Source organism: Budorcas taxicolor, chromosome 5, assembly GCF_023091745.1.
Source record: "Budorcas taxicolor isolate Tak-1 chromosome 5, Takin1.1, whole genome shotgun sequence".
Taxonomy (NCBI): Eukaryota; Metazoa; Chordata; class Mammalia; order Artiodactyla; family Bovidae; genus Budorcas; species Budorcas taxicolor.
This window is the reverse complement of record NC_068914.1, coordinates 30174030-30318208: the sequence shown is the minus strand read 5'-3', so window position 1 is coordinate 30318208 and position 144179 is coordinate 30174030. Positions and strand designations below refer to the sequence as shown.

Below are 144179 nucleotides of genomic sequence, written 5' to 3'. Positions count from 1 at the left end.
TATGTGCTGACACATGAAAGGTGTTCAATAAATATAGAGTGAATGAACTGTGGTTATCTGACATAAAGTTAACTGGAAATTCTCAAAGTTCAAGTGCACTGAATCTTCAATGAGGACAAAATTATTTCTAAATTCCCCTGTCTTATGTGAATATAACATTTAATTTGTGTTGGTATTTTTCCTGAATACTTATTAACATCATGTGAAACACTGGGTTCATGGAACACACACTAGGAAATATTATATTAGAGAGGAATCTCTTTATCATTTCTCAACTTCCTACCTACCTTCACGTCACTGATATGTGGTTAGACTGTCTGAAAAACTCAAAAAGCAAACCCACCAGCCTGGTAGGTGATCTTATCCCAGTTTGTGTGAAAGCCTAGAACTAAGAATCAGACCTGGTGAATGCGGAATTTGGCTTCACCCCATTGAGCAGCATATGTCTTGATTCCATTTGTTTATTCTGTTTTGCTGTTTTACATCATGATAAAGGGGCCCCTTCCTGTATGTGAACAATTTACATACTAATGATGAATAAAGAGTGAAGTATATTCAGCATTCATTTTAATTGCATACTGCTATGAAAATGCATATGTTGAAATCCTAACCCCCAATGTGATGGTATATGGAAGTGGAATCTTTGAGAAGTGATTAGGTTGTAAGGATGGAGTCTTCGTGAGTGGGATTAGTGTCCATACAAGAGAGGCTCCAGAGAGATCCTTCTCCCCTCCCGCCATGTGAAGTTACAGATAAAAGGTGCCATCCATGAACCACAAAGAGGGTTCTCACCAGACACTGAATCTGACAGTGCCTTGATCTTGGAACTCCCAGCCACCAGAATTGTGAGAAATAAATTTCTGTTGTTCATAAACAACCTAGTCTATTGCGCTTTGTTATAGCAGCCCATAAGGACTAAGACACATATGCTTGTAACTTTTGAAACGGATTAGCATTTTGCAGATTTATGGTGCAACAAAGATAGCATTCAATCTTCCACATGAGACAACTAAAAAAGGTACAAAAGAAACAACGGTTCTCAAGACATTTAACACTAAACAACAGAAGACAGTGATCCCAACAATCCCAGTAATAATAATCTGGGGAGAGTTTTCAGTTCACAGAGCAGGGAAGAGAGACTCAAGCAGAGACTAGCATAATTTATGGGATGGGAAAACTGAAGTGAGTCTGAGAAGACCACAGCGCTACAGTTTGTTAAGCCCTGTTAAAAGCAGGAGAAAGATACACAAAGAGAGAATTCTGAATACTTGAAGAGGGTTGCCCTTAAGTATTCATTGAGTACTGACCAGTGCGTGAAATGTGGAAAATTATCTGAAGCCAGAGGAAAAAACTATCCAAATGAATGAGAGGGAATAATCTCTTGCATTCAAATAGGACCGGGAATAGTGACTGTTCACAGCCGCCAGAGTAGAAAAGCTTCATAATCCACAGGAGCATTGGGCAATGCACTCAAAAAGGTTACTTCAGTCATGAAAAAATTAACCCTAGAATAAATGCTGCTCTGGTTCCAGTCAAATGTCTCAAAGAGCAATACCTAAAAGGACTGAACTGTTTTCAACTAACTTAACTAAATTCTAGCAACTGTAAAATTCACAATATGTGAATCCAATTTAAAAAAATGTCAGGCTTGCAAAGAAGAAAGAAAATATGATACAGAATCAGGAGAAAACTCCATCAAAAAAAAAAAAAAGGACCCAGAAGCGACCAATGATAAAATAAGCAGATAGGGACATTAAAACTGTGATTAGAACTACATGCATATATTTAAGAAGCTAAAGGAAACACTGAACAGATAAAGACATACAAAATCTAAACTGAACTTCTAGTGGTGAAAACTACAATATCTGAGATGAAAAATACACTGGATAGAACTAAAAACCAGACATTGTGGGGGAAAAAAGAAAAATTAAAGACAGCAATATAAACTATCCAAAATGAAGCACATAACCAAAAAAAATCACTAAAAGATAAACAGAGGATCTGTGAGCTGTGGGAGACTTCAAAGCCACATAATACATGTGTCACTGAAGTCCCAAAGGAGGAAAGAGAACAGAAAAATACTATTTAAAGAAATATTGGGCTGAAATTTCCCCAAATTTGACAAAAACTATAAACCCACAGATTCAAGAAACTCAATGAACTCCAGGCAAATAAAACATGAAGGAAACTGTGACAACGCATATCAGGAGCAAATTACTTAGAACTATAATACTTGTGTCCTAGAAACACATGATTCAAAGCAACCCGTGGGACAAAGAAGAAATAAAAAAGGAATTATGGGCTACTATGAGCAGAATTAAAATGAAATCAACATCTCAAAATTTGTGAGATGCAAATAAATCAGTTAGGAAACTCACAGTATTAAATGCCTGTATTAGAAAAGATGCTTTCAAATAAAAAATTTCAGTTTCCACCTTTAAAAAACAGCAACAAAAGAGCAAATAAAACTCAGAAGAAATAAAGATGAAAACAGAAATGAATGAAATATAAAACAATCACAATAGAGAAATTTAATTAAACCAAAACACTGGTATCTGAGAAGACTAATAAAATTGATAAATGTCTACCCAAAGTGATCAGGAAAAAAGTAGAAAAGACACAAATTACCAATATCAGAAAGGAGAAAGGTGATATCACTTCAGATTCCATAGATATTAAAGGAATGATAAGGAAACAATATGAATAGCTTTATGTCTATAAAACTAACAACTTAGATAAAACTGATGAGTTCCTGTAAAGGCAAGTTACCAAAGGTGACCCAAGAAGAATTAGTTGTATGCCAATTCTATTTTAATAAAACTAGAAAAAAAATGTGGAAAAAATTAGACTACCTAAAGTGTCCTATATCCATTAAATATATTGAATTTGTAGTTATAAAACATTCTAATAAGAAAACTATAGGCCCAGAGGACTTCACTGGTAAATTCCCCCAAAGGAAGAGATAATACCAGTTTTACACAAACTCTTCTAGAAAAATCACAGAGGAGGGAACACTTCTCAACTCATTCTATAAGGACACTCTGATACCAAAACCAAAGACATTACAAGAAAGAAAACTACCGACCGGTATCTCTCATGAACACAGATTGCAAAAATTCTTTTTAAAAGTTGTTGTTATTCAGTCAGACTCAGTGGGGTCTGACTCTTTGCGACCCCATGGACTGCAGCACGCTAGGCTTCCCTGCCCACCACCAACTCCCAGAGCTTGATCAAACTCATGTCCATTGCATCGGTGATGCCCTCCAACCATCTCCTCTTCTGTCATCCCCTTCTCCTCCTGCTCTCAATCTTTCCCAGCATCAGGGTCTTTTCTAATGAGTCAGCTCTTGGGATCAGGTGTGCAAAGTATTGGAGCTTCAGCTTCAGCCCTTCCAATAAATATTCAGGATTGATTTCCTTTAGGCTTGACTGGTTTGATCCCCTTGCAGTCCAAGGGACTCTCAAGAGTCTTCTCCAACACCACAGTTCAAAAGCACCAATTCTTTGACGTTCACCCTTCTTTATAGCCCAATTCTCACATCCATACATGACTATTGGAAAAACCATAGCTTTGACTAGATGGACCTTTGTCGGCAAAGTAATGTCTCTGCTTTGTAATATGCTGTCTAGGTTGGTCATAGCTTTTCTTCCAAGAAGCAAGCGTCTTTTAATTTTATGGCTGTAGTCACCATCTTCAGTGACTTTGGAGCTCAAGAAAATAAAGTCTGTCACTGTTTCCATTGTTTCCCCATCTATTTTTCATGAAGTGATGGGACCAGATGCTATGATCTTAGTTTTCTGAATGTTGAGTTTTAAGCCAGCTCTTTCATCTTCATCAAGGGGCTCTTTAGTTCCTCTTCGCTTTCTGCCATAAGGATGGTATCATCTACATATCTGAGGTTATTTTAAAGGTTAGCAAACTAAACTCAGCAACATATTAAAAGAATTATACATCATAATTAAGGGGTGTCAATGAGTTTTGAAAAATTGATGAAAATCACAGTGCAAAGTCTAAAAAGATGAAAAACCGTATGATGACTTCAACATAAGCCCAAAAACCTTTGACAAAACCCAATATCCATTCTTCATTAAAACATTCAACAAACTAGAGATAAAAAGAGCTTCTTCAGCCTGAAAAGGAGAGCATTTTTTAAATCCCTACAACTAACATCACATTTAACAGTGAAAGAGTGAATGCTTTCCCAAAAAAATTCAAAACAAGGTAAAAGTGTTCATTCTCCTTGCTTCTATTCAACACTGTACTGGAGATCCCTACTAACACAATGAGGCAAGAAAAAGCATACAAGGCAGCCAGACTGAAATGAAGAAATGTCATTTCCTTGATTCACTGACATATGTTGTCTATGTAGAAAAAGTTGGTGGAACCTACAAAAAATATAGTGGCACTAGTGAGGAAATTTAGAAAGATTCCAAGATTCAAGGCAATGTAGAAATATCAACTATATTTCTATACACTAGCAATAAACTAAAATAAAAAATTTTACATAGAAATTTATAATAGTATGAAAAATGTGCAATGCTCAAGAATAAATCTGAGAAAGGATGTTCAGGATGTTATCCTAAAAACTACAAAATATCACCACAATAAATTAAAAGCACCTTAAATAAACTGAGAAATATAATGATCTATAGGAACAGAAAATAGATCAGTGGTAGGTGGGGGAAGCAGGTAGGAGTAGAAGAAAGGAATTACCAAGGGGCAAAAGGAAACTTTGGGAGATAATGCTTATGTTTATTATCTTGAAGCTGTGCTAGTTTCACAGGTGTAACATTTGTTAACACTGATCAAATTTTACATATTTAACTATGTCATTCATTATATGTCAATTATGCTACAGTTAAGCTATTTTTTTAAAAGATCAACTCAGAATATATCAGTAACTCAGACTGACTATGTGTAGAAATTAGGAAAGTCTCATATGGTATTTAGAATTAAGTTAGGATGCTCCTGACACTGCACCTGGAAATAAACACTCATACAGGTTATTTTTCTTATGCGTTCATTTCTCTTATTTCATTTCTATGTTCAGTCTGATTTCTCGATCTCAGGAAATCAAATAATGGAACAGAGATAGTTAAATAAAGACAAAGAAGAGAGAGGGATTATTTAGTCTGAAGCAGAATCTCAGCATTATTCTGTTAAGAATGTTGTGTACAGAGCATTATTTAGTCAGAGGGGAATAATCGTCTGTCATCTGTTCTCTATCCTTTCAAAGGAAAACAGACCAGATTTCACAAAGGTGAAGTATAACGAAAAAGTTGCATTACAATGATGGGGTTTTTGTGCAGAGGTGGATGTCCATGAGCGCGATTAATTTACAAGCACAAAACAAACAGTTTCGATGGAGAGCAAAGGAACAGACAATGGGACTCATCTGTTTGTTCCCAGTTCCTGGATCTCACTTCTTACATGTTTTATAGTCATGGATGCAAGCGTATGGTCTAACACATCTTTTCATGTTAGCCAAGAAGCTCAACCTGAGCATGCTGTCTTTTAAACAATAATTTGTATTTGGCAGACAACTCAACTTCTAGATAATGCTCACTTGAAAAATTATTCAGGGTAAACCTTAATCCATTTGTTGGCTGATATCACATTTCATGACCAAAAACAATTTCCTGGGCTAGGGTGAAATGGACAGGTTCAGTGCTGTGGCAGTGCTTTCCCACTGGTTACTGGGGATGGGATGGGAAGATACGGGACTCTAGAGATTTCAGCCTCCCTTTCTAGCAATTCCTGTTACATCCGACAGAGTAAGACATATCCTCAATATTTGCCTGTCTAGAACATTCCTCAAAACTCTCTACTAAAGAGGTCTTCGATTTTTTTCCTGAAACAATATATCACTGTGTGACAGTTATGTTTTATTCACGTGGCTCATTATCTGAGCCCTCATCTCCTGTGTGATCACAGTAACCAACACTGTCCTCATGCTCTCAGTGATAATCTCATCTCCCATTAAGTCTGGATCATGACAGTCCCTAGTTCATTACTCTCTCATCTTTGAAGCTACAGCTTATGATATTTTAAAACCCCACCCCAAATTTCCTCCAATCTACTGATTTTCTGAAGATCCACCCGATGGTGTAAAGGAAAGACACTGAATTGGGAATCCAAAGCTGTGGCTGCCACAGGCTCAGCAAAGCCCTTAGTCATTCATCCCTGCATACACACCTATGCATATGCAGACAGACTTGGGGGAAAAAACAGACCCATGAGCCTCAACTGCACTGCTTCCTCTTTTCGTTCCTAAATTCTGCCTGCTCCTGTTAGCAGATTCAAAAGCATATTTAGGCTTTTGCCAAAAACAGCAACTATAAGAATAAGCAAGATCAGCAATCAACTAGCTGTACTTATCGAGTAGAGTCTGACAGAGGAACAGTATCAGGATGGGACTAAACTGACCCCCAGCTTCCGCTCTGGAAGAGTAGCCAGTTGTTTAGAGAAAAGCTGATTATCCAGAAAATTTTAGACAATAGAGCCTTAGGAATCACCATAGGGCTTGACAAGACTAAGAACAATTCTACTTCTGTTTGAGAAACATTTGACAGGAACCGATGTCCTCACCCCATCCCCAGATGAATCTGATGGCAGGAAATTCAGAAGATTGAGAACATGAGGTGTCTAGGTAACAACTTGTCCAGGTACATCAGCAAACATCAGTGCTTCTCAGTGACCTACCATGTTCCCTTAGAATGGAAGGAGGGAACCTTTTTAGTCACAGGGCTATGGATTTCTGAAAAGACAACAGAACAGTGGCTCTGGTCCTAACTGGAAAGAGAGAGGATAGGAGGCATTGTAACAGCTTATTCCTTTCTGCCCAAGCATGGACTCCGTTCAGGTTTTTCCTCAATTTTATTACCTTCAAAGGTGGGAAACTAAAGTGGAACCTACTCCTCTCTTCCTTTTCTTACCGAATCCTAAAGCAGGAGGACACCAAATGTCAGGTGTTTTATGAATGGGACCTATGCTTGAGTGGGTTAATAACACTGACCTACATTTCAAAAGAAAACCCAGCCGCAAGCTTTCATGGGCATTTTTATTGTAGGAGTTTGGCACTTTTGCAAAGAGCAGTTGATGGGACTCTGGGGTGGGTGGAAGACTTCAACAAAAGTGAAGCATGGAAGCTGCTGAGGACTGCTGTTAGGGCTCCTGCTAAAGAAGGCAGAAGTAGAAGGGGAAAGAGGGGCACCCAAACCCCTCTCCTTCTTCCCCTATTTTTTACCAAATGCCACTGGAACAGCTACCACCAAATCATCCACCATACTCCCCTAAACTGACCCTGGAGTGAAGCAGTAAGCAGAGCACAGACAGAGTATGGGAGCTGCAGTCAATATGAAAGAGAAATGAAACGGTGGTCCCACCCTTAATAAGAGATGCAGTTTAAGTTAGGTAGGAGTAGTCAGAGACGGCATCCCTGGATTCTGGGCCTACAAAGGGATAGTAATTCTTGGTTCCTTAAATCTTTGCCGTAAAGATCAATGAGGTTGGATATTCTGTTTGCTGATATTCAGCCTACTTAGGTTTACATTATACTAACAAGATATAAGTCAAAAGCATTCAAGAAACATTCAGGACTAAGGAGGCTTAGACTCTTGCAGAAATAAATGTTTAGAGTTTAAGAAACAAAGACCTGGTTAGCCAGCTGCCTGCCTCCTGTCTTCAAAGAAGCCTAAACTTTCTGAACTGGTGATCTTCAAACAGTAGGGTGCACGAAAGTCATCTGAACAGTTTGCGCCCCTCTGTTTCAGGCATGTTCATAGATGCTAACTGAAGTATTTTTAAGAGATCTGCTTTAAAATACTTATCAAAAATCCCCACGTGTGTCACCTCCATCTTGACATCTATATTCTTCTCTCATTCACATTAAGATTCTCCTGGTTCTTGGCACAAAGAGTGATTTTTTAAAAACAGTATTTTGGACATTCTGAGTATTATATAAGTCTTAAGACTCTAGACCTTACTTAAATGTTTTCCTTTAGCTGACCTACACTGAAACTAGGCTGATGGTGGCAGAAGCCACTAACTCTCTTCCTCTTTACTACTGGGAGGAGGTAAAAGTCCAGACTCCCTCATTCAGTACCACCAGCTGTAGGTGGAAATTCAAGTTCCATGGATGGCCTCCACTGAACAATGAAGCGGGTGGAGGGTATAGAGAATGCTGCCTCATCACTACAGGACGGGGTAGGAATACAGGCTACCTACGTGGCTTCCACAAACACCACTTCAGCACTGGGGGACGAGGGGCAAGAGTGCACACCCTTTAGCCCAGCCCAAGGCGGAAGTCTAGATATTTTCCACAAGGTAAGGGCGTGACATGGTTTCTTCCCTGCTGTATCCCTAGAGGAGGGCATTCATTGTCAACAGTTCTTGTCAGGCTGCACACTTCCCAGTCTTTTGACAAAAGAGAGCAGACTTTTCCTGGGATTTTGTTTATACTCAGGGAAGTTCCTAGCTCTGGGGCTTTTCTAGAAAGAAGTCTGGGATACATAAGAGGGAAAAAGAAAACCCAGAGAACTCATCGGCATGTCATTCCTTGAATCCTGGGGTCCCTAAACAGTCCACCCTCTTCTCTCTACCTTTCAGAGAAGGAACTAGAAACCAGATTTTCTGATTTCGGGCTTAATTTTAACCTACTGCTGCTGCTAAGTCACTTCAGTCATGTCTGACTGTGTGACCCCATAGACGGCAGCCCACCAGGCTCCCCCGTCCCTGGGATTCTCCAGGCAAAAACACTGGAATGGGTTGCCATTTCCTTCTCCAATGCATGAAAGTGAAAAGTGAAAGTGAAGTCGCTCAGTCGTGTCTGACCCTCAGCGACCCCATGGACTGCAGCCCACCAGGCTCCTCCGTCCATGGGATTTTCCAGGCAAGAGTACTAAAACTCTGCAATTTTTCTGTATTTACTAGTAGCTCCAACAGTCCAAATTTTCTTTTGGATCAGTGGTTCTCAATCTGATTCCACACTGAAGTTATGTGGAGAGATTTTTTAAAATGCTGACTCCCAAGCTCATTTCTCCTCTGAGAGATTTCCATCTCTGTCCTACGTTAAGGCATCAGCATTTCACTTCATCTCTCCAGGTGATCGTAATGTGCAGCTAAGGATGAGAACCACTTTTTTTATGTCTTATTTCTACCTCAAATGAGTAACTGTAATAGCTCTCTTGTAAGGAAAAATCCAGAGGATTTTGCTAAGAGCAACAGGGAGAAACAGCTGGAGGTAAAATACTGTCTTCTCAGCCCCCATGTTGCTGAGCCTTTGTTACTATTGTGTGATGATAAGCTGTCACTGCTGGTGGAGTCTCTAAAGCATTCACAAGGTTCAGAAGGTATTAATATTACAATAAGATATCGAGACAAAGGAGTTATAATGAATTGGTCACTCTGTTTGTTACAATGTGAGTTTGCAGCTGGCAATCAAAGGGGAGGCAGCAGCCAGGCTCAAGTGCCCTGGGCATCTTCCAATTTTGTTACTATGTGGTTATTTCCACTGAAATGCCCAAATTAACATTTTTAAGTTAACAAAAACAAGAACACAGTGACTATCAGGAGCACAATACTGACCCCAAGTGGAATGAAACCTAAATGACACTTAATGTCCCAGCAGAGAAGAGAGCCACAAGCTCTGATAGAAAAGAAACGCCATGTTCAAGACAAACCTGCTCTGCTGTAAAGATGCTTGGGAGAAACAAGTACATTGAGTTCTTTATCTGTAATAGGTTTTGATATAAAAGATAGTGGTGATTCATGAGAGAACACGTGCCTTCTGATAAACGTCTTATAAAATCATCACACATATAAATTTCCAACTATCAGAGTATATGGTTAAGGTCACTAATCTGAACTTTAGGTTGTAATTTGAATTTTTTCTGAAAAATTCTGAGAAATCTCAATAATGTGCTCAAAATGGAAATAAATGTTTTAATCAAAATATCTCAAAGGGGACTTCCCTGAGGTCCAGTGGTTAAGAGTCTAAGCTTCCACTGCAGGGGCATGGGTTCCCTGGTCGGGAAACTAGAATCTCACTTGCTGCACGATGCAGCCAAAACTGGATAAGATAGATAGCTCAAAGAAAAGTACTGCAACTGGCTACTCAAAAATCTGAAACTCATTTCTGGGCTCAGTGTTTATGAGCAGAGGCAGAAGGGCAGAAAATATAAGTATTCTAAAGGGGAAGGTAGACTCAGTTGTTCAGGCAAATATTGAAGATTTCAAGTCTTGTCTTCTCTATCCTTTATTGGTCATGCAAATGTGTTCACTGACCCTTCTGTGTTAAGAGGGAGGTGGAAATGGTAGGATATTGGAAAGTGATTACATAAGCTTCTAAAATCACTCCGAAAGCTGTCTCTCCACGTCAGATTCAGCCCAGCCTATGGCTTAGTGCCCATTTCTTGGGAAATACTCTATCATCAATAAACTCTCTCCAAGTTCTTTTGACCAAAAGCCCCAATTTCTTACTCAGGGCTCCCTGAGTGTACAATACGGAGGGAATTGTGGGGAGATCTCAGCCATAACGGACTCTACAAATGGAGAGGATACCTACCAGCATATGTGCGGGGACAGGAAGGAATATTGGGTAGAACAGGCGTGATCCCAGCCCTTAATGAGAAAAGGTTGCGGCTCTGAGTCTCTTTCTCATCCAGCAGCTAGATATGCTCATCAGTCTGGATTATAAAAGCAACACATTATGGGAAAAAACAGGGCAAGGCTTCCTACAAAACATGAAGCTCAAATAGAAACTGGACTTGGAAAATATTATCTCTTCTCACATTCTGCCAAGGCCTTGCTCCAGACCGAGTGTGAGTCTCTGGGGACCTGCACCGGCCAAGTTTTCTTGATGATAAGAATCACCTGCATCCTTGTTAATGCAGAAATTCCAGGCCCCCCCACAACCTAACCCAGACCCATGGAACCAGAATCTCCAGGAACTGGGAATCTGCATGCTTCACGTTGCCCTGGCCAGTCTACAGTGGGAGATAGACATTTACTAGATAATCATACAAATATCAACCAAAAGAAAACAAGAAGATATGTGGGCACCTTACTTTGAGAAGTCCAGGAAGGTTCCCCAGAAAAGTGTCTTTTGAACAGTTCCTTGAAGATAAGCAAAAGTTCATTAGAAATGGTGGAGGAGGGAGGACACAGATATTCCTGGCATACAAGGCAAAAAAAAAGAAATGCAAAAGTTCAAGGGAGCATATAGTAAATGCAGAAACGTGTACGTCAAATGTTGGAAACCCAGGTAATATATTTTAAATATCATGGGGGCAGGAAGCCATACACAATGTAATAAAAATTTAGAGGCAGAACAGGAATTGGGAAGTATGAGGGTGTAGGTTTGAAGGACTCAAAAGAATTTCCATCAGAGACTTTAGCCTTCTCAGCAGAAGGAATGAACAAGTAGAGATAGACAAATGAACCCCAGGACTGTTCATGAGATTGATGCTCAGAGCATGTGAAAAAGAATACTGGGCTTTGAGTATCACGTTAAAGGATCTTTTTTTCTCTCCTGCTGACACACCACCTTGCTACTCCGTTTCTGGCCTAGCCTTTGGACTCGTCTTGCCTATGATCCATAGTCCTACTTAAAATCTTCTCATTCCCCATCAGTCTGTGGTTCTTCCAATACATTTTTTAATCATCCGAAAACATTCAGTTATAACAGAACTCTCGCCAGCCACCCTCAGTTTCCCAGGAAGTCAGAAATTATAGACTCTATAGGTACTTGAGCACCGGAATATGAAAGCACTGGTAAAAATGGCATTTGCTGGTTACTTTCCATGGTTCCTTGTAATTAACTCAGCTTAAATTAACTATGATTTTATTTTCAAATTAGTGTTCTCAAAGGAAAATGTATTAGATTGAGGCTTTTCATTTGGAAAACCATAATATTCTCATTACCATTTCAATGTCCATTTGGTTATTAAAAGTGATCATTCACGCTCACGGGCAGCAGCCCTGAATCAAGGCCAATTTGAGAGAGGAGAGCATTCTCCAGGCCGCTAGGTTTCAGCTGCTAACCTCATCTAACCTCATCACAATGAGGCTTTATCTTCTCAGAGGCTGGGCCAGTCATGCAGATGCTATCCACGGTGTGGTGCTGCTTGCAATAGCTCTTAGGATTTAAATGGGTCTCTTGCTGTGGTTTAATTTCAATGGAATGAATGACTATTGGCTTGAAACTCTTATCTGTCTGGCTCTTGTATTTCAAGAACAGATTTGTTCAGGAAAAGGGGGTTTGGTCTGGGCACATGTAGGGAGTCTTAGGACCTAGAATGCATTCAATGACTGAAGTGGGTCTTGGGACCGATGGCTCCCTCTGTCCCTCCCCTGGCCATCTGCTCTGTCTCATGCAGTTGGTCTCTCTCTGAGTTTCCCTCCACCCTCCTCAGCTCCCTCACATCCCAGCCTTGCCTGGAGCCCACCCTGGACACAACCGTCTTCACAATCCTCCTGCTGTTCCAGCTCCCACTTACAGGTCCCACTGTCCTGTCTTCTAGGTACAAATTCTGGAGAGAGAGTATATCATTGACTCAGCTCATCCTATTGAACCAAAGAAGCCAATGCCAGGTTCGGGTAACAGTCAAAGGACTGAATTTAGCCATGAGCTCCACACCTGCACTGCACAACCCAAGAGGCCTAGAGCAAGGTCCTCTAAACCCATTGGTCTGTCAGGGCTTAACTCTTTAATTGCTAGATTGCGGGAAGCTGAGTGGAGAGAGGGTAAAGAGAGGTCAGTTGAAGGGCACTAGGCAGACTCAGGAAAGTCATGATTTCCAATGGATACAGAAATATCTCAATGTTTTAATAACCAGTAGGACTAGACTGGTACATACTGCTATAAATTCTGAATCCCTGGGAGTGGGGAGAAACAGAGAGGTGGGAAACACAATATGGCCACCTTAGCAGGTGGTCTGGTTTAACAGGCATTTAAAGTTAAGGCCATCCAATACTTGCATACTGATATGTATTTGAAAGTGTTACGAACCTTGAGGACAGTAAGCACTTGAGTGTTTACCTCTTACTCAGCTCTCCAGAGAACAATCCATGCTTTCCAACACAGAGGAGAGCTAGTCCATGGTTCAGTGCTGTCGGCTGACTGGTGAGCAAGGGCTCCCCTGGGTACCAGTCTCGGCTTTGCACATATCTGACTATTGGGCTTTGGACACAAGGCCTTAGTTTCCTCAACTTTAAAACGATGAGTTTTATGGAGTAAACTCTGCAGTCTTTTCCCATTTCAGGATCCTCTTGGGATTAAGATTTGCGAGGAGAGGTACAGCAGGACCAACCTCAGGAGGGGGAGAGAAAGGTAGGAAACTAACTTTACTGGAAGAAATTCAGCACCGTGATGAAGAACACAGGCTTTGGGATCAAATCCTGACTCAGCCAACTGTAGTCTGTGTCACCTTGGACAGACAACTCAGTCTCCTGGCCTCCACTTTTCTCAGAAAATTGGAAATAATAATTAGACTTCACAGAATTATAATAAAGAATAAATTAGAAGAGCCATGTAAAGTGCTTAAATTTGTGCCTACCACATAGCCATCAATAAATTTTAGCCAATATTATTATTAGAAGCCAGACTAGAAATTTTACATTAATTATATCATTTAATTATTTCAACATCATACAAGATAGGTGCTATTAATGTCATATTATTGATGAGAAAAACTGAGGCTAAGAGAGAGGGGCTTTAATTTACCTAAGCCAAGGGTTGCTAAACTTTTTCTTAAAGAGCCAGTGAGCAAACATTTTAGACTTAGCAGGCCTTATAATCTCTGTCATAACTACTCAACTCGGCCATTATAGCTGAAAATAGCCATAGACAACAGTTAATAAATGGGCAAGGCTGTGTTTCAATAAAATTTTATTGACCAAAATAGGTTGACTGGCCATTGGCAATTAGCAGTCATTTGCCAGTCTCCAGCCTAAGATGCGGAGAAGGCAATGGCAACCTACTCCAGTACTCTTGCCTGAAAAATCCCATGGATGGAGGAGCCTGGTGGGCTGCAGTCCATGGGGTCGTGAAGAGTCAAATACGACTGAGTGACTTCACTTTCACTTTTCACTTTCATGCATTGGAGAAGGAAATGGCAACCCACTCCAGTGTTCTTGCCTGGAGAATCCCAGGGATGGGGGAGCCTGGTGGGCTGCCGTCTATGGGGTCACACAGTCGGACATGACTGCAGTGACTTAGCAGCAGCAGCAGCCTAAGATGGCAAAAAATTGGCAGTCAGGCTCTGAACCTAAGAAAACCCATTCTCTATACACTACAACCAGAGATTTTTCTAATTCTTCTTTTAGTCATGGAAACATTTTCTGCAAATAAAATTTTATGTAGTTAAAGAGATAAACTACAGCTAAAAGTCCATTCATAGTCTCCTCTTAACCAACCCAGCTAATGCCCTTGAAGAAGTCAGAGGTTCTTGTAAATCAACTGTACTCCAATAAAGATTTTTTTCAAAAGAATATGTCAGTGGTTCTCAAACCTTAGGGGTTGAAAACACAGGTCTCTTGAGGACTCTACTGCCACAACTTCAGATGGCTTGGGGTTGGTGCCAGGTCATACCCACTGTTTATAAATACTACCCAGGTGATTCTGACATAGGGGTTCCTCAGTCCACTCTCTGAGAAACGTGGAGCTAGGACATTAGGAAAAATGTAAAAGAATTCAATTATTAAGGTTCAATTATTAAAACACAGAACCTGGGTTTCACTGACTTTATAACTTTGCCTTACATTTGGGTCAGGGATTAATTTATGTTTGTATAATCAGTGCCTTTGCCTAAAAGCTCATCAATTGCCTTGAAAAGCAATGCGTCTCTCCTATTTATGTCAGGTGTCCTTGACACCTGATCTTATTAGGTGAAGTACATTTAGATTCTTTCCTTAATCCTGCTGTGACTCTTAACAGAAAGCCAGAACAGCACATTGAGAATTCCATTAAGGCACTGGGATAAAAGACGATGGGAAATTATTCCCTAAGCTGACCCCTGAAAGGAGCCTCCTAGTGCTCTGACACACCTGTGGAGGGTGAAGGCGGTGTGAAATGAGTAAAGGCCAGACAGCAAATGAGCGTCTGCCCTAAGCAGTCTGCAGCAGCCCGCTGCAAGAAGGGCCTAAACAGGTGCCAGTTAAGCACATGTCTGAGAAGCCTGGGCTGGTATCTAGTTCCATTTCTAAAAGAACACTGTTCGCTAAGCAAAGCACACACATTAAATTTTTAAAATCACTGTGAGTGCTGGAATGTCCTCATAAAACTCGAAAATTTGTGCTTGCTGGGCCCACAGAGAACAGTCCTCACTTTGCTGGGTCATAAACTTGCCAATGTGGAGGTCCAAAAAAGAGGGCCATCCTTTCCTTTGGCGGGCCTTCCTCTCCCTTGGCCTCTCAGGCACCATCTTCAGGAAACCTCCAATAGCGCTGACTGCCCAACCTGGCTTATATCCTACCAACTGGAGCTGCTATAGATAGACCCATTAAATAATTCTCCCCCCAGAGAACTCAAAGTAGAAACCACCTGGGGACCCTGCCTGGGAGGGTCTCCACCAATTTCCTTCTACTTTGCAGCACCTTCCTCCCAGCTCTGCTCAGACTTAAAGGCACACAGCTCCTCAAACAAATTCACTGGAGGCCTACCTAAGAAGACTATTTGCTAAGGGCTTTTATCCACATGACACTTAAAGCTCACCACAACACCGGCAGGTTGTGTTCTGTAGGTTGTTGCCATCCAGAATTTGGCCCGAGGATAGGCAGTGTGGGCCTGACCTGGAAGCATGTTAAGAGTTGCAATCTTAGGCCCCACCCAGGCCTTCTAAGCCAGATTCTTCAGTTTTAACCAGCTCTCTGGGCAATTTCTGTGCATTTCCCAGTTGGAAACACATTGATGTAGCTCACAAACTGATAGCTCCCCTTAGTATTGATTTTCTACCTGGAAAAATGAAGGAGTTATCAATAATCACTTTCACTTCGTGAGCACATCGCCAGATACAGGTTGCCTCCCACACTCGACAGCTCTGAAAGGCTGGTGTTCCCAACTTACAAATCAAGAAGTCAAGGCCAAAACAATAAAACAGCTTCCCATCGGTTTAGTTAAGAAGCAGGACAGACCTTCCCTGTTTCATTAAGATAATCCCTTTTCTTCTCACTATGCTGCTTCTCAGCTCAGGGATGCTTCAGCTCTTCAATTCAGTTCAATCACTTATGGACTACTGCACGCCAGGCTTCCCTGTCCATCACCAACTCCCAGAGCTTGCTCAAACTCATGTCCATCAAGTCAGTGATGCTATCTCATCCTCTGTCCGCCCCTTTCCTCCTGCCTTCAATCTTTCCCAGCATCAGGGTCTTCTCCAAGGAGTCAGTTCTTCACATCATGTGGCCAAAGTACTGGAGCTTCAGCTTCAACATCAGTCCTTCCAATGAATATTCAGAACTGATTTCCTTTAGGATTGACTGGTTTGATCTCCTTGCAGTACAAGGGACTCTCAAGATCTTCTCCAACACCATAGTTCAATAGCATCAATTCTTTGGCACTCAGCTTTCTTTATGGTCCAACTCTCACATCCATACATGACTACTGGAAAAACCATAGCTTTGACTAGACGGACCTTTGTCAGCAAAGTAACGTCTCTGCTTTTTAATATGCTGTCTAGGTTGGTCATAGCTTTTCTTCCAAGGAACAGCGTCTTTTAATTTCATGGCTGCAATCACCATCTGCAGTGATTTTGGAGCCCCCCCCCAAAATAAAGCCTGTCACTGTTTCCATTGTTTCTCCATATATTTGCCATGGAGTGATGGGACAGGATGCCATCATCTTCGTTTTTTGAATGCTGAGTTTTAACCCAGACTTTTCACTCTCCTCTTTCACTTTCATCAAGAGGCTCTTTAGTTCCTCTTCACTTTCTTCCATAGGGTGGTGTTATCTGCATATCTGATGTTATTGATATTTTTCCCAGCAATCTTGATTCCAGCTTGCGCTTTATGCAGCCCGGCATTTTGCACGATGTACTCTGCATATAAGTTAAATAAGCAGGGTGACAATATACAGCCTTGACGTACAACTTTCCCAATCTGGAACCAGTCTGTTGTTCCATGTCCACTTATTGACTCTGGCAAGATGACAGAGTAGAAGGATGTACGCTCATCTCCTCCTGCAAGAACTCCAAAATTACAACTCACTCCTGAACAACCATCGACAGCAGAATGTTGGATCCCACCAAAAAAAGATACCCTACATCCAAGGGCAAAGGAGAAGCCCCAGCAAGATGGTAGGAGGGGCGAAATCGCATTTACAATCAAACCCCATACCAGCCAGACATGCTCAGGCAGCTCAAACAAAACGTTGTACGCACCAGAAGCCAGAGACCCTGTAGAGACTGAGCCAGACCTATGTTTGAGACTCCTGCAGAGGTATGGGTTAGCAGTGGTCTGTCGCAGGGGCAGGGGCTCTGGATGCAGCTACCTGGTCACACAGCCTGTGGCTTCAGCTCTTAGTCAGCTTTAAGCTTGACCCCGCAGTTTCCTCAATGGACACGTTAACCAGCAGTGTTCCATGACCTCCCAGCAGTCAGCTCCGAAGAAGCCCTTGTTCTTGCTTTCAGCTCCTTTCCTGCCTCAGTGCATCCATTTGTCCATTTTCATTCCAATCCCAAAGAAAGGTAATGCCAAAGAATGCTCAAACTACTGCACAATTACACTCATCTCACATGGTAGTAAAGTAATGCTCAAAATTCTCCAATCCAGGCTTCAGCAATACGTGAACCGTGAACTTCCTGATGTTCAAGCTGGTTTTAGAAAAGGCAGAGGAACCAGAGATCAAATTACCATCCGCTGGATCATGGAAAAAGCAAGACAGTTCCCAAAAAAACATCTATTTCTGCTTTATTGACTATGCCAAAGCCTTTGACTATGTGGATCACAATAAATGGAAAATTTATTTTCTGTGGAAATTCTGAAACAGATGGGAATACCAGACCACCTGACCTGCCTCTTGAGAAATCTATATGCAGGTCAGGAAGCAATAGTTAGAACTGGACATGGAACAACAGACTGGTTCCAAATAGGAAAAGGAGTACGTCAAGGCTGTATATTGTCACCCTGCTTATTTAACTTCTATGCAGAGTACATCATGAGAAACGCTGGGCTGGAAGAAACACAAGCTAGAATCAAGATTGCTGGGAGAAATATCAATAACCTCAGATATGCAGATGACACCACCGTTATGGCAGAAAGTGAAAAGGAACTAAAAAGCCTCTTGATGAAAGTGAAAGTGAAGAATGAAAAAGTCGGCTTAAAGCTCAACATTCAGAAAACGAAGATCATGGCATCTGGTCCCATCACTTAATGGCAAATAGATAGAGAAGCAGTGGAAACAGTGTCAGACTTTATTTTGGGGGCCTCCAAAATCACTGCAGATGGTGACTGCAGCCATGAAATTAAAAGACACTCCTTGGAAGAAAAATTGTGACCAACCTAGTTAGCACATTAAAAAGCAGAGACATTACTTTGCCGACTAAGGTCCGTCTAGTCAAGGCTGTGGTTTTTCCAGTAGTCATGTATGGATGTGAGAGTTGGACTGTGAAGAAGGCTGAGCACCGAAGAATTGATGCTTTTGAACTGTGGTGTTGGAGAAGACTCTTGAGAGTCCCTTGGACTGCAAGGAGATCAACCCTGGGATTTCTTTGGAAGGAATGATGCTAAAGCTGAAACTCCAGTACTTTGGCCACCGCATGCGAAGAGTTGACTCATTGGAAAAGACTCTGATGCTGGGAGGGATTGGGGGCAGGAAGAGAAGGGGACGACCCAGGATGAGATGGCTGGATGGCATCACAGACTCGATGGACTTGAGTGTGAGTGAACTCCGGGAGTTGGTGATGGACAGGGAGGCCTGGCGTGCTGCGATTCATGGGGTCGCAAAGAGTCGGACATGACTGAGCGACTGAACTGAATTGAAGAGGCACAGGCACTTCAGACCCTGATTCAGCAGCCCTCTGAGGAGCTGACTGGCCCCTGGTGCCCAGAGGGCTTCACTACAACCGGCTCACTGCTGGTAACTGATAACACCTTTTCCCCTGCAGGTCAAGTCCAGCCTCACCTGAAAACTCTCCAGGAAGGGGCCTGCCCTTTCCATGCCTCTTTAGATCCCTGCTGCTGCTGCTAAGTCGCTTCAGTTGTGTCCGACTCTGTGCAACCCCATAGACAGCAGCCCACCAGGCTCCACCATCCCTGGGAATCTCCAGGCAAGAACACTGGAGTGGGTTGCCATTTCCTTCTCCAATGCAGGAAAGTGAAAAGTGAAAGTGAAGTCGCTCAGTCCTGTCCAACACTTTGCGACCCCATGGACTGCAGCCCACCAGGCTCCTCCGTCCACGGGATTTTCCAGGCAAGAGTACTGGAGTGGGGTGCCACTGCCTTCTCCACTTTAGATCCCTGGATGCTCCTAAAGTAGTTTTTTATGAAAAGAGAGCTGACTCAGTACAATTTATCACTACATCTGACCCATTCCTACTGAGGAGAAAATACCAACACATTTGAAGCCCTGTTACAAGTGTTAACTTAAAGAAAAACACACAACACAAGAGTTGTGTATTTAAGTTTTGTTCAGGGTCTTCCTAAGCACTATAGGCTGAGAAGCAGCCACTCAGTTAATGTTGAGGAACTGCTCTGAAGAGGTAAGGGAAGGGCCAATATACGGATGACTTTTTTTGGCTACTATATACATGTAGTCAAGATTACATCTTGGTAAAAGATTATTGCTAGTCACAAAGAACAAATATCCCAAGCTAATGGCTTTAGTGCTCTTCTATTTATGGGAAGATGCAAGAATCAAAGGTCACTGAAACTCTTCCCTAAATATGCACCTAACTATCTAGAGGCCCGTACATACAAAGCACAGACTGCCTCATCCTGCTTTTCATCCTGAATTCCTCTCACGGGGCATTGGTTGTGACTTATCCCTCTAGTTCTGGGTGACGCTCTTCTCTGTTCACGCATTACCTAGCTCAGCCTTTTATTTTACAGGTGGCACTGCAAGGTCCAGAAAGGGGAAATCCACTCCCCTTCTTCTCATGGTCGGAAGATCTGTGTAACAGCTGCCCTAAGTCTCTTGAAGTGAAATTTCAGCCCATCCTATTATACCCTGCAACATTATCATCATTTATTTATTATTACATTCAAAAATAACAAAAATAAATAAACAAAACCCAACCCTGCAACATATCCTATTTCTATAGGAAGCCTAGAAGAATTATTAAGACTTACAGAAACAGGGAGAAATGGAAAATGAAAAAAAAAGGAAGGAGAAAATGCAGAATCTTCATCAATTCAGAAGGAGTGGAGTTGATTAAAATTCTTTACTAGTAACAGTAAAAATAGCTACCATTTATTGGGAATATACCATGAAGAATTATTAAGACTTAAAGAAACAGGGAGAAATGGAAAATGAAAAAAAAAGGAAGGAGAAAATGCAGAATCTTCATCAATTCAGAAGGAGTAGAGTTGATTAAAATTCTTCACTAGTAACAGTAAAAATAGCTACCATTTATTGGGAATATACCATGAATTGGGCACTCTTACACATTCTCCATCTATTGAAATTAAGCCCTTTAAAATGAAGTTCCCTTACTGAGTTTCTGATTAACGTCTCTATCTGAAACTTTATTCCCTTTCTTGTCCCCAAAACTGTGCTAAATGAACCCTCATCAGAGTCAGATGACCAAAAGTGCTGTTGTTGATAACATTAGGAAAGTACTAAAATTGCTTTTACAGATAACATTATTATACAAACAGATTGTCTTTGAGGGCAAGATGAGTTAAACAGACCCCTAAGCCACAGACCACATGGCTTGATAATCCTCAGCCAGAGACATCCTGACTCCCCAAAACACAATTAAGAAATATCACAAGAATATCACAAGATGATGATCAGCCCCAGCTTCTCTGTTCTTTCTCTTTTAAAAACTTCTCACTCAAAGACCAAGTTGGAGCGGATCTGAGACTTGTCTCCCACACCCTTGCTTGGCACCTGCAAATAAACCCTTGCTGCTGCTGCTAAGTCGCTTCAGTCGTGTCTGACTCTGCGCGACCCCACAGACGGCAGCCCACCAGGCTCCCCCATCCATTGGATTCTCCAGGCAAAAACATTGGAGTGGGTTGCCATTTCCTTCTCCAATGCATGGAAGTGAAAAGTGAAAGTAAAGTCTCTCAGTCGTGTCTGACTCTTTGCAACCCTACGGACTGCAGCCCACCAGGCTCCTCCATCCATGGGATTTTCCAGGCAAGAGTACTGGAGTTGGGTGCCATCGCCTTCTCCGGCAAATAAACCCTTACTTTGCTGCAAATACCTGCTGTCAGAGTTTGGCTTTCCATGCTGTGGGCACAGGAACCCTTCCTCATTATACTATGACTTTATTTCATCCTGACAACTCCGATGGGGTACTCAGTCCCAAAGGAGTAAAAGTGAGACCCTAGTGGGTGAACAGCTTATCAGAGTCGGTGAGTAAGAAGACTGAGATTAAAAACTCTCGGTCTCCACCCTGACATAACAGGAACCAGGGACCTGAAGCACCAACTTCCATAGGTGCCCAGGAATGTCAGCTGGAACATGGCACACTGGCCCCAAACCCAGAAACAGCAGTGAGACTGCAAGAGGAAGAGACTGAATTTGGGATAGCTTGACGACAAAGGCACCCTTCCCCATCTCTTGGATTCTTGTGCTTCTGTGGATGCTTTGTAAACAATCGTTGAACACTACTTAGCTCCTGTCCTTCCCTCCTAGAAAAACAAAAGATTCTCTAGTTCCACATTAGCTGGTTTCTCATTATGTAAACCATCTGTGTCATCTTCATTAAATTTATTGCTACATTAGTCCCCAACCTGGCTAGGAAAATACATTAACTTTTAACATGCCTTTGACTTGTACAAATCAGTCCCTGCCAGCTCCCCTCTTAAATTTATCCTTGTGAATCAGGGGGCAATGAAGGGAAAGTAGCAAATTAAGACTAGTGTCCTGCTGCAAGTGAGAAAAAGAAGGGAATCTGGAATTCTTGGGAGGACTTTAAAATTATCTAGTGTTTAACCATCAGCTGGCAGTACATGGTAGTAAATAGCAAAAAACCTTCTTGCGGCAGGTTTCAGGTCCTATCCATGCATTTTCTCAAAATCCTGGTGCAAACTAGCATCAGGGAAAAGGGAAACTAACTTAGAACTTGTTTGGGGGTTACTCTACCTCATCACAGCCCTGCTATCCCAAGTAGGGAGCAATTTCGGTTTCATTCACTGCTGTAATAAACCTGAAATTAATTCAGAATTTAATCACAAGAAGAGTCCAGACAATCAGTCCAATTTTTAGTCAACATCATTATCATCACCATCAACAAATGTTTATTGAGCATCTAGGACACTGGTTGCTGGGAATACAAAAAAACCTGAGGCCCTCTTCCTCTTCTAAAGGGGCTTCAAGAGAGAAAAGTAACAACAGATATTAGAAATCAACGCAGATAACAGCTGCTACAGGAGACAGGCTGGGACAGAGAAGGAAAGCCAGAAAGAGGAGGCAGCACATTCCTGGTACAGGTCAGAATTCAGGGAGGATGCCCCTAAGGTAAGATTCTGAAGTGGGAGTGGGATCCATACTGAGGGTGTTCAGGATGATCACCAGAAAGCTTGTGCAGAATGAGACAGGGAGAGTTTGGGGAAATGGCCTCTCGTTAAGTAAGGCAGATACAGACTGTAGGGTTGGCCTATGGGAATACAAAATAGAGGGCCGTTTAGATACCAACAAAAAGAAATAAAACCACAATTCCCTCTGCCTCTAAAATTATCTTCAGTGTGCCTCTGAAGTTATCTGTAATTTCTTACTGATGTTTCTACTCATTAACAATAAAGTAACAGAAAAACTAGACTGAAACATTTTTTCTCTCACTGATCTATATGCTCAAATTTTCTTTGATTTGGCTTTCCTTTTTTAGTATATTTTTTGGAGTTTTTACATTTTATCCTATTTGGAAAGAGGTTTTGTTTTAAACAATCTCGATTTTAATAATACATCTTCCTCAAAGAGGCTTTATGAGGTTGTTTACTAAGCTGACAATATCAGTTAAGTTTTTAGGGCTCTTCTGAAGAAAGATGCTGGGTGATATAAAAGCAACCACAGGCAGCTGGGGTTGGTTTGCTGCCTGGGGCTTTATTCTTTTAATTAGCATGAGAATAATATGGCCTCTGATTAACTCCTCCAAACAGTGACAAAGCCAAAACCATTTAGGTTGGACATCCCCAAGTTATGAATGGGTTGTGTTCTGGAAACCTATGAATTTCTCCTGTGAAAGTCAGGCCGAGCTTTCCCATAGAGGAAAACAAAACTGGCCCATAGGACAAGCAGTATGACAGCCAACGGGGCCTGTACCCTGTTCTCTGATGGGCACTGTACTAAACTCTTCACATGGATTATTCCATTTATTCCTCACAGCAAATTCTGTAAAGCTGGTGTGATTAGTACTCCTGTTTTCCCAAGGGAAAAACTGGCATACAGAGGATATAAATAACTTGCCTAAGACAATACGGCTAAGCAGCAGTGCCACCGGTTCCATGCTCTTTAGCAGTGTTTGATCATGCCTTCCCTGGAAGTACAGATTCCAAGTCAGGCCAGGACTAGGGTGAAGCAAGTGAGGGACTCCCTGGGGGGCACTAAACTGAAGGGGCTACAAAAACAAAAACTCATTCAGCCAGCCCAAGAAGTCTACGTAGCCACTGTGAAGCTCACCTAACATAATTTTCACACCACAGTGCTTGGCCAGCCTGAGCCATCCTGTAAAACCATCTTGGCAAATTAATTGATGGCTCTCAAACATTAATTTGCATCAGAATCCCGTGGTGCTCCTGGTTAAATTCAGATTCCTAAACCCCACGCCCAGAAATTAGGAATCGCTACGCAGGAGACGCAAGAGATTTGAGTTGAACCCCTGGGTCAGGAAGAACCCCTGAAGGAGGAAATAGCAACCCACTCCAGTATTCTTACCTGGAAAATTCCATGGGCAGAGGAGCCTGGCGGGCTACAGTCCGTGGGGTCGCACAGAGTCCATCATGATTGAGTAACTACACACACACACACAGACTTGGAATGGTCTTTGTTACTCTCTCCCCTGTAGCTCACTTTGACCCTCTGCCTGGCTACTCACCTGAGGTGGACAGCCAAGATTTGGACCGGGAATGGGGAGAGGGAAGGTAGACTTGAGAACACAGCTCCTCGGCAGTAGGACAGACAGGGAGAGCCGGGGGACAAGAAATCAAGGACGGGCTGCTTTTGGGGTAGAAGTGAATAACCAGGTCAGTGCTTCCATAGTGAAGCACAGTACTATCTGAACAGAGAAATATGCTGAATACATTAAGATTTAGGCAAGCTGGAATGGCATTATGGAGAATCATTTTTAACAGATGCCACTTGTCATTACAACAAAACACATGCTACACACTGATTACATATGCAATATTCAGATGAAATTTCAAAACATATTTATATATTTTTAAAACAGCTATTTGAGCAATCAAAGGAATGGTGTATTTATCACTGTTTAACTCTTTTCATTCTTCAGCGTTAACATGACTGAGAAAATATCAAGAAAGAAGAAGGAGAGAACATGGACTTAATATTTAGTAATCAATAATTCTGTATTGGGCTTCCTCAATGGCTCAAGTGGTAAAGAATCTGCCTGCAATGCAGGAGACACAGGAGACGTGGGTTCAATCCCTGGGTCGGGAAGATCCCTTTGAGGCGGAATTGGCAACCCATTCCAGTATTCTTGCCTGGAGAATCTCATGGACAGAAGAGCCTGACAGGCCATAGGCCATAGGGTTGCGAAGAGTCAGACATGACTGAGCACGTGATGGATGGATGAAATGCTATATCACTACAGGCTCTGTGCAAAGAGCATATGCTCTATGTATAGACTATAGATGGACTTAGAAAAGGCAGAGGAACCAGAGATCAAATCACCAACATCTGCTCGATCACAAAAGAGCAAGACAATTCCAGAAAAACATCTACTTCTGCTTCGCTGACTATGCTAAAGCCTTTGATTGTGTGGATCACAACAAACTATGGATAAGATTAAAGAGATGGGAATACCAGGCTACCTTACCTGTCTCCTAAGAAACCTGTGTAAAGATGGGCACAATAAAGGGCAGAAACAGCAAGGACCTAACAGAAGCAGAGAAGATTAAGATGAGGTGGCAAGAATACACAGAAGAATTATACAAAAATGTCTTAATGACCTGGATAACCAGGACCATGGTGTGGTCACTCACCTAGACCCAGACATCCTAGAGTCTGAAGTCAAGTGGGCCTAAGGAAGCATTACTATGAACAAAGCTAGTGGAGGTGATGGAATTTCAGCTGAAATATTTCAAATCTTAAAAGATGATGTTGTTAAAGTGCTGTACTCAATATGTCAGCACATTTGGAAAACTCAGCAGTGGCCACAGGACTGGAAAAGGTCAGTTTTCATTCCAATCCCAAAGAGAGGCAATGCCAAAGAATGCTCAAACTACTGCACAGTTGTGCTCACTGCACATGCTAGCAAGGTAATGCTCAAAATCCTTCAAGCTAGGCTTCAGTAGTACGTGAACCAAGAACTTCCCAATGCACAAGCAGGATTGAGAAAAGGAAGAGGAACCAGAGATCATTGCCAATATCCACGGTATCACAGACAAAGAGAATTCCAGAAAAATTTCTGCTTCACTGACTATGCTAAGGCCTCTGACCATATGGATCACAACAAACTGTGAAAAACTCTTTAGAGATGGGAACACGAGAACACCCTGCCTGTCTGCTAAGAAACCGGCATGCAGATCAAGGAGCAACAATTAGAAATGCACACAGAACAACGGATCGGTTCAGAATTAGGAAAGAAGTACATCAGTTCAGTTCAGTTCAGTTCAGTCACTCAGTCATGTCCGACTCTTTGCAACCCCATGAATTACAGCCCACCCAGGCCTCCCTGTCCATCACCAACACCCGGAGTTCACTCACACTCACGTCCATCCAGTCAGTGATGCCATCCCGCCATCTCATCCTCTGTCGTCCCCTTCTCCTCCTGCCCCCAATCCTTCCCAGCATCAGAGTCTTTTCCAATGAGTCAACTCTTCGCATGAGGTGGCCAAAGTTCTGGAGTTTCAGCTTTAGCATTATTCCTTCCAAAGAACACCCAGGACTGATCTCCTTGAGAATGGACTGGTTGGATCTCCTTGCAATCCAAGGGACTCTCAAGAGTCTTCTCCAACACCACAGTTCAAAAGCATCAATTCTTCAGCGTTCAGCCTTCTTCACAGTCCAACTCTCACATCCATACATGACCACCGGGAAAACCATAGCCTTGCCTAGACGGACCTTTGCTGGCAAAGCAATGTCTCTGCTTTTCAGTATGCTATCTAGGTTGGTCATAACTTTCCTTCCAAGGAGTAAGCATCTTTTAATTTCATGGCTGCAATCACCATCTGCAGTGATTTTGGAGCCCAAGAGAATAAAGTCTGACACTGTTTCCACTATTTCCCCATCTATTTCCCATGAAGTGATGGGACCAGATGCCATGATCTTCGTTTTCTGAATGTTGAGCTTTAAGCCAACTTTTTCACTCTCCTCTTCACTTTCATCATGAAGCTTTTGAGTTCCTCTTCACTTTCTGCCATAAGGGTGGTGTCATCTGCATATCTGAGGTTATTGATATTTCTCCCGGCAATCTTGATTCCAGCTTGTGCTTCTTCCAGCTATAAGGGTGTACATCATCAACCTGCTGATTTAACTTGTATGCAGCGTGCATCATGGGAAATGCTGGGCTGGATGAATCGCAAGTTGGAATCAAGATTGCAGGGAGAAACATCAACAACGCAGTTATGCAGATCACACCACCCTAAAGGCATAAAGCAAAGAGGAACTAAAAAGACTCTTGATGTGGGTGATAGAGGAGAGTGTAAAGCTAGCTTAAAGCTCAACATTCAAAAACCTAAGATCATGGCATCCAGTCCCATCACTTTGTGGCAAATAGATGGGGAAAAAGTGGAAACAGTGACAGACTTTATTTTCTTGGGCTCCAAAATCACTGCGGATGGTGACTGCAGTCATGAAATTAAAAGATGCTTGCTCTTTGGAAGGAAAGCTATGACCAACATAGATAGCATATTAAAAAGCAGAGACATTACTTTCCCAACAAAGGCCCATATAGTCAAAGCTATTATTTTTCCAGTGGTCATGTATGGATGTGAGAGTAGGAGCACAGAGTAGGCTGAGTACCAAAGAATTGCTGCTTTTGAACTGTGGTGTTGGAGAAGACTCTTGAGAGTCCCTTGGACTGTAAGGAGATCAAACCAGTCCATCCTAAAGGAGATCAGTCCTGAATATTCATTGGAAGGACTGATGCTGAAGCGCCAAAAGCCTTTGGCTATCTGATGTGAAGAACTGACTCATTAGAAAAGACCCTGATGCTGGGAAAGATCGAAGGCAGGAAAAGGGGATGACAGAGGATGAGATGGATGGATGGCACCATGACTCGATGGGCATGAGTTTGAGCAAGCTCTGGGAGTTGGTGATGGACAGGGAAGCCTGGCGTGCTGCAGTCCATGGTGTTGCAAAGAGTCAGATACAACCGAGAGACTGAACTGATGCAAAGAGCAAACCTACTGGAAAAGACCTTGTTGCTGAGAAAATTGAAGGCAAGAGGAAAAAGGGCAACAGAGGATGAGATGGTTGGATGGCATCACTGCCTCAATGGAATTGAGTTTTAACAAACTCCAGGAGATAGTGAAGGACAGTGAAGCCTGATGTGCTGCAGTACACAGGGTCACAAGGAGTCAGACACAATTTAGTGATTGAACAACAACTAGAAGGTAGAGTTTTGGGTAATTTAATTATTTTCATTTACTTTCTATTTTCAAATTTCCTTAATAAGCATGGATTAATATTACAACTAGAAAAAAAATTTTAAGTTGTTTTCAGTTTTAAAGTACTGAAAGGTAAGTTCCTCTGAAATTCACTATTCTCTGTTTGAAATAGGACTATTAAGTGAATGACATATATTTATGAGTAGGCAAAAATGAGAGAAGAGTTGCAAGAGAAAAAAGATTTCAGAATCTCTCCCAGAAATTACTTTTGAGCTCGATGTAAATAACAGTATGAGCCAGCCACAGAAGAAGAGAACTTTCCAACCGTCCAGGCAGAAAGAATAGGTGAAAAGGCTCCAGGATGCAATGAACTTGAAATATTTGATGCACAGTGAGAATCTGATTTACATTCTCTTTCTGCTGTGCAAAAAAAAAAGGGGGGGGGGGGTTGGGTAGGGTGCATTGAGGGGTGGAGGGAAGCAATAGTACTGCCATGGAAAGCAGTCAAAAAGGCTAATACAGGGCTTTCCTCCGGCTCAGTGGTAAAGAATCTGCTTGCCAATGCAGGAGACACAGTTTCAATCCCTGATCTGGGAAGACTAAGATGCTGTGAAGACCTAAGCTCGTGCACCACAGCTACTGAGCCCGTGCTCTTGAGCCCAGGAGCTGCAACTATGGAAGTCCTGCATGCCCTGGAGTCCATACTCCGTAACAAGAGAAGCCACCACCACGAGAAGCCCATGCACAACTCGAGAGTGGCTCCCACTTGCCGCAACTAGAGAAAAGTAAAGTCGTTCAGTCGTGTCCGACTCTTTGCGACCCGTGGACTGTAGCCCACCAAGCTCCTCCGTCCATGGGATTCTCCAGGCAAGAATATTGGAGTGGGTTGCCATTTCCTTCTCCACAACTAGAAAAAAGCCTATGCATAAATGAAGACCCAGCACAACCATAAATAAATTTCAAAAAAAAAAAAAAAAGGCTAACATAGGGAATTCCCTGGTTGTCCAGTGGTTAGGACTCCACACATTCACTACTGAGGGCCCAGGTTCAATCTCTGGTCAAGAAACTAAGATCCTGCAAGCCTCTGGGCATTGCGGTGAGGGGGCAGGGGGAAAAAGCTAATACATAAACCTAAGAAGATGACTTGGTCTGGGTTAATAACAGTAGAGAAGGAAAGAAGTGCAAAGATTCTGGATCTATGTTAAAGGCAGAGCTAACAAGACTTGCTAATGAACCGGTGGTGGCAGCTGAAGAAAAAAAAAGAGAGAAAGAAATAAAGGAAATTACTGTCAAGTCATATGGAAGCTTCTGGATTAGTGTCACACTTAGAACGTGACACTGGGACTCCCACATTACTTCTCCAAAGACAGCTACACCCCAAAGAGAGAAGTGTTGGTTACTCACTGTTATCAAGTATCCTTTGGGAGCTAAGGCACTACCAGAGGGAATGCTGTGAAACAGAGTATAAAAGAAATGGATGGGATGAATCTTTTTCCCTTGAAGTTTATGAACTTATAGCTGAGATGAGACAAAAACAAAGATATATATAAATGTGACTTCATATGCTTGATTGCTGACATGAATGCATACTCTGATAAATAAAAAGGCTGTTGTGCTTGTTGTGGTTTCAGCAAGAATTATACCTCTAGTAAATTACATTCAAATAGCCAACTCAGTGGTTTATAATTACAAGATCAGGAAATGATCACAGTTAAAAATATTAATGCACAGAGGAAAGTCGATTCACATGCCCATCTTTATCCTTCATAGTTATATAATGGCATGTCACTCTGAATGACAGGCTCATCAGTCTGTTTTATTCTAGAGCTGAATTTACCCAGCACCCCAAAAAAAAGGCATCTGAATAACGGGCTACATTTTCACTTGTCCCACCTGTGTTTTGAATTCTGTCATATGGGCAAAACAGAGGGACATAGAAGAAACTTTCCTCCTAGGGAAGCTACTCAAGACAAATTTTCCATCAGATTGAACCAAGAATAGAACTGGAAGAATTTCAGATTCTTAGGAGTCACTTGAATCACTTTACCTAAAACAAGATTGTTATATGTAAACATGTACTCTGAAAGTAGAGAAAATTTCAAAACCTAGATAATTATGGCATTGTTTCTAAATTAAATCATTCCATACTGGTAATTTATGAGATTCTGGAAAGTTTTACTTCTGACCATAATAAAATCAAAGAATGAAAATAATTATCAAATTTAGCAGATTTTTTATTCTACATAATTTATACCTATGGAAACTCAGCAAGCTTCAGCAAATAACTAATCAGTTAATAACTTTTCTTGCTCTCTCTCATGGTTAAACTATGATTGCTAATTTGTGTTTTTCACAGTCTCAATCATGACCAGGAAGAATAAGAATTTAACAATCTATTCAACTGCCAAAGAACCTACAGGTCAATATATTAATGGTATTGGGAAAACTTACTTCCTTCTTAAAAAAAAGGGTGACATACAGACTTCAAGGGCTAGAAGACCTAGGAATCCATTCTCTCACCTGGAACTGCCAACAAAGGAATAAAGGCAGAGTAATGGTTAAGAACAAAGGAATCGGAGTCAGATACTGAGTTTTAAACCCCACTACCGTGTGTTCTCTGAGTGGAACCACTGGCATATTATTTAGGCTCCCTCAAATGTAAAATAAGAATTCTAAAACCAACCCATAGAGATTAAATAAAATAATGTGTGTTAAGTTTTGGGCCCAGTGCCAGACACACCATATTCTAAACTGGCTAAAAGGATTATCTGAGAAATCCTCAAACTCTCTGTGTAGTTTACCATGACTGTCCCTTTCTCCAGGCTACCACAGCTCTCAAATTGTGCTCATTCCCTATTCCTTTGTTTATGCCTTCATTTACCTAACAATTGTTTATGGAACAATTCTTCTTGCCAGATGTTGGGCCAAAGGCTAAAGACATAGCTATAAACATGATAGATGGGTTCTCCACCCTTATGATTTTATAGCCTATTTAGCGTTGAAGACCGAAGACCATACAGTATGATATTTCCCTTGCTGTGAGAAATTCAGGCTATAATTGCACCCCCTAGCACAGGTTAGGCTGAAACCTGAACTTCAGGGTCACAGAAAGCTTTCTGTGGTCAGTGTACTTAAGTGGCAAATGAAAGGGGAAGTAGGAGTCACTAGGAGAAGGGAAGAAAAATAGTACTTCAAGCAGAAAGATCATTACGAGCAAAAGCCCATGAATGAAAGACACAAGGGCAGTATTCACAGTGCTGAAAGTATAAGAAGGCTACGAGAGATAGCTATGGGAAAAGAGCAGGGCCAAGTCATAAAGATACCTATTGTTTTTTTCTACCCAGTAACCACCAACCTGCCTCTCACTCTACCTAAATGATTCTTATAGTACCTGCCGTGCGTTCACCAGATCCCACTCCCTCTCTACGGTCGATTAGTCCTGAAGCAGACACTGACCCAAGCTGCACCAATGACCACGTTCCCTAGGACTATAGGTCTTCAAGGTGATGAGAGCAGTGTTATTCTTTCTTTGCTGGATGGAGCAGTAAGATATAAATTCAGGAGTTACCAGCTCATGGTTTATGCCATGTGGAGAAAGTGAGTCAATGCAAGAGAAAAGGATGAGACTCAGAGAATCAGGAATTAAAGACAGCAGTTGGGTCTTGACTGTGTTTCAGTTCTTATTTCCAGCTGCTACTTCCTTAATGGCACTTCTACCACCTACATGGCTTGCTTTTCCCATGAGTACCCCAGTACCCTTTCAATAAATTTCTTTTTACTTCGCCTGGTATGAACTGGATTTTTAATCAGCAATTTTTTTTAAAGAACTAAAGTATCAATTCAAATATTTTTAAGTTTACTTTTTTCACTCATTCTCTGTTCAAAAGAAGTCTCATTTTGTGTTAAATTCACAAGATATTTGTGTTAGGATACTTCTTGTTCAGTAATGAAAATAACATAATAGACAAAAGAAGGAATTTTCCCACAAGCCTGATTTATAACAATAACAGGAGATCAGAACCAATCTCCATTCTACATCCTCTGAGAAAATTTCCTAGGGTGAAGTATGTTAGTTTGGTAGATCTGGCAATTAAAACTATTTCCTTAACTATCCGAGTCTTTGATGTATGAACTGGTTATGAGAAAGAGTGCAGACTGATGAAAAGGCTCTCTGACAAACTATTCACTATTGCTATCAGTCATTATAAATTATAAACTTGGAAAAAATGAGTCTTGTTAGGAAAAAATTGAGTAATACATCTTGAGAGCTTGAAGTCCTGACACTTTTTCAGAATTCAAAATGTTCAGAATAATGATCCATGAAGCTGCCTTACTTTTGCCTTTATTTTACACATAAAGATCTATAAAAACAATTAATTCTCCATAATGATCAAAATTGATTGCTTCATGTGAAAAAAATGCTCTATATTGCTAATTATTAGAGAAATGCAAATCAAAACTATAATGAGGTATCACCTCACAGCAGTCAGAATGGTCATCATCAAAAAATCTACAAACAATAAACTCTGGAGAGGGTGTGGAAAAAACGGAGCCCTCCCACACTTTTGGTGGCAATGTAAATTGGTGCAGCCACTGTGGAAGACAATATGAAGGCTTCTTAAATAACTAAAAATAGAACTACCATATGATCCAGCAATCCCACTCCTGAGCATGTATCTGGAAAAAACACAATTCAAACAGATACATGCATCCCAATGTTCACTGCAGCACTATTTACAATAGCCAAGACATGGAAGCAACCTAAATGTCCACTGACAGAGGAACGGTAAAGATGTGGCATACACAAACAGACAAACAACGCAATATTGCTCAGTCATGAAAAAGAATGAAATAATACCATTTGCAGCAACATGGATGGACCTAGAAATTATCATACCAACTGAAGTAAGTCAGCAGAGAAAGACAAATACCATATAATATCACTTATATGTGGAATTTTTTTAAATGGTACAAATGAATTTATTTACAAAGCAGAAACAGACTCATGGACTTATAAAACAAACTATGGCTATCAAAGGGGAAAGGCTGGGGGAGGAATAAATGAGATTGGGATTAACATATATACACTACTATATATAAAATAGATTATCAACAGGGACCTTTGTATAGCACAGGGAACTCTACTCAATACTCAATGCTCTGAAATACCTTATGGGAAAACAAAACAAAACAAATACATGCATAACTAAACCACTTTGCCATACACCTGAAACTTACACAACATTGTAAATCAACCATCTATGTGTGCATGCTCAGTTGCTCAGTCATGTCTGACTCTTTGCAACCCCATGGACTGAAGCCCATCAGGCTCCTCTGTCCATGGGATTCTCCAGGCAAGAATATGGACTGGGTAGCCATTCCCTTCTCCAGGGGCTCTTCCTGATCCAGGTATTGAACCCAGTTATCCTGCACTGTGGATTCTTTCCCAGCTGAGCCACCAGGGAAGCCCCTTGGCGGCAGCGATGGTTCAGTAGTTAAAGCATTAGACTTGAAATCCAATGAAGTCTCCCCATGCAGGTTCAAACCCTGCTTGCTGGGGAAATGGTTGGCTTTGGGCTTCCCTGGTGCATGTGCTCGCAAAGAGTGGGACACGACTGAGCAATGAACACTTTCACTTTCAAATTAACTATATTCCCATAAAAAGTAATAAAAATTGATTGCTTCAATCTCATCACAGTTTATTCAAAGCAGAGGAAAGATGATACTTCACAGACTTTCTATCCTGTGTTAAGGCACATGGAGCAGGACTTTGACACGTGTTGTTTCACTGAATCCTCACAGCTTATTTATACAGGAGGAAACCAAAGTTCAAAGATGTTGCTCTGTCTACTAAAGGTTATGCAAGCGTTTAAAACAGAGAAGATAGTCTTTTAGATTCCAAAGCACACGCTTGGAATAATAAAGTCCTAATCATTCAGCAGCTTCAATTACTAATCATTATTCAAAATAAATGGATCAAAAAATAAATAAATGGGTCGGTGGCAGGCTTTGAAAATATTTGAAAAGAAAGATGGCATAATATTCTTCAGTAGAATGGGAAGTATAATTGGGGAATGGTTTACTAAGAACTGTAACTAATAAATAAGAACAGGTAAGAGCCAAAGTGAAATGAATATTTTGATTAGCTAACGATGATTCTTTTCAAATTGTGGTGTGGGGGTAGAGGGGAGAAAATGTTGGTAATAGCTTTTTTATTTTTCAATTTTCTGTTGCTCACTTTGTTTTAGGTTATTAAATAAGTTGTATTAAATCTGCTTTAGGGACAAAGATTTAATACTAGCAAGCCATGAAAAGAAATGCATTCATTCAGCTTCTGCTTTACTTCCATCTACTCCATCTAAAAGCACTGTTGTCACACTGGGAAAGGTGAAACTAACAGTTAGGAGGAAATTGAAATCACAGATGGATCAGGTGGTTGTAAATGAGGACCCAGGTGTTCTAAAGGAGTTTTAAGCAGACAAAGAACAGTGCAAAGAACAGAGAACTGCTGCTGGTAACCCCTGAGGAATCAGAGAAGAAAAAGTATAATTATAATCCCCTTTCTCACAAAATAAAGAAGTGGATTCTACGAGCTCCAGTGTTTGCGTTAAGTTGCTCAGTCATGTCTGACTCTTTGAGACCACACGGACTGCAGCCCGCCAGGCTTCTCTGTCCATAGAATTTTCCAGGCAAGAATACTGGAGGGGGTTACCATTTCCTTCTCCAGGGGGTCTTCCCAACCCAGGGATTGAACCTGGGTCTCCTGTGTTGCAGGTTGATTCTTTACTGTCTGAGCCACAAGGTTTAAGTGGCTTAAATACCCAAAGAGAAATAGAAGGCCTAGTGCAGCCCACTAGTGCTGCCGTGGCTGCGTGGCTGGCCAGGAGGTGACAGATGAAATCAAACCAGTTCCTTCCCTAACTTCACGTTTGTGCTTCAGGGGGCTAGAGAGGAAGGGAAGTGGATGTTCACTCCATGTCCGCACAGAAGGCAAGGATTTGGAGCAAAGATCCATAAAACCGTCGCTGTTGAGCAGCTGAAACTCTCAGGGCATTGAATGATTATAAGCATTCAGCCCCAAGTCCTCATCTATAATTACACAGTAGATGAAGCACTTGAAAAGTTAATTTTGATACACACACACACACATTTATATATGTATACATATATACATATATATACATACATATATATACATACATATATATATATATATATACATACATACATGTACATGGCAGCTTTTGCTAAAACTACTTTAAATATTGGGAATTAAGGTCTGACACTCCCAGTACACAAGTCTCCCAGCATTCTACATGGGAACATACTTGAAAGTATATCCCAGGGCCATTTGATGTAAAATAGTCCTGAAAGGGAAATTTCAGTAAGAACAAATTGTGTATAAACAAAATTAACAGAAAGACATTGCTATCCAGCTACATGGCTTTTGGGTTCACTTTTACAACAAACGGTCCCAAGTTCCATGTGTCATTTGCGGTGATGGGTACGAGACACTTATGATGTGTGAGATTAATTCTATCATGTTTCTGCTTAACACTGAAGAACTGTCAACCCCATTTCAAGAGAACATTGGCACATGGAGTCTGACTCATGCTAAGAGAGTTGAAAATTATAACCTTTCAGTAGCACATTTGTCTTCATTTCCCAATTTATTTGTATCATTTTCAGACTGCAAGGCATTTTTATAGTGTACATATATTACTGCAGTTACATAAAAGCCACATTTCATTCTAAAGCAAAGATGGATGACAGACAGGCTGTCATTCTCCATTCCCCCAGAGAAAACAGACTGTGGCGTATGAGCTTACCGACGTAATTTGAGATCGCAATTGCAGTGAGATAAAGAACCATTCAGCGGGCATCAGAATACTAAACTGGGAATCAAGAGGCACAGTTGTATTCCCAAAATTCACGATGTAACTTCAAACATATTAACTTTTTATTATTCATCTTCCTTTTTGATAAAGTGAGAATGATATTCCACATCTTCTCTCTCTCCTGGGGATGTTCTAATGCTGGAGGACATGAGGATAGAGACCAGGGAATCAGCAGAGGTACTCAAGGTATCTGCCTATTTCCTTCCTTTAACTTGTTCATCATCATAATAAATTATCTCCAGTGCACTTATGCCTCTTATTCCATGCCTGCATTACAGTATTTTCTCAATGATCTTACATGTGGCTTTATGTACTTTTTTAAATTTTACTGAAGTATATTTGATTTACTTTTGTCTTTTTTGTTGTTGTTGTTTTCTAATTTAGTTGTTTTTTATAATGATTTTTATTAGTGAGTTTTTCTTTAAATTTAGAGAGGAAAAAATAGTTCTAAGCCACAGGTATTTACAAACTGGGATTGTAGGGAAAGATAAATCCTGAAGTTAGCTGAAAGATTAATCCACTGAATTCTCTGATACTAGTAATACTCGGAGAAGGCAATGGCACCCCACTCCAGTACTCTTGCCTGGAAAATCCCATGGATGGAGGAACCTGGAAGGCTGCAGTCCATGGGGTCACTGAGGGTTGGACACAACTGAGCGACTTCACTTTCATGCATTGGAGAAGGAAATGGCAACCCACTCCAGTGTTCTTGCCTGGAGAATCCCAGGGATAGGGGAGCCTGGTGGGCCGCCGTCTATGGGGTCGCACAGAGTCAGACACAACTGAAGTGCCTTAGCAGTGAGTAATACTATGTGCAAATTATTCCAAACTGGCAGGAATAAGTTTGTCAACAATGTGGTTGGTGCCCCATACCCGGTGGATCCTCCTTGCTAACCATTTCCTTGCCTGTCTGCTCAGATTGCCACCGCCAACACCACAGCTCTTTGCTTGAGGGCTTTCTCTGACCACAGGAGCCTTCTCTGCTCCTGCTGGGCCAACCAGGAATACCAGGGAATTGATGCTCCCCCAGGACAGTCTTTAACCAATGACTGACAGGAGCTGATGAACAGACACTCCAACTCTGGCCTCATTTTTAGACCAGTCAGCTCTCAGATCCAGAGCCAACCAATCGAAGCCACTAAAGGCATCTGACCTGCAAAACCAGAGCAAGCACACGAGAAGAGTTCCCCTAATCCTATCCCAAAAGGACCTATAGCCATTTACCCACACAACTGTACACCGAGAAGAGAGTGACCAGATCATTCAAAGACTGTTTGGCACAGGGTCCGAGTGAATCGCCAAATGAGCCTCTAGTAGGGAGGAGGGAGCGAAGAGGAAACTAGGTGACAAATGGAGAACGGGCGCGAGTCTGTCTCAGTGGACTGTCGTCTCCATTCCCAAATGTGTAATTAAGATGATAGCCTTATCCTAGATCAAACTCCCACATTAGTTTAGGTCTGAGAGTAAGAATGTGGATGGGCCAGTGGCGACGGGAAGGCTTCTACCAGAAGAAACAGTAAACGTTCCACCAAACTCTCTTTTCCTGAGCAGGTCAAGAAAAGAGTGTCTACGTCGCCAGAGCTCACTGTCCCTGATCATTATAAGTAGCTGGGGTTGCTGCTACATAACGGTGCATGAAAGAATAGGTCTAGAACCCAGAGAAGTCATCAGAGTCCCTCTTGCTATGTCCATGCCGTCCAGGAAGTGTAAACAAGCTGTTTTAACTACTGAATCACTAAGACTCTAACCAGGGGCCCAGACTCTAGGAAATGCAGGTGTGGGTTCCCCAGCTCTCTAAGCAACCTCCATGTTCTCAAGCGCTGGCTAAGGGAAATCTAGAGTGCACGATGAAGGGAGGAGATGACACACAGCAGTTATGTCTGGAAACCAAGGGCAACAGCAGGGACCAGAGCTTGTTCACTGACTCCTAGTGACCGGCCTCAAGCTTGAAGAAACAGTATGAGATTAAGTTAAAATGGGAAACCTGAGAGGCAAAGAACTGACTGTAGCAGAAACCATCAAGGCCTTGCTGCACCCCCTTGACATCCTTTCTTTTTTTTAAATTTATTTATTATAATTGGAGGCTAATTACTTTACAGCATTGTGGTGGGTTTTGCCATATATTGACGTGAATCAGCCATTTCTTTCACTCAACTGTCAGCACCCTGCCTGAGGGCTTTTTCTACTCTGCAGAGATGTGGGACATGCCAGGGAATTAACCAACCCACCCAGGAGCACCTATCCTCCAAAACCAAGGGGAACTGGCAGACAAATACCCATATCCCTCCTTCCTCCAGTGAGATAACTTCTCCACTAGTTCACTTCTCCGAGGAATTAAACTCCTACTGCCTCGGGTGGTATCCTGTTGATAACACATCCTTTTTAGACTACCCTTCCTTCTTCTTTCATTTGCCTAATCCTCCAAAGTGTTTTCTTTTATCATATTCCAAATAAACTTCAATTCTTATCTCAGATTTGTTTTTGAGGGGTACACACTTGTTAGGGATGTATATTCTGCTAAACAATTGCAACGGAAGGGGTAGTTACTGGGTAACATCTCTTCTGTAAATAAGCGAAGGAGATTCACTCCTCTCCCATGTGTAAATTCATTTGTTCATCTCCTCCTTAAGGGACCAAATACAGGTGGAGCTTTTTCCTTTAGATCTCCATGTTCTCCTTGATAAACGACTGGTAGCAGCTATGGAACTTCAAAATTTTTCACTTTAGGTGGAAATAATCTGAACATGAATGCCTGCAGAAAGGAAAGGTTATATCACAACAAGTAATTTATTCAGCACATTTGCATATCAGATCCTCTGTAATATGCCTTGAATACATTACTACTTCCTTTTCTTCTCACAGCAACTTTATGAAGTAGTGAAGATTTTTATCCCCACTTTCCTGGTGAGAAAAAGAAAGCATGGAGAAACCACACAGCTTGGAAGATTCAAGTTTGGGCATGACTGCCTTTGGGCATGTAATTCTATGCATGCACTTTCCCCTATGCTACAGAGACTCCTTACAGCAAAATAAAACAGCCTTTGTACATCTCCTAGGTTTGTACCTTGGAGCACAGACCAACTAGTGCAATCCCCCAAATCAGGACTGCTAAAAAGCCTGAGAAAGAATATCAGTTGTGAGAACAAGGAGGAAAATGTCTTAATAAATGTAGTTTGTACTTTCCAGAATCCACTCATTACCTGCACTGCTCAGCTGCTATAAAGCAAATAATCTAAATCTACCCAACATGCGTAAATTGCTGAAAGTATGGAAACACAGGAAACTCACAATAATGCCTTACTCAAAGTTTTCCTTTTAGCTGCAAATACATGTAACTCAAGAAAAAAGACAGGGATAAAAATAAAGTGTAATATCAAAACATATCCATAAGAGGAAAAATTGATTTAAAAATTGAAAAAAAAAACTTCATCAAAAGCAAAGGAAAAAAAACTTCTGTTCTGTGAAATATCCTATGAAGAGGATGAAAAGATAAGCTATAAGCTGGAAGAAAATATCTGCAAACCACATATTTGACAAAGGACTTGAAGGACTTGTATCTAGAATACATAAAGAACACTTAAAACTTGGTTAAAAAAAAACAGAAATAAACATCTAGAAAATGGACAAAAGACATGAACAGACATTTCACTGAAGAGGATAAACAGATGGCAAATAAGCACACGAAACAATGTTCAGTCCCATTAGCCACTAGGAAAATGCAAATTAAAACCCCAATGAGCTATCATTACACACCTCCCAAAATAGCTAAAGTAAAAAATAGTGACAACCACACATGCTGACGAGAATGTGGAGGGTGTGGATCACTTATACACTGCTGGTAGGAATGTAAAATAGTACAGCCTCTCTGGAGAAGAGGAGGGTAATTTTTTACAAAAAGTAGCATGTGCTTACCATGTGATCCAGCAGCTATCCTTGGGCACTTACCATGTGATCCAGCAGTTATTATTAGGCATTTATCTCAGAGTAATAAAAAGTTATAGTCACACAAAAATGTGTACACAAACATCCATAAAAACTTTACTCATAATATTGCCAAAGTGGAAGCAATCCAAATGCTTTTCAACCAGAAAATAAACAAGTGGTGCTATATCCATCTGATAGAATAATACTCAGCAATAAAAAGGAACGACTACTGATACAAGTAAAAACCTGAAAGGATCTCAAGAGACATGATAACTGGAAAAAAAAAATCTCAAAACCTTATATACTGTAGGAGTCTATCTATATAAATAATAAAATTATAAAGAACAGATCAGTGGTAACCTGAGTTATGGAGTAGGGCAGGAAGCAGAGTGGCTGTGGTCGAAAAAGAGTAGCACAAGGGCTCCTGGTGATGGACCTGTTCTCTATGCTAGATGTGGTGGCAGTCCCACCATTATACACATGTGATAAACTGCAGGGACTTGAAGACACACACACACACACACACACACACACACGAGTACATGTAACACTCCTGAAATCTGAATAAGGTCAGTAGTGCATATCACTGTTCATTTCCTGGTTATGATATTATACAATAAATTATGCAAGATGTTACCATGGGGAGAAGCTGAGTGATGGGTATATGGCCTCTCTGTGATATTTCCTACAAGTACATCAGTTCAGTTCAGTTCAGTTGCTCAGCTGTGTCCGACTCTTTGCAACCCCATGGACTGCAGCATGCCAGGCTTCTCTGTCCATCACCAACTCCCAGAGCTTGATCAAACTCATGTCCATCAAGTCAGTGATGCCAACCAACCATCTAATCCTCTGTCACCCCCTTCTCCTCCTGCCTTCAATCTTTCCCAGCATCAAGGTCTTCTCCAAGGAGTCAGTTCTTCGCATCAGGTGGCAAAAGTATTGGAGCTTCAGCTTCAGCATCAGTCCTTCCAATGAATATTCAGGACTGATTTCCTTTACCATTGATTGGTTGGATCTCCCTGCAGTCCAAGGGACTCTCAAGAGTCTTCTCCAACACCACAGTTCAAAAGCATCAATTCTTCGGCGCTCAGCTTTCTTTATAGTCTAACTCTCACATCCATACATGACTACTGGAAAAATCAGCTTTGACTAGATGGACCTTTGTCAGCAAAAGTAGTCTCTGCTTTTTAATATGGTGTTTAGGTTGAGCATACTTTTTCTTCCAAGGAGCAAGCATCTTTTACTTCATGGCTGCAGTCACCATCTGCAGTGACTTTGGAGCCCAAGAAAATAAAGTCTGTCACTGTTTCCAGTGTTTCCCCACCTATTCACCATGAAGTGATGGGACCAGATGCCATGATCTTAGTTTTCTGAATGTTGAGCTTTAAGCCAGCTTTTTCACTTTCCTCTTTCACTTTGATCAAGAAGCTCTTTAGTTCCTCTTCACTTTCCACCATAAGGGTGGTGTCATCTGCATATCTTTCCCGATTTGGAACCAGTCTGTTGTTCCATGTCCAGTTCTAACTGTTGCTTCTTGACCTGCATACAGATTTCTCAGGAGGCATGTAATTTTCCACAGTTTGTTGTGATCCACATAGTCAAAGGCTCAGGCATAATCAATAAAGCAGAAGTAGAAGTTTTTCTGGAATTCTCTTTTTTTTCTGGCATTCTCTCTACAAGTACACATGTATCTACAATTATCTCAAAATAAAAAGTTAAATTTTTTTATACAGTGGAATTGGATTATGTATGTAATATAGCAAATTTTATGTTTACTCATATTGCTTAAAATGTAGTTTTACCTTCATAAAATGATGGATGGGAAGCTTATTTACATTTTGATGCTAAAGTTGATCATTTCTTTCTTTTATGTAAATAAAGCAATGAGACCCAGCAGTGAATTAAAACATATTTGGATCTCCAACAAGAACTTATAGTTTTTCATGTCCACATGAAACTCTCGGTTCAAGAGTCCACAGAGAATAGTGCAAATGACCTTACATGGCAGTTAGGAGCCCTACATTCTATGTCTGGTTTCACCTCTTTCTAGTCTAGGCTAGATTTCACCTCTAGTAATAAGACAAGACAAACATAATCTCCTTTAAAACATCAGTATTTAGAATGCCCCTCCTTACTGAATATCCTTAAAGTCAAAAATCTTTTTTAACTTTACAGCAGGCAAGAAAAATCTTTCTCATATTTCTCCTACTGAATCATATGCCATGGGCCAACCTTTCTTTTTAACAAATAGATGGAGGACCTCAATCATACTTCTGAAGCTTTAGACATCTGTTTAAATAGCAAAATGTCCCGATGTCAGAGCCTCTCGGATCTCCTAGCAGATTTCATCCCTCACACACAACGCTGACATCCTAGGAGAGCAGACTTTTCCCAGGAACTCCCTCCCTCTTCAGTCAAAATAAAACTTGAATTCATTCCCAATGACTGTATCATTAGAGGAACGTTTACTTGCTGGATGTGTTGCATTGATTTAACTCTACTTTCAACAAGAGCACCACATGAATTATAAAGCAGAGGAAGCACATGCTGACATGGTCTCAGTGTTTTTCTTCATCTTTGGTTTTTATCTGGACAAAAAGGTTATGAGCTTTAAAAATGACAAACCACCACTTTATCTTGCAATTAATGTTGCTATGTTCACATTCTAAGCCATGGCTGGCTGACACTAATTTCTTCTTTCTTGAACCCTGATTCACAATGTTTGGAATCTTGGGGGATACCTTATAACATGGGGACCTTGATTCCCAGTACCTCTTGCTTATACCTTTAAAACAGGTAGGTTTCAAAGGAACTTTGGAAAAGGGGAAGGCTATACAGGCAATGGAAAGAGAATCTGGTAGAAATCCTTTTAGATTATTCTTCCAAGAGAAGGTTTTGATTAAAATAGTTTTTAGCAAGTATTTTAGGGTAAGAAAAGCTTAGAAACTTACAAGGCAAGAGATGATAGATATAACATGATCTTTAAAATAAATTCTAAAGTTCAAAACAGGACAAAGATTTGCATGATCATATATACAGGCAACATTTAAAACAACTATCACAAAGGGAATCAAACCTGTAAGTCACCATACAGGGTCTCTAGAGATCTAGAATTTTTTTTCCTTTTTTCTTATTTCTTTTTTTTTTTTGATAATGCCTGTAATGGGTCTAAAATTTTGAAGCAGATGGAACAGAAGAAAAAAAGAAAAGAACTTCAGATATCTTTGCCAAATAGTAAGTAGCAAATACTTACCATCATTTTAAAAGGTTATTCATCCCTAAAAATAAATCAGCAAATAAATACATACACATGTTTCTATGCCACTCACCCCCTCCCAAGCAATAATAAGTCAAGGCCTGTTTCAGATTATTCCTACCTTGGCACCCGCTTCCTGAGGACCTCAGTGCTAGGACCTCATGGGGTGAAAAGCAGACATGATGGAGTTAACTGAGGAGGTCTGGGTGTATATATACACATCTTGCCTAATCTCCCTCATCACTGTAGCCACCACTCCCCTTACCATTATGTCAAAATGACAATTTCAAAACAAATAAAAGCAGAGGAAGAATTGAGTGAAGAAATGAAATAAAATCATTTCCTGGATTTCTTTCTCTGGAGCCCCCAGGTTAGAACTGTGCAGAAATGCCCATGACTAAGCACCAATTAGGCACGCTGTAGGGTCCAGATCCCAAAGTGCTCTCTGAAGCATGTTTCTCCCTTGTTAAACCCCAGCCTCTAGAGAAGTCTTCTGACTGTCCCAGCTATATCTTGCAGGCATTGTGAGAAAACAAACAGAAGGATCAGTTGTCCACAGTGGGCTGGAATTCTAAAAAGAAGATGGAGAGCATGGTGACAGCACTGGGAGGTGGAAGAGATCCCAAGAGGAAAGTCAGGCTTTGGGAAGAGCTGGAGTCTTGTGCTCCTGACAGCTACCTCACAAAGACATCCTCTTACAGAGCAGTCTTGAGGCTCCGGGTTTGTTTCCCCAGTCACTTGAGTGATAATGACATTCCCCATCTCCATGTCCATACAATATCTGAGCCCATTCACCACATCAGGCATCACCCCATGGGTTACAGCCACCAAACCCGATTTGTCCAGAAGAGCACACAAAGCTGGATATAGATTAGGCCCTAAGTGTGCCCATCAGGACCAGGCAAACTATGATCCTCTGTCCAAATCCGGCCCATCATCTGTTTTTATCAATAAAGTTTAACTGGAAACCTGCCATGTTCATTTGTACTGTCTATGAGTGATCTCATGCCACAAAACTGAATAGTTATAACAAACACCACAGGACTCTCAAAGCCTAAACTATATACTATCTGATTCTTATCACAAGATCCCTGATAGAGGTAGTAAAAAGAAGAAAATAGAAAGGAATGCAACCCTCACACTGAATTTTTTTTAAAGCTCCTTTCCTATCCATAACCCTATTTGAATCTCTCAATATACTCTCTGGTTTTCCTACAAGAACTCTGAATGAGAAAGACTACCTTTTTAAACAAGTAGCCAAATAAGCATAGGGCTCTAGCACAATGTGTGATAATAATTGATTTACTATAATTTTCACACACTCTACTTGCTAGACAGGGCAAATGCCAATCATGTTGTTAATTCCTGACCTTCTCAGCTCTGGAGTGAAATTAACTGCAGACAATTTAATGAGCAATTTCCCCCTGTTCTGGCGGTGTGACAATGAGAGCAAGGTAAGAGGACAGAGGGCACTGGGACCTTCTCTGCTGGAGGGCCTATCAGCCCCAACCTTTGAGAAAAGACTCATGGAGCAGCTACTTCAGTGGGCGATCACCCATGGAAAGAGCTGCAGCTCTTGAAGACAGCAAATATCTTTAATGCAGTTTGAGCTTGTTTATATTTTTCATATTTTCTAAGATAAATATATATTACCTTTGCAATTAGAAAAAAAACTATTTAAAAACAAATTACACATAAGCACATTGTTTTCATACGCACTACTTAGATTATGTGTATTTCATCCATAAAGCTAATCTTCTAAAGAAAGAACCATTTAAAAGTCACAGTGCTGCACACACAGTGTTCTGGGACCACCAAAGTATTTAGCGTCCATCCCAGAACACCTGTTCACCTATAAGGTCTAATACAAGATCTCCCCAAACCTACTTGGTAGAGAATGTGTTTGTTTGTTTTTTTTAAGTTTTTTTTAGTAGTTTCAAATTTACCAAAAAAAAAAAAAAAAAAAAGATTGAAACAATAATAATACAGAGAGTTCTCACACACCCACCCCAGACCCAGCTTCCTCTATAAACACTTAACATTAGGGTACTTACGTTTGTTATAATTGATAAGCCAATATCAAGACATTATTGTTGCTGTTGTTCAGTTGCTAAGTCATGTCTCTTTGTGACCCCATGGAATGCAGCACTCCAGGCTTCCCTGTCCTTCACTATCTTCCGGAGCTTGTCCAAATTCATGTTCACTGAGTCGCGGATGCCACTCAACCATCTAATCCTCTGTTGCCCCCTTCTCCTCTTGCTCTCAATCCTTCCCAGCATCAGGGTCTTTTCCAATAAGTTGGCTCTTCACATCAGATGGCCAAAGCATTGGAGCTTCAACTTTACCATCATCCTTTGAACAAATATTCAAGGTTGATTTCCTTTAGGATATAGTATATTCAGACTTTTTATCTAATGCTCTTTTTCTATTCCAGGATCATATCCAAGATACCAAATTACATTGTACATCCTTAGGCTCCTCTAGGTTGTGACAATTTTTTAGAATTTCCTTAGTTTTGATGACCTTGTCAGTTTTGAGGAGTAACGGTCAGGTTATGTTGTAGGATGTCCCACTTTCAGAATTTGTATAATGTTTTTCTCATGATTCAACTAGGGTTATGGGGTTTGGCTGAGGAGGATCTCAGAAGTAAAGTAACATTTTCATTACATTGTATCAAGGGTACAAAGTATTCATTTCAGTTGCTCAGTCCTGTCCAGTTCTTTGCAACCCCATGAATTGCAGCACACCAGGCCTCCCTGTCCATTAACAACTCCCGGTATTAACCCAAACTCATGTCCATTGAGTCCGTGATGCCATCCAGCCATCTCATCCTCTGTCGTCCCCTTTTCCTCCTGCCCCCAATCCCTCCCAGCATCAGAGTCTTTTCCAATGAGTCAACTCTTCTCATGAGGTGGCCAAAGTACTGGAGTTTCAGCTTTAGCATCATTCCTTCCAAAGAACACCCAGGACTGATCTTTAGAAGGGACTGGTTGGATCTCCTTGCAGTCCAAGTGACTCTCCAGAGTCTTCTCCAACACCACAGTTCAAAAGCATCAATTCTTCGGCACTCAGCTTTCTTCACAGTCCAACTCTCACATCCATACATGACCACTGGAAAAACCATAGCCTTGACTAGATGGACCGTTGTTGGCAAAGCAATGTCTCTGCTTCTGAATATGCTGTCTAGGTTGGTCATAACTTTCCTTCCAAGGAGTAAGTGTCTTTTAATTTCATGGCTGCAATCACCATCTGCAGTGATTTTGGAGCCCAGAAAAATAAAGTCTGACACTGTTTCCCCATCTATTTCCCATGAAGTGATGGGACCAGATGCCATGATCTTCGTTTTCTGAATGTTGAGCTTTAAGCCAACTTTTTTCACTCTCCTCTTTCACTTTCATCAAGAGGCTTTTTAGCTCCTCTTCACTTTCTGCCATAAGGGTGGTGTCATCTGCATATCTAAGGTTATTGATATTTCTCCCGGCAATCTTGATTCCTGCTTGTGCTTCTTCCAGCCCAGCGTTTCTCATGATGTACTCTGCATAGAAGTTAAATAAGCAGGGTGACAATATACAGCCTTGACGTACTCCTTTTCCTATTTGGAACCAGTCTGTTGTTCCATGTCCAGTTCTAACTATTGCTTCCTGACCTGCATATAGGTTTCTCAAGAGGCAGGTCAGGTGGTCTGGTATTTCCATCTCTTTCAGAATTTTCCACAGTTTATTGTGATCCACATAGTCAAAGGCTTTGGCATAGTCAACAAAGCAGAAATAGATGTTTTTCTGGAACAGTCTTGCTTTTTCAATGATCCAACAGATGCTGGTAATTTGACAAAGTATTAGCATGACATAGAACTACTGATGTTGACTTGATGATCTGGATAAATTAGTAGTATTTGTTAGGTTTCTCCACTGTACAATTACTCTTTTCTTTCCCTCTCTCTTTCCATACTGTTCACTTTGCAAGGAAGTTATCATGCACAGTCTGCAGTTAAAGAGGGGGATGCTAGACTTCACCTCATTGAGGGGGGAGTATCTCCATAAATCGGCTTCCCAGGTGGCTCGATGGTAAAGAACCCACCTGTCAATACAGGAGATGAGGGTTTGATCCCTGGGTCAGGAAGAGCCCCTGGAGAAGGAAATGGCTATCCACTTCAATATTCTTGCCTGGCAAATTCCATGGACAGAGGAGCCTGGAGGGCTATGGTCCATGGGGCCACAAAAAAGTCAGACACTACTTAGCCACTAAACAACATCAACAACAGTCTCTATAGACTATTTGGAATCCTTCTGCAGAGGAGATTTGCCTCTTTGCCCTCATATCTTAATTTATGCACTCCTTCACTCAGATCAGTATGAACTCATGGATATTTATTGTAAATAAAAAAGGAATGCACTTTAACAAAGCGATAAAATGCAGTCTTCCCAAGGAAAATAGGAGTGAGAATTCAGGTCCTGCCTCTGATGCTGAAACAATGGATGTTGCTTTTGGAACAATCTGTTTCCATGACCAGCTTCATCCCTCTGGGGATGGTTCTCTCATTATGAAAAGTAGAAAAGATCCAAATTTAAATGCTGAGTCCAACCTTTCTCATTCCAGCCACACCTGACTTGTGGCTTTTGCCTGCAGGAGTCATTTTAAAAATACTTGCAAAATGACCAGTCGACAAAAGAATGAGTCCCTAAATCTCTTAAGAGCACCATCTAAGTATCAGAGAAGGTGGTAGAGAACATTTTCTGGCAGATACACTGTGGTTCAGACAGAGGCCCTGATTTTGCAGAGAACTCGTTCTCGTCTATTCTCTCACCTATAACCATCAGACTGTACACTTTCCCAGCAAATGGAGGAAGGGGCAAAATTCTTGCCCCTGTCATTGAATTTTGCTGTTGAACTAAGAATCTGTTATTTTTCATGTGAAAATTCATATAAGCACATTTGGATTTTCAGTTCATTACCCAAAAGACAAGGATCTTTTGAACCAGAGGAGGGCATTCCCCAAGAAACAAAGCAGTAAGAGGGGGTCAGGACTGTGGGCAGGAGTGGCACCTGCTTCACTGTACCCCTCGCACCCACAAAGAAGAGATGATAAGTAAATATACGACAAACAAATTACTGGTAGAAAGAAACCGAAGCTCAGGTGTCAGGAAGCCTGTGTGCCCATCCTCTAACCAGTTGTCTGTCCTGGAGTAATCATTTCCTTAATCAGGATCTCAGGCAGGGATATGGAGAAGCAGTTCTTTCCAGCTGTTAAAAGCAAAAGCATTCAACATATCTTGCCCTGGATGTTCTTAAGCTTTAAAATATGTTCCAAGAACCCTACTGAGAAAATGCCTCTGCTGGGTGGAAGTAGCCAGATTGATTACAACTGCGTGACAGTCACAGAAATTATTTAGGGCGGCCACTTCCAGCAGCTTCAATGATTGCTCCTAAAGGGAAAAGGGGAGTGAGAATAAACAATGCAGCTAGTTTTCATAGCTATTTTTCCACATCAAGCCGGATTTCAGCAAAATCAAGAATTAAACAGGCAAGACTTTTTCATTCTCTTATTTTAAAGGACTTATTATTTAAAGATTTTTTTTTTAAATTCTGGTTTTGCCTTAAAGAATTTTAAAAATTCTTCTTTTAACAATTTGGTTTAATAATTTTTTAAAACAACTTGTTATTTACAGAAATATGACCTATGCATAGTGGAAAATAATAAAAAGCAAACAAGAAAAACTTTTAAAAAATCACACTTTTACCATGCAGAGATCACCCCCATTACACCTCAGGGCAAGTCATCTGGGGTCATTTTCTACATATATTTGTGTGCATGTTTTAGCCGACATGAGACTATACACTATTGTCTATTTTTTTAATGAATAATTTTTATTATATCAGCTAAAATCCAGATAACATTCAAATTTTCTGAACTGACCCCAAAATTTCCTTTAGCTGGTTTTGTTCAAACCAGTATCTAATCCAGGATGATTCACTCCATCTTTTCCTTTTTCCCTTCAGTCTCATTTAACCTGGCCGACATGAAATAGATGGCCCCAAATATCCTGAGAAATGCCCCCGCTTCTGGATTTGGATCTGTCTTTGTTGCTGTCTTATAGTGCTGTTTAACTGTCCCTGAACAATAGAGGCTCAGTCTGAAGGGCTGAAAGGATTCAAGGTGCGTCAGGAGGCTGGAACTATCTTGGCATGACATGAATGGCACCAAGTCTGATCCTCGATTAGCACACTGACATTCTGCCTCACACTGCGCTGTGCAGTTTGTGCCTTCCTCTGAGGATGTCTCCCCCAAATCCATATGCTGAAACCCTAACCCCCAATGTGGTGGGAAGAGGAGGTGGGGCCTTTGGGAGGTGACTGGGTCGTGAGGGTGGAACCTCCATGTTGGGATTAATGTCCATATAAAGAGGGAGAGCCATCTCTCCTCCCTGCCATGAAAGGATCCAACAAGACATCCACAAACCAGACAGACCCTGATCTCAGACTTCCAGTCTCCAGAACCACAAAAAATACATTTTTCTTGTTTATAAACCACCCAGTCTATGGTCCTTAGATACAGCGGCCCAGACGGACTAAGGCAAACACCATGTCAGTATGAGCTTCATCACCATCAGGCACCCACTTTCAGAGTCATTTTGCACCTCACTTATCTCATCTCAGTCCTAGCCCTAGTTATCAACATCAGTGAATTCTTAGCAGGTTCAAGTAAAGGCCTTTACATGTTCATAAATTCATTTAATGGGAAGAGGAAATTGAGGCACAGAAATCTCACCAGTAAACATTCTGCCCAAGTTACACAGCTAATGAAGAATAGAGTTTGGATTTGAATGGGTGACAACAGTTAAATGTGTCCCCTAAGGCTTTGGTGTTTGGACACTGGGGCCTCTGGATACCGACTCTATTTATTGCTCTTTAGTATGAGCATATCTCTGCAAAAAAAAAAAAAATCTGAGGACTTATTTTTAACAGAAATCTGTGGGATGAAGCAGTCAATCATTAAGAGTGGTAAGTCGCTCAGGAAGAATCTGCCAGAGACTAATGGTGTGACCACAGGCAATCAATTGTCTCTCTCTGAACCAGTAAGGAAATTGCGAATGGTCATACCTTTCTGCCAGAAGTAAATGATACAGGGATAAAGGAGTATGGGTGCCAGATAATAGGGAATAAGTGAGGTTATGGAGGTTAGGCTTCTGCCCCATCTTTCTGTTTTCTAATGCCATTTATTTTCAACCAGTCCTGGCCAAACCCACAAGTCTTCGTAAAATTCATCTGCAGGTCGAGTGAATGCAGTTTCCAGGGTGTATCATCAACGGCCAGGGGCTAATTCCTGACTTGGAGCAACTGAAAACATGAGCTCAACATTTTACAGTAACAGCAGCCAGAGATGCCAAGTTCCCTGGCTAAGCCAAGTCATCTGTGAAATGCGGACACAATTCAATTTAAATAATAGAACAGTAGCAGCCCGGATTTATGTTTCTGTGTGACTCTCTGCTTAGTTCAAATTGGACCCACTACACTGCCTGATTTCTCAGTGGGCAGTTAGCCTGTAGGAGATGTTCCATATCCAATAACAAATCTCATTTCCTCTCAGACTCAAGGAGACAACAAAAGCCAGATGGCCCTTCAAGGCTGTTAATTATGCTCAAGGATCCCAAGATGGATGCTGCCTACTTCAGGACTTTTTCCTCTAAACCACAAGGTGGCACTGAAACACAGGAAATGCTTCTGAAGCTTTGGGCGTCACCTGCCAGGAGCAGTGGAGAAAAAGGAAAGCAAACAACTCAACTGAGGTCGCTGAACTGAAAAGGACACCAGCTCAGGAGGCCTAGCAAAGAAGGTCTCAGCATGCAGCAAATTCCCAGTTAGACGTCTAAATCCACAGGTGCCCAAGTTTCAGGCTGCAGGTAAATTACATCTGAAAATGCAAAGCTTAAAGAGCAATTAAGTCATGCTCTGGTTTGTTAATGAAGCCAGCACTAAGCAATGGGGCAGGTAATTAATGTAATTGAGCTCCGAACTGAAAAAGCCACCAAGCCTCTTGTCATAAATACTACACCTGTTAAGGGATGTGTGCACATATAGGTGAGCTGAACGGTAGGGAAAAAACCCTGGGAAGACCCTGCAGAAAATCAAAGACAACTGGGAGGTCACCTCCCCCAAAATCCAGAAAGCAGAGAGAGAGAAAGAAAACAGCTTTCCCCACAGTCTTTCTAGACCTGTGCTGTCATACAGTACCCACGTGTGCCCACTGGGTACTTTCTGAACTGAGAAGGGCTGTAATTTCCAAATATACACTAGATTTTAAAAAAAGCAAACTATCTCATTAAGCACACTGTGTATTAGTTACATGTTGAAATGATAGCATTTTGGATCAATTGAGTGAAATCAAATATTAAAATTAATTTCCTATTTAGTTCCTAAAAAACTGTAAATTACATATGTGCCTCTCATTGTATTTCTACTGCATATTGCTGCTCTAGAAGCAAGAGCTTCCCTAGTGGCTCAGATGGTAAACAATCTGCCTGCAATGCAGGAGACCCGGGTTCAATACCTGGGTCGGGAAAATCCACTGGAGAAGGAAATGGCAACTTGCTCCAGTATTCTTGCCTGGAGAATTCCATGGACAGAGGAGCCTGGCGGGCCACAGTCCATGAGGTTGCAAAGGGTCAGATACCAGCAAGCAATTAACACACACTAGGAGCAACCGTATTGTTTGTAAAATACTGAAATACCAGTGGAATGGTAACCCTGCCCTTGTCCCCCAGTTCCTCCTTGAGTTCTCACTGCCTTGGCTGCTCAAGTCCCTCAGTCTTGCAGTGCCACCCAGCCATCTCGTGGTAAGCCCCTCATTTCCTTGTGTCCATCCCAGCAATCCCAGATTGACCCTGGATCCACAAGAGAGTTGACAGTCCTGGGGGTGGTGCTAGCCCCCTGCAGACAAATGCCCCGTGTCCATCTGGCCTCCACCTAGTCCTCCTGCCTTGGTTGTTGGTGAGAAATGCAGACTTCACAGTGACTCTGCCTGTCAAATATTTTGCATCTCACCCACACCTGTAAAGCTTGCACTTGGCTCCATCGTGATCTTTCTCAATTTGCGCTCTGTTTATATGCTGATTTACCTAAGTAGAACGTGAGCTCATGGGTGGCAGGGCAAATCTTAACCAGCCTTTTATTCCGTGTTCGCAGTACCAGGAGTAAATGCATAGATACACATTACACGTATGTTCTTTGCATATACTTTGGTGAAAGTAAGAAATGGGAAAACTCTTGAGCAGTGTCAGGAGGCCACACGGTGGTCCTCAGATCAGTCTCCACATCCAGAAAGGAGGCTGACTTCTCCCTAAGAGATTTCAAGGTCAGTTTCCCTCTTGGGGTTATGCTACTTGGGAAAAACAAGGAGCAGGAAATCTCTGAAGGGTTTGCAAGGTGAGGAAAGAATCTACCAGTTTGTTTTGTTGAAAATCCTCATGGACTAAGATGACAGAGTCACTTTTAGTCTGTACTTCAAGGTCTCAATCTGATTCTTCAAATCCCTGTTCAGTTTCTCACCTATAGTTGTCTCTCTGAAACCAAGTCCCCCTAAAACCCAGTTCATGATTAATGTCTCTATCCAAAAGTTTATTCCCATTCTTATCCTCAATCCTGCGCTGAGCACTAATCAAGAGTTAGATGACTGAAATTGTTGGTTGCCGATAACATCATTAATGTACTGAAGTTGCTATTACAGACATCATCATTAACAAACAAACTCAGGTCCCTTCTACAGGGCAAGATGAGCTAACAGGCCCACAAGTGATGGACCACCTAGCCAGAGTATCCTAAACCAGCGACATCCTGACTCCTGAAACCACGATTAAGAAATGTCACAGAAATGTCACCATGATTAATCCCAGCCTCCATATTCCTCTCTCGGGGGAAAAAAAAAAAAAAAAACCTCCTCACTCCAAGACCAAGTGGAGTAGACCTGAGGCTCATCTCCCACCCCTTCACTTGGCACATGCAATAAACACAGTACTTTCCATCCCCACACCTGCTGTCAGCAGACTGGCTTTGCTGCATGTCAGCCAATGGACCCAAGTCTAGTTTGGTAATACCTCCAAGCTGTCACTGGACTCAAAATTTCCAGGACACAGGACAGTTAAGTTTTCACTTCTCAGAGTGTAAATTTGAAATAATCCTTGCAGCAAAAGGTCTTAGAAATGAAGCCATGTTAACCTTGATCTTTGAAAGAACAGAGATTCTGCCCTTGCTCCCCAGTGATGAATCCCTTGTCAGCTTGAAAAGACTGGATTACTGTGCCCCCTGGGGGAGATGGAAGAGACTCAGAGGCCCCACACCTGGCAAGCACAGTGAGGCGTTCAGTACTGTGGAGAGGAAGAACTCCCCCAGGGCTCTCTCTCAGCCCTCCAGTCATAGCTGCCGTGGCGCTGACAGAAGGTATGGAGGAAACGGCTTGCCCATCTAAGTGCACAGCACTTGAAGTGATCCCCCAGACTCCCAGGGCTGCCACTGGATGAGGCAGAAGCAGCAGATGTGAGCCCACAGTAACAAAAGCAGGGTGGCTGTGACTAAAGAGGAACATCGTGCCTTCCAGATAGGACCCCAGCCGTGGCCAGCCTCACAGTTATTACCCTTTATCGAGTGCTCATGAGGCCCCAAGATCCCTGCTAAGGTATTTCCAAACCTTACCTCAATCATTATTCCAAAGAGATGAGTACTTTCATTTATCCCTACTTTACAAAGGAGGAAACAGACGCTCGGAGGGGTTAAGCAACTTGCTTAATATCTCGCAGCAAATCAGTGCTGAGGTGTATCAAAATTCAAAGCCCATGTTCTTAATCACTACAAAATGTTACTCCTCATACATGGGAGGTATGGATTAGCCAAGAAGGGACTACACACAACTATGCCTGGCAGAAAGGTAAGTCTCAGCAGCATCTCTCTACACAAGTGATGTGGAGGGGATGAGACTCTGCACTGAAGGAGGGGAAGGATACTACCTTGCAGGTGTGGGGTCAAGTTAACACCTGACGACTCTTTTTTGAATTCATGTGGCTGACTGGGGGGGCTGTTTGATGAGCATGATACCTGCCAATCAATTGTGAATGAGAAAGACAGTTATGGTCACCTACTGGTGAAAGGTACAGAAGGAGGGAAGAAAAAGCAAGCTTATCAGGGTACATATACACACCACTTCAATCTAACCTTCACAGCACAGAGGCCCAGAGAGGCTGACTTTGGAATTGTTCACCTAGTTGGTAAGAAGCACAGAAAGGATCCAACTCAGGACACAATATCCCAAGTACCAGGTGGCTACTCTAGGGACCTTTCTCAAACCGTATGATCCTGCACCCCTTCCCAAAAAAGTCTTTTGCTTTGTCAGTATGTGTCTCCTCAGACAACTCATTTTCCAGTGTTAGACAAGAGCCCACTCTTAGGCCCTAGAAGGGGTCCCCTCATTATCTACACTACCCTAGGCTGTAAATTCCTGGAGGGCAAAGACCTCTCCTCTTTGAATTCACGCAGGCAATAAATATAAAGCACCTAGTAACCATTATAACCACCCACAGAAGAAGGAACCAACTCCAATCTCTTAATTCCCTACAAGAAGTTCAATACTTTAAACTTCTTTCAAATACAGTATTAAATACATGTGCATACACATAAAAGATTTTCAAATGGTCAGAAAAGAATGAAGAAGTCTCCTTCACATCCTAGTTGCACAGTTGCCTTAACCTTCAGAAATAGTCACTACATCTTATTCTAGATCATTCCAGAAATGTATGCATAAGCAAGCATATCTTATGTATATACATGAATTATATGCATATATATTATGAATACATATATTCCTGCATATATGTATATATCTACATATTCCTCCCGTTTATATAAATGGAAGATACTGTGCTACTTGGGATTCCCAGGTGTCTCAGCATTTAAGAATCCACCTGCCAATGCAGGAGACATGGGTTCAATCCTTGGGTTGGGAAGATCCCCTGGAGAAGGAAATGGAAACCCACTCCAGTATTCTCGCCTGGGAAATCCTATGGACAGAGGAGCCTGGTGGGCTACAGTCCATGGGGTCGCAAAACTCGGACACTGCTTGGTGACTACACAACTGAGCTGCTTATTCGCCATTTGCCACTCCCATTCTTAAGCCATTTTACGTCCTATTTTACGGCCCCCAAGAGGTGGCCCCTGCGTACTTCATTACCCAGTCTCCCTTGCTGGCTCGTTTCCAGTTGAGTCTCCAATGACTGGCACAGAAGGAAGGAAGCTGGAGGATGGAGAGAGAGGTTTGGGTATCGCTTCTTTCCCTGTTCTGGCCCCCTGTCCCTGATGGTAGCTGCACACCTCCACACCTAAAGCTCCAACATGCAACCCACACTCCAGGCTCCAGCATTCAGCCCCGTTAGCTCCAAGGATGTACCTTAATCTAGGTCTCCTGGAAACAGATTGAGATGGGGAGGTACATGCACATAGCTTAATGAGGAGCATCTTCGGAGACATAACTGTAAGGTAAGGAAGAAAGCAGGACTGGCCAGAAGAAGTTAACATGAAATACAGTTCAATGAGACCTCCGATGATGCTACAGGGAGCTCTGGACCTGTGGTGGTCCTTCAGAAATGCCCCAAATTGAGAAAAGGACATTGGGCTTTTGTAGGCCTGCATCAGAGAGTCACTGGCCATGGCCGTCCCCGGGAGAGAGTGCAACCTGAAAGAAGCTGTCCCTTGTGATGGCTGAAGGCAACCAAGTGAGCAGACAGCTGCAAGCCAGCTGGGGTTGATATTCCCAGCCCCTGGGAACAGGTGCATCAGCCCTAGAAAGGAGACCTGGGTGGAGAGCCTCCGTTTCCATTATAAGGAGGCAGTGGCTTCTCCCACTGATGCTGATGTCTAAATGCCTCTGCCCATACCGCTATACACAGTCCATTCATTACAGTCTCAACATCTGAACCAGCTGGGGAAATTTTTGTTTCCCGATGGGATCCTGACCAACACACCTACAATACATGAAACCCCTGCCTCTACTCACACACACAGACTCACACTTTCATGTAATATGCCTTGAAACACATTCCATCTCAGTCTACAATTATCAAATGGCTGCACTGTGATTCACTGCTTCAACAGAATATAATGCAATTACCAACTGCTTAGACACTGAGGCTAATTCCAGCTTTGCTCTTGCAAACAATTCTGCAACGAGCTTTTGTACACACCAACAAGAAAAGGATAAATACCTCAGAGTGAAACTACTGGATCAAAGAGTATGTACCTTTTAATTGTGATAGATATTGCCTCCATGAATAGTTTACTTCATTGTCTGTTATCGTGAGCATATGAGAGTGGTTATATCAGTACCACATGTGTTCACCACTTTCAAGGCAGCCGGTTGGATCTGAGATCTCCCAAGTACATCTACCTCTTACACTTCTCGTTCCTCACCTGCCCACATGACTTTTTTGGATATATCCTTATTACTGGCCTGCAGGGAGAACCCACTAAGACAAGCACGGATTTGCCAGCCATTTTTCCCAGCGTCTTTTTGTCTTTCCTTCATGTAGACTGACCTGTGATGCTGACTGTGGCCTCAAGGCCACGTGTCGAGTGTGATGAGTGAGGGAATATCCATCTGTTCTCTCTCCTCTCAGAGTTCGATCCACTTAGTAATTCCATCAAGTGTCTAGAGCCAGAAAACCGGAAGTTCACCTGGAATAATGAAACTTGGCATGCGTAAATGCACCATACTGTGTAATTAGTAATCAGACCAGTATCCCACATTCTACACATTCTCACATACTCTATATGGGTTTGCCGCTTGAGGATACAAGCAATCTCACAACAATGCCTTTTTAAATAACAACATCTTAAAGGAGGCATGATCCATGGCAGAAAAAATTCAGCTTCATCAATTCCACCACCTCAGCACCAATTTCCCCTTTAATGCCCTCCTATCCAAGCATAACATATAGCTGCATTTCATTTGTTTTGACTGGGGACACTGATATGTAAATTACACTCTCTAAAATTAGTTCTGGAACATTCTTGGAAAATGGAAGAAAAGTTACCTAATTTCAGGAACATAAAATGAAGGACCTCCTGTCATTTTATCTAATGCTTTAATCTCTTGGTTTTAAAAGGAGCTACATTTGATTTTAACAGGAGTGGAATCATCCAGCACAATCTGAGAGGCTTATCAAAGCCCATCAAACGCTGAGATACAACCAGCGAAAAACAGACAGTCTAACCTAGAAGAGCCCAAGAGAAGAGAGCAGAGCTTAGAGTTGATGACTTTCAGAAACCAGGGCAAGGAAGCCTCAGGCTGTTCAAGGACCACAGTAAGAGCTAAGTGCTGCCTTTCTTTCCCTTCATCTTACCAGGAACACGTGACACAGGGAAGCAGATCTAGGCTCTGATCACTCCAACTAAGTACAATAGTGCTGATTTGGCCAGTGGAATCTGACTGAATAAAACAGTCAGAAGTCCTAGGTGCTACTCCCAGCTCTGCGCTCTAAAGCAACGCCTCAGTCACTGAAGTAGAGTCCTGTTTCCTCCTCTGTAAGATGCTGAGACCATCATCTGCCTGGTTGACATCACATGGCTTTTATGAGGATCCAATGAGATACTAGATAGGGAAGCAGTCTGTAAGCCAGGCAGTGCTGTACAATCAAAGGGGGCTACTATTTTCTACCCTCATCCAGGGCACCTGCCGTTCAGCAGGCCCAGTCAGAATGATTTGCCCCAGTTTACTTCACATTGTAGAGAGAACTTTCAGAGCAGACAAGGCCAGCAGCCACTCGTTAATCAGACAAACACTTCAAGCTGGTTCTCTAGAACTATGGATGACTTTGTAACGGTTTATATACAGCTCTCTCATGTTATCCCCAGAGGTGATTAACATGCATGATCAAAGTCAGGAATTTGTTTTTGGCCACAAAACAAAGGAAAACTAATTGGCCCTGTCTTGAAGGCTCACAGAGGGACAAACATAGTAATTTGGGGCTAATTAACACCAGGCCCAAGTCACTTCAGGCTTCCTTGCTGGCTCAGTTGGGAAAGAATCCGCCTGCAATGCAGAAGACACAGGGTTGGGAAGATCCCCTGAAGAAGGGAATGGCAACCCACTCTAGTATTCCTGCCTGGAGAATTCCAGGGACAGAGGAACCTGGTGGGCTATAGTCCACGGGGTCACAAAGATTACTCATCATACATAAGAATAAATCTCCTTAAGAGTCATTTATACTCACGATCTCCCATCACCCATTCTCTTTTGAACCTGCTCTAATAAGATCCTTCTGTACTGACTGCTTCTCCAAATGAGTTATCAAGACCACCAAAGGAATGTAAACTGGGAATGCAAATTGGTGCAGCCACTATGGAAAACAGTATGGAGGTTCCTCAAAAAACTAAAAATAGAACTGCCATATGGTCCAGCAATCCCCCTCCTGGGCATGTATCTGGACAAAATTATAATTTGAAAAGATACATACACCCCTATGTTCGTTGCAGCACTACTTATAATAGGCAGGACATGGAAACGACCCAAACATCCATGAATGGAAAAGGAGACGTGGCACATACACACAATGGAATGCTGCAGCTGCTGCTAAGTCACTTCAGGCGTGTCCGACTCTGTGCCACCCCATAGACGGCAGCCCACCAGGCTCCACCGTCCCCGGGATTCTCCAGGCAAGAACACTGGAGTGGGTTGCCGTTTCCTTCTCCAATGCAGGAAAGTGAAACGTGAAAGCGAAGTCGCTCAGTCATGTCCGACTCTTCATAACCCCATGGACTGCAGCCCACCAGGCTCCTCTGCCCATGGGATTTTCCAGGCAAGAGTACTACTTGGTCATAAAAAAGAAGAAATAATGCCACTTGCAGCAACATAGATGGACCCAGAGATTATCATACTAAGCGAAACAAGTCAAAAAGAGAAATACAAATACCCTATGATATCACTTATATGTGGAATCTAAAATATGACATAAATGAACTTATCCACAAAACAGAAATACACTCACAGACATACAGAACAGACTTGTGATTGCCAAGGTAAAGGGAGGGGGAGAGGGGTAGGTTGGGAGTTTGGGATTAGCAGATGCAAACTATCATATATAGGATGGATAAACAACCAAGTCCTACTGTACAGCACAGGGAACTATATTCAATATCCTATGATAAACCATAATGGAAAAAATGTGAAAAAGAATATATGCATATAACTGAATCGCTCTGCTGTGTAGCAAAAACTAACACAATGTCGCAAATCAACTATACTTCAATAACATAAAAATTTTTTAAAAGACCATCAAAGGATCTCCACGCCACTCAAGCAAACAATGCATCAGCATCATTTAACACAGTTGATCACTCCCTCCTCTTTAAATCACATCCTAGTTTAAGGGACATTATTCTCTCTTCTGCAAAACCTGTTTTACAGAAATTGCTCCTTAAGATGTTGGTTCCATCTTATCTTCCAAATTTTTAAATCATGGAATATCCAGACCCACTCCTTGCTCTATCTACACTCATCCCCTAAAAATCTCCTTGTGACTCATGGCTTTACTCCAAATGCACAAACATGACTCTAAACTTTGTGCCTTTCCATCCAACTGCCGGCTCAGCAGCTCCACGTGAGTGCAGAGTAGCTTTCTCAAGCCTGACATGTCCAGAGCAGAATGCTTATTTCACAGCCTACGAAACACCTCTGCAAACAGTAACTCCATCCTTTCGGCTACTGAAGCCAAAAGCCTTGACATCATCCTTGCCTCTCTCTTCCTCTCTATCATACCTCATACCAAATCCATCAGCAGATCTTCTTAGCTCTACCTTCAGAGTAAAATCAGAATCTGGTTCCTCTGCAGCACCTCTCATCTGTTCCACATCACTTCTCAACTGTATCACTACAACAGCGTCCTACTTCATCTCTTGGTTTCCCGCCCTTGACTCCCCAGTCCATTCTCAACACAGGAACCAGGATGATCCTCTGAAAACACGATTCAGATTTATCCCTTCCTTTTTCCCTACCTTCCTCCCTCCCTTTCTTTCCTTTCCCCCTCCCACTCCCTCATCACCAGAGTTGTCTTAACCTCACTGAGAGAAGAAGCCAATATCCCTTTTTTAAGAGAAAAAAGTGATTTTTATTAAAATTAAATCTTCTGTTCTTGGAACACACTGCTAAGAGAATGAAAAGGCATGTCACAGACTAGAATACAATACGAGAAGCCAACATCCTTACAACAGTCTATAAGGCCCCAGAAGAAAGCCGGTAAGCTCCTTCACTTCTTTGATCTCATCTCCTCTTCAATTCGACTTCCCTGGTGGCTCAGACAGTAAAGAGTCTGTCTACAATGCAGGAGACCTGGGTTCGATCCCTGGGTCAGGAAGATCCCCTGGAGAAGGAAATGGCAGCCTACTCCAGTACTATTGCCTGGAAAATCCCATGGATGGAGGAGTCTACAGTCCATGGAGTCACAAAGAGTCAGACACAACTGAGCAACTCCACTTTCTTTCTATACCTCTTCAATTCACCTATTCCGCCCATCAGTCCTAAGAAGAGTCCTGCCTAAGGGCCTCGGCACTTTGTTTCTTCACCCAGGCTGATTTCTCCCTAGATAGCCATACAGCTTGTTCTGCCTCATGCCTCTACTCAAATGTCACCTCCTAGTGGAATCTTCCCTAACAGCTGTATTTAAAAACACTCTCATCCCTCTTACTCTTTTTTCCACTGTATGTGTACAATATGGCATATGGCAGACACATAGTGGCCATTTAGTTTGTTTTATAACAAATAAGAGAATCCCTTGGACAGAGGAGCCTGGCAGGCTACAGTCCATAGGATCGCAGAGTCAGACACGACTGAAGCAACTTAACACACATACATTTAAGCATTCGATTATTTTGAAGCTAGCATATCATGTGACTTCTTAACAGATGATTTCAGATTTTAAAGTTGTATTCCATATTATCTATCTAGATTTTAGATGGAGAGAGAATATCATAAATCAGGTTCCTACACCATGGATTTGGTACGTGTGAGAAAGTGATTTGAAAGTGCTGTCTCACAAAGTTTTATATGAGATCCTGGACTGAAAATCCTTGACCCCAAATTCTCATAGTGTCAGCAGTTTTCCTCAATGTTTCCTCTTAGAAACTGTCATAAGATAGCTGATTAAAAACATAAATTATTTAACAAGTCAGACACTTAACTAGTTGTTCAAGGAAAAAATAATAAGCTTAACCCTAGCTCATTTATACCAACATATATTTTAGGTGGATCAAAGATTCATATGCTAGAAGTAAATCTGCAAAACCACACAAGTGATTCCTTCCTTTTTTCTTGCTCGTGATCATTTGCCTTAGGCTTTTCTCAAGTCCCAGGGTTAAATCTTCATTAAGTTATTTTGCCAGTTTAAATTCCAATGCCAGTGATTACACTGGAAATGTGCATAGGCCACAATTCAGACTTAAGACTTGCCAAAGGGCTTCTTGAGAATGATTTTCATATTCTCAAAACCTGAAATCTGAGGAGGTACCTCCTTTCCCTATGTCTATAATTGTTTGCATGTGATAGCTGGAACAGTGGTGGCTCTCTGAGGCCAGAAGATTCAGCCTACAAGGATAAACTATTGCACTCAAGATTGCAAAACAAAAAGATGTAAAGAGACTGAGTCCCAGATGACACCGTTGGGCTACAAAATTAATGCTTTAACTTTCCCAGTGCCAGATCTTTATTTTGCTATGCAAAATAAATATTCTTCATATATGCACAACCTTTAATTTGACATTCTACAGCCTATAGTCAAAAAATATTCTGATACATTTTTAAAAACCATCTTGAAGTTGAGAAGGCCTTCCTAAGCATGAAACAAAACTCATAAGGCATAAACAGAAACATTCATAATATTCACACCATGACACGTAACCTTTATAATTATAAAAATAAGTAAATAAAAATCTAAAACATGCATATAGCTAATATCTAAAACATACAAATTCTTAATTAAAATCAATTTGAAGATATCCAATAAAAAATGAATCAAAGACAAACATTTAAAAGCTTCAACATAACAAAGGTGTCATGAACAAAGTAAAGAGACAAATATCAAACTGGGGAAATATCACTTTCAACTTATGGTACAAAGTGCAAATAGCCCTCAAATATAAAAAGTTTCAAAAAATAAAGAATAAAAAGGCCAGTAACTCTATGGGAAAACAGAGTTTACAAAGAAATTCAAATGTCTCCTACACATATGAAAAGATGTTCAACTTCACTCACAATAGGAGAAACACCCATTTTTAATAATACTGCACAAACCCAGTAACTAGTTGTCAATCAGTTAATTATTAATTAATAATCCCTTAATTATCTCAAGGGACTAAAACACAGCAATCTGATTTCTAAGGACAAAAAGAACTACAAAGCAATCTTAAAGTGTTTTTAGTAATCATGTAATTCACAATGATAGTTTTATCATTATTTTTAAAATAATATATACATGCTAAGATATAATAAATGCTATCATTAGAAAGTCAGAATTTTCACTACTCAGCCATAAAAAGGAATAAAATAATGCCATTTGAGCAACATGGACACAACTAGAGATTATCATACTAAGTGAAGTGAGAAAGATAAATATCATATGATATCACTTATATGTGAAATCTAAAACACAAATGAACCTCTCTATGAAGCAGAAGCAGAAACAGAAGCACGGACACAGAGAACAGACTTGTGGTTAGCAAGGGGTAAGGAGTTGGGGGAGGAGTGGATTGGAGGTTGGGATTAGCAGAGGTAAGCTTTTATACACAGAATGGATAAACAAGGTCCTACTGTACAGTACAGAAAACTATATTCAATATCCTACGATAAACCATAATGGAAAAGTATTTAAAAAAGAATGTAGATATGTATATAACTGAATCACTTTGCTGTACAGCAGAAATTAAACACTGGAAATTAACTATAGTTCAATAAAAAAATAAAATCAATGAAATCGGACAAAAATATGCGATCCTCAATTTAAATAAGAATTATTATTAACTCATGATGCACTTTCTATTGAAAAATAAATATATTATTTTGTAGAAACAATTTTCAACCCACTATTGATAAACATTCCTACTGCCAAGAATATGGTCTGAAAACCATCCCACATGACTCTTTGGAGGAATGACTAACTCCAGATCTGGGGCAGAAAATGTGAAAGATCAACCTAAAATATTGTGGCATTTCAAAAAGTAAAGAAACTAATAAAAGACTACTGAATTTTTATCAGTGGGACTCAGGAGGCAACTTGATAAGAAAATTTGAGCATCAAAAAAGAAAACTCTGCAATTGCTGGAACTCTACTGCCCCCGAAATTTTAAATCTATGAGTTCATAATGCAGTCTTCCCTCAAGACAGGGCAGGGGAACTTACTGGGGACATTTGGAGGATTCCAGAAAGCCAACCTATTTTTCTGCAACTGATAAATAAAGACAAAGAATCAACTATGTATCTTACCTTTCTTGTAGCTGCTGCTCCTTGAGGAAGTTGATAATTTGACAAGGGGAATCATCTCTTTATAGAGGGATGTCAGCTAACAAATGAAGGAATGAAAGAATATTCACCACTTTGCAACCTCTAGTGAAATAATGAGCATAAGCAATGATCATAAAAAAGTACAAAAACCATTATATGAAGAAAATATTACGGGGAAATGTATACTGGATAATCATGCTGAATCCACTGCTCAATCTTAACACCAAAAAACTGAGGCAGCCAGATAGATATTTAGACAGAAGTACACACCACCAATGAATTTTTCTTCCCTGAAAAATCAAATCTCAATGTGACCAAACCTCTAGACATAACTCGCAGTTTCCAGGTATCAAGCTACAAAAGAATATATTAAATGAAACAAGGAGGGTGCAATCAACAAGATCAAGAATATGGGAAACTCTACAGGCCAAATAAATCTGATTTGTTTACCAAATAATTGAAGAAAAATCTTAAGGTTCATAGCAACAAAATATATAAATTAAAGAAAAATCTTAAGAGAGACTGAAGATGTATATCAACCTAATATAATGTGATGAAAAAAAGTGAAAGTGTTAGTCACCCAGTTGTGCCCAACTCTTTGTGACTCCATGGACTGTAGCCTGCTAGCCTCCTCTGTCCATGGAATTCTCCAGTCAATAATACTGAAGGAGGTTGTTATTCCCTTCTCCAGGGGATCTTCCCAACCCAGGAATCAAACCAGGGTCTCCTGCATTGCAGGCGGATTCTTTACCAACTGAGCTTTCAGAGAAGCCCTGAATGCAGCTTCAGTTCAGTTAGTTCAGTTCAGTCGCTCAGTCATGTCCGAATCTTTGCGACCCCATGCATCGCAGCGCGCCAGGCCTCCCTGTCCATCACCAACTCCCAAAGTTCACTCAGACTCACGCCCATCCAGTCAGTGATGCCATCCAGCCATCTCATCCTCTGTCATCCCCTTCTCCTCCTGTCCCCAATCCCTCCCAGCATCAGTCTTTTCCAATGAGTCAACTCTTCGCATGAGGTGGCCAAAGTACTGGAGTTTCAGCTTTAGCATCATTCCTTCCAAAGAAATCCCAGGGCTGATCTCCTTCAGAATGGACTGGTTGGATCTCCTTGCAGTCCAAGGGACTCTTAAGAGTCTTCTTCAACACCACAGTTCAAAAGCATTGATACTTCGGCACTCAGCTTTCTTCACAGTCCAACTCTCACATCCATACATGACCACTGGAAAAATCACAGCCTTGACTAGATGGCGGACCAATAGTACTGCCCAATAAATATATAATATGAGCCATATGTGTAATCTTAAAATTTCTCACAGCCACATTAAAAAAGTAAAAAGAAACAGATGCAATTAATTTCATAATGCATTTAACCTAATATAGCCAAAATAGTATCTAATTATCAAATAATCATCAAATATATACTCAATATTTTAAATTATTAACTGGTGCCTTACTTTCACACATCTCAAGAGCTGACTAGCTACTTTCACCAGTGGCTACCATATTGGACAAAAAAGGTTCTTACTAATCATGACATTCTTCCTACATATTAAATCCATGTTTATTTTCAAGGGGAAGGACTGATGTCATGAATTTCTAGGTATAAAGATTGAGGAAGGAGAGTTCCATTCGGGACCCTGTCTCTTTCTGGCCCATGGTGTTTTCTTTCATGAGGTCAGAGGGGTGGGTCAGATCATTTCTGAATGTACCCTCACCTCCCCACCTTTGTCAATAGATAGGAGCTGGGCCTCTGCCTGAAGCACACGGCTTGATTTCCTTGATTCCTCGGTTTCTGCAACTGTCCTTGGTAACAGTGGCTCCCTCAGCAAAAGTTGTGTATTGCCCAAGTAGACTGTCCTCTGAGCAATATGAATCAAACATCATGCCTCTGAGCAGACATTTGCACAGTGGCTCTGACCAGCAGCACTCGGCTGTAACCTGACTAAAGGTATTAACACATCAGAGGAGAGAACACTGACTGGTCAGCCATGGTGCTGTTGCCATGGAGGCAAATAGTATCTGTGCCCAACAAGCACTGTCCAGAGACAGTGCTTAGAGAGGTGAAAGCAGAATCAGGCTGTCCTCTCATGATGCTGCTAAAAACACACCTGTCACTCAATGAGCCACCATGGCCCTGATCCCAGGAACCTCAAACACCTTCTGATTGGTACTTGGCTTCCCACTGGACTTACCTACCGGGAAAGGGTGACTAGTAAGTGAGCTGGAAAGTTCTCATACAAATTAATAAATTGGCATTTTGGCCCCGATATCCATTCTTTTGGGAATCTTAGCGACTCAGAGGTGACTTGACTAAAACGGGACAATGCTAAAGAGCCATCCCACCTAGAGCTTCCCATAACACCTGGGTCTTCTGCTTCAACTAGCTCCAGGGCTCTGACAAGCTCAAAGAGGTTGGGAACCTTGTCTACCTTGCTCACAGTTACATCCTCGGTCTCTGGGAGAGTATCTGACACATAGCAGGTGCTCAGTTAATGTGGGTTGGGTGAATAAGAAATGAAGAATCTGAATCTGCCACAAGAAAGATGGGCCCTCAATGTACCAAGTTAAAAGGCATGTTTGTGCTGGGACTTCCCTGGTGGTCCAGTGGCTGACTCTGTGCTCCCAACACAGAGGACCCAGGTTCAATCCCTGGTCAAGGAACCAGACCCACATGCCCCAACTAGGCGCTCACATGCTGCAAATGAAGATCACGTGTGCCAGAACTAAGACCCGGTGCAGCCAAATACATAAATTAGGAAAAACAAAAAGCATCTTTGTGGCATCGCAGCAGGCTTTGCCTGCTGATACTTGATCTTTGCCAAAGACCTAGGAACTTAAACAGGCCAAGATTTGGTTGTGAAGTATCTGCAACAATACTAGGCACATATAGGCCCCCAAGAAGGATGTCTCCCTTCTCCCTCTGCTCTGATGACCCTGTGAGCAGGGCATTATCTCACTGTACTGGGATCACGGGTGTCTTCAGTCAGGTTTCCTGGTGAAGAGCTGACTATGCAATGGAGTTTGTATGCAGGATGTTGACTGGCATGTAGAAAAGCACCTTCCAGAGAACAGGGAAAACAGGATTGGGCAGTAGGAAAAGTTAAGCTGTGATGCAATTGCAACAGAGGACTCGGTTCTTACAGAAAACCCTAGAGAGAGGATAGCACTTCAGAGTTATCCCAACAGAGCCAACGAAGCCATTCATTAGTCATTGAGGCCAGGGTTACTGAAGTTCAGCTTCCCCTAAAGTGAAAATGAAGACACTCAATCTCGTCTGACTCTTTTGCGACCCCATGGACGACTGTAGCCTACCAGGCTCCTCCATCCAGGGGATTTTCCAGGCAAGAGTACTGGAGTGGATTGTCATTTCCTTCTCCAAGGGATCTGCCCGTGATCAAACCCCGGTCTCCTGCATTGTAGGCAGACGCTTTACTGTCTGAGCCATCAGGGAAGTCAGCTTCCCCTAAGGAGGGAGGTAATTCCTTCAGCTGAAGGCAGTGCCCAGAGCACAACTCAGCTGTGGGCCCTTAGCTACCAATCCTGGCCCCCAAGGGAATGAGTGCCAAGGTCCTGCAGAGATACTGAAATGACACAGACAACAAACACAGATACCTTTTTATTCCCTAGACACATATCAGAGAGAGAACTGACCTTTCAGCACAAGTACTGGTTAGAATATTGATACCATGGAATCTACTTTTCTTACAATTTATTTTTAATTGAAGGGTAACTGCTTTACAATACTGAGTTGGCATGGGATCTGCTTTGTGTTCTAAGAAATAATTGTGAACACAAGGCTACGTCTGTCTTGTTCCTCACCATTATCTCAACGCCTGCATACTCAGCACACTGTGCTGTGCTGTCGCTTCAGTCGTGTCCAACAGTCCTGCGACCCTATGGACTGTAGCCCGCCAGGTTCCTCTGTCCTTGAGATTCTCCAGGGAAGAATACTGGAGTGGATTGCCAGTCCTTTCTCAAGGGAATGTTCCGACTCAGGGATCGATCCACCATCTCTTAGGTAATCTGCATTGGCAGGCAGGTTCTTTACCACTAGCGCCACCTGGGAAGCCCTGAATACTCAGCACACAGTGAGTACTAAATAAAAATTTGTTGAATGGATACATAAATTAACAAGTTTTTAAAAGTGGCTTCTTCATTTATACTTAATTGGATATCAGTTGTTCCTATTAAACCATTAACTCCTCAGGGCAAGAGGCTTTCTTAATTATTCCTGTATTTCTAGCAGTTAGGGCAAAACCTAGTAGTAATACACCGTCCTCTACTGCTATAAAAACCATGGCCCCACCATCACACACATAACTGTTTTGCAGAACAATCGCTTGATAATATGCCCAGTGAGACAAGAATTCAATCTACTGTATATTGTGTATCTACTATTTTACCATATACTTATTTTTATGATACTGAGGTTTCCTTTAAGAGCAAAGTGGGAGCAGGGATTAAAAATAATGTCTTTTTTAGAAACAATTACACACTGGACATTTTGCATCTATTATTTCTAAACGTTCCGACAGTACAGTTCACCAGTAACAAAAGATCAACTCAGAAAGCTTAACAAACCAAAGAGTACCCATCTAGAGAGGTGGTAACTGGAGGAGCTCGGAAGTAAAAGCCTGTTCTGCTGGACTCCAGATCCCATGCTTCGTCCCCCATACCAAGCTATTTTCTTACTACCACCTATCTCCAATGGTTAGCTTACCAGGACCCTGGAGTTACCACCGCCATCCGCGTTTCAGCAGGTGCCCTGGGAAGATGCGCCTACTCACAGACCAGTCCCAGCTCACTAGGCGCTGAGCCACTGTCTCTGCTGTTACCCAGAGCCCACGCCCTTCCTGAAGATCCCCTGAAGGTGGGGTTAGGCAACTCCTCCCAAGGCAAAGTCAATGACCCACAGAGAAAATCTATCAATATCTTGAACTTCCCGAAGAAGCCCAGCTAAAAAGAATCTTCCTCTTGCCTAGAAACAACGCAGAGGTCTTCAATGTTCAGGTCTTTCTGGAAAGACTGGGAGGCTCCAGGTCCGGAGACCAGATCTTCCTGAGAAATTTCATGGTGGGCTGTGGGCTGAGGTAATGAACACCCGTCCCTCCCTGTCTCTCTCAACCTCTCACGCACGCACGCACGCACCACACACAGGCACGCATGCGCACAAGCACATACATCCACGTGCGCATGCGTGCCTGCATGGGTGCAAACACACACGCTTTCTCTCACGTTTCTTACGCACATCCCTACCTAGTCGCATCAAAGCTGACTGCTCAGGTTCTTTGCTGCTTCTGTTTACCTTTCCTTGGTTCACACCGCTTCCCAGGGCTTTAAGAACAAGGCAGGGACAGAGCTCTTTTCCTCAGCTAGTGACTGCTAAAATGCCCCTCGGAAGTTACAGTTGTTTTCAGTCTTGGACAGTGAACGTTCCCATTTCATGGAACAAACCTATAGTCTACTTACAGTTCTGTCCAGGGACCTGAGCTCATCCTGGCTCTGTGTGTACCATGGCCCTCTCACTGGCTTCAAATGATTCCTCTACCTGGTTCTTATTCTCGCTTAACCTTTCCCAGGACTCTTCAAAATGGCAGCTTCCCAGCAGCCTTAGTGGCTATTTGCAAATGAGTTCCTGACCCTGTTCCATCCTTCCTTGGAGATTGATCTAACCAGTCCCACCTGGTCCCCTTAGGTGTTAGAGTTATCTGGACTAGTCTTAGAAACTGCCTCTGAAAACTAGAGGTTCGGGAGTCCAGATCCAAAATAATAATTCGTCTTATCACATTGGGAATGATTCCCAGGAAGGAAAAAACAGGCATAGCTCTGTGGCTATGTAGTTTTAAGGTGACCTATAGCAGTTCAACACCTTAACCACAGTTCATTATTCATTTTTGAAAATGTGCTGTTTACCAAAAGTTTTAGACTATCACTTAGAGAAAACTGACAAATTTTTTTTAAATACGTTCTTTTATTTTTGAAGGGAGACAAAAGTAAATAATTTTATGAAACAAGGAATATATGTAGCAACAAGCTACTAATGTGACTGAGACTTGCTAGGAACAGAATCCCAGAGGACCTGGCAAGGAATTACACTCCCTCAAGGGTAAATCTCAAAGGCATACTGGGCAGGCAGTGAGGTAAAGGGCCTGAGCTGAAGCCAATTAGTGCTCAATAAACAAACGGGAGCCTTTTGCTTTCTGCCCAATTTCAGTCCCGCCTTCCAAGCAGCTTGGGTGATGAGTTCTTAAGGGAAAAAAAAGAGTTCAAATTCCCAGTTTACAAAGTGGATTCTATGTGATTTGTGCAAGAACAGCGTGTGTTTTGTTCTGTTCTGTGTCAAAGCTTCTGAATGGCAATTTCAGAAAAATGTGCTGAGTCATGAATCCCTAAGGATGAAAGATTTTCAGAAGAACATGCTTGGGGGAGGGCAAAAAGTGTGACAGTTGTACAAGTTGTAGATAACAGAAGGCTTATTCTCCTAAATGAGACCCTTCAATACAAACATTTACCCCACTCCTATGCCCAAGAATACTCGATACTTGCCCCAGTACTTAGAAGCCACACACTCAAGAGTAAGGACTATAACAGAAATAATAATAGCTAATACTTATGAACATCGGCCAGTTATACATATAGGGGGATGGGCTTTCAGAGGTTAAATAATTTGCTCACAATCACCCAGCCACAGGAACTGGAATCACAACCTTAATAAGTATGTACACCATCTTTCCAATTATCCATGTATGATTTATAGATCTTGGGTATTTAATGGATTGTGGTTAAACTCTTTACTCAAAGAGGCATCTTACTGACATTCTTCAGACACAATTGACGGTAGCACAAAAGGTCCCAAGATTCTTACTAACAAAAGAGAAATGGTACAGCACTGTTCATGTAAATTGTGTATTTTACGTGTTCAATATAATACTCTGTCCAAGTCAAAGAAAAAAGGAGCCATTCTTTTATTCAAAACAAAGTTCTTCATTTCCCGTAACATCCTGGGTTGAGATAATCCTACGATGATTGCTAGAAGTTGAGGCTATCTCAGGTCACAGGACTTTTCAGCCAGCACAAGAAAACTATCCTGCTCGATCATGACCTCCGGAACTCCTGATTCTTGGGCTTGTTCCTCATGAGGCCTTTAAAAGTTGGTGGCTGAAACTTCTCCTCTGAAGACCTAGTCACCCTAGAGAAAATTAGATCATCAACTGGCTCCTAGGAGGCTCATGAGAGAGAGAGAGAGAGAGAGAGAGAGGCAGGAAGCAGAAAGGAGAATGAGGAGCTGTTTAAGTCAGGGAAGAGGGTCCCTAACAAACTTTCTTATTTCATACATTTCCCAAAATCAACCCTAGGCACTTGAACTGTAAGAAAATATCTTCCGAGTCACAAAAGAAAGATCGTATTCTAATCAATAAAACTTTATTAAATGGTGTTTTTAAATACTCAGGAAATAAGCAAGTCATGAATAGTTGTCTTCATAAACATGATTCATCTATTCACTACAGGACTGGCTTTGCAGCAATCTTCCCAACTAGGCCCTATTATCCTAGCCATGTTAGAAATCAAAGGGCTTGCTAGAAATATTTCTCATTTTGCTTTTGGAAATGACTTCTGTACATCGTTTGTACCATGACAACTGTTTTATACCATACAAAGAGGGTCAGAATCCCCATGTCACAGGGCTATTATGAGGGATGAATAACATAATGTGCTTGGAACATACCAAGAATTCCATTAAGGATTAGCAAGATCAATATTAAGAATTCCAAAGGGGAGTCCATCCCCCTTTCCTCAAAAGGATTCTGTAGGAATGACATTTTAGCTTTTTTGGAAACTAATGGTCAAAATAATTTTGTTGTTCAGTTGCTAAGTCCATATCCAACTCTTTGCAACCCCAGGGACTGCAGCATGCCAGGCTTCCTTGTCCTTTACTCCTCCTGGAGTTTGCTCAAACTCACATCCACTGAGTCAGTGATGTCATCCAACCATCTCATCCTCTGGATCCCCTTCTCCTCCTGCCCTCAGTCTTCCCCAGCATCAGGATCTTTTCCAGTGAGTCAGCTCTTCCCATCAAGTGGCCAAAGTATTGGAGCTTCAGCTTCAGCATCAGTCCTTCCAATGAATATTCAGGGTTGATGTCCTTTAGGATTGACTAGTTTGATCTCCATGCAGTCCAAGGGACTCTCAAGAGTTTTCTCCAGAACCATAGTTCAAAACCATCAATTCTTCAGCACTCACCCTTCTTTATGGTCCAACTCTCACATCTGTACATGACTACTGGAAAAATCATGCTTTGACTATATGGAAGTCAAAGTGAGGGTCAAAGTCACCAATTTTGGCAAAGTGACCTCTCTGCTTTTTAATATACTGTCTAGGTTTGTCATAGCTTTTCTGCCAAGGAGCAAGCATCTTTTAATATCATGGCTGCAGTCACTGTCCACAGTGATTTTGGAGCTCACGAAAATAAAGTCTGCTGCTGTTTCAACTTTTTCCCCATCTATTAGCCATGAAGTGATTTTGAATATGCTAATAATGTCTAAATCACCAGATTCTGGATCTGAAGTGAAATCAGAGAGTTCTTATTTTTACATTCAAGTGTGACTGTAATTCAGTGCTGGAGGTATGGCGGCTAAGAAGAGAAAAAGCAACCACACTGATGAAAAACAAACAAAAAAAATTTATTGTAACTTAAAATTTATTCCCAAGACAATGGATAATCCACACATTGGATGATATTAGTAGACATGGTGAAGATGCATTTGGACAGGTATCAACGTTGATGAATGTGGGGATGGCATAAAAGTTTAAAAAAATAAAAAAAGGTTATAGGATTTCCTGAACATGATATTGGCAAAAAAGAACTTTTATCACAAAAACATTTCAGTTAATTTTTTTTTGAATGTTGCTTATTTTACTTACTACCCTGATAGTGACTAAAGAATGAGGTACAGAAAACTTTCCAGAAGTCGGAATATGGAGCAGAAGTCCAAGGCGCTTTGGAGCCCCACGATTGGGTTATTGAGTAGGATTCACTCAGGTATGAAGTTCCCCACAACTCCAGGTTTCCTGCCTAGAAAAGCACTATTTACTGACCTCACTGAGGTTTTGTGGGGATTCAAGCTTATAAAGTGCTTCAGGTGCCTTCGAAGAAAGGCAACATAGACGTATAAAATAACCTTACCTATTTCAAAAGAAATGAAAAGACAATTTTGGCACAATGGGCAGAGTGCTTCCTATTTAAAGAACTAAACTTGGCTGTTTATTAAAAAATCCTAACCTCAATGGTTTACTGGTTTTATTTTTTAAGAGAAAAAAATGTTTCTCTATTGCCAGTCTTATAACAGTCATTCTCAAGTCAGGCTGTGCTCTCAGAATCACTTGAAGAGTTAATTAAAAATATAGATGCTTAGCCCACAGCCTAGACGTACATAATTAAAATCTCTACCAGTGGTACTCAAACAAGTACATTTTAAAAAGGATCTATAGAAAACTCTGTTGCATAGCAAAGTGTAAAAAAACATTTCTTTAGAAAAACGTCAATTTATTAAATGTTGATTTTCTTCCTAGAATATTTTTCTTACAATTGAATAAGGTTGGGTGAGGGTATCAGTATCTTGTTGCCCCTTTCCCTTTCCATAGAGCACACAGACACAGAGCACAATGCTCACATGCATGCACGCACACACACCACACACTTTTTAGTTATACCCTTCAATTAAAATTGGATAGCAGTAAAATCTGATAGCTGCAAATAAACGCCTCACTGAGAAGATATGCAAAGACTGGCAATTCATCCCCACTGTGCCCAAAGCAAATGGATGTTTCCCATTTGCCGGAATGGAATGCTTTAAATATGCATTTCCAATTTGGAAACAGGTAAAGTCAGCACTTCTTGGGAAACGTCACTGAGTGGCTGCTGACAAAAGTGAGCGAGGTTCCAGCGACCAACCAGGAAGAAAGGCTATGGTGACTACCCCTTTGTTTGGAGACTGCCTGGATCTCAGCAAACACCTTAGGAATGGAAAGGACATGTCCTTGGTGGGCACCAAACATGCGGGCGCTTCATCAAGGTAAACAGAATCATGAAAATGGGGGATGGTAATTTAAAAATCATGTTTTTAAAAAATGACCAGTTTGTGCCATGGCAATTCTTAACGCTGTTTTAGGAACCACTTTCATTTCCTGACTGGCTCGAAGTCTTCTATGTACTAGTGAGTCTAACAGAGAGAAGAGAGAGTTTTAGTCCCTGGCGGCCTTCACACATAACTCATCACACTGCTTACATCAGTTTTAAAATAGCCAGAGTCTCCTCTGGCTGCCCTGCAAAGGAACTAATGGAGTCGGCAGAGAAATGATATTTCTTTACACAGAGAAAGCCTTCTGAGGCTGGCCAAAATGTTCACAATGTCCAGAACTCATGAATAATAGTAAAACAGAGTTGTCCAACTTTTTGGAAAAAGGGAGGAAAAAAGAAAAAATATAGGAGATCGAGTCTACATATACAGTACATAAAGGATATGTAAAAAAAAAATCATTCAGATCAGACACAGTGAAATTCTGCTGTGTGAAAACAGTCTTTAGCGCCTTCCAATATTCCTCTAAACGTTAGAGGAATTAGAGGCGACTTTGTATAAAAAGGTTGTCGGAGCTGGCTTGGGGAGTTGCTTTTTGCATGTATCCCAGGAAGGCAAGGCTGCCAGCAGCAGAATAAAACCTCCCAGCAGGACGCAGAGGCCACTAAAATAAAATGCAATGTCATAGGTCTGGGTCCAGTCATAAAACCAACCTGAAAAGAGAGTAAGAAAAGAGTGAGTTTGATAGACATAGTATATATAGGAATACTGTAATCTCATCAGTTTATATACAGTTCATGGGACTGACATATACACACTACTATATATATAGAGTAGATATCTAATAAGAACCTACTTAATAGCACAGGGAACTCTATTCAATACTCTGTAACGACTTACATGGGAAAAGAATCTAAGAAATAAGTAGATATATGTATAACTGACTCACTTTGCTGTACAGCAGAAACTAACACAATATTGTAAGTCAACTATAACCTAATAAAAAAGTTAATTTAAAAATTTATATACAGTTTGGATTAGGATATAAATTACCCAGTTCTACTCCCAAAGTGGCCTAATGGGAGTTAGAGGAGAATTTCTTAAATAATTGGACAAGACTAAGCAGGCATTTTGGGTTTCTCCCAAATGAAGAATAAACACAAATTCCTGAGCAAGTGTATTGGCTTTTCCAACTATAGCAAAGTGATTCTGAATAAATCATGATCAAGAGGCATTCCAAGCAGATTTATCTTGTATAAATATGTGCTATTATTACAAAAGCAATCCCTGTATTCAGAGACATTGCAAAGAAGAACAGTAAAATGGGCTTGCTGCTGCCGCTGCTAAGTCACTTCAGTTGTGTCCGACTCTGTGCGACCCCATAGACAGCAGCCCACCAGGCTCCCCCGTCCCTGGGATTCTCCAGGCAAGAACACTGGAGTGGGTTGCCATTTCCTTCTTCAATGCAGGAAAGTGAAAAGTGAAAGTGAAGTAGCTCAGTCGTGTCCGACTCTTAGCGATCCCATGGACTGCAGCCTTCCAGGCTCCTCTGTCCATGGGATTTTCCAGGCAAGAGTACTGGAGTGGGGCGCTATCGCCTTCTCTGAAAATGGGCTTACTATAAGATAAATATCTTACCAACAATTGGTGGTCCAAGGCTATTTCCAAGTCCAGCAAAGAACATTAATATCCCATAGGCGTGGGCTAATTTTTCAATTCCCACTGTCTTCGTGGTCACATAAGGAAAGATGGACCAGTTACCAGTAAGAAACCCTAGGATCCCAGAAAGTAGTGCCAACGTAACATAACTTTTGGCAAATGGAATTGCACACAAGGCCAGGCTCATGATTATTAAGGTAGCTACATAAAGATATAAGGTATTAATCCACTTGAAGTCAGCCAGTATCCCTAAAATGAGTTTACCAACTGCTGTCATAATGCCAATAATAGAAATAAGAGGCATAACAAACTCCTCTTCTTTCACATTTGAACTTCTTGCCACATCTTCCATAAGTAACGAAGGTGGAAACCCTCCGATGTCAAAGAGAAAGATGGCAATGAAGAGTGCTGAAAATACTTTGTTTTTAAAAAGAGCCACAGTTTCTCCACAATAGTTTTTATATAACTGCCATTTCCTCTTGGCAAGCTGTTTGCAGAAATATGTCCGTTCTGCAACTTTCTTCTTGTACGTTTCAGTCTCTTTTGTGTGTGCCACTGTTGCTGGGTTTTTGTGGAGCAGACTCTCTGATTTGCGGTCGCCATTGGCTAAGATGTTCTTGCATGTTTCCTCCCCACTGTAGCTCTTTTCAAGCATGTTTATGTTTTCTTCTGGGTCCTTTTCTTTTTCTTTGTAAATCGAGTACCTATCTGGTACATTTTCCAGAGCTGTTTTCTCAGGTAAAGGGAAATCAGAGGACTGGAGGGGTCTCATCAGACTGCCACAGGCTAATATATTTAAAGCTAAAGCACCTACAATCAGCAGGCATCCATCCAGTCCATAGAACTCAATCAACAGTCTCTGCAAAGCAGCATATATAAAAAGTCCAACACTTGAACCTAAAAAGGAAATGGGAACTGTTTAATCTTAACCTCTTATCATCGGGACTTTCAGAACCAGCATTATTAGTATTACAGTTCAATTTCTTTGTCACACTGGCATTCATGAGTGTGCCTTCATATTAAAATCACAACAAGAAAACTGAAGATGATGACGATGATGACCTCAACAATAGTAACACTGATAGATCTATTTTTAAAATTAGCATTTGCAGTTCAGACACTGTGTTAAATACTTTACATGGCACAATAATGTTTCCTTACAATAATCCTATTGGGTGCATGTGAGTGCTTGTGTTTGCTCAGTCATATCTGACTCTCTGTGACTATAAACTGTAGCCTGCCAGGCTCCTCTGTCCATGGAAGTTTTCAGACAAGAATACTGGAGTGGGTTGTCATTTCCTTCTCCAGGGGATCTTCCCACTCAGGGATCAAACCCACATCTCTTGTGTCTCCTGCATTGTCAGGTGGGTTCTTCACCTCTAGCGCCACTTGGGAAGCCCCTCCTATTGGGTATGTCCTATTATTATTCCCAGTGTACACCTGAAGTGACCTCAGGCTAGAAAGGTTGAGAAATTTGCCACAGCTCAGAAAGCTACAAGTGGCATAAGTAGCATTTGCATTCAGTCTGACCCCAGGAACCCATGTTCTTAACAAATACGTTATACAACTACATTTTTAGTACTTACAGGCTCCATGCTTTATATGTATTCCTTTCGGAAAAGAAGAGTTTTCATATTTTATTTTTTGAGATGAAGAATATATTAATTTTTAAGTTGTAGGATATTTATAGTGGTTTGATAACTCAAGTGTGTTAGTCACTCAGTCGTGTCCAACTCTTTGTGAACCCATGGACTGTAGCCTGCCAGGTTCCTCTGTCCATGGCATTCTTGAGGCAAGAATACTGGAGTGGGTTGCAATTTCCTTCTCCAGAGGATCTTCCCAACCCAGGGATCAAACCTGGGTCTCCTGCATTGCAGACTAGTTCTTTACCATTTGAGACACAAGGAAAGCTCAAATCCATTGCTAATCATCAGAATGAATGATTGATATTAATAAACTATGAGAAAGTAAAGTGAACTTCGATAGGATATTAAAGTTACAAAGTATGCCTGCTTGCACACTTGTGCAACACTGTAAATACACCATATTTTAGTAGATCACACAAACCACACTGGAATGGCAAATTACATCAGCCCAATTAATTTGAAGTGTTCTTATCTGGTTCTGATTTCAGCTGTTGATTGACTATTTTAAAATTTAAATATCACTGAGAAATGTCAACTCAAAAAAAAGTAGGAAAGAAAGTGATCTGTAATTTAAAAAAAAGAAAGTGATCTGTAATTTAAAAAAAAAAAAGTCTAAAGACATTAATCTACACCAAATTACATCATAATCCCAAAAGGATGCCAAGCTTATTGTAAAAATTACAAATAACCAAATGACTCTTAGAATTATTTAAAAAAAAATTTGATACCACAGTTGTCCATTCCTAACATATTTAAAATTAACTCCTTTATCCCCAAAGAAAAAAACTTTGCTTACAAACATTAATCAGTAGTTCACATTAGTGTAAGGACAGTTAATACAGTTCCTTTTGTGACTACTTAGGAAGTCTCACTGTGCTGACTATTAAGCAATAAAAGCAGACAAGTTGAATCCTTCCTTATCTTTTTAAAAGTGGCACATACTTCAAAGGTTAAAAGCACTTCAGAAAACAAATGGAAAGAACTGAAAAGAGGACTACATTTCATGCACTTCCATAGTGCATTAGCATCCACTTACTATTAATTCATGTTTTCTCTAACATCATTTCTTTGTAGAAGTTCTAACAAAGTGTCATATAATTACTTTAAAATATTCTTGATGTTTTGAAAGTTAAATATTTTGATCTTGAGAAAGTAAACAATTCCCCACTGCTCACCGACTAAGTTTATCTATCAACATTATGAAACATTAAGGGAAACATATCAAATCACTTCAATAGGTGGTTTATCAAAAGCCTATGATATGCTAAGTGTACGATAGGGCACCAAAATAAAATTCCACTTTGGACACTAGTGTTTTCAGCCCACATGCCATGAAAATGTAGTCATGGCTTAGGAAGATACGGCAGGGAATACTCTGGTGGACCAGTGGTTAGGACTCCATGATCCCACTGTCAAGGGCCTGGGATCAATCCTTCGTCGGGGAACTAAGATCTCACAAGCCATGTGGCACAGCCAAAAGACAAAATGCAGAAATTCTTTCAGGGCAATGAAGAGTAACTAGAGCTCTCTTGTGGAACTGTGTAAACTGTAAAACTATAATTTTTAATCTTTAAAAAGAAAATCCCAATTTTAAAATCATCAATGTAAGGGAAAAGTGAAATAAAGCACTAATTATGCTTCTATGCATGTCTATAGAATACATGATCACAAAGAAGCAAAATATGAATTTGATGTTCAGGGAACCTGAAATGGTAAGATATACACGTACATCTTGATGAATTCTTCTTCAAGACCAGGGGTCAATAGACTTTTTCTATAAAAGGGCTAGAGAGGAAATCATTAACTCACAGTGGGCCATCCAAGCTCTGTCACAAATGCTCAACTCTGCCCTTGAAACATGAAACGGCCCGAGAAGAATCATGAAGGAATAAGTATGACTGTGTTTCAATAAAGCTTTATTTATAGACACTGAAATTTTAATTTTACATAATTTTCATGTGCCATGAAATAGTCTTTTGATTTTTTTTCAACCAATCAAAAGTGTAAAAACCATTCTTTATGCAGGACCTGTCCAAAAAACACTTAGTAGATCAGACACTAGTTTATCAATCCCTGTTCACCAGGGAGTAAGACTATTCCCAAAACGTCCGTTTTATGCCCATGATTCTTTATTTCATCTAGGTCACAATATTTAAACTAAGTCACATTAATTCAGTTATTTTGATTTGGGGTTCTTTTTCAATTGTTAAAAATTTCTACTGTGAGTTTTATTTTTCTTGTCACCTCTTTCACTGATGGTAGATACTATAAACTGAATGTTTGTGTCTCTCCAAAATTTGTAAGTTGAAATCTTAACCCCCAACATGATGGAATTAGTAGGTACGGCCTTTGGGAGGTGATTAGGTCAAAGGGTGACGCCCCCGTGAATGGAATGAATGCACTTATTAAAGAGAACCCCAGAGAGCTCCCTCTTCTGTAATATGAGGACAAAGGAAGAAGATGACAGTCTGCAACCTAGGAGAAGGCTCTCACCAGAAGCCAACCCAGCTAACCTTGACACCCTGATCTCAGACTTCCAGTCTCAGAACTCTGAGACATACATTTCTGTTGTTTATAAACCACTCAGTCTAAGATACTTCAGAGCAGCCTGAACAGACGAAGACAGTGGATTCATACTGCTCCCTGATTTCTGCCTCACCTGGCTTCCTATGTGTTGCAACTGAAAACTCTCTAATTCTGCCAAATCTGGATTGTCCGCAGTCAGTCCATTTTGGTTCAGTGTGCTAAGGTCCAGGCCCTTATGGTTTCCTCTTTAGACGGAATGGAAAGCAAGAGCAATTCTCTCAGCATACGATTTCTAACACCTTCATCCCAGATAAATCTGGATGTTAAGGGAAACCTAGGTGATAGTTTTAATAGCTAACACTTTTACAGCCCTTGCCATGTGCCTTATGCATATGTTCCTTTAATATTCCTAATACCCCAGTGGGATGGTGTATGCTCAGGCCACTCAAAGTGGCTGTTCTCTTGCTCTCTGTACATCCCCTGCTTGACCAGTGCCTGCTTCACTTATATCTACTCACATGTCACTGGGTTCTTTCTTCAGTCATGAAGCTGGGCCAATACAGGCTGTACAGGGTGGAGTCCAAAAGATGGAAACTATTATTATCCTCATTTTATAGTTCAGAAAACTGAGGCTTAACAGTTAATTTCACAGAACAGTTAGGTAACTTGTCTGTCACCAGGCAGCTACTGAGTGATAGAGGATTCAAAACCAAGTGATTTGGCCTCAGGGTCTGGGTTTGTCACTACATTACAGTGCCTTTACCAAAAAAAAAAAAAAAGAAAAAGAAAAAATACAGTATAGGTGGGACTTCCCTGGTGGCCCAGTGGTTAAGAGTCCAAACTCCCAATGCTGGGGGGCACAGGTTTGATCCCTAGTTAGGGAAGATCCCGCATGCTGCATGGCCAAAAAAACATACAGTATAGGTAAGACCTATTGTCCTTTAAGGTGCCATGCCTATCTCACAGCCCTCCCCACACTTGTGGAAGATGCTGTCAGTTCTTTAGACTGCTAATGAACTGCTCTGGATTCTCCATCTTTTTGTTTTTTCTCTTTCTTCTCTCAGTTCTACTTTAACCATGCCCTCAGACCCTGGTCCTCTCTCCTCCTGGGCCATGATTCACATTTCGTACCTGGTAAAGCTTTCTTAAACCACCTCAGGTAAATATCCAGCTTAATTTAATCTGATCTGGAGTCACTTTGCTGCACTGGCCTCAGGAACAAAACATTAGTTTGGATCCTGCTGCCAGATACACTACTGAAGTAATTCAGCTTATCAGAAAGTCTGACCTCTCAGGAATAGCCACCCATTAGCAAGTAGCAATGTAAACGTACAAGTTTCAGTAAGCCTGGACATTTTATCTCCTAAACAAACTCATAAAATATTGGCCACAGAAATTTTGATAAGTTCTCTAAATGGCTTAGGAAAAAAATACATCTGAAAAATAAAACACCACTCAAAAATATCAGAGACTTGAAGTCCAGAAGGTTTTATACTTACACTCTGCCCCCACACCCAGTGATGGTCTTGATTATTAAAGGAATAATAAGGATAAACAGTCTGTCATTTGGATATGCACATAGACTAGGTGGATGTATTCACAAATCAGTACTTAAGAAAAACTAAGTTCCATAATAAATGGAGTCAGAGAGGTATCAGCATTGGTGTTCTTGACAGTGGCCTAAAGGATCTCCATTTTCCTTTCATTTCTCCTGTCTTTCTCAGGGTTCAGGTGCTTTACTTAAGTGCTCTCTGCTTCTTTTAGCAAGGCTCTCACCAGGATGTGATTCTCAAATTATTGGACCCATAAGTTTTCTTTTCTTATGTTATATTGGAAATCTAATGCCCCAGCTTTTTTTATATATGTATCTTTAGGGTGTTTTGAAAGCTACACCCATATTTACAGTGGAAAATAATTTCCTTCTAGGATTAGAGTAAAAAAAAAAAATAAAAAAGTTGTGCTCCTGAGTGGTAGCTGGGGGGTGGTTGGTTAAACCTATCTGTGCTTGGTAACTTTCAACTTTGATTACAAGGCTGAAGAGAGGCAGTGCTGTACTTATACTGAAAATGTACCTGTTGAAATCAGGCCAAGGGCAAGGCCACGACGGCTGTCAAAATACTGGCACGTGATGGTCACCGTTGCAGTGTATAATAAACCACATCCGAGACCTACACACAAGAAGACATTGCATAAATTAAGGCAGACTATATTATTTCAATGCAAGAAACAAAGAGGAGTAATTAAATAACTCTGAGAGAAACAAGTGTTGTACATTAACGCATGTATATGGAATCTAGAGAATTGGTACTGATGAACCAATGTGCAGGGAGGGAAAAGAGATGGAGATGTAAAGAACAGACCTGTGTTTGAACACCCACAAGGGGTGGGGAGGGTGGGACAAATGGATAGATTAGTATTGATGTATATACACTACCAATAGATAGCTAATGGGACGCTGTTATATAGCACAGGAGCTCAGCTCAACGCTCTGCGATGATCTGGATGGGTGGGATGGGGGGTGTGGGAGGGAGGCTTAAGAGGAGGGGATATATATGTAATTCTATATATCTTATATAGAATTCTATATATCTATATATCTTAAGTGAGGGGGATGTATACATATGGCTGACTCACACTGTTGTATAGCAAAAACTAACACAACATTGTAAAGCAATTATACTCCAATAAAAAAATGTATTTGTAAAATAAATAAATAACTCTAATAGGACATTCTGCTACTGACTGGCTAAAACTCTTCAAAGTGTGTGTTCCTAGATCCCTCTGATGTTAGCGGTGCAGCTCCAATGAACACATTTTGGCCAGCCTCGATTTTCACTCCCACCCACCCTTAAGGTCAGGGTCAAAAAAAATCCAATTTCTAAAGCACAAAGGAGTAATGTAAATTTAATTTAAGACATATGGAGAGATAAAGAAAATGGTTAAATCACACACCAAATAGCAAAATTTAACCAAAATTCTCCATTAACTATCTCTCTCTGGCTCTCTTCCACATAATTACCCTCAACTCAGTGTTCTTCCTCCTCTAAGTCCTCTAAACAATTTTATAAAATCCCCTTCATCATTCCAAGCTCTTTCGCTAGACTTCACAGCTTGGCACATCCAGTCTACAAAACAAAGGCTTTCTGGGGCTCTCAGATCATCCCATCACTGTAAAGTGTGTATTTGTAAGTTTTAATCTTTTACAGATGCAAATTGTTTTATATAGGAATAAAACGTCATGTCTTTAGTTTAAAATCTCTTTGAAAAAAAGAGGAAGAAAATATAATAATATATTAACAGCAGTTACATTTAAGAAGTGATCATATGGTTCCTTGCTATACTATTCTTTATTTCTCTGTGAATTTGAAATTCTTTTATGGTTAGGAAAAAAATACCTTACAATCCAATATCCCTTTCTTTAGACCCTAGGGCAATATTTAAGGCTTTTGTCTGTTAGCTTAATCTTTTTCTCCCTATTAAGGATCTAATAACCCCAGTTTTGGTTTCCATAAAGCATTCCTCTGACTTCTAACTTATAACATGTGCCCTCTTTCTGCAATATCATCTGTTCTTGAGGGTCACTCTATAAACAACATAAAAGCCATTGTCTAAAAACTAATTTTAACCATGACTCATTAGGTTAGTTATTAAAGTCATTTTCATTACTTTCAATTGTCACCTGGACTATGATTAGAAAGAATACATGGGTTTAACAAATATGCTGCATAAACATTTTATGAAATTAGCACTTAAGACAACTCAAGACTCAGATGATCATCTGTGACTGTATTAAAAAGTACTCTTAAAGAAACAAGGTAGACTAAAATAATTACACTTTAAATATTATTAAATTTTTCAAATACAGCACCCTTTTGCATGATTTAAGGGAACAGATACTATACCTCATAAATTAAAACATGAGTTGGATTGACTTATATACTTATCACTATCACATATAATATACTTCAATAAAATAAGACCTGTTCCTGAACAATCAATTTTGTGAAACCAAAAAAATGCCACCCTTAATTAAAATTGTAATTCAAAAAGTTTTGGAGAGGGAATGAATTTACTTTTGGGTAATCTGGTTGTCAGGGCTCCATAAAAAGGACATTTCTGTTTGCCAATGCCAGAAAAGTTAAAACAGTAACTTTTAAATGTTTTCCCTTAGACTAAAAAGAAAGAAATTTTTTAAAGTTATGTCAAGGTCATGGGTTTCAGATAAGATCACTTCACTTTTTTTTAATGTAGCAGAAATTTTAAATGCCTTTTCTCCAAACTTTTTAAAACACAGAAGGTGACAGGACACTTTCCCAGATCAGGATTAGGATGGAAATAGATGGGGAAACAGTGGAAACAGTGTCAGACTTCATTTTGGGGGGCTCCAAAATCACTGCAGATGGTGACTGCAGCCATGAAATTAAAAGACGCTTACTCCTTGGAAGAAAAGTTATGACCAACCTAGACAGCATATTCAAAAGCAGAGACATTACTTTGCTGACTAAGGTCCATCTAGTCAAGGCTATGGTTTTTCCAGTGGTCAGGTATGGATGTGAGAGTTGGACTGTGAAGAAGCCTGAGCACCGAAGAATTGATGCTTTTGAACTGTGGTGTTGGACAAGACTCTTGAGAGTCCCTTGGACCGCAAGGAGATCCAACCAGTCCATTCTGAACAAGATCAGCCCTGGGATTTCTTTGGAAGGAATGGTGCTGAAGCTGAAACTCCAGTACTTTGGCCACCTGATGCAAAGAGTTGACTCATTGGAAAAGACTCTGATGCTGGAAGGGATTAGGGGCAGAAGGAGAAGGGGACGACCCAGGATGAGATGGCTGGATGGCATCACTGACTCAATGGACAAGAGTCTGAGTGAACTCCGGGAGTTGGTGATGGACAGGGAGGCCTGGTGTGCTGCGATTCATGGGGTTGCAATGAGTCGGACACGACTGAGCGACTGAACTGAATTGAACTGAAACCATCAGTTATTAAGGAGATAGACCTCAAGGTCTTTCTCAGAGTGCATGAAGTCAGAACTATTTTCATAATGATACTATCATATTTTCAGCTTTTTTTCCACTCTGTTCACATTTATGCTATTGGTACAAAAGAGATGGTGAGTAAAACTGGAAGAGCCTTAGTACAAATCAAGGTATTGGTACCCAGCTTCTTATCTTATATGCTTCATAACCACTCATTCACAGTAAAAACAAACAAAGAAAAAATTTTTAAATGCTTCATCTGAATTGCAACAATTGAGGCAGAAAAAGTAATTACTCAACTGTTTTAGTAGCCAGCTAAAGTAGCCAAATTTTCCACGTACCCCTGCATGTATTTGAAAGAATGTCTTATAGACAGACTATGGTTACTCAGACTTATATGTTGGGCATACATTTTCTTGAAAACAAGCAAGGAAAATAACTGACAATAATGGTTACCAATGATAAAATTAGAATTTTCCAGTAAAAATTGGAATTTTTTGAAACTAGTATCTAACACCGTGATTTGACAGTTTCCCAAAACATAAATATTTCCTGATGAGCCTGTTAGGTACTTAGAATAGGCAACAGGAGTCCAGAATGGCGGTGGCTAAAAGACAAGGAAGAGAAAAGCCCGTGAAAATTGAACAAAGGAAGGTCTGAGGACGGGAGTGAGGACCTCAGGTAGAACAAACAACACCCCTGGCTAGCCCAATTTACACAGGGCAGGCCCAGGGGGAGAAAAAACATATAAAAAGAGGAGCCAAAGGGCTGGGGTTTCTCTCTCTCTCCTGCACGCTGGGGAACTCTTCTCTTTGCGTCTTTGGGTCAACATGCCCTCACACCTCAAGGATGGATTTTCCTGCTATTATCTAAATAAAATAGAGCTGTAACATGGAGCTGTAACACTACTTTGTCTAAGAGCTATAACACGGTCCATTTGAGACCTGAGCTATAACACGGTCTGTCCAAGACCCGAGAGCTGTGACACGTCGAGGGCTTTAATGTCCGTCACTCCAAATCTTCGTTGTGACGAGACAGAACCGAGGAGCACACACTCGCCTGACAAGCCTATTGGTGATACTAACAGAAGTGATATTTTTAGCTGTTATTTAAAATGTGTCAACATTTTAAAGTTCCTGCCTAACTCAGAGAACCAATATTTTTCACATATCCAATTCACAATGTTACAAAATCAGACTTGAATGCTGACCTAGTCAAAGTTACAGATCTAAATAAATTGATTTAATATTACACAGCATGAAAAGTATACTGATGTGGTTTCAATTTCCATATTGCAATTAACCCTTGAAAACTATCATATATCAAGTTTCTGAAGGAGCAAAGAAAAGTATCTACAGCAACATGAGGAGAGTATTACAAACCTCTCCCTTTTCCAGTTACACCTTTGTGTGAGATTTTCTTGACACACTTCAATCAAAAAATAACATATTACCACAGATTTGAGTACTGAACAGATCAGAGAATCCAGATTCCTCCCATGAAACTAGATGTTACAGAGATTTCCAAAAATGTAAAACAATGCCATTCTTCTCATTAAACTTTGTTTTGTTTTGGAAAACAGAATTGGTTTTTGTAATAAGTATGTTATTAATGCCCTTCCCAGGTAAAGAATCTGCCTTTCCCAGGTAAAGAACCTGACTTTTCCCAGGTAAAGAATTCCCAGTGGGTAAAGAATCCATTTGCAATGCAGGAGACACAGGAGATGCAGGTTCAGTCCCCGGGTAGGAAAGATCCCCTGGAAGAGGGCATGGCAACCCAGTCCATGGGTTGCCTGGAGAATTCCATGGACAAGGGAACCTGGCAAGCCATAGTCTAAAAGGTCACAAAGAGTCAGACACGACTGAAGCAACTGAATATAACATAGCACATGTTATTTATGCTGGATTTGTTATTATTATCTCTAAATGAATTACTAAACAAATACTTTAAAATTCTCAACTGTTAATACAGTAACAAAGTAAGTCTAAATAAGAATAATCCACATAATTAAAGGTTCCTTGGGTTTGGGTATTCTCTGGCAGCTGGTGATGGACAGGGAGGCCTAGTGTGCTGCGGTTCATGGGATTGCAAAGAGTCAGACACAACTGAGCGACTGAACTGAACTGAACTGAACTGGGGTTCTAAATAAAAGAGTGTAAAGAGTCTGAAGAATAGTAAATTTGGAACCGCTGCCTTAAAGCCTTCCTTGGGGAGTGAGGGATAAATTGGGAAATCAATACTGACATATATACACTACTATATATAAAATAGATAACTTATAAGGATCTCCTATATAGCACAGGGAACACTGCTCAGTATTCTGTAATGGCCTATATGGGAACAGAATCTAAAAAAGAGTGGATATATGTATATGTATAACTGATTCACTTTGCTATATATCTGAAACTAACACAACATTATAAATCAACTATACTCTAATGAAAAGAATAAATACAAAAAGATAAAGCCTTTCTTGGTCTCAAATTATTTCTGATTAGACTGTGACCAGTGAAAAAATTTTGAGCATCAACCTCCAGTATAGCATAATAATTTTTTAAATGAAATATCTGTACTACTAACAATTCAAAGCATAATCATTAGTAAAATATAATTGCTATCTTTTACTTATATAGGTGAAACTAAACACAAACATAGGTGGCAAGAATGCACAGAAGAACTATACAAAAAAGATCTTCATGATCCAGATAACTACGATGGTATGCTCACTCACCTAGAGCCAGACATCCTGGAAGGTGAAGTCAAGTGGGCCTCAGGAAGCATCACTACGAACAAAGCTAGGGGAGGTGATGGAATTCCAGTTGAGCTATTTCAGATCCTAAAAGATGATGCTATTAAAATCCTGCATTCAATATGCCAGCAAATTCGGAAAACTCAGCAGTGGCCACAGGACTGGAAAAGGTCAGTTTTCATTCCAAACCCAAAGAAAGGCAATGCCAAAGAATGTTGAAACTATTGCTCAATTGTACTCATCTCACACACTAGTAAAACAATGCTCAAAATTCTCCAAGCAAGGTATCAACAGTCCATGAACCATGAACTTCTAGATGTTCAAGCTGGATTTTAGAAAGGCAGAGGAACCAGAGATCAAAATGCCAACATTTGTTGGATCATCAAAAAAGCAAGAAGAGTTCTAGAAAAACACCTATCTCTGCTTTATTGACTATGCCAAAGTTCTTGACTGTGTGGATCACAAAAAACTGTGGAAAATTCTTCAAGAGATGGGAATACCAGACCATCTTACCTGCCTCCTGAGAAATCCGTCTGCAGGTCCAGAAACCAGTTAGAACCAGACATGAAACAACACACTCGTTCCAAATTGGGAAAGGAGTACGTCAAGGCTGTATATTGTCACCCTGCTTATTTAACTTCTATGCAGAGTACATCATGAGAAATGGCAGGCTGGATGATGCACAAGCTGGAATCAAGACTGCCAGGAGAAATATCAATAACTTCAGATATGCAGATTACACCACCCTTATGGCAGAAAGCAAAGAAGAACTAAAGAGCCTCTTAATCAAAGTGAAAGAGGAAAGTGGAAAAGTAGGCTTAAAACTCAACATTCAGAAAACTAAGATTATGGAATCTGGTCCCATCACTTCATGGCAAATAGATGGGGAAACAATGGAAACAATGAGAGACTTTATTTTTTGGGGGGGGGGGGGGGGGCTCCAAAATCACCGCAGATGGTGACTGCAGCCGTGAAATTAAAAGACGCTTGCTCCTTGGAAGAAAATTTATGACCATCCTAGACAGCATATTAAAAAGCAGAGACATTACTTTGCCAACAAAGGTCCATCTAGTCAAAGCTATGGTTTTTCCTGTAGTCACGGATGGATGTGAGAGTTGGACCATAAAGCAAGCTGAGTGCCAAAGAATTGATGCTTTAGAACTGTGGTGTTGGAGAAGACTCTTGAGAGTCCCTTAGACTGCAAGGAGCTCCAACCAGTCAATCGTTAAGGAAATCAGTCCTGAATATTCACTGGAAGGACTGATGCTGAAGCTGAAGCTCCAATACTTTGGCCACCTGATGAGAAGAACTGACTCCTTGGAGAAGACTCTGATGCTGGGAAAGATTGAAGGCAGGAGGAGAAGAGGATGAAAGAGTATGAGATGGTTGGATGGCATCACCAACTCTATGGACATGAGTGTGAGCAAGCTCTAGGAGTTGGTGATGGACAGGGAAGCCTGGTGTGCTGCAGTCCATGGGGTTGCAAAGAGTCGGACACAACTGAGTGACTAAACTGAAACATATTTACATGTTCTTACATTTCTTTTCCATACCTTATGTTTATTTCACATATCTCTGGGTAGACCATAACCTCAGAGGCCTTTTTTCCTTCATCTCCTCCCCCAGACATCAAGTTCGTTATCACACCCACTGCCTAAATTATCAACCTCCCACTCTGTGGACTGCCACTGCCTCAATTCATCTCCTCCAGATCTTTTCTGTTCTGAACAAATGGGCTCCTCATTGCTGTCTCAGCCTCCAGTACTTTGTCCACCAATCTGTCTTCTAATTATCATACAGTTCTCATCACATCACTCTTCTGCATTAAGACCCTTCATCATCAGGTCTCTGCTGCAAATCAAGCTTTTTTTAAATTTGTTTTTTATATTTTTATTTTAGATTTTATATTTTAGCATTGGAATATTCTCCAGGGGATCTTCCGGACCCAGGGATTGAACCAATGTCTCCTGCACTGCAGGCAGATTCTTTTACTGTTTAAGCCACCAGGGAAGCCTGTGTTAGTTTCTGCTGTACAGCAAAGTGAATCAGCTATACATATACATATATCCCCTCTTTTTTGGATTTCCTTCTCATTTTAGGTCACCACAAAGCAATGAGTAGAGTTTCCCCTGCTATAAAGTAGGTTCCCATTTGTTATCTGTTTTATTCATAGTAATGTATGTCTCTCAATCCCAGTCTCCCAATTCACCCCACTCCCCCTTTCCGCCTTGGTATCGCTATGCTTGTGCGTTGTCTGTCTCCTTATTTCTATCATTTGAAGAGATGTGGATAGACCTCGATACTGTCATACAGACTAAAGTCAGAAAGGGAAATACAAATACCGTATATTATTGGATCTATATGGAATCTGAAAAAATTGGTATAGATGATCTTATTTATAAAGCAAACAAAGCTTTGACATATTTGCAATTCCACTCAGGATCTGTTTCTTAAACAAATATCCCAAAAAAGACCCCTATTATCCACTATATCTCATGCCCCTGAGCATTTGAGCTCCTGGAATGTCCTCCCACCATCCTCACTCCTCCAACTTGTGCCCACCTGATCACATCCCACCTGCCCTTGAAGACTTAGCTCAAGCACCAATTCCTGCATGAAGCCTTCTTCCATGCCCCCACCCCCAACATACTATACCTACACTGAACGTTGCTTTCATTTTATTACTGCATTTAATTTTGCTATGTTACGAGTTACATATTTACAAGTCTCATCCCCCAACTAGACAATGAGCCAAGCCACTACCTGAGGGCAGGCTGTGTCTTATTCATTTGGGCCTCCTGGTTCCAGGTCTAAGCCTGGCACAGAGTGTTAAAGTTATTCTTCTTTTTCCCATCAACTCCATTTGGATTCCCAATTTTAAGTTACATCGGCTAATTTCAACCATTTCTGTCTATTCTTACTCTGGCTGTCACTCTTTCTTGCATTTTTCTCTTCCTCTCTTTGTCTCCTTTTCTCTATTCATATAACAAACATACACAAACTACATACATGCATGCTTTTGTGTGAATATACATATATTTTAAAGTATCTTATGTCTGCTTTCCAACTAAATTGTGCTGACTTTTTTAAGTTAGGCCAGAAAACACATCTTAGCTTAAAAAATATTAAAGATTCTTTTATTTCACAATAATTCATGTAACAGGATAGAATCATTAGAAATATAGAATTAGAATTATATGGTTTGAATAAAGGATTTACAACTTGTATGCATTATGGGGTGATGGTCTGAGCAAATCTTACTAAACAGCCTCATTTTCTCATTTTTCTTAAATTTTTTTTTAAAAAATTGTATTTATTTATTTAGTTGTGCTGAGTCTTAGTTGTAGCACTTGGGATCTAGATTTTTGACCAGGGATCAAACCTCGTCTCCGTGCATCGGGAGCACAGAGTCTTAGCCACTGCACCACCAGGGAAGTCCCCTTCAGTTTTCTTAGTCCTTATCTACAACTAAAAAACACCCAGACCAATTAAACTGATAAGAGATATGTACATCAGAAGACTATATAACTGAATGGAATTTTCATTTATTTTAGGAGGATAAGCAACAAAATATTGGAAATTGTGCACACATTTTGAAAATTGTTTATGAATTATTTTGAACTATCCTTTCATTATATACATATCTTTGTATATACCTAACTTAATGGACATCTATCGAGCCCCTGTATTTTCTATGAAAATTTCTCCCTGCAGTATTATCTTTACAGAAAGGAAATGGTTTAGTACTAGTTCATTTTAATATAGCAATCTTCAAAAGTGATGAGGGGCAAGTTACAGAATCCAGATTCTACGTGTGAAATAGGGGTCAGGGGTAGCACCTAGGACTTTCTCAGTTTGGCCACTAGAAGTCTGATATCCTGGAAAACCCTTCATCCTGGGCAAACTAGAACAGCTAGCCACTGTGTGTAAGGACTTGTCTCTTGGGAGACAAGTCTCTTGTCTCATTTGGGAGAATGCCCTCTCTCCATGTTCTGGAACAAGCACTTGAGCACCTCTTAAAATAGCTGAGCCAGAGGATTTATCCTCTTGATCAAAGGTTAAGGTAGGCAATTGCATATAGTATTCCAGAAATATCTACTTTTAGAAATGAATTTGTGAGAACGGAACTTCAGATGCTAAAAAAGATAAGTTTAGATCATCCAAATGCAATTACTGGTTATGCTTCTAGCCTAAAACATCCGCATGGAAAAAGTTTAAAAGTTTAAGCAACTGGCTAGCTTTCTGATTGTCATGGTTTTATACAGGCATATGGGTTTGACACTGGCTTGATTAAAGCACAAACTTTATATGCTTAACATGAGTACTCTGAACATAATATTAGCTGGTCAAAAGCACAGGTTTGGGATCAAGCAGGTATGGATTCAAATCTCAACTCTAACACTTACTGGCTGTGTGACTTTCAGTTTCCTTATCTTTAAAACAATCTCATAGGTTAGTTGCAAAGATTAAGAGACATTTAAAAAATGTAAAATATTTCAGTATCTGTGCTTGGACTATAATAAAATATCCTGAAATAGACATTATACTGATATATTTTTTCAGTTTTCACCTGAGTATTACGGAATTACATAGCTATATAGCCTCAGACTAATTAGAAAATCAGAGTTCCTTATTATAACTGAACATCCAAGAGAGACAAAAGGAGATCTTTAGGCATAACCATCACAAACAAACCAAAAAAGGCTTCTAAAAGTCTAACTGCTAAAGTGAATATCCAGAAAATGACCTTTACACAATTTGCCATCACTAGAGGAGAATGAGATTGTCTATGAATGTGGGCTATGCCCTCCTCAAGCTCAATGGACTATGAAGATATGACCAAGAAAATGAGGGAAGAGAAAATTGAACTTTTCCAAAATCAAGAAGATATTATTAACAAAACAGTAACCAGGTAGCCAAGTATCAGTATAATATGAAGAAAAGAGACTGCAAGAAATTGATTTTTTCAGTTGTGCTTTTCAGAAAAGCAAAGAAAATTAATTGGGACCAAGCTTGAGCAATTCATTAATGGAATATTGCGGTCCCTGCTCCCACTCCCCCCCATCTCCCACTACACTTTGTGTTTTCTAATTTTTTTTATGTGGACCATTTTTAAAGTCTGTAATGAATTTCTTACAGTATTGCTTCTGTTTTATGTTTTCTGGCTGCACGGCCTGTGGGATCTTAGCTCCCTGACCACGGATGGAACCTGCATCCCCTGCACTGGAGGCATAGAGTGCCTCCAGGGAAGGCCCTGATTTTCCTGATTTTAGGAAAGTTTTTGAGAAAACAGGAGCCTGAATTCCTGGGTTTGTTGGCAGTGTGACATAGAGCCACTTGAAAACCAAGCAAGCTGTCATTTTATTCCAGCTACAAACAAAAACAAGATAATCTTCTATTTTCAAAATGGTATTTTTTTAAAACAGTAAAACAGAATTATGCCAACTAATACACGTCAATATTATTTTTGATGTTTTACATTATAAACATACTACATAACTTCCATTTCTTCATATTATTTTATCTGTTATACAAATATTTCTGATTCAATAGAGCTTCTTCAGTTGCAAAAATCTACTGCTGTGGTCTTAACTAAGAGGTCTTAGAAAGGTCTTTCCTTAGAAAGGAATATAAGGAGAAGGGAACAAGTATGCATTAAACACCTTTGTGCCTCTCTACACACCTTATTTCATGAATAGTCACAATATCTCTGAGAAGTCTTATTAGTCTCATTTCTTAAGAAATACAAACGGAACCGCTCAGAGAGGTTATATAATTTTCCAAGGTCACAAAACTGATAACGATGGTTATGCTAACCAATACTCATTTCATTAACTCATAGTTGAGTTCAGTTCAGTCACTCAGTCATGTCCGACTCTTTGCGACCCCATGAATCACAGCACGCCAAGCCTCCCTGTCCTTAACCAACTCCCAGAGCTCACCCAAACTCATGTGCATCGAGTCGGTAATGCCATCCAGCCATCTCACCCTCTGTTGTCCCCTTCTCCTCCTGCCCCCAATGCCTCCCAGCATCAGGGTTTTTTCCAATGAGTCCACTCTTTGCATGAGGTGGCCAAAATATTGGAGTTTCAGCCTCAGCATCAGTCCTTCCATGAACACCCAGGACTGGTCTCCTTTAGGATGAACTGGTTGGATCTCCTTGCAGTCCAAGGGACTCTCAAGAGTCTTCTCCAACACAGTTCAAAAGCATCAATTCTTTGGCGTTCAGCTTTCTTCATAGTCCAACTCTCACATCCATACATGACCACTGGAAAAACCATAGCCTTGACTAGATGGACCTTTGTTGGCAAAGCAATGTCTCTGCTTTTGAATATGCTATCTAGGTTGGTCATAACTTTCCTTCCAAGGAGTAAGCGTCTTTTAATTTCATGGCTGCAATCACCATCAGCTGTGATTTTGGAGCCCCCCAAAATAAAGTCTGACACTGTTCCCACTGTTTCCCCATCTATTTGCCATGAAGTGATGGGACCAGATGCTATGATCTTCATTTTCTGAATATTGAGCTTTAAGCCAACTTTTTCACTCTCCTCCTTCACTGTCATCAAGAGGCTTTCGAGTTCCTCTTCCCTTTCTGCCGTAAGGGTGGTGTCATCTGCAAATCTGAGGCTATTGATATTTTTCCCGGCAATCTTGGTTCCAGCTTGTGCTTCTTCCAGCCTAGCGTTTCTCATGACATGCTCTGCATAAAAGTTAAATAAGCAGGGTGATAATATACAGCCTTGACATACTCCTTTTCCTATATGGAACCAGTCTGTTGTTCCATGTCCAGTTCTAACTGTTGCTTCCTGACCTGCATACAGGTTTCTCAAGAGGAAGGTCAGGTGGTCGGGTATTCTCATCTCTTTCAGAAGTTTCTACAGTTTATTGTGATTCACACAGTCAAAGGGGCATAGTCAATAAAGCAGAAATAGATGTTTTTCTGGAACTCTCTTGCTTTTTTGATGATCCAGCGGATGTTGGCAATTTAATCTCTGGTTCCTCTGCCTTTTCTAAAACCAGCTTGAACATTGGGAAGTTCACGGTTCACGTATTGCTGAAGCCTGGCTTGGAGAATTTTGAGCATTACTTTACTAGTGTGTGAGATGAGTGCAATTGTGTGGTAGTTTGAGCATTCTCAAATGAATGAAGCAGGGCAAAGGCTAAGAGAGTTTTGCCAAGAGAATGCACTGGTCATAGCAAACACCCTCTTCCAACAACACAAGAGAAGACTCTATACACGGACGTCACCAGATGGTCAACACCGAAATCAGACTGATTATATTCTTTGCAGCCAAAGATGGAGAAGCTCTATACAGTCAACAAAAACAAGACCTCCTGACTGTGGCTGACTGTGGCTCAGATCATGAACTCCTTATTGCCAAATTCAGACTTAAATTGAAGAAAATAGGGAAAACCACTAGACCATTCAGGTATGACCTAAATCAAATCCCTTATGATTATACAATGGAAGTGAGAAATAGATTTAAGGGACTAGATCTGATAGAGTACCTGACGAACTATGGACGGAGGTTCACGACATTGTACAGGAGACAGGGATCAAGACCATCCCCATGGAAAAGAAATGCAAAGCAGCAAAATGGCTGTCTGGGGAGGCCTTGCAAATAGCTGTGAAAAGAAGAGAAGCAAAAAGCAAAGGAGAAAAGGAAAGATATTCCCATTTGAATGCAGAGTTCCAAAGAATAGCAAGGAGAGATAAGAAAGCCTTCCTCAGCAATCAGTGCAAGGAAATAGAGGAAAACAACAGAATGGGGAAGACTAGAGATCTCGTCAAGAAAATTAGAGACACCAAGGGAACATTTCATGCAAAGATGGGCTCGATAAAGGACAGAAATGGTATGGACCTAACAGAAGCAGAAGATATTAAGAAGAGGTGGCAAGAATACACAGAAGAACTGTACAAAAAACATCTTCACAACCCAGATAATCATGATGGTTTGATCACTCACCTAGAGCCAGACATCCTAGAATGTGAAGTCAAGTGGGCTTTAGAAAGCATCACTACGAACAAAGCTAGTGGAGGTGATGGAATTCCAGTTGAGCTATTTCAAATCCTGAAAGATGATGCTATGAAAGTGCTGCACTCAATATGCCAGCAAATTTGGAAAACTCATTATTAGGGAAATTTAAAAAATAGTCTTGTTTAGGTTTCAGAGACAAAGCAGAGCAGGCCTCTGGCCTTGCTTCTAAGCTGCCTAGATACTGTCCTACCTGGGAGTGACTATGAGTGACTGCCTGCTGTGACTGCAAGACTCGCAGACCATAGATAAGATGGGGGAGAAATCTTGTGATTGTTGAGCCCCTGGAGGGGGCCTGGCCAACCAAGCCCCAGGCTTACCTACATTCCAAGTTTTACACAACAAAAGAAACAGCATTAACAGGAAACCAGAGCTGCAATTTGGTGAGAGATTGAGGATGATATCAGTTTGCTACCGTCCTGGGATTATAAGCAGGAACCCCAAACTGCAATCTTTGAAGTCTCACCCATGGAGCGGATGCGCTGCCTGGGACCCCTTCCCAATGGGACTCCAGAGGTGCGGTGACGCGGGACTTCTCAGCGCTGATTAACTCTCGATGTTGGTCAAAACTTAATTTGGTGATGTATCCTCTGCTGTAGTTCTCTTTTAATGTCAGTATATTGAAAGTAAGCTAGATAATTCTAATAAATATTTGTATTATTTATTTGTATACAACGAGTGGCTTATTTGTTAACAAATCCCTTGAACCTGAGACGAAAGTGAAAACTTTCGGCAAAATACTCATCCAGCCACAAAACCTTCTAAGGTAGATACCATTGATATGTTCCATTCAAAAAATGAGAAAACAATATGTAACTTGTGTGTAGTCCATGTGGCTGGCAAGTGAGTAAGATAAGATTAACCCACGTGGTCCAACTCCAGAGGCTACTTGTTAGTCCTTGCTCTTGTGTATGCCATACTGCCTTTCTCAAGAGACCGTCTAGTTCATTCCAGATGAAGGAGAATGCTTAGAATACTGCACAGAATGGGTGCTCAATATATGTTATCGTTAGACTGAATCTTTCTTGTTTTTTTTTAAAGGAATTCATAATACACAGTCTCAACTTATAAGTTTAGACTATGTTATAATTTCCTGTCACTTCCTTTTCAACTGGATACTCTGCTTTCAATGGGAACAGATGAAAGTGTCATTGTTCATTAAATTCCCATTTCTTTATCCCATGAATATTCTATGAGCCCTATACTCTGAGCTTACTGACAAAATAAAACCACAAAGTCAACCATGATAAGAACTGTTAATAATCTGCCAGCAAAGAGGTCCAATTATTACTACAGTGAGTGACTTTTTAATTACTGAAATTAAAACTTGAAAAAATTTTAATTATTTAAAATGATTGGAAATTACAAAATAATTATCGAAATGAAAAATTCAACTGATTTTTTGCTGTTGAAATCCAACTCGTCACTCTTATATATCTTATTTTTATTTTGCCTGATTTCACCTAGTCCTTACAAGACCTGTGTGATGCAGGTTTCTTAGTTTGCCTTCACAGATGAGGAGACAGTCACTACTGGAGATCAAGAGCTTTGCACAAACTCACAGAACCTGTATCTCCTGCGCTTATAATTTTCTCCTAGCCACAGAGATTCAGAATCTGTTGCCAAATCAGAGTCATATACAATCTTCAGACATAGCTTGTTTTGCTCTTTTTTTAATCAGACTTGTGACTGTTTTTGTTTTTATGTTTTGGCCATGCTGCATGTAGGATCTTAGTTCCCCGAACAGGGACTGAACTCTGTCCTTCTGCAATGGAAGCGCAGAGTCTTGACCCCTGGAGTGCCAGAGAAGTCCCCAGAGACCTGTTTTCTGCCCCAGGTTCCATTACGTGAAGGAGAGGCCAGGATTCCAAAGGGAAAGACACTGCAAAAAACACTGTGACAAATATATAGATAATAACATCTTCGATCATTCCCTGAAGAGAACTACAATCACTTATTTAGATATCATACACTAGAGAAAGTGGGATGCCTTTGAGCAGGGTGCTGCTGCTGCTGCTAAGTCGCTTCAGTCGTGTCCGACTCTGTGTGACCCCAGAGACGGTAGCCCACCAGCCTCCCCCGCCCCTGGGATTCTCCAGGCAAGAACACTGGAGTGGGTTGCCATTTCCTTCTGCAATGCACCAAAGTGAAAAGTGAAAGTGAAGTCGCTCAGTCGTGTCCAACCCTCAGCAACCCCATGGGCTGCAGCCTTCCTGGCTCCTCCGTCCATGGGATTTTCCAGGCAAGAATACCGGAATGGGGTGCCATTGCCTTCTCTGTTGAGCAGGGTAGGACACAAGAAATGAACTGGCACTGTTAGCTAGGGGCCTGAGGCACTTACATGGCCTCCCCTTAGAGTGGGATCTCATGGGAGCCAGGGAATTATGGGATCATGGCCCTGGTCTTGCTCACAGTGAGTCCACTGAGTCCATGGGCACATCATACAGTTATTTACCCATTTCCTAGTATTTAATTGGAGTGCCAAGGTGCTTACAGGTTCAACAGCAGTGTGGGCACTTGAGGGTGCTCAGTCATGTTCAAGTCTGCAAGCCTATGAACTACAGCCCGCCAAGCTCCTCTGTCATTGGAATTCTCCAGGCAAGAATACTGGACTAGGTTGCCATTTCCTACTCCAGGGGAACTTCCTGACCCAGGGATCGAAACTGAGTCTCTCCTGTTTCCCGCATTGGCAGGCGGCCCTTTACCACTGGTGCCACGTGAGAAGCCCATGTGCACAATATTTGGCATAACCTTCTTTCTACATTGCTCCTTGCCCAGGGGAGTAAAAGTCACCATAGTGGAGAAAGCCACGTGGAAGATCTGCAAGTCCACCACCAGCAGCAGCCAGTAGAGTAAGTCAAAAGTGAAAGTGAAGTCACTCAGTCGTGTCTGACTCTTTGTGACCCATGGATTGTAGTTGGCCAGGCTCCTCTGTCCATGGGATTTTCCAGGCAAGAATACTGGACTGGGTTGCCATTTCTTTCTCCAGGGGATCTTCCTGACTCAGGGATCAAACCCGGGTCTCCTGCATTACAGGCAGACTCTTTACTGTCTGAGCCACCAGGGAATCCCAGAGTAAATCAAGAAAAGTATCAAATCCTATTTAATGAATAGAAGATCATGGATTCACAGAGGAGAGGGAACAGGATTAACTACTGAAAGGTTACAACACCATTAGCCAAATCAAAATCAGTAGTACTCGTTGATAAAGCCCTTTCCATTGCCACAGAAAATGTGAAATTTAATTATAGGAGTTAGTTAATTTTGTCTCTGTCTTTCTGTATACCCTTAGATATGCTTCCAACAATCAAATGCACATAAAATCTTGGACAACCTACAGTCATATTTTTTCTTTTTAAAAATTCATTTTTATCTATGTTAATACAAATACTATGGTATCACCCACTTTAGATCATTTTTTTAAGTCAGTGACAACTTTGGATATGTATTCACAAAGGCTATACCTTAACTCTGAAATCACGTGAGACAGTAAAACCCCACGAAATTTTAAATGCTTAGTCCAAAATTTTGCAGAAAATGCCCAAATCATACCAATAACATAATGATTTAATTTTCTATGTTAAAAGGGGTTTGTCCTACAAGTAATCAAATGTCCATGCATAAATAGCAATATTTTTATTTTCATGATTTTAGAAAAGAATTCAAGAAGACTATTCAATGAATACTTTCAAATTTTACACCAGAGATGATCATATTTGCATGTACAGGTTTAAACTGTAAAAAACACTATAGTGAATAGGTAATATAAAATATCACATATATAACCTGTTCACAAAGAACTAACAAGTAACCTGCTTATTTAGATTATGATCCAAGTGGAATCTGAGTATGGAGTTAAATTCAAAATAAATTTTAAGAGTTCTAAAAGCATTAAAAACAATTACAAACACGTAAAAGAGGTCAGGACCTGATGTCAGACTGAATGGATTTAACACCAAGTCTCCCAGCTTTGCAGCTTTAGTTAGTAATCTCACTTCATTGAGCTTCACTTTCCCTCTCTGTAAAATGTGTTCATATGAAGACTGAATGAGATCATATACAGCACAGAGCTTAGCGTAGAGTTGTTGGTGGTGTTGTTTGTCAATAAGTCATGTCTGACTCTCTGTGACCCCATGGAGCCTGCCAGGTTCCTCTGTTCATGGGATTTCCCAGGCAAGAATACTGGAGTGGGTTGCCATTTCCTTTTCCAGGGCATCTTCCTTTTCCCAGGGATCTAACCCTATCTCCTGCTTGGCAGGCAGATTCTTTACCACTGAGGCACCAGGGAAGCATATAAAGCATAGAGCTGAACACAGAGTATCAACTCAAATATTAGAGGTTATTATTTCCATCATTTATTATTAGGGAAATATTCCTATGTGAAAAAGAATAATATTGGTTGTCAACAAAATTAGGTTCTTTCAGGTTGGACTCAAACCAGCCATTTTGCTGGAATTTGTCTCTGAAGTCTTTAAACACCAAAATCCTTAACTATAGTCCCTGTCTGGGTCATGTCCGGCCCAGCTGTGCTCTCTCCTTTGCTGCCACATGTAGTAATGAGATCTTCCCCCTGTTCCAGTCTATTCCCTTGAAGCCTCTCCTCCTATTAATTAGCTGTGTCAGCACTGAAAGGCACGTCTTCCTCCACCCAAATACGCTGTGTTCTAAGAATTTTGGCACCACTTCTGAACCAATGTCATATAGATGGTACTACAGAACGCCTGTCTGGAAAATAGGCTCTCGACATACATTTATCAAATGTGTTGTAACTTTTCTGACAGTAAAGCAAAACCATGTTAATCAGGAATAGCCCATTCTTTACATCAAATGTTTGAGGTTATTTAGCCTTTTATTGGAATTTTATTTGGAAAATGTCAGTCTTCCTATAGATGTATAACTTATGTTCCTCTGATTATAACTCAAATTATTTCTTAACCATTTCATTACTTAAACAAATATTTAATTACATTTTACTAGATAATAAGAGTGGAGAAGGCAATGGCACCCCACTCCAGTACTCTTGCCTGGAAAATCCCATGGATGGAGGAGCCTGGTAGGCTGCAGTCCATGGGGTCACTAAGAGTCGGACACGACTGAGCGACTTTACTTTCACTTTTCACTTTCATGCATTGGAGAAAGAAATGGCAACCCACTCCAGTGTTCTTGCCTGGAGAATCCCAGGGGCGGGGGAGCCTGGTGGGCTGCAGTCTATGGGATCGCACAGAGTCGGACATGACTGAAGTGACTTAGCAGCAGCAGCAGATAATAAGAGTGGGCATAACATTTTTACAATCTAAATATAATATTTAAGGAATTCCCTGGTGGTCCAGTGGTTGGGACTGTGCTTTCACTGGTAAGAACCCAGGTTCCATCCCTGGTCAGGCGATCAAGAACCTGCAGGCTGTTGGCGTGGCCAAAAATACGAAATAAATGAATAACAAAGTATTTCTACGTGACTAATACACATTTCTATTTGTTCAAACTGAATATGAAAAACTAGAACAACTTCTGCCTACACTTTATTTCAACTGATTCCCCTCCAATTTATATAACACTGGTGTATTGTTTTTTAAAAAATCTAATAGCTGAACATCTGGATTTACACAGATGGTATATTTGAAAGTGACTATCTGATTTACAAAATACATTTTTAATATTTAGAAGGAAAAATAATTAAGTCTTTCAGACATTCAGAAGAAACTTTGAAAGCTTGTGTTTTTAAAAACTTCCCTGCCAACAGCTCCTAGGAATCATGAGTCTGGTGATGTTTAACACAGGAGACAACAAGTACAATACATCACAAAAGTATCTCCCCCAAAACTGTCAATGTTCTCAGGCCCCGAGTCCTGTACCCTTTCCTCTCCTATAACCAAGATCATCGTTAACCAGTTGGTTTTGTCTGCTCCTGCCTTATATTTCACAAAAACAATCATTATTACGATGTACTTTAAAATCTACTTTTTACTTCTGCTATGACCTTGTGATTGAGGCCCTGGTGACAGCTACTGCAGAACAGCAGGATGTTTAGAACACAAATGGTTCAACACAGCCCTGTTCAACCAACCGATATGAAAGGGACCACTTCCTACATCAATGAGAAGTGGCAGGTGTCAGTGACATCTAAGTTTCACTCTTCCCTCTCTCTTTTCCTTTGTTGTGCTAGACAGACAAGTGCTAAAATTAAAAAAAAAAACAAAACCCTTCCCATGCCTTGCAAGAAAACATAATGTGCGTTGTTAAAACACTTATCCCTTGAAATACTGTAATTCACTGGGTGGGCATTTCATTAAAGCAACAATTTTTGGCGAAGTGGTGGTTGAAAGTGAATTATTCCTGAGCATTTTCACTCCTTACATTAATGTCATTCATTAAAACGACATTTAACTCTCAAAGCTTAGAAAAGTGTCATAGTGACCAGATTTCTTACCTACAACAATGCCATAGGAAAAAAACAGAAAGTAGATATTGGGGGCAAAACTGCTCAACATCAGGCCTCCTGCCACCAGGAAGCCACTGAAGATTGTCACGGCTCTCGCTCCAAAAGACGAGACACACACGCTGCAGACAGGACCTAAAATCATAAATGAAACCTTCACTTATTTAACAGCAACCTCCTCTCCACAATCCTATTATCCATCCCATGGGAAGTTTAAAATGATTCTTTCCATCATAAAACAACAAAATAACAATAAGCCACTGCATATTCACTATGGGTTGGACACCCTGCTATTTCACATAAACAATCTCACTTCACAGCATTCCTGGGAGCTAGGTGTTTTTGTTATCCTCGGTTTTTTGGTTTTTTTTTTTCTTTTTTTTTGATAAGGAAATTAAACTTGTAGAAGAGTAAGGTCACATAGTTAAGAAATTGGGGTTCTGGAGTCAGACTTTATTAAATTCTCAGTGAGGGTAATAGCAGCAGCCACACAGTAGCAATAAAGAAATTAAAACCCAGACTGTCCGACTCTTTGAGTCCACCAGTTTTGGTGGTTTTTTTTTTTTTGGTAGCATGCCACATGGCATGTGAGATCTTGGTTCCCTGACCAGGGATCCAACCTGCGCCCCCTCACTGGGAGTACAGAGTCTTAACCGCTGGACCACCAGGAAAGGCCCTTGAGCCCACCATCTTAACCGTCACACTCTTCTGAGGATTTTAAGCTCCTATCCAGCACAAGACCAGTCATATAATTGATGACAAAAATAAACTTGATGATTGACTCAATGCAGTCAATAGCAACCCTATAGAGAGACGAAGTGAGGAGTGAGGTTACTCCCCTTCTAAAGAATATTCTGGCAGGGGTTTGGGGTGGGGGGCGGGTGCAGTGGCAATGCTTCGACCCTACTCACCCAGGCATGAGTTTGTCAGAAGGTATGAGCAGGTTCAAACAACGGACTATGATAAAGCCACGAGAATGAGTGATCTACAGCTGCACACAGCAACAGCAATGCAGGAGTAATCTCACAAATGAAGGCGGAGTGGAAGACCCAACGTGAAAACAGTACACGTTGGGTAATGTCAATTATTTTCAGCACTTTTTAAGATTTTTTTTGATGTGAATCATTTTTAAAGTCTTTATTGAATTTGTTACAATATTGTTCTGTTTTACCTTTTTTGGTTTTTTTGGCCACAAGGCACGTGGCATCTTAGCTCCCCAACCAGGGATCGAATCCGCACTCACTACATTAGAAGGCAAAGTCTTAACCACTGGACCTGCCAGGGAAGTCCCAGTACTTAGCCTTTCTCAGTACAAAAAGAGGCAAAACTAATCTAGTCAGAAGTTGGGACAGCAGTTATCTTTGGTAGGGGTTAGGGAGCTGTATCCAGAAGGGAACGCTGCCCAACTTCTAGGTGCTCTAACATCCTGTTTCTGGATGTGAATGTGCTCATTACATGAGTGTGTCTGGTTTGTAAAAAAAAAAAAAAAAGAAAGAAAGAAAATCACAGAGCTATCCTCTCATGACACATAGACTTTTCTGTACATATCTTAAAAGTTTTTAAGAAAATGCAAATTGAGAAACGGTATCATCCATCCACAGTCTTGTACGTGGTGGAACCAGGATCTGACAATCCCAGGCCCATGCTTACCAATACCAGGCCCATTCTTATTCAACACGTTATCAAGTGGAGACATACATATAGTGTATTACGGCCACAGGGATTAGTTTCTGCAAAAATCCCCCAGTCAACAATGTGCTAAGCACATATTTAAGACCAGGTTATGATCACTGAGATACTGCTGCTGCTGCTAAGTCACTTCAGTCGTGTCCAACTCTGTGTAACCCCAGAGATGGCAGCCCATCAGGCTCCCCCATCCCTGGGATTCTCCAGGTAAGAACACTGGAGTGGGTTGCCATTTCCTTCTCCAATGCATGAAAATGAAAAGTGAAAGAGAAGTCACTCAGTCATGTCCGACCCTCATCGACCCCATGGACTGCAGCCCACCAGGCTCCTCCGCCCATAGGAGTTTCCAGGCAAGAGTACTGGAGTGGGTTGCCATTGCCTTCTCCACTGAGATACTACCAGCTTTTAAAGCCTACAGACATCCCACATTCCTCCCTGGTCATTTCAGGCCCTCTTCTGTGAACCAGTACAGAGAAGAAAACTGATATATTTACATGACAGAGGAGAATATTATACACCAGTGTTTTAGGAGGAAAAGCCATTTGAAAGACCATACTTTTTATCTGACAGTTGAGCTATTGAGCTATGTGAATACCCGAAAAGAAACACTTAGATACTTCAAAAATAGAAATGAATTTCATAAATGGATAAAGTTGTGACCCTTTTCTGCTGTTTACCAAACTGTACTGACATTGAGAGTCAGTGTTTACAAATTCAACAGTCACATGGAATTGAAACAGATTGTAACTGGCATACTTGAAAAGTTTCAAGTTTCACCCTCAAAGTAGGTCTTTAAATTTATTCTCCTTAATGCATGTGCATTCTACAGGGAAACCCAGAGTTTCAGAAGCTGGGAGTGGGATGAAGGGTAATAAATTTCATAGCATGTACAGTCAAAATCACTACTTTATAAAATATGTGATATCATTATCAATTTTGTGATAAATTCTTTTATCATGCTGTCTAATAAATGATTCTTTGAAAAAACTTAAGCTTAAGGAAGAAGCAAGCAGAGATTCATTAACAAATGAAAAGCAAATTGAAACTGTTTTTAAAGAAATTCTCACTTCACACCTGACTGACTTTATCAAAATGATAACAAGTTCTGGTTACAATGTGTAGAAAAGGGAACCCTCATACACTGTTGGTGAGCATGTAAATTGGTGTAGCCACAATGGAAAACAATATAGAGATTCCTCAAAAACTTAGAAATAGAACTAGCATAACATCCAGCAATTCCATTCCTGGGTCTTTATTCAAAGAAAACAAAAACACTAATTCGAAAAGATATATGCATCCTCATGTTAAGTGCAGCATTATTTATAATAGCCAAGATATGAAACCAACTTAAGTGCTGATTAATAGATAAATGGGTGTGGTGTGTGTGTGTATGTGTGTAGGTATATATATACACACAATGGAATGTTACTCAGCCATCAAAAAGAATGAAATCTTGCTATTTGTGACAGTACGGATGGACCTAGGGAGTATTACACTAAGTGAAATAAGTCAGACAAAGGCAAATACTGTATGATTTCACTTATATGTGTAACCCAAAAAAGTAAAATGAACAAACAAATCTAAACAGAAACAGTCATGGATACAGAGAACAACCTGGTGGTTGCCAGAGGGGAGTGGCGTAGGGGGAGAGAAAAATAAATCAGGGAAATCAAGAGGTGCAAACTTCCAGCTACAAAATAAACGAGTCACAGGTATGAAATGTAGAGCGTAGGGAATACAGTCAATAATTGTAGAGTGTCTTAGTATGGTAACATAGTGTAATTACACTTGTTATGGTGATCATTTAAAAACACGTGTTATGCTGTGCTTAGTCGCTCAGTTGTGTCCGACTCTTTGCGACCTCATGCATTGTAGCCCACCAGGCTCCTCTGTCCATGGGGATTCTCCAGGCAAGAATACTGGAGGTTGCCATGCCCTCCTCCAGGGGATCGCCCCAACCCAGGGATCAAACCCAGGTCTCCTGCATTGCAGGTTGATTGTTTACCATCTAAGCCACCGGGGAAGCTCACTTAAAAACACATCGAAATAGCAAATCACTATGCTATGTATTAGAACTGACATGGTGCTGTAAGTCAGTTATACTTCAAAAACAAGCCAACAAAAAAGCTCATAGGAAGAGAAATCAAGTATGTGGTTACCAGAGGTAGAGGGTAGAGGGAGGAAGAACTGGAGGTCAGTGGTCAAAAGGTCCAAACTTTCAGTTATAAGATAAATAAGCACTAGGGTTGAAATGTACAACATAATAAATATAATTAACACTGTTGTGTTTATATATGAAAGTTGTTAAGAGAGTAAATCCTCCCAGTTCTCATTGCAAGGAAAATTTTTTTTTTTTTTACTTCTTTAAAGCTGTCCATATATAAAATGTTAGATGTTCACTAAACTAAAACACAATGATAGGGGGGAAAAAAGTTTTCTATCTCTTTAATGCTGTGCATATACGAAATGATGGATGTTCACTAAACTTACTGTAGTAATCATTTCATGATAAATATAAGTTAAATCATGCTATGCACCTTAAACTTATACAGCACTTTATGTCAATTATTCCTGAATGAAACTAGAAGAAAAAAAATTCTCTACTTTCACACCATCTACTGCTGCTAACTGAAATGAAAAAAAATCTTGATGTCAGAGGTTGAAGACAAAGAATTTTAGAGCTGAAAGAGGCCTTGGAAAGGGTCTAAAGGTAAAATGATGAAACTGGAGCCTAGAAGGATCATGTGATTTGACCAAGAATCCATAGCTAATCAATGACAGAGCTAAGGCCAAAGTCAGCCCAACATCCTTCCCAACTGAGAAGTGTTTCCACTGGCACCTTAATGTTTTTCTAGAAATATGTTTAAAAAACACCTACATACTTTGGTATTATCTCACAGTTTAAGTAGCTTAATGAATTTATGGAAGATGAAAACATGACATTTATGCTCATTTTGGTGCTTAAAGGTTTAGAACAAATTATTTTATTCTTATCCTCAGAACCAGGGTATTTCTAGACTTGATTTACACAGCTTTAAACCACAACAGTCCCAGGTTTCATCAATAACAATTAGGGCAAAGTACAACTGGAAGTGACCAGTAAGTCACATCCACAAAACCTGACACATTTATGTGTTTAGCTCTTTACAGTAACAGGCAAGTTCTCCAAGATGGTAAACCATAGATTACTCCTCAGCATTGCACTAGTTTCTATTCAAGAGACTAAATAAATCAAACGACTACTCTCAGGGGAGATTGATGAGGCTTCAGGTGTTTTACTCTGCAGAAGGAACCTTTGGAACAAAAGTCGGTTAACTTGTAATGTGAACCACTGATTCCACTGCTTGGGATCTGTAAAATTTTAGGAAAAAAGAGAGGGAGGAGCATCATCATCGGGTTGCTGATTTTTTTACTTCGACAAATAAAAACATTTTTTAAATGTAATAACCATCTATTTTCATTGCCTCATCATTAAGGCAGAAGAAGGAATATTTTAGTAAGGAAATAGTGAGGAGGATACAATTTCAGAGTAAACTGGAAGCCAGTAAGATAGTGGGAAACAGACACACATACAATGTATCACTGTCTTCATATTCATTTTGTCTTTTGTGAAAAGTTTTCTTTTTTCTTTTTTTGGTATTGTTTTTCTTTTTTGGCCATACTGTGCAGCATATGGGATCTTAGTTTCCCTACCAAGGATCAAACCCATGCCTCTTGCATTGGAAGCTCAGAGTCTTACCACTGGACCACTATGGAAGACCCCATGAAAAGTTTTCTTGAACTCATAATTTTATACGTATTGGGGTTTAGGAGCCATTATGACTATTACTACCTTCTGTTTGGGTAATTAATCTTGATTGCTTAGATGAACTGAAAATGCTCAGTAGCAGGGCTGGCAGTCAGCACAGAAGAATGGTTTCAGGATAGCAGGTGACGGGGGAGCGGTAAGAGGTAGCAGGTATGCATGCCCGGTTGTTCAGTTGTATCCGACTCTTCGCAACCCCGTGGACTATAGCCCTCCAGGCTCCTCTGTCCATGAGATTCTCCAAGCAAGAATACTGGAGTGGGTTGCCATGCCCTCCTTGGTAAGAGGTAGGCAGGGTCCTAAAAGATATTCCACTCTTCTGCATGGTAGTCTGGCAACATCTTTGGCACAATGCTGACACTTTCCCTCTAAAAAAGGTAAGAATTTGCTGTATGACAGAGGGAGCTCAAAACTAGGGCTCTGTGACTACCTAGAGGGGTGGCAGGTGGGGGAAAGGTTCAAAAGGAAGGGGACATATGTATACCTATGGTTGATTCATGCTGATGTATGGCAGAAACCAACACAATATGGTAAAGTGATTATCCTCTAATTAAAAATAAATAAATTTTTCAAAAGAGGTAAGAACTTACATATTAGGGAGTAACCCTATAAACCAAAGTGAGCAATGAAGAATGAAAGGAGGATACAGATGAGTTTTAAGACAGCTGTGCTTAGTCACTCAGTCATGTCCAACTCTTTGTGACCCCATGGACTGTAGCCCGCCAGGCGCCTCTGTCCATGGGATTCTCCAAGCAAGAATACTGGAGTGGGTTGCCATGCCCTCCTCCAGGGGATCTTCCCAACCCAGGAATCAAACCCAGGTCTCCTGCATTGTGGGCAGATTCTTTACCATCTAAGCCACCAGGGAAGCCCTGTTGCTGCTGCTGCTAAGTCGCTTCAGTCGTGTCCAACCCTGTGCGACCCCACAGACGGCAGCCCACCAGGCTCCCCCGTCCCTGGGATTCTCCAGGCAAGAACACTGGAGTGGGTTGCCATTTCCTTCTCCAATGCATGAAAGTAAAAAGTGAAAGTGAAGTCGCTCAGTTGTGTCCGACTCTTAGCGACCCCATGGACTGCAGCCTACCAGGCTCCTCCATCCATGGGATTTTCCAGACAAGAGTTCTGGAGTGGGGTGCCATTGCCTTCTCCGAAGGGAAGCCCTACAACCTCTTAAATACAAAATGAAACAAAAATATAAAACCATGTGTTCATTGCCAACTGAAGATCAGACTGATTGATATTATTCTCAGTCAATGAGGGAAATGAAAATGAAAACTCCAATGGAACAAGTGTTTTGTTACAAGCAAGGGTGAATTAGAAAATGAGAAAGATGAGTTGGTTTAAGGAAGTCAGAATGAACTACTAGTAAGGGATGAAATTGTTTCCTTTAGCCCTTCAGGGTGATGTGGGAAGAAACAGTGTTAAATTTTTGCTGGTGGTTGAGATTAGCAAGGCGAAAGAATACACTGATTAAAATTTTAAAATTTGCTATGAATAGTAACATAAATTTAAGTCTGCATTAAGCAAACAAAAAAGTAAATATCTGACCATTACCATTCCCCCACTATTTACCAAGCATCCGTTAGAGAAGCACTGCAGCAAAACAGAAAAATAAGAAGCCACACATGGAATGTTAAAGTTTCTAGTAGCTCCATGAGAAAAAGAAAAAGAGGTAAAATTGATGTCAATAATATATTTTACCTAACTGACTGTATCGAAAACATTATCACTTCAACATTTCAATATCATTAGAGATATTTTACACTCCTTTATTTTGTACTAAGTCTTTGAAATCCAGTATGTGTTTGTGACACTTACATCACATCTTATCTTGAAATAACCACATTTTAAGTACCCAGCAGCCACATATGGCTAGTTACTGCTCTGGACCACACAGCCCTGATGTGCAGTCTCACGGCACCTGTCTCGTATCATGGTAGAAAAGGACACAGGGAGGAACACACACAGTTTCCAAGCTAGGCCAAAAGGCAAAACAGACTAAGGTCCAAACCTAAGGCCATGGGGGACTAAGTCCCAAAAGAAAGGTTCAGATCATGTGTTTGGGAATTTCAGAAAAGGGAGATCATCATGGGCCAACGAACTGAGTCTTGAAGTGGGCTGTGACGTATGGTTATATTGACAAAGGGAATGAAAAACATTCTCAGTGGAGGCAACAGAACCATAATGCAGTTTTCCAGCTTATAAATTTTGTAAGAAAGCTTTGGGAAAGAAATTATCTCCTTTGAAAAATGAATCAACTTCCATGAACTCCTCTCTCCCAAAAAGATTCAGAGAGTCCCCAGAGTGGTAGGATGGCCTGGCCTGCCACAGGGCATAGAAATATCTCACTCTATTCATATTAGAATGAGAAATAAATTATAGGGAATTCCCTGGTGGCCCAGTGGTTAAGGTTCTGTGCTTCCAATGCAGGGGCTCCACAGGCCTCCAGGCTAAAAATCCAGAACATTAACAACAGAAGCAATAGTATTCTTGCTTCAACAAACAACAGAAACAAATTCAACAAAGTCTTTTAAAATGATCCACATCAAAAAAAATCTTAAAAAAAAGAATGAAATTATAGCAGGTTGAAATGTGACATATATATATATATATATGGGGCTTCCTTGGTGGCTCAGCAATAAAGAATCTGCCTACAACGTAGGAGGTGTGGATTCGATTCCTAGGTTGGGAAGATCCTGGAGGAGGGCATGGCAATCCACTCCAGTATTCTTGCCAGGAAAATACCATGGGCAAAGGAGCCTGGCAGGCTACAGTCCATGGGGTCCCAAAGAGTGGAACACGACTGAAGCAACTGAGAACATACATTCTGTGTGTGTCTGTGTGTGTGTGTGTGTGTGTGTGTGTAATGAAATTATAACCAGGCTGTGTGCTCACAATGCTGTAAAGGTTCCCTAACAGAGTAGACTGCTTGGGTCTACTTGCAATGCAGGGACCCCAACAATGCTGGTTCCTCATTCCTCACTCTTGCTGACACCAGAAATTTTAAGTTTATCTTCCTGAGGAAGAGAAAGGCACTACGGAGCCACACCCACTCAAATCCTTGCTCTCAAGTATACTGATCACCTTTGCTTGTGGGCTGGTTTGGCATATTACGCACATTTGCTTTTTTCAAGTCAGCAAAACCTACACGATTCGCACCAATCAACCGTAGACCTGCCTAGCACCCTGGGAGCGGGCCAATGTAACAGGAGGCAGAAATTCAGCCCTAGACAAAGGAGTCTTCAGTACTTGGGGGTAAAATTGTATGGTTACACTCAAACTCAGCTCTGCCAACACTTGCAACTCAGGCAGCAAATCTGCTGGCTATACTGACTCATTATATTAACCCAGGGATAGATGTACTGACTCCTTAGCAATTTGAAGACCTTTAAAGGAACTAAGGGCAAAAAATGAGAGGGAAGGGACTACTCAATCTATCTGGAGTACAAAACTGCAGAACAAAAGATCCCTCTGTTCCATCAGCATCTCTGTTGTTGGAAAAATGGCCCCACCCTTTTCCTTGAATTTGAAGAGTTACCAAAGAGTGCTTTCTCTCAATTTAATAAAAGACTGAATAATATTCCACTGTATATATGTAGAGCAGAAATTAACACAGTATTGTAACACAAATATACTCCAATAAAAATTAATAAAGGGGCTTCCTCCCCAGTGGTACAGTGGATAAGAATTAGCCTGCCAATGCAGTGGACACACGGTTGATCCCTGCTCCGGAAACATTCCAGACACGGTGCAGCAACTAAGTCCACGTGCCACAACTACTGGAGCCCTTGAGCTCTAGAGCCCATCAACCACAACTATCAAAGCCTGCACGCCTAGAACCTTTGCTCCACAGCAAGAGAAGTCACTGCAATGAGAAGCCCGTGCATGGCAACTAGAGAGTAGCCCCCAGTCTCCGCAACTAGAGAAAGCCTGTGTGCAGCAATGAAGATCCAGTGCAACAACAATAACAACAAAATATGTATATATAAGGCCATGATTGCCCTTTGGTTCAGTGACCTTCCATTCCTTCTGTATCTTCAAGATTCTGAGCAGAGAAACCGAACCAGAAGTAGACGTACGTAAGGAGATTTATTGCAAGGAAGCGGCTTATGCGGCTGTGGGGCTTGGTGAGGCAAGTATGGTGTCCTCAGGACAGGCATCAGTAAGGGCAAGTTGGAACTCTCTCCCACAGCCCGCAGGCAGAATTTCTTCTTCTGAAAAGCTCTCTTATGCTCATAAAGTCTTTCAACAAATTGAATCAGATCCATCTAGTTTATTCAGGATAATCTCTCTGACTTAGAGTCAACTGACTATGGACTTGGAGCACATCTATAAAACACCTTCACAGCCACACCTCCATGGGGGTCTCAACAGCCACAGAATGTAGCCTAGCCAAGTTGACACCAACTGTCACACCTGTTGGCTATACCTAACACAGTGTTATATACCTAACACACCTGTGTCACACCTAACACAATCTCTCCTTCTCCAGCCAAATTTACTCTACCAGACCACGTCACATGCAGTGTGGACACCAGCGCTCCGCATACATGGACTCTCCTTGGACCGCCCTCCCCCTGCCCATCTGCCTTGCCCAGCCCATACAGACTGTCTTGTTCTTGCTATTCCTGGTATTTGCGGTGATGTCTCAAAGGATCATGACCCTTTTTCCCTGTCTCTTTCCTGAGATTATAAACGACTCATAGCAGAGAAGATGTCTTCTGTCTGGGCATCCCTAACATAGAGACCAGGCTCTCTAAGTGTCTGTAATGACGATGTATAACCTAGGGAGACCAAATCTTTAACATTCAGCTTTATTCATCCCAAAGATCATCTGGAAAAACAACCCAGATGCGAGGCCTACTTCTTAGTATTTCTCAGTTACTCAAGTTTCAAAGAAAAAGAATTAAGATTATAAAGAGTGTAAAGATAAGAATTGCATGTCTTTTCACTATTCTAGATTTGTTAAAGAAAATTGGTGTGCTTTAAAAAAAAAAAAAAAAGAAAGAAAATTGGTGTGCTTTAAATTCCATATGCTTAGGTACAATCTTCGGGCTTCCCAGGTGGTGCTAGTGGTAAAGAACCCGCCTGTTAATGCAGGAGACATAAAAGACACAGGTTTGATCCTTGGGTTGGGAAGATTCCCTGGAGAACGAAATGGCAACCCACTCCAGTTATTCTTGCCTGGAGAATCCCATGGACAGAGGAGCCTGGCAGGCTAACAGTCCTTGGGGTCAGAAAGAGTCAGACACGACTGAAACAGCTTAGCACACAGGCAGGTACAATCTTGACAGCTCCCCCGCCTGCCCATCACCCTAGAAGCGTCTTCATCTTTCATTCTGAATGGCCCCTTTCTTTTGCAGATTCTACAGCATGGTTGGAACTGCCTGGGAGAGTAATTTTATTTGTGGGGAACTGCTATTCTCTACTTACTAATATTTGTTGAGTACTTACCATATGCCAAGCACCATCTCTGTTTTCCTACAAAGCAATCCTATGAAGTAGGTACTTTCATTATCTCCCATTTAAAGATGAAGAAACAGACTTAACAGGTCAGAAAAAACCCTTAGACAGTGTACTTCATCTTGGGCAGGTCACAAAACCCTAAGGACAATAACGCCAACTTCACTGTATTGTACCTGGGTTCGATCCCTGGGTTGGGAAGATCCCCTGGAGAAGGGGAAGGCTACCTACTCCAGTATTCTGGCCTAGAGAATTCCATGGACTGTATAGTCCATGGGGTCACAAAGAGTCAGACATGACTGAGCAACTTTCTCTCTCTCTCTCTCTCTCTCTCTCTCTCTCACACACACACACACACACACACACAGAGTGTATTGTTATAAGGATCAAGTAAGTGAAGGTGACTGCCAGACACACAAGGGGCACTTTTCAAACTAAAGGGACAAACAGATGAAAAACAGAATTTGTGGGACTTCCCTGGTGGTTCAGTGGCTAAGACTGCATGCTCCCAATTCAGGGGGGCCAAGGTTCGATCCTTGGTGACAGAACTAGATCCCACATGCCACAGCTAAGAGTTCACATGCTACAGCTAAAGATCCCACGTGCCACAGCTAAGACTCGGTGCAGCCAGATAAATACAGTTAAACAAATATTTTTTAAAAAGAAGAATTTGTATGTTGCTTGGCAAAGTACTCCTGCTATACTTCAGTTCAGTTCAGTCCAGTCGATCAGTCATGTCCGACTCTTTGCGGACCCCATGAACCGCAGCACACCAGGCCTCCCTGTCCATCACGAACTCCCACAGTCCACCCAAATCCAGGTCCATTGAGTCAGTGATGCCATCCAACCATCTCACCCTCTGTCATCCCCTTCTCCTCCTGCCCTCAATCTTCCCCAGCATCGGGGTCTCTTCAAATGAGTCAGCTCTTTGCATCAAGTGGCCAAAGTATTGGAGTGTCAGCTTCAACATCAGTTCTTCCAATGAACACTCAGGACTGGTCTCCTTTAGGATTGACTGGTTCGATCTCCTTGAAATCCAAGGGACTCTTAAGAGTCTTCTCCAACACCACAGTTCAAAAAGCATCATCTCCAGGACTCAGCTTTCTTTATAGTCCAACTCTCACATCCATAAATGACTACTGGAAAAACCATAGCCTTGACTAGACGGACCTTTCTTGACAAAGTAATGTCTCTGCTTTTTAATATGCTGTCTAGGTTGGTCGTAACTTTCCTTTCAAGGAGTAAGCGTCTTTTAGTTTCATGGCTGCAGTCACCATCTGCAGTGATTTTGGAGCCCAGAAAAATAAAGTCTGACACTGTTTCCACTGTTTCCCCATCTATTTCCCATGAAGTGATGGGACCAGATGCCATGATCTTCAGTTTCTGAATGTTGAGCTTTAAGCCAATTTTTTCACTCTCCTCTTTCACTTTCATCAAGAGGCTCTTTAGTTCTTCTTCACTGTCTGCCATAAAGGTGGTGTCATCTGCATATCTAAGGTTATTGATATTTCTCCCGGCAATCTTGATTCCAGCTGTGCTTCTTCCACCCCAGCATTTCTCATAACATACTCTGCATATAAGTTAAATAAGCAGGGTGATAATATACAGCCTTGACATACTCCTTTTCCTATTTGGAACCAGTCTGTTGGTCCATGTCAAGTTCTAACTGTTGCTTCCTGACCTGCATATAGGTTTCTCAAGAGGCAGGTCAGGTGGTCTGGTATTCCCATCTCTTTCAGAATTTTTCACAGTTTATTGTGATCCACACAGTCAAAGGCTTTGGCATAGTCAATAAAGCAGAAATAGATGTTTTTCTGGAACTCTCTCGCTTTATCCATGATCCAGCGGATTTTAGCAATTTGATCTCTGGTTCCTCTGCCTTTTCTAAAACCAGCTTGAACATCAGGGAGTTCATGATTCACATACTGCTTAAGCCTGGCTTGGAGAATTTTGAGCATTACTTTACTAGCATGTGAGATGAGCGCAATTGTGCGATAGTTTGAGCATTCCTTGGCATTGCCTTTCTTTGGGATTGGAATGAAAACTGACCTTTTCCAGTCCTGTGGCCACTGCTGAGTTTTCCAAATTTGCTGGCATATTGAGTGCAGCACTTTCACAGCATCATCTTTCAGGATTTGAAAGAGCTCCACTGGAATTCCATCACCTCCACTAGCTTTGTTTGTAGCGATGCTTCTTAAGGCCCACTTGACTTCACATTCCAGGATGTCTGGCTCTAGGTGAGTGATCATACCACCGTGATTATCTGGATCATAAAGATCTTTTTTGTACAGTTCTTCTGTGTATTCTTGCCTCCTCTTCTTAATATCCTTGGCTTCTGTTAGATCCATACCATTTCTGTCCTTTATTGAGCCCATCTTTGCATGAAATGTTCCTTTGCATGAAAATGTATCTCTAATTTTCTTAGAGATTTCTAGTGTTTCCCATTCTACTGTTTTCCTCTATTTTTTTGCACTGATCGCTGAGGAAGGCTGTCTTATCTTGCTATTCTATGGAACTCTGCATTCAGATGCTTATATCTTTCCTTTTCTCCTTTGCTTTTCGCCTCTCTCCTTTTCACAGCTATTTGTATGGCCTCCTCAGAGAGCCATTTTGGTTTTTTGCATTTCTTTTTCTTGGGGATGGTCTTGATCCCTGTCTCCTGTACAATGTCACGAACCTCCGTCCATAGTTCATCAGGCACTCTGTCTATCAGATCCAGCCCCTTAAATCTCTTTCTCACTTCCACTGTGTAGTCAAGGAATTTGATTTAGGTCATACCTGAATGGTCTAGTGGTTTTCCCCACTTTCTTCAATTTAAGTCTGAATCTGGCAATAAGGAGTTCATGATCTGAGCCACAGTCAGCTCCTGGTCTTGTTTTTGCTGACTGTATACAGCTTCTCCATCTTTGGCTGCAAAAAATATAATCAATCTGATTTTGGTGTTGGCCATCTGGTGATATCCCTATGTAGATATACTTGCTCAGCTATCATCTCCAGAGGTTGGATCACAAAATTGGTAAGGATGACACCTACCAGACCTTCTCTGGACAAAACTGGGTAAAGAAAACAACTTGTGTTTCTCAGCTATGATATAGCTTGCTGCAGAAGAATCGTCTGGGGAGCTAGTTAAAATGAAGATTCCTAGGACTTCCCTAGTGGTCTAGTGGCTAAGACTCTGCACTCCCAATGCAGGGAGCCCGGGCCTGATTCCTGGTCAGGGAACCAGGTCTCACATGTAGCAACAAAGATCAGAGATCCAGCATGCCACAGCTAAGACCTGAGCAGCCAAATAAATAAATAAATACATATATATACTTTTAATGATAAAAAATGAAGATTCTTGGGACCATCCCCACCATCACAGCACTGATGAGTAAGAAATGGGCGTTTTAAAGCTCAAGTAATTCATATACACTCCTAAATTGAAGAACAACTATCAGAGATGTACTTATATAAATACATATACGCACACACACACACATATATATGTACAAATTATATTAATTTTTATCAAAAAGGATGCAAACACCAGACTGGAGCCACTGGACATAATTTATTTGTCATGATTTAGACAGAATGAGCACAGTGACACATTCAAGCAGAAACCTACAGTGTTTATCCTTCTAAATAAGTCAACAGCAATCATATATTTGAAAAATATCAAAAAGTGCCAGAATGAAATCTAAGTAGAGAGGGCTTAAGCCAGTGGCAGTTCCAACTTGAAAATCACTTTGGAAGCTTCTTTGGAAAAAAAATCATGTATGTGGGCCCCATTTATAAACTGAATTAGAATACCTAAGGTCTAATCTAGGCATTAATATGCTGAAATTTTCTGCAAATGATTCTGATTATCTCCCTATTTTAGAATCACTGATAGGACTTCCCTGGTGGTCCACTGGTCCAGAATCCATCTGCCAAGGCAAGGGACATAGGTTCTATCCCTGTTTCAGGAAGATCTCACATTCCACGGGACAGCTAAGCCAGTGCCCCACAACTACTGAACCCGAGCTCCACAACAAGAGTAGCTACTGCAATGAGAAGTCGGAAAGTAGTCTCCACTCTCCACCAACTAGAAAAAGCTCATGTGCAGCGGCAAAGACGCGGCACAGCCAAGAGTAAGTAAGTTAATAGAGTTAAAAGAAAAAGAATCACTGATAAACATCAGGAGGTGTACTTTTCCTGTTTCCAAGGTAGTACAGATCTGTTTACTTCTGCGTAGGACAAAGTGGTAGACAAAGTAGAAGCTGGATGTGGCTCAAACACTGCTCAACACTTCTCGCTAACATTGTATTACCGTAGCTCTCAGGATTTGTCCCCTAATTTATGCTATGAAGAGCCAAGAGAGGCCAACAACACGGATATTCAGTGGCCACTAACTAAAGTGCACACAGGCACGTTTGCATGTACACACACACACACACACACACACACACACACACACACACACCTATAAGTCTTAGGTCTCCTGTCAGCATTTTCTTCTCACTGCTTCCTCATTCTGGAACCCTCTGGTCTCCATAGTCTATGTTTTATCTTCAAAAGTTTTGATTAGCTGGTCTAAGTGTCTCCTCATCTAGCTGTAGACACTGAAGATAAGTGACTTGCATGTGGCCCCTCAGCTAGAGGGTAGTGGAGCCAGGGCTCAGACTAACTCTGACTTCAGCCCAACATTTCCCTCAGTACTTGTTCACTCCCTGGACATTCAGTGGGATACTCTCTCTCCAGCCCAACCAGCGGGACAGGACTTGGCTCTAAAAAGGGCCATGCACTTGGTCTGCTGCCCTGCTCTTGCTATCTGGAAATTCTTAACTTTTTTAACAGAAGGTCCTGAATTTTCATTTCGCACATGGGCTTGCAAATTACGTATCTGGTCCTGCCTATAAGTGAAGAGGGCTGCTCGTGGCCCTGAGACAAACTAATCATTCACCTGGGAACCTGCAGAAAGTGGAGAGCCACAGTTCAAAATCTCAACGTCAGCTCTGACCACCCTACCCATCCCTAAGATGATCTTAGCTTCCCTGAACCCTCAAACCCTCAAGTCCTACCTGGACAAACTTCATGGAAAAGAGCTCTGTTCTCCAGGTATGTGCTAATGGAGATAGTATTTCAATTACCCTTTGACTCTTGCTGGAAGGCAAGTAATTGCATTCCTATTTAACTTTGCATTTGCTAATAGAAATGATGACTAATTGGAAAACATTCAAAAATTCTCTTCTCACCAGATCATTCTCTAAAAATTATACTTTGAAACATATCAACCACTATTCACTTGTACTCTGACAGCTTTACAAACAGCCCACATTTTGAAAAATTCTTGCAAACAAATCTTGGCAAATGTTTCCTGTTTTTCTTAAGCTTATGACAGTGTTATTTTCACTTGTTTAGTTATGCTTAGTTATCTTATCTGACATGGCCAGATGATCCAGCATTGTTTTTCAAGTCTTGTTTTTAATTTAACAAGGTAATGCATCCGTTGGAAGCAACTGTTTATGTTTTATTTTGTTCTAAGAAGTCCCCTTTAGTGATCAGGAAAGACAACAAATTTAAAAGAAGGAATAGCCATTGCATTTTCTTTGGAAATCATTTTAGAGCTGCAAAAAGATCCTATAAATCACCACATGCATTGTCCTTATTTTCCCATAAGAACAGAGATTGTGATTTGCTCAATGAATCATCATGTCAAGTTCAAAGCACAGAAAGAGACTCCAGGGCTACGTTTTAGCATGTCTGTTCTTAACCAGTTCCAAGTAAGTTAGACTGACAATCACTAAATATACTGCAGAGTTCAAACTACAACTCTAGAAATTGAAGTGCATATAATCCTTAAAAAAAAAACAAAAACCCTCCACTATGCTCTCTAAAGATGTTAAGAATCACTATTGTATCATACTTGATAAGTGCTAATCAAGAATATTACTTCTGGATACATTATATAAATGTCACACAAAATGCATCACATACATAACACTACATTTAAATCCTTAGTGGCATCATCATTGTGAGATGGGACTACCCTTGCCATGTCAAATTTTTCTTAAGAAGGTGACACAAATGTAGGACGTGCAATTTGATCACAGTATATCTGAATCAGAGAGGAGTAACTATGAATCACAGAGGAACTGTTTCCAGGACTAATGCAAAACACTTGGCCGTTTGGTCACCAGCATTCATCGGACATACGTGGATCACTGTCCTCACACCCTTGTATCTTTCTTACTTGTGGAAGTATTTGTGTCTCACTAGACTGAACCTCTTTAAGGCAGAAATAAATGATGTGTTAGCCATTCATCCTTTCATATCCAGCATCAATGCCTAGTACACAGAAGCAAATAAATGAATAAAAATATGAATTCTTCAATATCTTGTGGAATTTCTGTATTTTCACACGATTTAGTACAGTGAGGGCTTCCCTGGTAGCTCAGACAGTAAAGAATCTGTCTGCAATGCGAGAGACTTAGGTTTGGTCCCTGGGTCAGGAAGATCTCCTGGAGAAGGAAATGGCAACCCACTGTACTATTCTGGCCTGGAAATTCCCATGGACAGAGGAGCCTGGTGGGCTACAGTCCATAGTGTTGCAAAAAGTCAGACACAACTGTGTGTCAGACACACTATTACAGTGAAGGGGAGGTTTATAATCTCAGTGAAGGCAGAAAAGTAGGTATTATATTAAAAAAAAAAAAACGTGTAGCCTCCTATGCCTTGTACAGTGTTAATGAGGCAGGAAACAATTATGTAATTAAACGATTAATGAGCGAGGAGAAGCACAAAGTAATCCACTTACTCGCAAGCAAGCCAACTCCACTTGCAAGGGATCCAATCCAGGCCGTTTTTCCTTTTCCTTCACCAAAGGCGTCCAGCCATTCTATGTACAAGACACCAACAGCTAATGGCGATCCATAACACAAAAACTGAGTGAAGAAGGAGACAGCTACAATCACCCAGCCCCAGCCACCGTCAGGCGACTTTTTCAATTCCATTGTGACGTGAGGTCAAGTGGGCGTCTCTCAGTGGGTCCTAAGCAAAAAAAAGAAAAAGCATATTTAGAGTATGGTAAGGCATGGTATTCTAGATTTAAAACAGCTCCTCCTAAATTAAAATATTAAAAGTTCCCTAAAAATACACAAGGAAAAGGATAAGAGATCACTGACATATCAAGTTAACTTTAAAATCTTTATTTCTGATTTGAATAAGTACTATATCCACATGGTTCCAAAAAATGTCTTTATATTATGAAAAGGATACATTAGGAGTTCACAATAAACATATATGCACTACTATATAGGCACCCCGCTCCAGTGCTCTTGCCTGGAAAATCCCGTGGACAGAGGAGCCTGGTAGGCTGCAGTCCATGGGGTTGCTAAGAGTCGGACATAACTGAGCGACTTCACTTTCACTTTTCTCTTTCATGCATTGGAGAAGGAAATGGCAACCCACTCCAGTGTTCTTGCCTGGAGAATCCTGGGGACAGGGGAGCCTGGTGGGCTGCCATCTATGGGGTCGCACAGAGTTGGACACGACTGAAGCAGCAGCATATATAAACTAGATAAACAACAGGCACCTACTGTATAGCATGGAGAACTATAATCAATATTTTGTAATAACCTATAAGGGAAAGAATCTAAAAAGAATACATATATGTGTGTGTGTATATATATATATAGTTGTATATATACATACATATATATATATATATATATACACACACACACATAATATATGTACAACTCAATCACGGAGCTGTACACCTATAACTAACATGACACTGTAAATCAACTGCACTTCAAAATTTTTTAAAAAGGCATAGAGTGAAAAGCCTCCTTCCCAAATTTATCCCCATTCACCAGGTTCCCAGCCCAAGCCAACCACAGGAAATGACTGTTTTGGATTCTTGTTGCATGTTGAGTTCCCCATGAAGAAGATCTTAGCAAGAGCAGGTTTATTAAAAGTGTTCTCATTGGAAGAGAACAACAGACAGCAGCAAGAGAAGGCAAGCCACCTTACAGAGATAAGGGCTAAGGAGATTTCCAAAGCCGGCTGACCTCTCAAGAGTTGCCCTGAGTGGGGCAAGAGGAGCTGGCCCTTCACAGCCCCATGTTGATAACTCACCAGTTGTAGGCCACCTGGGAAGGGGACATGACCTCGGGTGAGGTGACTCTATTCAAAAGGGGCAACCATTACCCCTGGGGGGTGTTACCTGAAGCCATCTGTCAGCAGCCCTTCAGTTTCAGTTTCAGGGGCAAGAAATCTTTCATTCCTAAAGGAGGTCTGGAGGGAGGGTAGGCAGCACGTCACAATGTTCACCAACTCAAGTATCCCTCCTGAGTTTCTTTTTTTCAAAAGAACATATTGATTTATTTTTTTGCACTGGGTCTTCCTTGTGCTATGTGCAAGCTTCTCACTGCAGGGCTTCTCTTGCTGCAGAGTACAGGCTCTAGACTTGGGGTGCAGTAACCATGGCTCCTGCTCCCGCGCTCTAGGGAACAGGCTTGGTAGTTACGGCACACAGGCTTAGTTGCACCACGGCATCTGGGATCTTCCCAGATCAGGGATGGAATCCATGTCCCCCGCATTGGCAGGTGGATTCTTAACCACTGGACTACCAGGGAAGTCCCCTTCAAGAGTTTCTTTATGAATATCACAAGCAAAAATGAGCAAATAGTCTTAGACATCCTTTTTTCAACAAAACATTCATCTGGTTCAAAATGGAAAAAAAATGACAGAAGATATACAGTCTCCCACTACCTAGTTGCTGTCTAATTTCCATACCCTTCAAAGGTAACCAACGCTTCTCGTTTCTCGTTTCTAGAACTGAAGCAACTTAGCACACACTCACACAGAATTACCTTATAAATACATAAGCAAACTCAAGTACAGATTCCCTCTAATTTTTTTTAAGACACACAAAAATAGCATGTTATATATATATTGGTATGTGTCTTGCTTTTTCTCACTTGAAAAATACCTTGAAGATCTTTCACATCAATGTGTAATAACCATCCTTACTCCCTTCTTTTGGCTACGTTGTATCCCAGTAATTCTTAATTCTTTAACCACTGCTCCCAATGAAAAACAATGCTGTAATGAATAACCTCACATTCACATATATCTTTATACATATCTGAAAAGAATTGCTGAGTCAACTACAAATATAGATTTGTAATTGTAACTAGTATTAGCAAATCGACTTCAAGGGATTAAACCAATTTATCTGAGCCCCAGCAAACTTTGGGTGTGCTGCAAAACTTTTGGATTTTTGCCAATTTGTTGGCTTTAACGTGAATTTCTCAGCATTCTCTGAATGATATGTGTTGTTTCATAGGTGAAAAGTCATTTGTAATTCATATCTAATTCTTGGGTATATATGGGTGTTTCTGGATTTTCCTTTCTGTTCCAATGATCTGTCTAGTCACCCACCATTACCAGATTTGTTTAACTATTAAGTCTTTCTATTTCTTTTGGCCAATCCTTGTGGCTTGCGGAATCTTAGTTCCCTGACCAGGGCTTGAACCTGCACCCACAGCAGTGACAGTACAAAGAATTAACCACTTGACCACCAGAGAATTAGTCCTGAAGCATTTTTAATATATTTTAAGTTTCAGTGCAAATACTTTCTTTCCTCTCTATCACTGCACACCTTTTCAATATTTTCTTGGCTCTTCTTGTTTGTTTGGGTTTCCCTGAAAGCTCAGTTGGTAAAGAATCCACCTACAATGCAGGAGACCCCAGTTTGATTCCTGGGTCAGGAAGATCTCTTAAAGAAGGGATAGGCTACCCACTCCAGTATTTTGGGGCTTTCCTTGTGGCTCAGTTGGTAAAGAATCTCCCTGCAATGTGGGAGACCTGGGTTTGATCCCTGAGTTGGGAAGATCCCCTGGAGAAGGGAAAGGCTACCCACTCCAGTATTCCGGCCTGGAGAATTCCATGGACTGTATAGTCCATGGGGTTGCAAAGAGCTGGACACGACTGAGTGATTTTCACTTGTTTTTTTACTTTTTTATATGAACTTCTGAATCAGTTTGATTCTAAAATCTGATAGTGCTTTCATTATGACTGAGTTAAATTATAAATTGATTTAAGGGGGAAAATTCCTTTTATGATGTTGAGTCTACTTTCCATTTCATATCTTTGCATTTGTTCAGTCTATTTTGTGTTCTAGTGTTTAAAGTTTTCCTCAGTGTTTCTTTTTATTTTATTTTTATATAGTTTATTCTTTTTGCTAACATTATAATTAGGCTTATTTCTTTACCTCTGTTTGTATGTATGAAAGCTATTACTACTGTATGTTAATTTTGGATTCTACTACCTTATTATAAAATCTCTTATTTGAATTAGATTCTTCGATGATTTTCTTGGGTATATACAACTGATAATACAATACAGTCATATAGCCATCTACAAACCCCTTACTTTGGATTCTCATATGTCTAATTTTTTTTTGCCTTTGTGTGAGACAAGGCATACAGAATAATGCTAAATAATCAGAGTATATATCTTTGTCCAGTTTCTAACTTTAATGGAAAAGCCTTCACGTGCCATGGTATTGCTTCTGAGGCTCAGATAGATATATTCCACAAACTTAAGGACAAAAGTTTCTACTTTCAGGTGTTATTATAAAGAATGTGTATTATGTTTTTCTCAAATGCATTTCCAGTGCATATGGAGATGATTGTGATTTTTTTCTTTTAATTGTAATAAAATCTCTAATTTCTACTATTGAATCATCCTTGAATTAGTAGACTAAAACTTCCCTGGTTCAGGCTCTATTTTGATTATGTCAGTCTCTTTGGGGGAGGGTTAAAGTCATAAGTGAGATCTGTCTCTTTTGTTTTTAATTTTGACTGGGTTTTGGTATCAAAATTATACTTTAAAAGAATTTGAAAACATTCATTCTTTATAAATCCTGAAGTAGTCTATATGGTAATGGATTTGGAGGCCCAAGGTCTGAACTTCCTGCCCTCGACAGGGCCTCCCAGTCTTCTTTACTTTCCGTCTCCCTTCACCATGCCAGCTTCACAGTCAGGTTCAACAGAGTCCTCTTCATCCACAGACTTTGCCAAACCATTCTCTTGGCTGTAGTTTCATCAGAAAATAGGTGAAGAGAGTAGGAATATCATTCTTCCATTCATGCATGTCTCTAATTAGATGCTAAGGAATTTAGCCACCTTAAGAGAGATTTCCCTGGTGGCTCAGACAATAAAGCCTCTGCCTACAATGCAGGAGAACTGGGTTCAATCCCTGAGTCAGGAAGATCCCCTAGAGAAGGAAATGGCAACCCACTCCAGTACTCTTGCCTGGAAAATCTTATGGACAGAGGAGCCTGGTAGGCTATAATCCATGGGGTCACAAAGAGTCAGACACAACTAAGCGACTTCACTTTCACTTTTTCAAAAGAGCCATAGCTATACCCATCAATTTACCTGCAACTCGGTGAATTTCTTCACTTTGACATTCAAAGTACTGGGCAAAAATCATGTCACCACCTGCCACAGCTTTTTGTACAAATTAACTTTCAATATTTCATAACTGAAAACCAAAAAATATTACAACTTGTGCACAAAACTGTAGAGTCTAAAATTTAGTCTCTCAGACCGCATGACTGTGTTAGCAGACAGAATACTTGCAAATATAAAAATCCTTTGAAGTATACAGATATACCCTTCCTGAGAAGTCTATTCTCTCCAGTACCTACTCTATTGTAAAAGTAAATAATAAATTCTGTTCCTTCTAGAGACAACACAGTGGTACTCTGCAATTCCTATTTAGAATACCTTTTAAAGAAAAGATAGTCTTAATTCCCTAAACTAGACAATGTATGACTTCAATAACCAAATGCCTAAGGAGGCCAAAAGGTTGTATAAAAAACCAAATGCAGGGCTTCCCTGGCGGCTTAGTGGTAAGCAGTCCACCTGCCAATGCTGGAGGCACAGGTTTGATCCCTGATCCTGGAAGATTTCACGTGCCAAGGAGCAACTAAACCTGTGGGCTGAAAGTACTGAGCCTGTGCTCTTGAGCCTGGGAGCCACAATTACCGAAGCCCACGCACCCTAGAGTCCCTGCTCCAAAACGAGAAAAGCCGCTGCATGGAGAAGCCAGCACACTACAACTTCAGAGCAGTCCTCGCTTGCTGCAACTAGAGAAAAGCCCGTGCAGCCGCGAAGACCCAGCACAAACAAGCAAGCAATCGCTCAGTCGTGTCCGACTCTCTGCGATCCCATGGACTGTAGTCTACCAGGCTTCTCTGTCCATGGGATTTTCCAGGCAAGAGTACTGGAGTGGGTTGCTATTTCCTTCTCCAGGGGATCTTCCTGACCCAGGGATCGAACCCAAGTCTCCTGCATTGCAGGCAGACGCTTTACCCTCTGAGCCACACAGTCATAAATTAATTAATTAACATTTTTTAATGTATAAGAGATTGTCCTTCATTCAAATCTTCAAGGTACAGCTGTCCAGAAAAAGTACACATTTACAAAGGCAAAGCACCATGATCTTAAAAGAGTCAGAGTTTTCTGGAGGGAAAGGAAAGGGGAGTGAAAAGGTAAGGAGTATCTCCCTTGCAAGTTTTCAAACTGAAGTAGACAGAAATGCCTTTATACACCAGATACCTGTGGCCACGCGTTGCTTTGCTTTGTCTTGCCTTGAGTGACATTTCAACACACAGGACAGGAGCCAGAGAAATTCTTCTCACAGTAAATGTTTGGGAGAGCAAATCTTTGAAATACAAAGCTCCCATATGTATCAACTGGGACTAGAATGACAAGTGTTTTAAAGAGTTGGCTAAGAGCTTCTGACCTTTCGTTGTCTCAGAATTTGAGACACAGGTAGTCTGAACAGAACATGGTGAAAAATACCATTTAGTTATTTCTTATTTTCTGCCAGGGCAACATCTTTCTCCTGTAATCTGCTATCCTTTAGATGTCTCTCACCGGCTTTTTCTGATTTTCTATATTCCATAAGGTGACTTCACAACTAGACTAGCCTTTCCTCCTTGTTGTAATGGTAGCCAATTTTCTTTGGAGCACTTGGGTCTTTCCTCATGGATAGAAGGTTGGTGGGACTGTTAACCAAGAGGTCTTTGATCCTGACCTATAAAATAGAACCTGAACCAAGCAAGGCCAGTAGGACCTCTTCCCCAGGATCCTGAACTTGAGTGCAATGTTCTAATAAAAGAAAAATATTTGGGATTATTGATCCCAGTGGCAGTGCATTAAAGAAATCCTCTGTCAAATCCTACTACCTTGGCTCCCAAGGGATATCCAGGCCTGGTTCCTCCAGCCTTCCATTTCATCCTCAGAGCTAACCTAGTAAATTATTTTAAGTTAGCTGGCATTTGTTTAAGTGCAACAGAATAAACATGCTGTGAGTGTGCAGTAATTTCAAGTTGATTATTTTAACTATGCACACCCAGCTTGATCTGGTTTGGGTCAAAGGTTAAACTTAGATGTACAGTCTATGACCACAAAATAAGGAAATATAGATATGAGTTACCATTTTTTTCTGAAAATTTCATCTTACTCATTCTCCTTCTTCATAGCTTATGATCCAATATGATAAAATGTCTTTCCTGGTATTCTTGTGAATAAAGAGCTTCAGTTCAGTTCAGTTCAGTCGCTCAGTCATGTCCGACTCTTTGTGACCCCATGAATCGCAGCACGCCAGGCCTCCCTGTCCATCACCAACTCCCGGAGTTCACTCAGACTCCCGTCCCTCGAGTCCGTGATGCCATCCAGCCATCTCATCCTCGGTCGTCCCCTTCTCCTCCTGCCCCCAATCCCTCCCAGCATCAGAGTCTTTTCCAGTGAGTCAACTCTTCGCATGAGGTGGCCAAAGTACTGGAGTTTCAGCTTTAACATCATTCCTTCCAAAGAAATCCCCGGGCTGATCTTCAGAACGGACTGAGCTTAAATTAATTGAATTATTATATATCAACACATACATATGGAACCTAGAAAAATGGTATAGATGAACTTTATTTGAAAAACAGAAATAGAGACATGGATGTACAGAACAAACATATGGACACCAAGAGAGGGAAAGGGGAGGTGGGACGAATTGGGAGATTGAGACTGTCATATATACACTATTTTTACTATGTATAAAATAGATTACTAATCAGAAGCCATGGTATAGCTCAGGGAACTCTACTCAGTGCTTTCTGGGAGCAACTAAATGAGAAAAAAATCCAAAAAGGAGGGAATCTATGTATACATATGGTGGATTCACTTTGATGTACAGTAGAAACTATCACAACATTGTAAAGCAACTATATTCCAAAAAAAGGTAATTAAAAACTAATTAACTGAAATTTCCACTAAGCCTGTTTATCCTAATATTTACAGAAATGCTGTGTTATACAAATGGGATCCTCATTCCAGAAATTTTTTGATCACTTTCAATTTAAATTATATTGCAATAGACACCAAGGGACCTCAGAAGAAATATAAGGCATAGCCCTTGCCACCTAGGAGCTTATAACCCCATTAGGAAGGTAAGATGCATGCACAAGTGTATATGGTGAAGTGCCACAGAGGTTGGGTGGAAAGTAAATGTTTAGGAGTCACAGGGAAATGCAGGCAATCAAGGCAGGAGCAGGAGCAATGAATTTGAAACTAAGAGATCAGTAACTTAAAACCAGCACATATAAATACAGACTTCTATATTAAAAACTTCATGGTAACCACAAACCAAAAATCTGTAATAGATATACACACAAAAAAGAAAAAGGAATTCAAACATAACACTAAAGATAGTCATCAACCTACTGAATGGGAGAAGATACCTACAAATGATATGACAGATCGGGGATTAGTATTCAACATATATAAACAGCTCATACAATTCAACATCAAAAAAACACACAATAAGCCAATTAAAAAATAGACAGAAGGACTAAATAAATATTTTTCCAAAGAGGAAATACAGACGGCCAACAGACACATGAAGGGGTGCTCAATATTGCTAATCATCAGGGACATGCAAATCAAAACCATAATTAAACATCACCTCATTTACGTCAGAATAAAAAATGAATGAAGTCACTCAGTCGTATCCGACTCTTTGCGACCCTGTGGACTGTAGCCTATCAGGCTCCTCTGTCCATGGGATTTTCCAGGCAATAGTACTGGAGTGAATTGCCATTTCCTTCTCCAGGGGAACTTCCCAAACCAGGGATTGAACCTGGGTCTCCCGCATTGTAGACAGACGCTTTACCGTCTGAGCCACCAGGGAAGTCAGAATAGCTATTGTCAAAAAGAACACAAATAACAATGTTGACAAGGATGTAGAGAAAAGGAAACCTTGTACATTGTTGGTGGGAACATAAATTGGTACAGTCACTGTGGAAAACAGTATTGAGGTTTCTCAAAAAAATAAAAATAAGATTAGCATGTGAGCCAGCATTTCTACTATTGGGTATATACCAAAAAAGATAAAAACACTAATTTGAAAAGATACATGCATCCCAATGTTCAGAGCAGCCTTACTCACAATTGCCAAGGTAGGGAAGTAATCTAATTAAGATTTCATCAACAAATAAGTGGATAAAGAAGATGTGGAGTACGTATACAATGAGATACCATCCAGCCACAAAAAACTGCCAAATTTTACCATTTGCAGTGACATGGATAGACTTGGAGGGCGTTATGTTTTAGTGAAATAAGTCAGACAGAGAAAGACAAATACTATATGATACCACTTACATGTGGAATCTGAAAAATACACCTAGTGAATACAACAAAAATAAGCAGACTTATAGACAACTATTAATAGTGGTTACCAGTGGGGAGGAAGGGCAATACAGGGGTGGGGGAGAGGAGGTACGAACAACTGGGTATAAGATAGGCTCAAGGATGTACTGTACACCACAGGGAATATAACCAATATTTTGTAATAACTGTAAATGGAAAGTATCCTTAAAAATTATATGAAATATTTTATAATTTAAAATGCCTGATGAAGTAAAAAATGTAGGTCTTTAAAAATAGATCTAGCCCACGTATTATTATAAACCTCCCTTGGACAAGAAAGAAGAACAATAAATAAAATGAACCATAATAAAATTAAACCATTCAATAATATTAGATCATCATTAGTATAAAGGATAGCATGTACTCCTAAAGTTAGCATTTGTTCTGTTAAAGGAAAAGGAGAGTTAGGTAAATTTCAAGACATTTCCTTCAGAAAATGAAAAGGACTGTTGATGAAAGTCTACATTACACTCACGGAAAACTTTTAAGCTCTACCATCTTAGATGGCATTCAGTTCTGTTCAAGTGATGCCAAGTCTTTGTTATTTCCTCAACTCTACACTGGCTGAAAATTTCTATTCTCCTGGATATAGGATGGGATGTCAGAATTGCGCATTTGACATTTATGAACATTAATGTTGACACAGAAGCTTCCTGTCCCTGAAATGTATACAAATGTTCTACACTATCTTTTGTCAAATACAGAGTGATTTACAACTCTTTGGTCTTATTTTCAGTCATAGCTGCCTCAGTGATTTTTCTCTAGTAACTCCTTTTTGAATGTTACCATTAAATATCTCTCTAAGGATTCCTAGACACATTTTCTACTTGAACAAAAGTAGGCAAAAACAGCAAATTTTTATTTGAATCTCAATCACTACCAAATTATGTGGTGCTGAATTATTACTTTATTTTAATTGAGAGCCTACAATCATGGGCTACATCTCAGGGGGAAACAGTTTATTCCAGGTTGATTTTATCTTCATCTAGGCATCCAACTGTGAGGAATGTCAAAAGTCTGAATTAGCCTGGGTTTCATGACCTTTCCTCAGTCACATTAATGCCACAGTCATGTGGGCAGGTCTAAAGTATGGGCAAGGAAGTAGACCACAGACAGCCTCCCGTATTGCTGGTGGGGATGCAAAGGCAGTGGCCACTTTGGAAAAGTTTGAGGAGTGGAAATGGAGAATGACTGTTAAAGGGACAAGGTTTCTTTGGAGTGATGAAAATATTTTACAATTATTTTTATTTATTCACTGGCTGAACCTTTTGGCATGTGGAACTTCCCTGACCGGGGATCAAACCCACATCCCCTACAGTGGGGGCTCAGAGTCTTAACCACCGAACCACCAGCGTAGTCCAACAATTATTTTTTAAATGTTTTAAAATTAGATTTTGGTATAGTATGCACAACTCTTGAATAAGATCCACTCAACAGTACACAGTAGGTGGGTGAATTTTATCACATGTGAATCTTATCTGTCAAAAGAAAACACATTCAAAAGCTCCTACAGTATAGCTGATTCATTTTGCTGCACAGCAGAAATTAACACAACATTGTAAAGCAACCATAAAATAAGAATTAAATTTCTAGAAGTTCCTAGAAATTCTGTTTTAGTTCTGACTCCAGTACAGGTAGCAAGTTTCATAAACTAAAAAGCAGATCTGCTCTGCCAGAGCTCTTCTAGGGTTAGCATTGCTCTTTCCCCATTGTGCCTTTGCCCCTCCAAACATACATCATTCATTGCCTGCTACCAGTTTGGGAGAAAGGGATTCTGAGAACTGGGAATTCTAATAAAATTGTAGGTAAACAAATCAGCCTTTGGGTGCTGTGATAAAAAAAAAAGGTAAGCAAGTAATTCTTTGTGAATTATTGTGAATTAAGCTTATTATAGATAAAGAAATATATACTAATACATACTAAAGTTCATTGTTGTGGCTCTTTCACTAAGTCATGTTTGACTCTTTGTGACTCACAGTACATCAGGATACCCTGTCCTTCACTCTCTCTCAGAGTTTGCTCAAATTCAGATCCACAGAGTCAGTGAAGCTATCTAAACATCTCATCTTTCTCCTTTTGCCTTCAATCTTTCCCAACAACAGGGTCTTTTCCAATGCGCTGGCTGTTCCCATCAGTTGGGCAAACTATTGGAGCTTCAGCTTCAGTATCACTCCTTCCAATGAATATTCAGGGTTGATTTCCTTTAGGATTGACAGGTTTGATCGCCTTGCTATCCAAGGGATTCTCAAGAGTCTTCTCCAGCACCACAGTTCTAAAGCATCCATTCCTCCATGCTCAGCCTTCTTTATGGCCCAACTTTCCATCCATGCATGACTACTGGAAAAAAATAGCTTTGACTAGATGGACATTCATCAGCAAAGTGATGTCTCTGCTTTGTCACATGCTATCTAGGTTTGTCATAGTTTTCCTTCCAAAGAGCAAGTGTCTTTTAATTTCATGGCTGCAGTCATCATCCAAAGTGATTTTTGAGCCAAGAAAATAAAATCTGTCACTGCTTCCACTTTTCCCCCATCAATTTGCCATGAAGCGATGGGACTGGATGCCATCATCTTAATTTTTTGAAAGTTGACTTTTAAGCCAGCTTTTTCAATCTCCTTTCTCACTTTCATCAAGAGGATCTTTAGTTCCTTTTCACTTTTAGACATCAGAGAGATATCTGCATATCTGATGTTGTTGGTATTTCTCCTGGCAATCTTGATTCCAGCTTGGGATTCATTCTGCCTGGCATTTCGCATGATGTACTCTGCATATATGTTAAATAAGCAGGGTGACAATATACAGCCTTGATGTATACTCCTTTCCCAGTTTTGAACCAGTCCGTTGTTCAATGTGGGGTTCTAGCCACTGCTTCTTGACCTGAATACAGGTTTCTCAGGAGACAGTTAAGGTGGTCTGGTTTTACTTCAGTCTCTTTAAGAATATTCCAGTTTGCTATGATTTATACAGTCAAAGGCTTCCACATAGTCAATGAAGAAGAAGTAAATGTTTTTCTGGAACTCCCTTGCTTTCTCCATGATCCAATCAATGTTGGCAATTTGATCTCTGGCTTCTCTGCCTTTTCTAAACCCAGTTTGTACATCTGGAAATTTTCAATTCACATACTGCTGAAGCCTAGCTTGAAGGATTTTGAGCATAATCTTGCTAGCATGTGAAATGAGCACAACTGTACAACAGTTGGAACATTCTCTGGCATTGCCCTTCTTTGGGACTGGAATGAAAACTGACCTTTTACAGTCCCGTGGCCACTGCTAAATTTTCCAAATTTGCTGGCATATTGAGTGCAGCACTTCAACACATCATTTTTAAGGACTTGAAATAGCTCAGCTGGAATTCCATCAATTCCACTAGCTTTGTTCATAGTAATGTTTCCTAAGACCCACCTGACTTCACACTCCAAGATATCCGGCTGTAGGTGAGTGACCACACCATCATGGTTATTGGGGTCATTAAGACCTTTCTTGTATAGTTCTTCGGTGTATTCCTGCCACTTCTTAATCTCTTCAGCTTCTGTTAAGTCTTTACCATTTCTGTCCTTTATCATGACCATCCTCGCATGAAATGTTTCCTTGATATCGCCAATTTTCTTGAAGAGATCTCTACTCTTTCAATTCTATTATTTTCCTCTATTTCTTTGCATTGTTCCTTTAAGAAGGCCTTCTTATCTCTCCTTGCTATTCTCTGGAACTCTGCATTCAGTTGGGTATATCTTTCCCCTTCCCCCTTGCCTTCCACTTATTTTCTTTCCTCAGCTATTTGTAAAGCCTCCTCACACAACCACTTTGCCTTCTTGCATTTCTTTTTCCTTGGGATGGTTTTTGTCACTGCCTCCTGACTACTTCTTCAGGCACTCTGTCTACAAGTTCTAATCCCCTGAATCTATTTGCCACTTTCACTGTATAACCATAAGGGATCTGATTTAGGTCATACCTGAATAGCCTAGTGGCTTTCTCTCCTTTCTTCAGTTTAAGCCTGAATTTTGCTAAGGAGCTCAAGATCAGAGTTACAGTCAGTTTTGGGTCTTGTGTTTTGCTGACTGTATAGAGTTTCTCCATCTTTGGCTGCAAAAATATAATCAATCTGATTTCGGTATTGACCATCTGGTGATGTCCATGTGCAGAGTCGTTTCTTGTGTTGTTGGGAGAGAGTGTTTGCTATGACCAGTGTGTTCTCTTGACAAAACTCTGTTAGCCTTTGTCTTGCTTCACTTTGTACTCCAAGGCCAAACTTGCCTTTTACTCCAGGTATCTCTTGACTTCCTACTTTTGCATTCTAATCCCCTGTGATGAAATGGACATCTGTTTTTTGGTGTTAGTTTGTGAAAGTGTTGTAGGTCTTCATAGGGATGTTCAACTTCAGCTTCTTCAGCATTATTGGTTGGGGCATAGACTTGGATTACTATGATGATGAATGGTGTGCCTTGGAAAGGAACTCAGATCATTCTGTTGTTTTTGAGATTGTGCCCAAGCACTGCATTTCAGACTCTCTTGTTGACTATGAATGCTCCATATATATCTATATGTGTATATATATACATTTTATACATATATATTATATATACAGTATAAAACTGAATCACTTTTCTGTACAACTGAAACCAATACAACATTGTAAATCAACTATTTGTTGTAGTTCAGTTGTTCAGTCGTGTCCGACTTTGCAATCTCATGGACCGCAGCATGCCAGGCTCCCCTATCCTTCATCATCTCTGCCGTCTCCATTTTTAAAAGTCTTATTATTTAAAAATTAAAAAAAAGATGTATAATTAATGATGCCTGTACCTAGTTCTTGACTTCTCCTATCATTTCACATCTACTTTCACTTTCCTATTTCTCAAGCACTTTAGTTCTATGATGTGTTTTAGGGGTGAGAAGTGTAACATCTGCAGTTACAAGAGTGTCAAAACTATTATGACTGATTTTTGATAATTTATGAGTAGCATAAAGCTTTAAAATAATGTAAGTTTCTTCTGGGTCAAAAACGTAAACTATTGATTTATATATTTTCAAATAGAATAACCACTGGTTCCAAATAGGAAAAGGAGTACGTTAAGGCTGTATATTGTCACCCTGCTTATTTAACTTATATGCAGAGTACATCATGAGAAACGCTGGACTGGAAGAAACACAAGCTGGAATCAAGATTGCTGGGAGAAATATCAATAACCTCAGATATGCAGATGGCACCACCCTTATGGCAGAAAGTGAAGAGGAAATAAAAAGCCTCTTGATGAAGGTGAAAGAGGAGAGTGAAAAAGTTGGCTTGAAGCTCAACATTCAGAAAACAAAGATCATGGTGTCTGGTCCCATCACTTCATGGGAAATAGATGGGGAAACAGTGGAAACAGTGTCAGACTTTATTTTTTGGGCTCCAAAATCACTGCAGATGGTGACTGCAGCCATGAAATTAAAAGACACTTACTCCTTGGAAGAAAAGTTATGACCAACCTAGACAGTATATTCAAAGGCAGAGACATTACTTTGCTGACTAAGGTCCGTCTAGTCAAGGCTATGGTTTTTCCAGTGGTCATGTATGGATGTGAGAGTTGGACTGTGAAGAAGGCTGAGCGCTGAAGAATTGATGCTTTTGAACTGTGGTGTTGGAGAAGACTCTTGAGAGTCCCTTGGACTGCAAGGAGATCCAACCAGTCCATTCTGAAGATCAACCCTGGGATTTCTTTGGAAGGAATGATGCTAAAGCTGAAACTCCAGTACTTTGGCCACCTCATGCGAAGAGTTGACTCACTGGAAAAGACTCTGATGCTGGGAGGGATTGGGGGCAGGAGGAAAAGGGGACGACAGAGGATGAGATGGCTGGATGGCATCACGGACTCGATGGACATGAGTCTGAGTGAACTCCGGGAGACGGTGATGGACAGGGAGGCCTGGCGTGCTGCGATTCATGGGGTCGCAAAGAGTCAGACACGACTGAGCGACTGAACTGAACTGAACTGAACACCAATGTTAGTCCTTCAAAAGTAATAGTCATTGTATCAATTTTGACACTTACCAATGACATTTCATAATCAGCACAGTTTATGATTTCTGAAGTAAAATAATTTGTTATATATCAATATTATTTTTAAAAAGAAAAAGAAACTACATGCTGTCTTTGTAAGTTAACTTTAAAACTCCTTGTAAAACCATATGAGTTCTCCTTATTTTATACATATACACGCACATATAGATTAGGGCCTCCTTGATGGCCCAGCAGTAAAGAATCTGCCTGCAGTGCAAAAGACGAAGGAGACATGGGTTCGATACCTGGGTAGAAAAATCCCCTGGAGGAGGAAATGGAAACTCACTCTAGCATTCTTGCCTGGAGAATCCCACGGACAGAGGAGTCTGGCAGGCTGCAATCCATAGGGTCACAGAGTCAGACACAACTGACAGCCTGAGCAGGCACACGCATATACATACACATGTCTATGTACATATATTTCTATATCTACAGTTCTATATGCATTTTCCACAAAATTAAATAGTGATGAAAGAGAATTCACTCCAAACAAGAATTTTAGTACAACTGTAAATCCAGTTGTTGTGACCTTAATCAGACTGTCCCAGTAGTCAGGGGAGGACTAAGATACTTCATGCACGCGTGCTCAGCCGCTTCAGTTGTATCTGACTTTTTGTGACCCTATGAACTGTAGCCCCCCAGGGCTCTTCTATCCATGAATTCTCCAAACAAGAATACGGGAGTGAGTTGCCATGGGGGATTTTCCCAACCCAGGGATCGAACCCAGGTCTCTTGCGTCTCCTGCACTGGCAGGCAGGTTCTTCAACACAAGCACCACCTGGGAAGTCCAAGCTACTTTATACTCCTGGCATATTAGTAAAGAAAAAAAAAAAAGCCTAAATGAGGATTTAAAAATCAAGGTATCTATTAAGTTTACTCTTTAAAAATCAGTGCTAGGGGACTTCCCTGATGGTCTAGTGATTCGGACTTCGTCTTCTAATGCAGACGATCTGAGTTCAATTCCTGGTCAGGAGCTAAGATTCCACATGCCTTGCAGCCAAAAAAATAAAACATAAAGCAGAAGAATATTGTAACAAATTCAACAGACTTTAAAAATGGTCCTTATAAAAAAAATCTTAAAAGAAATCAATGCTACCAGCCAAAAAAGTAGAAACAACCCGGATATCCAACAACTGATAATAAATAAAACGTGGTATATCTACACAATGGAATTTTTTCTTTACTATAAATTGTATTTAGCTTTCGGTCTCCAAGTTAACTGAGGAGGTAGGTTGTTTTATTCTTCCATTTTTTAAAAAAATCATTTTATTGAAGTATTGTTGGTTTACAATGAAGTGTTTCTGTTGTACAATGAAGTGTTTTACAATGAAGCATTTCTGTATATATGTAATTCTTTTTCACACTCTTTGCCATTATTGTTATTACAGGGTATTGAATATAGTTCCCTATGCTATACAATAGGACCTTGTTGCTTACCATCCTGTGTGTAACAGTTTGCATCAGATAGTCCCAAACTCCCAGTTCATCCCTTCCCCACCCTTACCCTTGGCAACACAAGTTCTCCATTTCTGTGAGTCTATTTCCATACACAATGATATTATTCAGCAATGAATGAAGTATTACACATGTTACAACATGTATGAACCTTAAAAACACTGTATTAAGTACTAAGGGAAAGCAGCCAATCACCAAAGACTACATATTACATGGTTCCCATTTCTATGAACCTTCCAGAACAGGCAAGTCTACGGAAAGTAGGTGAGTCATTGCCTAGGACTGAAAGAATTGGGAGAAAAAAAGAAATGACTGCTGACAGATATAAGGTTTCTTTTGGGGGCTGATGAAAATATTTTAGAATTGATTACAGTGATAGTTGTACATGTCTGTGAATACACTGAAAACCATCAAACTGTACACTTTAAACAGGTGAATCATAAGGTTTGTGAATTATGTTTTAATAAAGCTGTCAAAAATTAATGCAAACCCCAACTGAATATATTTATCAAAATTCATCATATTGTATACTTAGACCTGTTGGATTTTGTTGTATATAAAGTATACCTCAGTAAAGTTGACTTTATAAAGAAAAATTATTAATGCTATAAACACACATATGGTTCCAATGACTGCTCTATGACCTGATTTGGAGATAAAATCAACAATATCTGTTTAAGGTCTTTCATAAATGTGAGGTTCCCTCCCCTCCCACACACCTCCCAACACACACACACCCAGATTTCTTTTTTCTATAATGACCCCTCCAGTTCATGATTCTTTCATGTAACTTAACTAATACAGACACAGTCACTTTCTAAGTTAGAGCATCAAGTTCACTCCTGATCACACCCACATTTCTAACCTAGGAACAGGTTTAAACAAGGGCGATAAAATCAGGAGATTATGCTTTGCTTATTCTGTTTGCATTGTAGCTCCTCACATAAAGCAGTAACAAAGCTCCAGTTCAAGCACAGGAATGGCAACACATCATAAAAGAAGAATCTAAGCAATGAAAATAAAATGCAAGTTCAGGGCTTCCAAAGTAAACGTCAGTGATCCCTGGCTGCTTTGTGTACGTGTAGAAGAATGCACAGAAAATGGTAAGGAGCAAGTTAGTACTTTCAGTTGTTTGATAGCTTCCTTTTTTTCCTCTTGATTTCACCATAAAGACGGGGTAGAGAGGAAGAGAGGTTTTGCCAGTATCTGGTTGCACAGCAGAAGGAACTGAGGAATGGTTAAGGTCATGAGCTTTATTCAGCTCAGTTCAGTCATTCAGTCGTGCTCAACTCTTTGCGACCCCATGGACTGCAGCACGCCAGGCTTCCCTGTCCATCACCAACTCCCGGAGCCTGCTCAAACTCAAGTCCTTCAAATCAGTGATGTCATCCATGCTGCCATCCGTGAGTTTTGTTATCACATGTATATCTGGTTCAGATCCAGTCTACACTACTTACCGTATGTTTTCGATATAAGTACTTAATGTCTGTGAGCCTCAGTTTTCCCCATCTGTAAAATGCTGAAGCTGAAGCTCCAATACTTTGGCCACCTGATGCGAAGAACTGACTCATTTTTAAAGACCCTGATGGTGGGAAAAACTGAAGGTGGGAGGAAAAGGGGATGACAGAGGATGGGATGGTTGGATGGCATCATTGACTCAATGGACATGAGTTTGGGTAAACTCCGGGAGTTGGTGATGGACAGGGAAGCCTGGCGTGCTGCAGTCCATGGGGTCGCAAAGAGTCGGACACGACTGAGTGACTGAACTGAAAATGGTAAATAATGAGTTTAAAGTACAAAGTTCATTTATATGCGGAATGTCAAAAAAGAGTACAAATGAATGTATCCACAAAACAGAAATAGAGCTACAGATGTAGAAAATAAGGTTACCGGGGAGAAGAGGGGAAGGGATGAACTGGGCAACTGGGATTGACATATAGACAATATTATATATAAAATAGATAAAAAATGAGGACCTATTATATAGCACAGGGAACTCCACTCAATACTCTGTAATAGCCGATATGGGAACAGTATCTAAAAAAAGAGTAGCTGTATGCAAAACTGATTCACCTTGCTGAACACCTGAAACTAACACAACATTGAAAATCAACTATACTCCAATAAAAAAAAGTGTTCAGTTCAAATCTCAGTGCCTGGCACACAAGAAAACATTTTACTAAACATTAGCTATGATTTTATACCTATAAAGGATTTCTGGGGACTTGATAGCCACTTTCTCAGAAGCAGTTCCTAGTTACTCACACCAGAATTCAAGATCAACTAGTTACTGAATCATTTCTCACTCTAGGGCTTCTAAGACTTTTTGTTCTTTAGTTATTTCTTAATACTAAGGACATTTAAACCAAGATCTGGATACTGGCAGGTTGCACTTGGTATGATTCAAAACCACGTTTACTACTGTTAAAACTTGATTTGGTTTCAAATTTAGGAATTCCAGAATTTGCATTTTTAAAAAGTCACCCTATGGGGAACTCCCAGGCAGTCCAGTGGTTAGGACTCAGAGCTTTCAATGCCATGGCCCCAGATTCAATTCCTGGACAGGGAACCAAGATCCGGCAAGTCTCACATTGCAGCCAAAAAAAAAAAAAAAAAAACACCCAATGATTCTGATACAGGTCATCCACAGATACACTCTGAAAACTGCTGCCCAACCACAGTGATTCTGGACCATGACTGCACTAAAATCATCTGGGAAGCTTTTAAATATCCCCGATGCCAGGTCCCACTACCAGCCTGCTCTGGGGTAGAGCCTAACACTTCCAGCCATTCTAATGTGTAGCTAGGCTGAGCATCACTGCCCTAGAGGATACAGCACCTTCTGACCAACCATCCCATCTTCCACCCCAGTGGAGGAGGGACACAGGTGAGGAAGACAGAGAAGAAGACAAGCAGCTGGCGACAGTGAACTGAACAAGTGCAAACTTCTGCCTGGAGCCCACCACCCCAGTGCAGCAGCCAGCACTTGGCTGTCCTTTGACTCTACCCTGTCATTAACCCTGTCAAAGACAAAGCTTACTCAGCCCCACACCTAAATCTCTACTGATCATCACGTCATCGTTGGTTTCAAATAGAAACAAAAGCAAAAATTCTTACAGCAGTGATAACCATGGCAAAAGCTAGTTTCTTGATTTTCTATAAATGCCTGCAGAAAAGATGCAGAAGAGGATCACTGTCTATAATACAAAATTTAAAAGATGATTACATCCATTTATCTGCTTTTTTAATGTAAAGAGGAGAAAGTGGTGTAAGAAAGTATATCAAACAATGCAAAAAATAAATAAACACCTCTACCATGCTAATGCACCTAAGTGACTTAAAGGTTATAGAAAAGTCAGCATCTCTCTCCAAAGAATCAAAAGTTTACCAAACAAGAGAGCAGAATAATTGGACCGTCTCAGGACAGCATGACTTTCATTTTCCTAAAGCCTCCTGGAGTACAGAAGAAGGAAAAAAAGGAATGGATGGTTGCCTGCTCCGTCTTCACTTGTGACATCTGGCACTGTCCCCACTGGTGGTGGCAACGCTGTTAACCCCACCCTTTGATGTGGCAAGTGCCCAAAATCTGTTGGCTGGTTTCTGGCCAGAGAAGGAGCAATTTCACCCTGACGGCTCCAGAGAGGGCAAACACACACACTGCCAGATGGAAGAGGGAAGAATCTTTTCCCTTCTCTCCCACTGTCCCAGATGGCCAAGTCTGGGTGCACCGCCTCTGGAGCATCACTTCACCACCTGTAATGCCATCCTGCTGCTGCAGAGCAGTGCAGGTGAAGACCTGGGAGGAGCAGCTTCAAGAATCTCCAGGCAGGGGCTTCCCTGGTGGCTCAGTGGTAAAGAATCCACCTGCCAATGCAGGAGACACGGGTTCAATCCCTGATCCGGGAAGCTCCCACGTGCCATGCAGCAACTAAGCCCATGCGTCACAACTATTGAGCCTGTGCTCTAGAGCCTGCGAGCTGTAACTACTGAGCCTCTGTGCCCCAGCCGTTGAAGCCCATGTGCCTAGAGCCCACGCTCTGCAACAAGAGAAGCCACGACAGTGAGAAGCTCGAGCACCGCAACAAAGCTCCAGCGCGGCCAAAAATGTGTGTGTGTGTGTGTGTGTGCGCGTGTGTGTGTGTGTGTGTGCGCGCGCACGTGCGCATGCTCAGTCATGTACAACTCTTTGTGACCCCATGGACCAATACAAAAATAAAAATTAAAACAGATATGTATGTATAATTGAATCACTCTGCTGTACAACAGAAAGGAACCGAACACTCTATATCACCAATACTTCAATAAAGTAAACTTTTTTTAAAAAAGGGAAGAGAGAAGTCTCAGTGAGGAAAGACCCCAGTGACAATGACGGTCTGCTCTTAGGTCCCAAAGAGCCATCAGATCACCCACAGCCCAAAGAAGACAAAACAGAGGCGCTGAAGCCCAAGAGAGGCTTACTTTCATTCCTTTCTTTCATTTCCTTTCTTCCTTTACCTCTCAACTCAGGGAGCTATGTAACTTACGCACACCTCTTTGCCACATGATATTCCATAGTTACCAGGGTGCTTGTTGGTAGAATGGAGGTGAAGATGAATCCTCAAAGATAACAGGGCAAAATCAATTCCTTTGTCTCCTGAGCACTGCAGGAAGTCAAGTTCGCCTTGACAGTCTTCTTACCCATTTTCTACTCTTCCCCAGTTCAAAGATACCCCTTCCTGACTTTAAATATACCAAAGATCTTGAGGATACCCTGGTTGTTCAGTGGTGAGGATTCCATACTTTCACTGCAAGGGTGAGGGTTCAGTTCCTAGTCAGGGAACTAACATCCTGAAAGCCGTGAGGTGTGACCATAAAGATCTTGTTTTCTAAACTAGTTCTTAAGAAAAGGTGATGACTCTGTGGGCATTAAAAAAGCAAACAAAGGACCCAATTTTAAGGTTGTATCTCCACAGAAGCATATTTCTAATCATTAAAGCATATACTTTTCAGGGGATTTCAAACCTGGCTGTGGCTCAGACAATAAAGAATCTGCTTGCAATGCAGGAGACCAGGGTTTGATCCCCGGGTGGGGAGGATCCCCTGGAGAAGGGAATGGCTACCCACTCCAGTATTCTTGCCTGGAAAATCTCAAGAACAGAGAAGCCTGATGGGCTACAGTTCGTGGGGTCACAAAGAGTCAAACACAACTGAGCAACTAACACTTTTCATTTCAAACCTGGCTGTACCTTAGGGGCTTAAAAATGACCAATGTCTGAGACTTCTCTAGACACATGAAAACAGGATCTCTGAGCTTGAGGCCAGATTGCTAAAGGGCTCCAGGTGATCTCAATGTGAAGCTTCTAACAGAAAGGAGTGGACCACTGCACAAGCTTACATAATTGCTCCTCTTGCCGGACAAGGCTAAATTGAAAGACTTGACTGATTTTAGTTATTTAAACCAATCTAACATCTATTTCCACTTTATTGACTATGCCAAAGCCTTTGACTGTGCGGATCACAATAAACTGTGGAAAATTCTGAAAGAGATGGGAATACCAGACCACCTGACCTGCCTCTTGAGAAACCTATATGCAGGTCAGGAAGCAACAGTTAGAACTGGACATGGAACAACAGACTGGTTCCAAATAGGAAAAGGAGTATGTCAAGGCTGTATATCGTCACCTTGATTATTTAACTTCTATGCAGAGTACATCATGAGAAACGCTGGGCTGGAAGAAGCACAAGCTGGAATCAAGATTGCCGGGAGAAGCATCAATAACCTCAGATATGCAGATGGCACCACCCTTATGGCAGAAAGTGAAGAGGAACTCAAGAGCCTCTTGATGAAAGTGAAAGAGAGTTAAAAAGTTGGCTTAAAGCTCAACATTCAGAAAACAAAGATCATGGCATCTGGTCCCATCACTTCATGGGAAATAGATGGGGAAACAGTGGAAACAATGTCAGACTTTATTTTTGGGACTCCAAAATCACTGCAGATGGTGATTGCAGCCATGAAATTAAAAGACACTTACTCCTTGGAAGGAAAGTTATGAGAAGGCAATGGCACCCCACTCCAGTACTCTTGCCTGGCAAATCCCATGGACAGAGGAGCCTGGTAGGCTGCAGTCCATGGGGTCGCTACGAGTCAGACACGACTGAGCGACTTCACTTTCACTTTTCACTTTCATGCACTGGAGGAGGAAATGGCAACCCACTCCAGTGTTCTTGCCTAGAGAATCCCAGGGACAGGGGAGCCTGGTGGGCTGCCATCTATGGGGTCACACAGAGTTGGACACGACTGAAGCAACTTAGCGGCAGCAGCAGCAGCAGCAGCAGAGAGCATATTAAAAAGCAGAGACATTGCTTTGCCAACAAAGGTCCGTCTAGTCAAGGCTATGGTTTTTCCAGTGGTCATGTACAGATGTGAGAGTTGGACTGTGAAGAAAGCTGAGTGCCAAAGAACTGATGTTTTTGAACTGTGGTATTGGAGAAGACTCTTGAGAGTCCCTTGGACTGCAAGGAGGTCCAACCAGTCCATCCTAAAGGATATGGGTCCTGGGTGTTCATTGGAAGGAATGATGCTAAAGCTGAAACTCCAGTACTCTGGCCACCTCATGCAAAGAGTTGACTCATTGGAAAAGACCCTGATGCTGGGAGGGATTGGGGGCAGGAGGAGAAGGGGACAACAGAGGATGAGATGGCTGGATGGCATCACTGACTTGATGGACGGGAGTCTGAGTGAACTCTGGGAGATGGTGATGGACAGGGAGGCCTGGCGTGCTGCGATTCATGGGGTCGCAAAGAGTCGCACATGACTGAGTGACTGAACTGAACTGAACTGAACTATATCAGACACAGTGCCTGGATTTTCAGATGTTATCTTTTTAATCTATGTAAGATAAATTAGGAAGGTATTAATAACCTTCCTTCTACCTCCAATGTCCACAGAATTTTTGCTAGGTTCTACTTAAGGCTCTCTCTCTCCATTTAACCCTAGGATTGATGACCTAATGGAGGTTCATAAATGGTTCGTAAGTTTGCATTCTTTTACTTTGGGAAGTTATCTTACACTTTTTTTTAATGGATACTCTTTACCATAACTGGACCTGCTAGCATCCTTCTAAGGGCTTATAGTGGACAAACTAATGTCTCCATAATAATAATGACAGCTTGACCATTTCAAGGACCTTTGAGAATAATACACAGAATACTGTGGTCTTCAGATCTCCTTTGGCTCTAAGTCCTAAAAGTCTTTACCAAAGACATTTCTATTTATTTCATAAAAGTCTTTTAACATTCTTGCAACACACACACAACTACTAAACACTACCAGTATCCATCACTGTTCCCATGTTCCATTCCTATGTTTCTATGTTTCACAAGCCATTCTATGTGGCTTGTGCCTCTCTTCTTCGTTTTTTTTTTTGCTGGTCTGCATTATAATTAGCCATTACTTGTCCTTCCCCTCACTATACTGAAAATTCCTTGGGGTCAAGGCATACGATATGTTATGTTCCTTCCACATCTCTGCATATAGTAGGCACTGAATAAATGTTTGCTGATGTTAATAGAAAAAGATATTAAGCTGTAGTTCAGGGAGCAATGTCAAGTAGCTAGCAGGCTAGAGGGGTGTGGTCCAAACTGTGTAGTACTTCGTCAGTCGTCAAATCAATCACACATCGTGAGCAGCGATGTTTAAAAAACTGAAATTTAAACTAGAATAAAATTGATTAAAGTAGCAAATATAAGCCCTCCTGCACACTGCTAAGGGTTGAGCACTACTTTGAGAGACTTGGCTTCAGCGTTGACATGTGCGCTTGTGTTTGCTGGCAGGGTCAGGCTGAAAAATAAATCTCACTATGGGTCACAGTCAAAAACAATGAAAGCCCCTAGTCCAGAAGGGTCCATGTTCAACCTGGGTACCTAGCTGAGGTTAGACCACAATTAATAGCAGAGCATTAGCCATGTGAATTTAAGCAAGTTAAAAAACCTCAGTTTCTTCATCTATAAAATGAAAATAGGATAGGAAGAACTCCTTCGTCATAGAATTTTATGAGGAACATACGAAATAATCTCTATGAAGTACTAGGTGTTGATACCTGGCACAGAGCAAATGTTTACCAATACTGTTATTGTTGTGGCATGTTCTAAAGGTTTTCCTAGAAAAACTTGAATGAGTACCTCCCTCCCCCTCCACTTTCTCATTTCCTAATCATTCCTCAACTCAATGTTTTCTGGCTTCTATGCATCCAGACAAGGAAAATGTCCTTACTGTGATTTTTGTTTAACTTTTAAGTGCAAAAGAAAATCAAAGATGATTATTCCTGCCCTCATGGAGATTCAAGCTGGGCATCAATGAACAGTATGATCCAAAAGTTATAAATAGGGTTTCCCAGGTGGCTCAGTGGTAAAGA

At 40.9% G+C, this 144179-nt stretch overlaps 1 protein-coding gene across 1 annotated transcript; it reads right to left on the bottom strand.

Moving 5' to 3' along the window:
- Window positions 1-74094: 74094 nt before the first annotated feature.
- SLC16A9 (solute carrier family 16 member 9) lies at window positions 74095-119529 on the bottom strand. The gene is made up of 5 exons (XM_052641268.1): window positions 119334-119529; window positions 101590-101733; window positions 81473-81568; window positions 75208-76125; window positions 74095-74282 (listed from the first exon to the last, which is right to left on the bottom strand). Exons 1-5 carry the CDS (start codon window positions 119527-119529, stop codon window positions 74095-74097), a joined length of 1542 nt encoding a protein of 513 aa, XP_052497228.1.
- Window positions 119530-144179: the final 24650 nt, after the last annotated feature.

Coding starts and splice junctions, on each gene's coding strand:
- SLC16A9 (XM_052641268.1), bottom strand. CDS start 119,529: ATGGAATTGAAAAAGTCGCCTGACGGTGGCTGGGGCTGGGTGATTGTA. Junction 81,569..101,589: donor TTCCTATGGCATTGTTGTAG/GTAAGAAATCTG, acceptor TCTTGTGTGTAG/GTCTCGGATGTGGTTTATTA. Junction 74,283..75,207: donor CCTTGGACCACCAATTGTTG/GTAAGATATTTA, acceptor CTCTCTTTTCAG/GTTGGTTTTATGACTGGACC.